This window comes from Chelmon rostratus, chromosome 12, assembly GCF_017976325.1.
Source record: "Chelmon rostratus isolate fCheRos1 chromosome 12, fCheRos1.pri, whole genome shotgun sequence".
Lineage (NCBI taxonomy): Eukaryota > Metazoa > Chordata > Actinopteri > Chaetodontiformes > Chaetodontidae > Chelmon > Chelmon rostratus.
Window position 1 is genome coordinate 24753832 of NC_055669.1, and position 110993 is coordinate 24864824.

The 110993-nt window shown below is 41.0% G+C and overlaps 7 protein-coding genes and 3 non-coding genes across 12 annotated transcripts; 9 read left to right on the plus strand and 1 right to left on the minus strand.

Moving 5' to 3' along the window:
* Positions 1–2577: 2577 nt before the first annotated feature.
* On the plus strand, positions 2578–5018 carry LOC121614605 (tripartite motif-containing protein 16-like). The gene has a single exon (XM_041948576.1). It carries the CDS (start codon positions 2663–2665, stop codon positions 4367–4369), a length of 1707 nt encoding a protein of 568 aa, XP_041804510.1. The 5' UTR covers positions 2578–2662; the 3' UTR covers positions 4370–5018.
* Positions 5019–8889: 3871 nt separating this feature from the next.
* On the plus strand, positions 8890–8961 carry trnae-uuc. Its single transcript has one exon. It is a non-coding gene; the product is annotated as a tRNA-Glu (tRNA).
* A 1495-nt stretch (positions 8962–10456) lies between these two features.
* Positions 10457–13519, plus strand: LOC121614602 (tripartite motif-containing protein 16-like). Its single transcript, XM_041948573.1, has one exon. It carries the CDS (start codon positions 10548–10550, stop codon positions 12258–12260), a length of 1713 nt encoding a protein of 570 aa, XP_041804507.1. The 5' UTR covers positions 10457–10547; the 3' UTR covers positions 12261–13519.
* A 3210-nt stretch (positions 13520–16729) lies between these two features.
* trnae-uuc lies at positions 16730–16801 on the plus strand. Its single transcript has one exon. It is a non-coding gene; the product is annotated as a tRNA-Glu (tRNA).
* A 1654-nt stretch (positions 16802–18455) lies between these two features.
* Positions 18456–20860, plus strand: LOC121614604 (tripartite motif-containing protein 16-like). Its single transcript, XM_041948575.1, has one exon. The coding sequence runs from the start codon at positions 18502–18504 to the stop codon at positions 20209–20211; it is 1710 nt and encodes a 569-aa protein (XP_041804509.1). The 5' UTR covers positions 18456–18501; the 3' UTR covers positions 20212–20860.
* A 3867-nt stretch (positions 20861–24727) lies between these two features.
* On the plus strand, positions 24728–24799 carry trnae-uuc. The gene has a single exon. It is a non-coding gene; the product is annotated as a tRNA-Glu (tRNA).
* A 1495-nt stretch (positions 24800–26294) lies between these two features.
* Positions 26295–29348, plus strand: LOC121614603 (tripartite motif-containing protein 16-like). The gene has a single exon (XM_041948574.1). The coding sequence runs from the start codon at positions 26386–26388 to the stop codon at positions 28096–28098; it is 1713 nt and encodes a 570-aa protein (XP_041804508.1). The 5' UTR covers positions 26295–26385; the 3' UTR covers positions 28099–29348.
* Positions 29349–30035: 687 nt separating this feature from the next.
* larp4b (La ribonucleoprotein 4B) lies at positions 30036–76986 on the minus strand. 2 transcript variants are annotated; one of them, XM_041948568.1, is made up of 17 exons: positions 76462–76986; positions 70901–71034; positions 58001–58154; positions 53085–53258; positions 51461–51539; positions 50107–50243; positions 49539–49642; positions 47684–47794; positions 46934–46987; positions 43978–44184; positions 43477–43583; positions 42667–42930; positions 41786–41810; positions 41339–41509; positions 40270–40466; positions 39559–39670; positions 30036–38360 (listed from the first exon to the last, which is right to left on the minus strand). In XM_041948568.1, exons 2-17 carry the CDS (start codon positions 70979–70981, stop codon positions 38034–38036), a joined length of 2304 nt encoding a protein of 767 aa, XP_041804502.1. In that variant the 5' UTR covers positions 70982–71034; positions 76462–76986; the 3' UTR covers positions 30036–38033. The 2 variants fall into 2 exon arrangements, with proteins under 2 accessions (XP_041804502.1, XP_041804501.1); XM_041948567.1 differs by having other exon boundaries at positions 41786–41831.
* A 3591-nt stretch (positions 76987–80577) lies between these two features.
* Positions 80578–88148, plus strand: gtpbp4 (GTP binding protein 4). Its single transcript, XM_041948852.1, has 17 exons — positions 80578–80725; positions 81657–81827; positions 81948–82051; positions 82325–82461; positions 82665–82765; positions 83031–83123; positions 83616–83807; positions 84276–84341; positions 84549–84638; positions 84740–84850; positions 84937–85014; positions 85134–85185; positions 85270–85370; positions 85944–86141; positions 86790–86855; positions 87082–87225; positions 87682–88148. Exons 1-17 carry the CDS (start codon positions 80678–80680, stop codon positions 87832–87834), a joined length of 1905 nt encoding a protein of 634 aa, XP_041804786.1. The 5' UTR covers positions 80578–80677; the 3' UTR covers positions 87835–88148.
* A 526-nt stretch (positions 88149–88674) lies between these two features.
* On the plus strand, positions 88675–108858 carry LOC121615207 (WD repeat-containing protein 37). Of its 2 annotated transcripts, none has more exons than XM_041949459.1 (14): positions 88675–88809; positions 90349–90516; positions 94562–94658; positions 95367–95462; positions 95603–95667; positions 98383–98518; positions 98956–99027; positions 99422–99466; positions 99780–99856; positions 99946–100183; positions 101297–101438; positions 101994–102128; positions 103629–103743; positions 104171–108858. In XM_041949459.1, exons 2-14 carry the CDS (start codon positions 90379–90381, stop codon positions 104300–104302), a joined length of 1488 nt encoding a protein of 495 aa, XP_041805393.1. In that variant the 5' UTR covers positions 88675–88809; positions 90349–90378; the 3' UTR covers positions 104303–108858. The 2 variants fall into 2 exon arrangements, with proteins under 2 accessions (XP_041805393.1, XP_041805394.1); XM_041949460.1 differs by having other exon boundaries at positions 99949–100183.
* Positions 108859–110993: the final 2135 nt, after the last annotated feature.

Genomic DNA, 110993 nt, shown 5'->3' on the forward strand with positions numbered 1-110993 from the left:
ACATTATTTATATCAAAAAGATTAAAAAAAATACTGACCGCATCAAACTGTCGGGTGACAGTCTCAAGTAATTTAATGGACTGTGTATCTAAGGTACAAAAACACATTTTAAAGGGCCCCTGTGTATTATCAGCCTACAAATCAAACCCTTCAAAACTCATGAGAACAAATTAAGGTCATTAATTAAAGGTGTCATGTGTCACCACCCGAGTCCACAGCTCCACTCAGGTATATCGAGCTATGTCGTATCTTTGAGCTTGTTGTTTTTGTTTGACAGCCAAAAACCCACTTAAAAACATGTGCACAGAGCACACAAATCTGCCAAGACATCCAACAGATGAAAAAATAAACTTAAACCGGCAAGTGAGCACAGCATCGATCATCTATATCAGCTATAAAGTTGAAGCTGCTTATTGACACATCCAGCAGTTCCAGTGTGTTAATTACTGTAACTGCCCTGAGAGTGAGTCACAAGAGTCAGACCACAGATAAACAATGAAATCATAAAAATGCCAAATTATGACGTACATGAAGATTTGTGAAATTATGGTGTATCGTGTTGGATGTCTGCTGCTTTTTTGTGTTTGTTTCTTTAACATCTTGGGACCATGTTGGAAATAAAGGATTTCACTTCAACATGTTGTCCTTTGGAACTTGGTTTATTTTCCGTGTCTGATGATCCATGAATAAGTTAATTTAATCAATCAATCAATATGACCGCTGGGGGGCGTTTAGCAGCTAAAGAGCCAGATATTTCCCTCAGGAGCTGGTGGAGACCAAAAACAGAGCTACAAGAAAGTGAACAATGAACTCACGTTTATCAGGTAGCACAACAATCAATACATAAATAAGATTGCTGACTAAAAAGTGACAATATCTCTCCCTTCCCATATGGTGTAGCGGTTAGGATTCCTGGTTTTCACTCTGGCGGCCCGGGTTTGACTCCCGGTATGGGAATGTACATCTAGGGGTCAGGAATCATCCTCCCCTCCAGCTGCTTTATGAGCAGTCCGTCACCAGACCGGCACAAAAAATTGTGTCTGACCCGACTCACATTTTACACCACGAGTTCCAGCTCCTACCTTCCGGCAGGAGACTCAGGGTCCCCAGAACCAGACTGAACCGCTACAGGAACTCATTCCTGCCGACATCCATCAGACTGCTAAACAACCAACAGTACCTCTTAGTGCAATAAGATACATGGAGCAATAATTTCCTGTCCGTTTTTATACCTCTTTTGTATATAGGTGTGTATATGTATGTATGGATATACATATGTGTGTATATATACGTGTGTGTGTATTTATATATTTTTGATATACTTTCGTTTTTATACATATATTTACTTCTTTGAAGTATGTCGCTGCTGTACTTTCTTGCTTGGATCTCTCTTTTCTGTTTACACCTGTAAACTGCAGCGGGACAATAAAAGTATATCTTATCTTATCTTATCTTATCTTATCTTATCTTATCAATCATCATCACCATCATCATCATCACTCCCATCCCCATCTTCACCATTCCCATCTTCATCCTCATCATCACTCCCTTCCTCATCATCACCATCATCGTCATTCCCATTTTCATCATCATCATCATCACTATCATCATCAAAGTCACGTCATCATCACCATCATCATCAAAATCAACATCATCACTATCTTAATCATATTTATCTTCATCATCACCATCATCTTTATCATCATCATCAAAGTCACGTCATCATCACCATCATCAAAATCAACATCATCACCATCTTAATCATCATTATCTTCATCGTCACCATCCTCAGTGCTGGTGAAGGAGCGTCTGCAGCGTCCTCTGTGAACATGCTGCCATCTTGTGGCTCTTCTCTCTCATCAGGACCAACTGAGGCTGAATTTAGACGTTTGTGAGAGTCAAACATCATTTGAAAGATCGTTCTTTTCCTCCTGCATCATTCAGTTTCCACAGAAAGTAAAACTGATGAGACATTTAGATTATTTGATGTGATTTAGGCAGAAAGATCTGGAGAAAATCATCGGCTGTTGGCAAAAATCAGAATAAAAGCAGTCAGACAAACTTTTGTCTTTCACAGAAACAAACACGTCACCAATTGAACTGCAGACCAAATGATCTGCTGCGTTCATGTCCTGTGGGATTCAGAGTCCAACAAGTAACTGACTTCAAAGATTTGTTGAAATGCATCGAACAGTAAAACACACCTTTCACTCTAAATTACTTTGTAAATTTAACCTGTTTGAATTATTATGTCTTCAACGAAAACAGGGAGCGTCTCCAAACCCTCTGACTGTAATCAGAGTTGACCTCCTAAAAGCTGAAGTGAGCAGTGGTTTTAATGAGAAATGAGCTCTGTTGTAAACAAGTGTTGAACACACAGTATCTCTCTCAAACTGCTCGTCTTCCTGAATGAGTCGGAGCTCGATAACCCCTCCCTCTTCCTCCTGCTCTCAAACACAGCAGCTCCACTCTGTCCACGTATTTCCTGGTTCCCTCCCCTTCAGATCTACACTTTGAGGATGGGTGTAACCAACATGTGGTGCGGTGCAGGAGCTGACAGGCCCCATTCACTGCAGAAACACATGCTGTTTAGATCAGAGCTCAAACTGGTTTCACTTCTGAGAAAGTGAAACTCAGACAGTCGTTGACACTGAGAGGAGAAATGGCGCAGAAAGGAGTTCAGCTGGACCAGGAAACCTTCTCCTGTTCGATCTGTCTGGATCTACTGAAGGATCCGGTGACTATTCCCTGTGGACACAGCTACTGCATGAACTGTATTAAAGGCTTCTGGGATGAAGAGGATGAGGAGAAAATCCCCAGCTGCCCTCAGTGTAGGCAGACCTTCACTCCGAGGCCTGTCCTGGTGAAAAACACCATGTTAGCAGCTTTATTGGAGGAGCTGAAGAAGACTGGACTCCAAGCTGCTCCTGCTGATCACTGCTATGCTGGACCTGAAGATGTGGCCTGTGATGTCTGCACTGGGAGGAAACTGAAAGCCCTCAAGTCCTGTCTGGCCTGTCCGGCCTCTTACTGTGAGAAACACCTCCAGCCTCATTATGACGCAGCTCCATTAAAGAAACACAAGCTGGTGGACCCCTCCAAGAAGCTCCAGGAGAACATCTGCTCTCGTCACGACGAGGTGATGAAGATGTTCTGCCGTACTGATCAGCAGTGTATCTGTTATCTCTGCTCTGTGGATGAACACAAAGGCCACGACACAGTGTCAGCTGCAGCAGAAAGGACTGAGAGGCAGAGAGAGCTGGAGGTGAGTCGACAAAACATCCAGCAGAGAATCCAGGACAGACAGAAAGATGTGAAGGTGCTTCAACAGGAGGTGGAGGCTATCAATGGCTCTGCTGATAAAGCGGTGGAGGACAGCCGGAAGATCTTCACCGAGCTGATCCGTCTCATGGAGGAAAGAAGGTCTGATGTGGAGCGGCAGCTCAGATCCCAGCAGGAAACTGAAGTGAGGCGAGTCAAAGAGCTCGAGGAGAAGCTGGAGCAGGAGATCACTGAGCTGAAGAGGAAAGATGCTGAGCTGAAGCAGCTCTCACACACAGAGGATCACAGCCAGTTTCTACACAACTACCCCTCACTGTCACCACTCAGTGGATCTACAGACTCATCCGCCATCAAGATCCGTCCTCTCAGCTACTTTGAGGATGTGACAGCTGCTGTGTCAGCAGTCAGAGATAAACTACAGGACGTTCTGACAGAGGAATGGACAAACATCTCACTGACAGTGGCTGAAGTGGATGTTTTACTGTCACAACCAGGACCCAAGACCAGAGCTGGATTCTTCAGATATTCACGTGAAATCACACTGGATCCAAACACAGCAAACACAAAGCTGTTATTATCTGAGGGGAACAGAAAAGCAACAGCAACGACTCAACAACAGTCTTATTCTGATCATCCAGACAGATTCACTGGTTGGTTTTGGCAGGTCCTGAGTAGAGAGAGTCTGACTGGACGGTGTTACTGGGAGGTGGAGTGGAGAGGGACAGGAGTTTGTGTAGCAGTCGCATACAAGAATATCAGACGAGCAGGGGGGAATGAATGTGGATTTGGACGAAATGACAAATCTTGGGCGTTATATTGGAACAACAACAGTTATTACTTTTGGTACAACAAAGTGAAAACTCCCGTCTCAGGTCCTCGGTCCTCCAGAGTCGGAGTGTACCTGGATCACAGTGCAGGTATTCTGTCCTTCTACAGCATCTCTGAAACCATGACTCTCCTCCACAGAGTCCAGACCACGTTCACTCAGCCTCTCTATGCTGGACTTTGGTTTTGTTACACTGATGGAGACTCTGCTGAGTTGTGTAAACTCCAACAGTCAGAAGTCATTTCAGGGACAGTGGGTTAAATTGTGTGTTTGAATTGTGAAACTTGTCTTCATGTTTGTTGCTGAGAGCTGATTGTTGTGGCATTTGTTCACTGCGCAGAGATCAGCTGTCAATCAAACACTGTGGGTGGGACTTTGACGTCTTCTCACGTGTTGTTCTGTAAATGTTTGAGTGTGTTTAGGTGGAGCTCCTTCCTGTGTCTGTTCAGCCATGGAGGCTCTCGCTGCTCAGGATGATCGCTGTTTACCTGAACTGACTTTTCTCTGCATGAAAACAGAAACTTCTCTGAGCTCTACATGTCTGTTGAATGTTTCTGTTGGTTTATTTGCATGTTGTTGTTTCTCCTCCACTGCACGAGTGTTTAGAGAGAAAGCAGCAGAACGTCCTTTATCGTACATGTTCTGTTCTCAGAAATCTGTGATGACATTTACATTTATTATTCTGGCAAGCTGACGTAGAAATGAGGCAGAGAGCTTCAATGAAAGTGTGATTATCTTGATCATAATCAATAATGAGATCGTTCATTATTTTCTTTTCCAAAGCTGAGATTCAAACAAACTGATTGTGTGAAAGATTGAATCTGTGCATGAAATCACTGAACTGACTGTACTGATGGCAGGTGTGAACAGACTGAAGGTTTCCATCAGGAATAAACAAAGAGGAACAAAGTGTTTTCTTCTTGTCTTCATTCCTGGATATCACACAAAGCTGACGGAGAACATGTGAAACTAATATGAGAGAATAACTGAGAGCGTTTTCCTGCTGAAACACCTCAAAGTTCAGTGTTCATGTTTGGAGCGTCTGTCAGTCAGTCTCTGAGCAGCTTTGTCAAATATTAAGAATTCATTTGGTGAAGTTTGGGTGTGAAGAAGTTTTGTTGAGGTCTGACACACACGAGACCACAGATGTTGTGTCTCTTTTCTGATGCCGTTTGAAGCTGCCAAAGGCTCGGCGAAGTCTCAACAAGTCCTGAAGTCGACGTCACAGCAGGTTAACGACTGAAATGAGTGAAACTGATGCACGACACAAGAGGGCGCCTCCATCCTGCTGAGCAGGGATGTCGTGGAGGTCAAAGCACCTCAGCTCAGTTGGTCTGCAGGCTTTCCACCGTGTCTATAAACTGATTAGAAACTTTCTGTGTCAGACGTCATCGTCACTGGTGTCAAACTTGTAGAAGTCCCAATGAACGATCCTTTTCAGGAAAACAAAGCAGAAGTTCTTCATTTTCCTGCTTGTAGTTTGGTTGATTCATCAGCCAGTGCTGTTGACTTTATGCTCTCCTCCAGTTGAATAAAACAAGTGTTTAAAATGTCTTTGCTTCTCATTTTAGTTTGTTCTCCCAGCTGCTGGAGGCTGATCACAGAGTGTTTGGTTTGTGTGTCAGAGGTTTGTTCCTGTATGGATACTGTCCATACAGGAACAAATCCTTTTCTGTGTAAATGACATCAGAGTCGTCAAGTCGTGGACTAAAGTTTTCTTTGACTTGTTCTGATTTGAGGCGGCTCTCGTGGGAATTTATTCCCAGTGGAGAACTCATTTTTCAGCTTATTTCGACACGTGAATGCACCGTCCATCAATAACTTTGTCACCATCTCACCTCTCATCTGTGTTGAGCTGCACATGTGCAGACCTGATCGTGGTGGAGGTGCGGATCGGCTTCTGACGTGCGTGTTTAAATGTGCTCGAGCAGTAAGATACTCGATTGATGCATTTCTAATCAAATGTTTTAACATCTGTTTCACAAATCGAAAGCATTTAGCTGTTAGTTTCAGGTCCTGTAATCACTGAAGTCAGTTTGAACCGTGAACTCTTCAGAAATGTGACAAGAAGAAAGAGGAAGTGGAAGTTTCTTTATGTTGCATATTAATTTGGATCATGTATAAATTAAGTTCTACAATCACTTAAAAACATAAATCTGAAAATCTAGATGCACAAAACTGCTCATAAAAAGCCCAAAAAATACAGACAGTGGCTCCTCAACAGTGCCTAAATCTTTATTTTTCAGTAAGCTACATTTTTTTCTCCAAATTAGACAATTTTACATCATGACACAGAGTAACTTAAATTACCTAAAGCCGACATGTACGCTTGATTCCAGTCTCGATGGAAGAATAGACCCAAAACAAAAGACAAAAACAAATGCTAAAAAAGAAGCCCTCTTGAACGCAACCTCCATTCTACATCTGTTAAAGGTGTCGTTATGCTAAATTATCTGTCCATGTTTGCCCTCCGCAAACCAACGGCAAGCTAGCCAAAACATGGCGGCGCTGCTTCCGGTTTTTGTATTGTGAAAATAAGAGCTTATTCATGCGATCACATACCAGTACTACTACTGCAGCGCATGTACTGTATGTATGATATATGTTGTCCTTTTCTCATTTCATTTTCTCCCTTCCGGTCTTTCTTCTTCTTCTTCTTCTTCTTCTTCTCGTCCTTCTCATGTTGTTCCATTAAATATTTAAAATTCACTAAATAAATGAATAAACTGTGAAAAATGCTTCAATAAAAATACTCAAAACATGAAACAGCAAAGATTAAATAATGAGGTGGGAAGTCAATATTGTGCTGTTTTAAGTCAAAACAGGAACATTTATTATGTTTTTAATGAGTATTTAGTCCAACTTGGATTATTTCCAGAAATATGTGGAGCCCCAAATTTTGACTTTTTTACAAACACAAACCAAACATGAAAAAATTCCACATGCTGTTTGATGTTGTTTTGAAGGAATTTCTTTTCAAAGATTTTTATAACCAGCTAGGGGGGAAAAGTTCATTTTCAATACTAGCAAGGCTTGTTTTCACTGCACATAAGCCTGTAATGTATCTAGTTTACATCATATGTGAGCTCTGCTATGTATTTGATGAGTTAATTTCAACTGATTTTGAGTTTATGTATTTCATCACAATGAAGAGACAGTTGACACCAATGACTTTTCTGTTATGTATTTTATTTTTTCCAGTCTATCCATCTTCCATTAGGAGGTACAGCTTGAAACATAAAGAGATGAATGATTGAATGACTACAGCAAATAAATAACAGTAATAAAAAAATAAAGATAAATAAACGGTGAAACATTTAGCAGAATAAAATGCACAAAAGGAACTTTGAAGCATTTTTTGTTTTCGTTGTTTCGCCAACAGAGATACCGCACAAGTAGTCTGCTTTGAGACCATTTGGACACCTCAACACTTCCTCTTTTTAGCCTCGCCGAACAGCTATCGTGCTTTTATTTTGAACGTAAATTCATCCAGCTTCCTGTTTGACGCTTGTGAATTGTGGCTGACTTCATGCACCTGGCAGGTAGAATATACTGTAGGTGACTTTGGACAGAATGAAAAGTGAACACAGACATCAACTATTTTCTCTTCATCGACCTCAGACAATGTTGATGATTGTTGATTTTCCGTTTCGAAGACAAAAATAAAACCTGACATTTATCAAACTGAAGAAAATAACCATCAGAGGGCGCCAGACATCTATCTGTCTATCTATCTATCTATCTATCTATCTATCTATCTATCTATCTATCTATCTATCTATCTATCTATCTATCTATCTATCCAGTGAATGAAACTCTACACATACAGGTGAACCACATATTCCTTAAAATATTTATATCATATGTGATTATTAATCATGCAATTAAGATTGTCAACATTATTTATATCAAAAAGATAAAAAAAAATACTGACCGCATCAAACTGTCGGGTGACAGTCTCAAGTAATTTAATGGACTGTGTATCTAAGGTACAAAAACACATTTTAAAGGGCCCCTGTGTATTATCAGCCTACAAATCAAACCCTTCAAAACTCATGAGAACAAATTAAGGTCATTAATTAAAGGTGTCATGTGTCACCACCCGAGTCCACAGCTCCACTCAGGTATATCGAGCTATGTCGTATCTTTGAGCTTGTTGTTTTTGTTTGACAGCCAAAAACCCACTTAAAAACATGTGCACAGAGCACACAAATCTGCCAAGACATCCAACAGATGAAAAAATAAACTTAAACCGGCAAGTGAGCACAGCATCGATCATCTATATCAGCTATAAAGTTGAAGCTGCTTATTGACACATCCAGCAGTTCCAGTGTGTTAATTACTGTAACTGCCCTGAGAGTGAATCACAAGAGTCAGACCACAGATAAACAATGAAATCATAAAAATGCCAAATTATGACGTACATGAAGATTTGTGAAATTATGGTGTATCGTGTTGGATGTCTGCTGCTTTTTTGTGTTTGTTTCTTTAACATCTTGGGACCATGTTGGAAATAAAGGATTTCACTTCAACATGTTGTCCTTTGGAACTTGGTTTATTTTCCGTGTCTGATGATCCATGAATAAGTTAATTTAATCAATCAATCAATATGACCGCTGGGGGGCGTTTAGCAGCTAAAGAGCCAGATATTTCCCTCAGGAGCTGGTGGAGACCAAAAACAGAGCTACAAGAAAGTGAACAATGAACTCACGTTTATCAGGTAACACAACAATCAATACATAAATAAGATTGCTGACTAAAAAGTGACAATATCTCTCCCTTCCCATATGGTCTAGCGGTTAGGATTCCTGGTTTTCACTCTGGCGGCCCGGGTTTGACTCCCGGTATGGGAATGTACATCTAGGGGTCAGGAATCATCCTCCCCTCCAGCTGCTTTATGAGCAGTCCGTCACCAGACCGGCACAAAAAATTGTGTCTGACCCGACTCACATTTTACACCACGAGTTCCAGCTCCTACCTTCCGGCAGGAGACTCAGGGTCCCCAGAACCAGACTGAACCGCTACAGGAACTCATTCCTGCCGACATCCATCAGCCTGCTAAACAACCAACAGCACCTCTTAGTGCAATAAGATACATGGAGCAATAATTTCCTGTCCGTTTTTATACCTCTTTTGTATATAGGTGTGTATATGTATGTATGGATATACATATGTGTGTGTCCATATATGTATATATACGTGTGTGTGTATTTATATATTTTTGATATACTTTCGTTTTTATACATATATTGACTTCTTTGAAGTATGTCGCTGCTGTACTTTCTTGCTTGGTTCTCTCTTTTCTGTTTACACCTGTAAACTGCAGCGGGACAATAAAAGTATATTTTATCTTTTATCATCACCATCATCATCATCACTCCCATCCCCATCTTCACCATTCCCATCTTCATCCTCATCATCACCATCATCGTCATTCCCATTTTCATCATCATCATCATCACTATCATCATCAAAGTCACGTCATCATCACCATCATCTTTATCATCATCATCAAAATCAACATCATCACCATCTTAATCATCATTATCTTCATCATCACCATCCTCAGTGCTGGTGAAGGAGCGTCTGCAGCGTCCTCTGTGAACATGCTGCCATCTTGTGGCTCTTCTCTCTCATCAGGACCAACTGAGGCTGAATTTAGACGTTTGTGAGAGTCAAACATCATTTGAAAGATCGTTCTTTTCCTCCTGCATCATTCAGTTTCCACACAAAGTAAAACTGATGAGACATTTAGATTATTTGATGTGATTTAGGCAGAAAGATCTGGAGAAAATCATCGGCTGTTGGCAAAAATCAGAATAAAAGCAGTCAGACAAACTTTTGTCTTTCACAGAAACAAACACGTCACCAATTGAACTGCAGACCAAATGATCTGCTGCGTTCATGTCCTGTGGGATTCAGAGTCCAACAAGTAACTGACTTCAAAGATTTGTTGAAATGCATCGAACAGTAAAACACACCTTTCACTCTAAATTACTTTGTAAATTTAACCTGTTTGAATTATTATGTCTTCAACGAAAACAGGGAGCGTCTCCAAACCCTCTGACTGTAATCAGAGTTGACCTCCTAAAAGCTGAAGTGAGCAGTGGTTTTAATGAGAAATGAGCTCTGTTGTAAACAAGTGTTGAACACACAGTATCTCTCTCAAACTGCTCGTCTTCCTGAATGAGTCGGAGCTCGATAACCCCTCCCTCTTCTTCCTGCTCTCAAACACAGCAGCTCCACTCTGTCCACGTATTTCCTGGTTCCCTCCCCTTCAGATCTACAAGTTGAAGATGGGTGTAACCAACATGTGGTGCGGTGCAGGAGCTGACAGGCCCCATTCACTGCAGAAACACATGCTGTTTAGATCAGAGCTCAAACTGGTTTCACTTCTGAGAAAGTGAAACTCAGACAGTCGTTGACACTGAGAGGAGAAATGGCGCAGAAAGGAGTTCAGCTGGACCAGGAAACCTTCTCCTGTTCGATCTGTCTGGATCTACTGAAGGATCCGGTGACTATTCCCTGTGGACACAGCTACTGCATGAACTGTATTAAAGGCTTCTGGGATGAAGAGGATGAGGAGAAAATCCCCAGCTGCCCTCAGTGTAGGCAGACCTTCACTCCGAGGCCTGTCCTGGTGAAAAACACCATGTTAGCAGCTTTAGTGGAGGAGCTGAAGAAGACTGGACTCCAAGCTGCTCCTGCTGATCACTGCTATGCTGGACCTGAAGATGTGGCCTGTGATGTCTGCACTGGGAGGAAACTGAAAGCCCTCAAGTCCTGTCTGGTCTGTCTGGCCTCTTACTGTGAGAAACACCTCCAGCCTCATTATGACTCACCTGCCTTTAAAAAACACAAGCTGGCGGACCCCTCCAAGAAACTCCAGGAGAACATCTGCTCTAGTCACGACGAGGTGATGAAGATGTTCTGCCGTACTGATCAGCAGTGTATCTGTTATCTCTGCTCTGTGGATGAACACAAAGGCCACGACACAGTGTCAGCTGCAGCAGAAAGGACTGAGAGGCAGAGAGAGCTGGAGGTGAGTCGACAAAACATCCAGCAGAGAATCCAGGACAGACAGAAAGATGTGAAGGTGCTTCAACAGGAGGTGGAGGCTATCAATGGCTCTGCTGATAAAGCGGTGGAGGACAGCCAGAAGATCTTCACCGAGCTGATCCGTCTCATGGAGGAAAGAAGGTCTGATGTGGAGCGGCAGCTCAGATCCCAGCAGGAAACTGAAGTGAGGCGAGTCAAAGAGCTCGAGGAGAAGCTGGAGCAGGAGATCACTGAGCTGAAGAGGAAAGATGCTGAGCTGAAGCAGCTCTCACACACAGAGGATCACAGCCAGTTTCTACACAACTACCCCTCACTGTCACCACTCAGTGGATCTACAGACTCATCCGCCATCAAGATCCGTCCTCTCAGCTACTTTGAGGATGTGACAGCTGCTGTGTCAGCAGTCAGAGATAAACTACAGGACGTTCTGACAGAGGAATGGACAAACATCTCACTGACAGTGGCTGAAGTGGATGTTTTACTGTCAGCTTCACCACCAGGACCCAAGACCAGAGCTGGATTCTTCAGATATTCACGTGAAATCACACTGGATCCAAACACAGCAAACACATATCTGTTATTATCTGAGGGGAACAGAAAAGCAACAGCAATGAGTGAACAACAGTCTTATTCTGATCATCCAGACAGATTCACTGGTTGGTTTCAGGTCCTGAGTAGAGAGAGTCTGACTGGACGGTGTTACTGGGAGGTGGAGCTGAGAGGGAGAGGAGTTTGTGTAGCAGTCGCATACAAGAACATCAGCAGAGCAGGGTGGAGGAATGAATGTGGATTTGGACTAAATGACAAATCTTGGGCGTTATATTGGAACAACAACAGTTATAACTTTTGGTACAACAATGTGGAAACTCCCGTCTCAGGTCCTCGGTCCTCCAGAGTCGGAGTGTACCTGGATCACAGTGCAGGTATTCTGTCCTTCTACAGCATCTCTGAAACCATGACTCTCCTCCACAGAGTCCAGACCACGTTCACTCAGCCTCTCTATGCTGGACTTTGGTTTTGTTACACTGATGGAGACTCTGCTGAGTTGTGTAAACTCCAACAGTCAGAAGTCATTTCAGGGACAGTGGGTTAAATTGTGTGTTTGAATCGTGAAACTTGTCTTCATGTTTGTTGCTGAGAGCTGATTGTTGTGGCATTTGTTCACTGCGCAGAGATCAGCTGTCAATCAAACACTGTGGGTGGGACTTTGACGTCTTCTCATGTGTTGTTCTGTAAATGTTTGAGTGTGTTTAGGTGGAGCTCCTTCCTGTGTCTGTTCAGCCATGGAGGCTCTCGCTGCTCAGGATGATCGCTGTTTACCTGAACTGACTTTTCTCTGCATGAAAACAGAAACTTCTCTGAGCTCTACATGTCTGTTGAATGTTTCTGTTGATTTATTTGCATGTTGTTGCTTCTCCTTAGAGAGAAAGCAGCAGAACGTCCTTTATCGTACATGTTCTGTTCTCAGAAATCTGTGATGACATTTACATTTATTATTCTGGCAAGCTGACGTAGAAATGAGGCAGAGAGCTTCAATGAAAGTGTGATTATCTTGATCGTAATCAATAATGAGATGGTTGATTATTTTCTTTTCCAGAGCTGAGATTCCAACAAACTGATTGTGTGAAAGATTGAATCTGTGCATGAAATCACTGAACTGACTGTACTGATGGCAGGTGTGAACAAACTGAAGGTTTCCATCAGGAATAAACAAAGAGGAACAAAGTGTTTTCTTCTTGTCTTCATTCCTGGATATCACACAAAGCTGACGGAGAACATGTGAAACTAATATGAGAGAGTAACTGAGAGCGTTTTCCTGCTGAAACACCTCAAAGTTCAGTGTTCATGTTTGGAGCGTCTGTCAGTCAGTCTCTGAGCAGCTTTGTCAAATATTAAGAATTCATTTGGTGAAGTTTGGGTGTGAAGAAGTTTTGTTGAGGTCTGACACACACGAGACCACAGATGTTGTGTCTCTTTTCTGATGCCGTTTGAAGCTGCCAAAGGCTCGGCGAAGTCTCAACAAGTCCTGAAGTCGACGTCACAGCAGGTTAACGACTGAAATGAGTGAAACTGATGCACGACACAAGAGGGCGCCTCCATCCTGCTGAGCAGGGATGTCGTGGAGGTCAAAGCACCTCAGCTCACTTGGTCTGCAGGCTTTCCACCGTGTCTATAAACTGATTAGAAACTTTCTGTGTCAGACGTCATCGTCACTGGTGTCAAACTTGTAGAAGTCACAATGAACGATCCTTTTCAGGAAAACAAAGCAGAAGTTCTTCATTTTCCTGCTTGTAGTTTGGTTGATTCATCAGCCAGTGCTGTTGACTTTATGCTCTCCTCCAGTTGAATAAAACAAGTGTTTAAAATGTCTTTGCTTCTCATTTTAGTTTGTTCTCCCAGCTGCTGGAGGCTGATCACAGAGTGTTTGGTTTGTGTGTCAGAGGTTTGTTCCTGTATGGATACTGTCCATACAGGAACAAATCCTTTTCTGTGTAAATGACATCAGAGTCGTCAAGTCGTGGACTAAAGTTTTCTTTGACTTGTTCTGATTTGAGGCGGCTCTCGTGGGAATTTATTCCCAGTGGAGAACTCATTTTTCAGCTTATTTCGACACGTGAATGCACCGTCCATCAATAACTTTGTCACCATCTCACCTCTCATCTGTGTTGAGCTGCACATGTGCAGACCTGATCGTGGTGGAGGTGCGGATCGGCTTCTGACGCGCGTGTTTAAATGTGCTCGAGCAGTAAGATACTCGATTGATGCATTTCTAATCAAATGTTTTAACATCTGTTTTACAAATCTAAAGCATTTAGCGTTGTTAGTTTCAGGTCCTGTAATCACTGAAGTCAGTTTGAACCGTGAACTCTTCAGAAATGTGACAAGAAGAAAGAGGAAGTGGAAGTTTCTTTATGTTGCATATTAATTTGGATCATGTATAAATTAAGTTCTACAATCACTTAAAAACATAAATCTGAAAATCTAGATGCACAAAACTGCTCATAAAAAGCCCAAAAAATACAGACAGTGGCTCCTCAACAGTGCCTAAATCTTTATTTTTCAGTAAGCTACATTTTTTTCTCCAAATTAGACAATTTTACATCATGACACAGAGTAACTTAAATTACCTAAAGCCGACATGTACGCTTGATTCCAGTCTCGATGGAAGAATAGACCCAAAACAAAAGACAAAAACAAATGCTAAAAAAGAAGCCCTCTTGAACGCAACCTCCATTCTACATCTGTTAAAGGTGTCGTTATGCAAAATTATCTGTCCATGTTTGCCCTCCGCAAACCAACGGCAAGCTAGCCAAAACATGGCGGCGCTGCTTCCGGTTTTTGTATTGTGAAAATAAGAGCTTATTCATGCGATCACATACCAGTACTACTACTGCAGCGCATGTACTGTATGTATGATATATGTTGTCCTTTTCTCATTTCATTTTCTCCCTTCCGGTCTTTCTTCTTCTTCTTCTTCTTCTTCTTCTCGTCCTTCTCATGTTGTTCCATTAAATATTTAAAATTCACTAAATAAATGAATAAACTGTGAAAAATGCTTCAATAAAAATACTCAAAACATGAAACAGCAAAGATTAAATAATGAGGTGGGAAGTCAATATTGTGCTGTTTTAAGTCAAAACAGGAACATTTATTATGTTTTTAATGAGTATTTAGTCCAACTTGGATTATTTCCAGAAATATGTGGAGCCCCAAATTTTGACTTTTTTACAAACACAAACCAAACATGAAAAAATTCCACATGCTGTTTGATGTTGTTTTGTAGGAATTTCTTTTCAAAGATTTTTATAACCAGCTAGGGGGGAAAAGTTCATTTTCAATACTAGCAAGGCTTGTTTTCACTGCACATAAGCCTGTAATGTATCTAGTTTACATCATATGTGAGCTCTGCTATGTATTTGATGAGTTAATTTCAACTGATTTTGAGTTTATGTATTTCATCACAATGAAGAGACAGTTGATACCAATGACTTTTCTGTTATGTATTTTATTTTTTCCAGTCTATCCATCTTCCATTAGGAGGTACAGCTTGAAACATAAAGAGATGAATGATTGAATGACTACAGCAAATAAATAACAGTAATAAAAAATAAAGATGAATAAACGGTGAAACATTTAGCAGAATAAAATGCACAAAAGGAACTTTGAAGCATTTTTTGTTTTCGTTGTTTCGCCAACAGAGATACCGCACAAGTAGTCTGCTTTGAGACCATTTGGACACCTCAACACTTCCTCTTTTTAGCCTCGCCGAACAGCTATCGTGCTTTTATTTTGAACGTAAATTCATCCAGCTTCCTGTTTGACGCTTGTGAATTGTGGCTGACTTCATGCACCTGGCAGGTAGAATATACTGTAGGTGACTTTGGACAGAATGAAAAGTGAACACAGACATCAACTATTTTCTCTTCATCGACCTCAGACAATGTTGATGATTGTTGATTTTCCGTTTTGAAGACAAAAATAAAACCTGACATTTATCAAACTGAAGAAAATAACCATCAGAGGGCGCCAGACATCTATCTATCTATCTATCTATCTATCTATCTATCTATCTATCTATCTATCCAGTGAATGAAACTCTACACATACAGGTGAACCACATATTCCTTAAAATATTTATATCATATGTGATTATTAATCATGCAATTAAGATTGTCAACATTATTTATATCAAAAAGATAAAAAAAAATACTGACAGCATCAAACTGTCGGGTGACAGTCTCAAGTAATTTAATGGACTGTGTATCTAAGGTACAAAAACACATTTTAAAGGGCCCCTGTGTATTATCAGCCTACAAATCAAACCCTTCAAAACTCATGAGAACAAATTAAGGTCATTAATTAAAGGTGTCATGTGTCACCACCCGAGTCCACAGCTCCACTCAGGTATATCGAGCTATGTCGTATCTTTGAGCTTGTTGTTTTTGTTTGACAGCCAAAAACCCACTTAAAAACATGTGCACAGAGCACACAAATCTGCCAAGACATCCAACAGATGAAAAAATAAACTTAAACCGGCAAGTGAGCACAGCATCGATCATCTATATCAGTTATAAAGTTGAAGCTGCTTATTGACACATCCAGCAGTTCCAGTGTGTTAATTACTGTAACTGCCCTGAGAGTGAATCACAAGAGTCAGACCACAGATAAACAATGAAATCATAAAAATGCCAAATTATGACGTACATGAAGATTTGTGAAATTATGGTGTATCGTGTTGGATGTCTGCTGCTTTTTTGTGTTTGTTTCTTTAACATCTTGGGACCATGTTGGAAATAAAGGATTTCACTTCAACATGTTGTCCTTTGGAACTTGGTTTATTTTCCGTGTCTGATGATCCATGAATAAGTTAATTTAATCAATCAATCAATATGACCGCTGGGGGGCGTTTAGCAGCTAAAGAGCCAGATATTTCCCTCAGGAGCTGGTGGAGACCAAAAACAGAGCTACAAGAAAGTGAACAATGAACTCACGTTTATCAGGTAACACAACAATCAATACATAAATAAGATTGCTGACTAAAAAGTGACAATATCTCTCCCTTCCCATATGGTCTAGCGGTTAGGATTCCTGGTTTTCACTCTGGCGGCCCGGGTTTGACTCCCGGTATGGGAATGTACATCTAGGGGTCAGGAATCATCCTCCCCTCCAGCTGCTTTATGAGCAGTCCGTCACCAGACCGGCACAAAAAATTGTGTCTGACCCGACTCACATTTTACACCACGAGTTCCAGCTCCTACCTTCCGGCAGGAGACTCAGGGTCCCCAGAACCAGACTGAACCGCTACAGGAACTCATTCCTGCCGACATCCATCAGACTGCTAAACAACCAACAGCACCTCTTAGTGCAATAAGATACATGGAGCAATAATTTCCTGTCCGTTTTTATACCTCTTTTGTATATAGGTGTGTATATGTATGTATGGATATACATATGTGTGTATATATACATGTGTGTGTATTTATATATTTTTGATATACTTCCGTTTTTATACATATATTGACTTCTTTGAAGTATGTCGCTGCTGTACTTTCTTGCTTGGTTCTCTCTTTTCTGTTTACACCTGTAAACTGCAGCGGGACAATAAAAGTATATCTTATCTTATCTTATCTTATCTTATCTTATCGATCATCATCACCATCATCATCATCACTCCCATCCCCATCTTCACCATTCCCATCTTCATCATCATCATCACTCCCTTCCTCATCATCACCATCATCGTCATTCCCATTTTCATCATCATCATCATCACTATCATCATCAAAGTCACGTCATCATCACCATCATCATCAAAATCAACATCATCACTATCTTAATCATATTTATCTTCATCATCACCATCATCTTTATCATCATCATCAAAGTCACGTCATCATCACCATCATCAAAATCAACATCATCACCATCTTAATCATCATTATCTTCATCGTCACCATCCTCAGTGCTGGTGAAGGAGCGTCTGCAGCGTCCTCTGTGAACATGCTGCCATCTTGTGGCTCTTCTCTCTCATCAGGACCAACTGAGGCTGAATTTAGACGTTTGTGAGAGTCAAACATCATTTGAAAGATCGTTCTTTTCCTCCTGCATCATTCAGTTTCCACAGAAAGTAAAACTGATGAGACATTTAGATTATTTGATGTGATTTAGGCAGAAAGATCTGGAGAAAATCATCGGCTGTTGGCAAAAATCAGAATAAAAGCAGTCAGACAAACTTTTGTCTTTCACAGAAACAAACACGTCACCAATTGAACTGCAGACCAAATGATCTGCTGCGTTCATGTCCTGTGGGATTCAGAGTCCAACAAGTAACTGACTTCAAAGATTTGTTGAAATGCATCGAACAGTAAAACACACCTTTCACTCTAAATTACTTTGTAAATTTAACCTGTTTGAATTATTATGTCTTCAACGAAAACAGGGAGCGTCTCCAAACCCTCTGACTGTAATCAGAGTTGACCTCCTAAAAGCTGAAGTGAGCAGTGGTTTTAATGAGAAATGAGCTCTGTTGTAAACAAGTGTTGAACACACAGTATCTCTCTCAAACTGCTCGTCTTCCTGAATGAGTCGGAGCTCGATAACCCCTCCCTCTTCTTCCTGCTCTCAAACACAGCAGCCCCACTCTGTCCACGTATTTCCTGGTTCCCTCCCCTTCAGATCTACACTTTGAGGATGGGTGTAACCAACATGTGGTGCGGTGCAGGAGCTGACAGGCCCCATTCACTGCAGAAACACACGCTGTTTAGATCAGAGCTCAAACTGGTTTCACTTCTGAGAAAGTGAAACTCAGACAGTCGTTGACACTGAGAGGAGAAATGGCGCAGAAAGGAGTTCAGCTGGACCAGGAAACAATCTCCTGTTCGATCTGTCTGGATCTACTGAAGGATCCGGTGACTATTCCCTGTGGACACAGCTACTGCATGAACTGTATTAAAGGCTTCTGGGACGAAGAGGATGAGGAGAAAATCCCCAGCTGCCCTCAGTGTAGGCAGACCTTCACTCCGAGGCCTGTCCTGGTGAAAAACACCATGTTAGCAGCTTTAGTGGAGGAGCTGAAGAAGACTGGACTCCAAGCTGCTCCTGCTGATCACTGCTATGCTGGACCTGAAGATGTGGCCTGTGATGTCTGCACTGGGAGGAAACTGAAAGCCCTCAAGTCCTGTCTGGTCTGTCCGGCCTCTTACTGTGAGAAACACCTCCAGCCTCATTATGACGCAGCTCCATTAAAGAAACACAAGCTGGCGGACCCCTCCAAGAAGCTCCAGGAGAACATCTGCTCTCGTCACGACGAGGTGATGAAGATGTTCTGCCGTACTGATCAGCAGTGTATCTGTTATCTCTGCTCTGTGGATGAACACAAAGGCCACGACACAGTGTCAGCTGCAGCAGAAAGGACTGAGAGGCAGAGAGAGCTGGAGGTGAGTCGACAAAACATCCAGCAGAGAATCCAGGACAGACAGAAAGATGTGAAGGTGCTTCAACAGGAGGTGGAGGCTATCAATGGCTCTGCTGATAAAGCGGTGGAGGACAGCCAGAAGATCTTCACCGAGCTGATCCGTCTCATGGAGGAAAGAAGGTCTGATGTGGAGCGGCAGCTCAGATCCCAGCAGGAAACTGAAGTGAGGCGAGTCAAAGAGCTCGAGGAGAAGCTGGAGCAGGAGATCACTGAGCTGAAGAGGAAAGATGCTGAGCTGAAGCAGCTCTCACACACAGAGGATCACAGCCAGTTTCTACACAACTACCCCTCACTGTCACCACTCAGTGGATCTACAGACTCATCCGCCATCAAGATCCGTCCTCTCAGCTACTTTGAGGATGTGACAGCTGCTGTGTCAGCAGTCAGAGATAAACTACAGGACGTTCTGACAGAGGAATGGACAAACATCTCACTGACAGTGGCTGAAGTGGATGTTTTACTGTCAGCTTCACCACCAGGACCCAAGACCAGAGCTGGATTCTTCAGATATTCACGTGAAATCACACTGGATCCAAACACAGCAAACACAGATCTGTTATTATCTGAGGGGAACAGAAAAGCAACAGCAACGACTCAACAACAGTCTTATTCTGATCATCCAGACAGATTCACTGGTTATTGTCAGGTCCTGAGTAGAGAGAGTCTGACTGGACGGTGTTACTGGGAGGTGGAGTGGAGAGGGACAGGAGTTTGTGTAGCAGTCGCATACAAGAATATCAGACGAGCAGGGGGGAATGAATGTGGATTTGGACGAAATGACAAATCTTGGGCGTTATATTGGAACAACAACAGTTATTACTTTTGGTACAACAAAGTGAAAACTCCCGTCTCAGGTCCTCGGTCCTCCAGAGTCGGAGTGTACCTGGATCACAGTGCAGGTATTCTGTCCTTCTACAGCATCTCTGAAACCATGACTCTCCTCCACAGAGTCCAGACCACGTTCACTCAGCCTCTCTATGCTGGACTTCGGTTTCGTTTCACTGATGGAAACTCTGCTGAGTTGTGTAAACTCCAACAGTCAGAAGTCATTTCAGGGACAGTGGGTTAAATTGTGTGTTTGAATTGTGAAACTTGTCTTCATGTTTGTTGCTGAGAGCTGATTGTTGTGGCATTTGTTCACTGCGCAGAGATCAGCTGTCAATCAAACACTGTGGGTGGGACTTTGACGTCTTCTCACGTGTTGTTCTGTAAATGTTTGAGTGTGTTTAGGTGGAGCTCCTTCCTGTGTCTGTTCAGCCATGGAGGCTCTCGCTGCTCAGGATGATCGCTGTTTACCTGAACTGACTTTTCTCTGCATGAAAACAGAAACTTCTCTGAGCTCTACATGTCTGTTGAATGTTTCTGTTGGTTTATTTGCATGTTGTTGTTTCTCCTCCACTGCACGAGTGTTTAGAGAGAAAGCAGCAGAACGTCCTTTATCGTACATGTTCTGTTCTCAGAAATCTGTGATGACATTTACATTTATTATTCTGGCAAGCTGACGTAGAAATGAGGCAGAGAGCTTCAATGAAAGTGTGATTATCTTGATCATAATCAATAATGAGATCGTTCATTATTTTCTTTTCCAAAGCTGAGATTCAAACAAACTGATTGTGTGAAAGATTGAATCTGTGCATGAAATCACTGAACTGACTGTACTGATGGCAGGTGTGAACAGACTGAAGGTTTCCATCAGGAATAAACAAAGAGGAACAAAGTGTTTTCTTCTTGTCTTCATTCCTGGATATCACACAAAGCTGACGGAGAACATGTGAAACTAATATGAGAGAATAACTGAGAGCGTTTTCCTGCTGAAACACCTCAAAGTTCAGTGTTCATGTTTGGAGCGTCTGTCAGTCAGTCTCTGAGCAGCTTTGTCAAATATTAAGAATTCATTTGGTGAAGTTTGGGTGTGAAGAAGTTTTGTTGAGGTCTGACACACACGAGACCACAGATGTTGTGTCTCTTTTCTGATGCCGTTTGAAGCTGCCAAAGGCTCGGCGAAGTCTCAACAAGTCCTGAAGTCGACGTCACAGCAGGTTAACGACTGAAATGAGTGAAACTGATGCACGACACAAGAGGGCGCCTCCATCCTGCTGAGCAGGGATGTCGTGGAGGTCAAAGCACCTCAGCTCACTTGGTCTGCAGGCTTTCCACCGTGTCTATAAACTGATTAGAAACTTTCTGTGTCAGACGTCATCGTCACTGGTGTCAAACTTGTAGAAGTCCCAATGAACGATCCTTTTCAGGAAAACAAAGCAGAAGTTCTTCATTTTCCTGCTTGTAGTTTGGTTGATTCATCAGCCAGTGCTGTTGACTTTATGCTCTCCTCCAGTTGAATAAAACAAGTGTTTAAAATGTCTTTGCTTCTCATTTTAGTTTGTTCTCCCAGCTGCTGGAGGCTGATCACAGAGTGTTTGGTTTGTGTGTCAGAGGTTTGTTCCTGTATGGATACTGTCCATACAGGAACAAATCCTTTTCTGTGTAAATGACATCAGAGTCGTCAAGTCGTGGACTAAAGTTTTCTTTGACTTGTTCTGATTTGAGGCGGCTCTCGTGGGAATTTATTCCCAGTGGAGAACTCATTTTTCAGCTTATTTCGACACGTGAATGCACCGTCCATCAATAACTTTGTCACCATCTCACCTCTCATCTGTGTTGAGCTGCACATGTGCAGACCTGATCGTGGTGGAGGTGCGGATCGGCTTCAGACGCGCGTGTTTAAATGTGCTCGAGCAGTAAGATACTCGATTGATGCATTTCTAATCAAATGTTTTAACGTCTGTTTTACAAATCTAAAGCATTTAGCGTTGTTAGTTTCAGGTCCTGTAATCACTGAAGTCAGTTTGAACCGTGAACTCTTCAGAAATGTGACAAGAAGAAAGAGGAAGTTTCTTTATGTTGCATATTAATTTGGATCATGTATAAATTAAATTCTACAATCACTTAAAAACATAAATCTGAAAATCTAGATGCTCAAAACTGCTCATAAAAAGCCCAAAAAATACAGACAGTGGCTCCTCAACAGTGCCTAAATCTTTATTTTTCAGTAAGCTACATTTTTTTCTCCAAATTAGACAATTTTACATCATGACACAGAGTAACTTAAATTACCTAAAGCCGACATGTACGCTTGATTCCAGTCTCGATGGAAGAATAGACCCAAAACAAAAGACAAAAACAAATGCTAAAAAAGAAGCCCTCTTGAACGCAACCTCCATTCTACATCTGTTAAAGGTGTCGTTATGCAAAATTATCTGTCCATGTTTGCCCTCCGCAAACCAACGGCAAGCTAGCCAAAACATGGCGGCGCTGCTTCCGGTTTTTGTATTGTGAAAATAAGAGCTTATTCATGCGATCACATACCAGTACTACTACTGCAGCGCATGTACTGTATGTATGATATATGTTGTCCTTTTCTCATTTCATTTTCTCCCTTCCGGTCTTTCTTCTTCTTCTTCTTCTTCTCGTCCTTCTCATGTTGTTCCATTAAATATTTAAAATTCACTAAATAAATGAATAAACTGTGAAAAATGCTTCAATAAAAATACTCAAAACATGAAACAGCAAAGATTAAATAATGAGGTGGGAAGTCAATATTGTGCTGTTTTAAGTCAAAACAGGAACATTTATTATGTTTTTAATGAGTATTTAGTCCAACTTGGATTATTTCCAGAAATATGTGGAGCCCCAAATTTTGACTTTTTTACAAACACAAACCAAACATGAAAAAATTCCACATGCTGTTTGATGTTGTTTTGAAGGAATTTCTTTTCAAAGATTTTTATAACCAGCTAGGGGGGAAAAGTTCATTTTCAATACTAGCAAGGCTTGTTTTCACTGCACATAAGCCTGTAATGTATCTAGTTTACATCATATGTGAGCTCTGCTATGTATTTGATGAGTTAATTTCAACTGATTTTGAGTTTATGTATTTCATCACAATGAAGAGACAGTTGACACCAATGACTTTTCTGTTATGTATTTTATTTTTTCCAGTCTATCCATCTTCCATTAGGAGGTACAGCTTGAAACATAAAGAGATGAATGATTGAATGACTACAGCAAATAAATAACAGTAATAAAAAATAAAGATAAATAAACGGTGAAACATTTAGCAGAATAAAATGCACAAAAGGAACTTTGAAGCATTTTTTGTTTTCGTTATTTCGCCAACAGAGATACCGCACAAGTAGTCTGCATTGAGACAATTTGGACACCTCAACACTTCCTCTTTTTAGCCTCGCCGAACAGCTATCATGCTTTTATTTTGAACGTAAATTCATCCAGCTTCCTGTTTGACGCTTGTGAATTGTGGCTGACTTCATGCACCTGGCAGGTAGAATATACTGTAGGTGACTTTGGACAGAATGAAAAGTGAACACAGACATCAACTATTTTCTCTTCATCGACCTCAGACAATGTTGATGATTGTTGATTTTCCGTTTCGAAGACAAAAATAAAACCTGACATTTATCAAACTGAAGAAAATAACCATCAGAGGGCGCCAGACAACAGTCATTCCTCTATCTATCTATCTATCTATCTATCTATCTATCTATCTATCTATCTATCTATCTATCTATCTATCTATCTATCTATCTATCCAGTGAATGAAACTCTACACATACAGGTGAACCACATATTCCTTAAAATATTTATATCATATATGATTATTAATCATGCAATTAAGATTGTCAACATTATTTATATCAAAAAGATAAAAAAAAATACTGACAGCATCAAACTGTCGGGTGACAGTCTCAAGTAATTTAATGGACTGTGTATCTAAGGTACAAAAACACATTTTAAAGGGCCCCTGTGTATTATCAGCCTACAAATCAAACCCTTCAAAACTCATGAGAACAAATTAAGGTCATTAATTAAAGGTGTCATGTGTCACCACCCGAGTCCACAGCTCCACTCAGGTATATCGAGCTATGTCGTATCTTTGAGCTTGTTGTTTTTGTTTGACAGCCAAAAACCCACTTAAAAACATGTGCACAGAGCACACAAATCTGCCAAGACATCCAACAGATGAAAAAATAAACTTAAACCGGCAAGTGAGCACAGCATCGATCATCTATATCAGCTATAAAGTTGAAGCTGCTTATTGACACATCCAGCAGTTCCAGTGTGTTAATTACTGTAACTGCCCTGAGAGTGAATCACAAGAGTCAGACCACAGATAAACAATGAAATCATAAAAATGCCAAATTATGACGTACATGAAGATTTGTGAAATTATGGTGTATCGTGTTGGATGTCTGCTGCTTTTTTGTGTTTGTTTCTTTAACATCTTGGGACCATGTTGGAAATAAAGGATTTCACTTCAACATGTTGTCCTTTGGAACTTGGTTTATTTTCCGTGTCTGATGATCCATGAATAAGTTAATTTAATCAATCAATCAATATGACCGCTGGGGGGCGTTTAGCAGCTAAAGAGCCAGATATTTCCCTCAGGAGCTGGTGGAGACCAAAAACAGAGCTACAAGAAAGTGAACAATGAACTCACGTTTATCAGGTAACACAACAATCAATCAATCAATAAGATTGCTGACTAAAAAGTGACAATATCTCTCCCTTCCCATATGGTCTAGCGGTTAGGATTCCTGGTTTTCACTCTGGCGGCCCGGGTTTGACTCCCGGTATGGGAATGTACATCTAGGGGTCAGGAATCATCCTCCCCTCCAGCTGCTTTATGAGCAGTCCGTCACCAGACCGGCACAAAAAATTGTGTCTGACCCGACTCACATTTTACACCACGAGTTCCAGCTCCTACCTTCCGGCAGGAGACTCAGGGTCCCCAGAACCAGACTGAACCGCTACAGGAACTCATTCCTGCCGACATCCATCAGACTGCTAAACAACCAACAGCACCTCTTAGTGCAATAAGATACATGGAGCAATAATTTCCTGTCCGTTTTTATACCTCTTTTGTATATAGGTGTGTATATGTATGTATGGATATACATATGTGTGTGTCCATATATGTATATATACGTGTGTGTGTATTTATATATTTTTGATATACTTTCGTTTTTATACATATATTGACTTCTTTGAAGTATGTCGCTGCTGTACTTTCTTGCTTGGTTCTCTCTTTTCTGTTTACACCTGTAAACTGCAGCGGGACAATAAAAGTATATTTTATCTTTTATCATCACCATCATCATCATCACTCCCATCCCCATCTTCACCATTCCCATCTTCATCCTCATCATCACCATCATCGTCATTCCCATTTTCATCATCATCATCATCACTATCATCATCAAAGTCACGTCATCATCACCATCATCTTTATCATCATCATCAAAATCAACATCATCACCATCTTAATCATCATTATCTTCATCATCACCATCCTCAGTGCTGGTGAAGGAGCGTCTGCAGCGTCCTCTGTGAACATGCTGCCATCTTGTGGCTCTTCTCTCTCATCAGGACCAACTGAGGCTGAATTTAGACGTTTGTGAGAGTCAAACATCATTTGAAAGATCGTTCTTTTCCTCCTGCATCATTCAGTTTCCACACAAAGTAAAACTGATGAGACATTTAGATTATTTGATGTGATTTAGGCAGAAAGATCTGGAGAAAATCATCGGCTGTTGGCAAAAATCAGAATAAAAGCAGTCAGACAAACTTTTGTCTTTCACAGAAACAAACACGTCACCAATTGAACTGCAGACCAAATGATCTGCTGCGTTCATGTCCTGTGGGATTCAGAGTCCAACAAGTAACTGACTTCAAAGATTTGTTGAAATGCATCGAACAGTAAAACACACCTTTCACTCTAAATTACTTTGTAAATTTAACCTGTTTGAATTATTATGTCTTCAACGAAAACAGGGAGCGTCTCCAAACCCTCTGACTGTAATCAGAGTTGACCTCCTAAAAGCTGAAGTGAGCAGTGGTTTTAATGAGAAATGAGCTCTGTTGTAAACAAGTGTTGAACACACAGTATCTCTCTCAAACTGCTCGTCTTCCTGAATGAGTCGGAGCTCGATAACCCCTCCCTCTTCTTCCTGCTCTCAAACACAGCAGCTCCACTCTGTCCACGTATTTCCTGGTTCCCTCCCCTTCAGATCTACAAGTTGAAGATGGGTGTAACCAACATGTGGTGCGGTGCAGGAGCTGACAGGCCCCATTCACTGCAGAAACACATGCTGTTTAGATCAGAGCTCAAACTGGTTTCACTTCTGAGAAAGTGAAACTCAGACAGTCGTTGACACTGAGAGGAGAAATGGCGCAGAAAGGAGTTCAGCTGGACCAGGAAACCTTCTCCTGTTCGATCTGTCTGGATCTACTGAAGGATCCGGTGACTATTCCCTGTGGACACAGCTACTGCATGAACTGTATTAAAGGCTTCTGGGATGAAGAGGATGAGGAGAAAATCCCCAGCTGCCCTCAGTGTAGGCAGACCTTCACTCCGAGGCCTGTCCTGGTGAAAAACACCATGTTAGCAGCTTTAGTGGAGGAGCTGAAGAAGACTGGACTCCAAGCTGCTCCTGCTGATCACTGCTATGCTGGACCTGAAGATGTGGCCTGTGATGTCTGCACTGGGAGGAAACTGAAAGCCCTCAAGTCCTGTCTGGTCTGTCTGGCCTCTTACTGTGAGAAACACCTCCAGCCTCATTATGACTCACCTGCCTTTAAAAAACACAAGCTGGCGGACCCCTCCAAGAAACTCCAGGAGAACATCTGCTCTAGTCACGACGAGGTGATGAAGATGTTCTGCCGTACTGATCAGCAGTGTATCTGTTATCTCTGCTCTGTGGATGAACACAAAGGCCACGACACAGTGTCAGCTGCAGCAGAAAGGACTGAGAGGCAGAGAGAGCTGGAGGTGAGTCGACAAAACATCCAGCAGAGAATCCAGGACAGACAGAAAGATGTGAAGGTGCTTCAACAGGAGGTGGAGGCTATCAATGGCTCTGCTGATAAAGCGGTGGAGGACAGCCAGAAGATCTTCACCGAGCTGATCCGTCTCATGGAGGAAAGAAGGTCTGATGTGGAGCGGCAGCTCAGATCCCAGCAGGAAACTGAAGTGAGGCGAGTCAAAGAGCTCGAGGAGAAGCTGGAGCAGGAGATCACTGAGCTGAAGAGGAAAGATGCTGAGCTGAAGCAGCTCTCACACACAGAGGATCACAGCCAGTTTCTACACAACTACCCCTCACTGTCACCACTCAGTGGATCTACAGACTCATCCGCCATCAAGATCCGTCCTCTCAGCTACTTTGAGGATGTGACAGCTGCTGTGTCAGCAGTCAGAGATAAACTACAGGACGTTCTGACAGAGGAATGGACAAACATCTCACTGACAGTGGCTGAAGTGGATGTTTTACTGTCAGCTTCACCACCAGGACCCAAGACCAGAGCTGGATTCTTCAGATATTCACGTGAAATCACACTGGATCCAAACACAGCAAACACATATCTGTTATTATCTGAGGGGAACAGAAAAGCAACAGCAATGAGTGAACAACAGTCTTATTCTGATCATCCAGACAGATTCACTGGTTGGTTTCAGGTCCTGAGTAGAGAGAGTCTGACTGGACGGTGTTACTGGGAGGTGGAGCTGAGAGGGACAGGAGTTTGTGTAGCAGTCGCATACAAGAACATCAGCAGAGCAGGGTGGAGGAATGAATGTGGATTTGGACTAAATGACAAATCTTGGGCGTTATATTGGAACAACAACAGTTATAACTTTTGGTACAACAATGTGGAAACTCCCGTCTCAGGTCCTCGGTCCTCCAGAGTCGGAGTGTACCTGGATCACAGTGCAGGTATTCTGTCCTTCTACAGCATCTCTGAAACCATGACTCTCCTCCACAGAGTCCAGACCACGTTCACTCAGCCTCTCTATGCTGGACTTTGGTTTTGTTACACTGATGGAGACTCTGCTGAGTTGTGTAAACTCCAACAGTCAGAAGTCATTTCAGGGACAGTGGGTTAAATTGTGTGTTTGAATCGTGAAACTTGTCTTCATGTTTGTTGCTGAGAGCTGATTGTTGTGGCATTTGTTCACTGCGCAGAGATCAGCTGTCAATCAAACACTGTGGGTGGGACTTTGACGTCTTCTCATGTGTTGTTCTGTAAATGTTTGAGTGTGTTTAGGTGGAGCTCCTTCCTGTGTCTGTTCAGCCATGGAGGCTCTCGCTGCTCAGGATGATCGCTGTTTACCTGAACTGACTTTTCTCTGCATGAAAACAGAAACTTCTCTGAGCTCTACATGTCTGTTGAATGTTTCTGTTGATTTATTTGCATGTTGTTGCTTCTCCTTAGAGAGAAAGCAGCAGAACGTCCTTTATCGTACATGTTCTGTTCTCAGAAATCTGTGATGACATTTACATTTATTATTCTGGCAAGCTGACGTAGAAATGAGGCAGAGAGCTTCAATGAAAGTGTGATTATCTTGATCGTAATCAATAATGAGATGGTTGATTATTTTCTTTTCCAGAGCTGAGATTCCAACAAACTGATTGTGTGAAAGATTGAATCTGTGCATGAAATCACTGAACTGACTGTACTGATGGCAGGTGTGAACAAACTGAAGGTTTCCATCAGGAATAAACAAAGAGGAACAAAGTGTTTTCTTCTTGTCTTCATTCCTGGATATCACACAAAGCTGACGGAGAACATGTGAAACTAATATGAGAGAATAACTGAGAGCGTTTTCCTGCTGAAACACCTCAAAGTTCAGTGTTCATGTTTGGAGCGTCTGTCAGTCAGTCTCTGAGCAGCTTTGTCAAATATTAAGAATTCATTTGGTGAAGTTTGGGTGTGAAGAAGTTTTGTTGAGGTCTGACACACACGAGACCACAGATGTTGTGTCTCTTTTCTGATGCCGTTTGAAGCTGCCAAAGGCTCGGCGAAGTCTCAACAAGTCCTGAAGTCGACGTCACAGCAGGTTAACGACTGAAATGAGTGAAACTGATGCACGACACAAGAGGGCGCCTCCATCCTGCTGAGCAGGGATGTCGTGGAGGTCAAAGCACCTCAGCTCACTTGGTCTGCAGGCTTTCCACCGTGTCTATAAACTGATTAGAAACTTCCTGTGTCAGACGTCATCGTCACTGGTGTCAAACTTGTAGAAGTCACAATGAACGATCCTTTTCAGGAAAACAAAGCAGAAGTTCTTCATTTTCCTGCTTGTAGTTTGGTTGATTCATCAGCCAGTGCTGTTGACTTTATGCTCTCCTCCAGTTGAATAAAACAAGTGTTTAAAATGTCTTTGCTTCTCATTTTAGTTTGTTCTCCCAGCTGCTGGAGGCTGATCACAGAGTGTTTGATTTGTGTGTCAGAGGTTTGTTCCTGTATGGATACTGTCCATACAGGAACAAATCCTTTTCTGTGTAAATGACATCAGAGTCGTCAAGTCGTGGACTAAAGTTTTCTTTGACTTGTTCTGATTTGAGGCGGCTCTCGTGGGAATTTATTCCCAGTGGAGAACTCATTTTTCAGCTTATTTCGACACGTGAATGCACCGTCCATCAATAACTTTGTCACCATCTCACCTCTCATCTGTGTTGAGCTGCACATGTGCAGACCTGATCGTGGTGGAGGTGCGGATCGGCTTCTGACGTGCGTGTTTAAATGTGCTCGAGCAGTAAGATACTCGATTGATGCATTTCTAATCAAATGTTTTAACATCTGTTTTACAAATCTAAAGCATTTAGCTGTTAGTTTCAGGTCCTGTAATCACTGAAGTCAGTTTGAACCGTGAACTCTTCAGAAATGTGACAAGAAGAAAGAGGAAGTGGAAGTTTCTTTATGTTGCATATTAATTTGGATCATGTATAAATTAAGTTCTACAATCACTTAAAAACATAAATCTGAAAATCTAGATGCACAAAACTGCTCATAAAAAGCCCAAAAAATACAGACAGTGGCTCCTCAACAGTGCCTAAATCTTTATTTTTCAGTAAGCTACATTTTTTTCTCCAAATTAGACAATTTTACATCATGACACAGAGTAACTTAAATTACCTAAAGCCGACATGTACGCTTGATTCCAGTCTCGATGGAAGAATAGACCCAAAACAAAAGACAAAAACAAATGCTAAAAAAGAAGCCCTCTTGAACGCAACCTCCATTCTACATCTGTTAAAGGTGTCGTTATGCAAAATTATCTGTCCAGACCCCACCAGGATGGAGTCATCGATTGTCCACAGCTGTTAGCGTAGCATGGTCAGAGTGTTAATGAGTTAAACCACAGTGAGTTGATAAAGAGATCGAGTTTTGTTCCAGTCAGTCGGTGTGCATTCGTTATTATATCTTTGAAAGTAATAACAATAAAAAGAAGAAACAAGTCGAAGGGAGTCCATTTTTCCGACCAGATGCAACCCTTGAGGAAAAAACAAAACAAAACAAAGAAATGGCACTGTGAAAACTGGCGAACAGGAAGGAGGAGACCGCGAGCTGAGGCGACAGACGGGCTGATATGAGGTGTGACGCTCCGTGTCCAAGTCCACGAGAAAAAGGAGCTCCTCAAAAACGCCACAACGCGAGCGTTTGCGTTAGCGCCGATGATTCAGGAGAGACGTGCATAACTTGCGGCCGTCTTGCCGCCAAAATGACAGATCCCTGCGAAAGCGGTACCATCCAGTCTGAGGCATTGCGCTTGAGGAAGAGTCACCTTTGCATTGGTCTGGATTTCTGGGTGGCACACATTTATTTATTTCACACATGCACACATTCACAGTTAAGGGACGCCCAGTTTGTAATCGTCTGTGTTTTACGTCTGAAAGGTCGAGGTCAAACGTGCCTCGACCTCGGCAGGGATCGACCGCAAGTTACGACGCACGAAAACCGCTCCCACGGTCAGCGGTGTGGATTTCTCCAGATGTGACAAGTCCTTCGGGGACTTTCAGCAACAAAGAAAATCACATCTTAAAATAAAACACAAAAAAAAGTAAAAGCCCGAGATGGCATGCGCTCAGCTATGTACAGGTTAAACCGCCCAGTCGAGACAAGACCACAGTCGTTTAATGGCACAGTCACTGGTTGTCTTTGCCACATCAAAATGCAGTCCACATGTGATCACACGGTTCAAACAGACATCTCAACCTGCGCATGTAAATGAACTGTATGTGCCAGAAAACTCGCTCTGAAACACACCTGAAAAGAAATAAACTAACTGAGCTGTGATTCCAGTTGAGCCTCTGCTTCTGTCCCCAACTCCCCAAAAAAAAAAAAAAAAGAAAAAACCCAAAAGAAAATCATTTGTACATTTATTTCTCAGGAGAGGAAGTCATGAAAGCTGAAGGACATGAACAAGAAACCTCAAACAGGGAAATGAGAAGGAGAAAAGGTGAAGACACAACAACACTGAGCAAGTTTCAACGACTTTTAGCTGAGGAGGCGTCTCGCCTGGTACCTGCAGCGACACTCGGGTGGGGAACTTCAGCTCCACCCGCCGCTCCGACGAGTCCGACACTCGGCTTTATTTCTGCCGGCAGCAGGCGACTGCCGATAGTCTCCCACCTCGAGTGCCGTGTGCTGTACAGGCTGAAGGTGCGGATGTTCGGAAATGTGCTTCGAGTGCGCTTCGCCGCGCCGCGTTTCGATATTGTCCACGAGAGTCACACATCAGATCTCCTTGAAGCGCGGCCTGTCCGAAGACAGCGCACAAAACTGGGACGTGTCCATCAGGCATCGCTCTTTTCAGCCAGCTAGAGGAGGCGCAGCTCGTAGCAAAAGCTAAGGTCCTACCAACACCAGTGCGCCGAAACGTCACGGCCATAGAGAGAAGTTCTGCCCAGTGTTCTGCCTCTCTTCTGTTCCTCTAGCTTTGGGTTGTTGCAGTTTATCCACTTTTTCTTTTATCCCTTTGTCTGAAAAACTAACAAGTTTCTGCGTTTTTCTGTCCATAAGAGAGACGAGCAGCAGCTACTGTACAGTGGATCCACACTGGCCTGCTGAAAAACCTTCCTGAACTCACATTCGGGAATTAGTCCCAATCCCAAGAACCACAAGGACAATTCTACCCGATCCAAATTGTGTTTGAGAGAATACCAGCACAGATTAGACACGAACATCATCTGGACTCGGCCCGGGTCTGGTCCCGGGTGCATCTGTGAGGGCCTCTGCTGCACAGGACAGCGCTAACGGCAAAATGTCCACCAACTTTCTGCAACTACAAAGCTCACAAGTAGGGACGGCCGTCCGACCTCGAAAACCTTTTAATGCTATCGTCCATCGTGTCGTTACAGAGACCATCAAAAACTGTGAAGTAGCTAAAGCTGGCGTACAACATCTGGTCTGATTCACAACAAGCTTCTGCTAACTGTTCATTATTTGAGTTCTTGTAAGGCTGCATGTGTTTTAAACTTCAACGTCTTTCGTTAAATTAGAAAAAGGGCTGTGAATAGAATGCGCTGAATCAAACATGGTTTTGGTTTTGGTAAACGGTTCAGGCACCAGTTTCTAAAATTCACAAGACATCCAGCCCTGTTCAGGGGAGCTGGTGCGCGCTAACAGAATTAGCATTTTGGTTAAAGAAACTGTTCAACATTTAGTGAGAACGCTTATCAGATGAGTCACATGAGAAGACCAAAAACTCAACGCTGAGTTGTGTGCATTTAGCAGAGTTGGAGTCGGGATGTGGTTAGCCTAGCTTAGCATAAAGCCGGGAAACAACTGGTAACAGATTGCCATTTTGACATCTACGTTTGTATCCATATTGAGCAAACAGGATTTGAGTTAATGAGCTTTATGACATGTTGGCAGACGCATTTTTAAACTTAAGAATGCCAGACTGGCAGTTCCCCGTTTCCTGTCTTTGTGCTAAGCTAGGCTAAACACATCCTGACTCCAGCTCCGTACAGACATGAGAGCGCCACTGATCTGCTCTAAGAAAGAAACGAGCACAGTTCCTAAAATGTTTAAGTAGTCGATCAGTGACAACATTCTGTAATTTTACCATCCAGCACAGTAAAAGATACTCATTCATCTTTGAATATGGACAGAAAACCACAAATTAAGTTTCAGCTTTGCAGGAAAACCAATAAAAGAAACCCTTGATGAGAAAAATACACCATCGTGCTGAGGTTGGTCTTAGAAAGAGGCAGAACTTCGGCTCTCCCTTGTCTTCTTATTTACATTGTTTGACATTAGATATTGTCTTGTTATGGCGTCCACCACATGTGGACACTATGCAGTTTAACTGTATACTGTTGAGTTGCATATGTATGAACATGTCATCATCATGGTATATATCAATGTTGCGTATTAGTGTGAGGGGCTACTTTCCCCTGAGATTATTACAGTTCTGTTGGACAACATTGATTCTTTTAATCTTTTTTTTTTTTTTACTGTAGCTTGTAAGTTACATCTATTCATTTTCTTGGTATTACAACAGTGGTATTTAAAGATGTCAAAAATACTTTGCATTATTGGCTGCTGCTGTTGCACAGTGACAACTAAGGATCTGACATGTAGTGCTTTTTTTTTTTGCTAAACAGCTTCATCATTCAATCTGGAGGGGAAAAAGAGACGAAGATGTCTGGAAAAAAAATAATTCCCAGCATTTAACAGTAAAAGAAAGAGAAGCCAGAGCTTTCAAGAGGATGTTGGTGGACACGCAGCTTTGTAAGGTTCATTAATAAGATTAACTGGGGGGAGAAATCAACCGACCACACGGGTACGGAAAATGGAATGAAAGACAACAAACAAAAACAGAAAATGTACAATCGAGACGACCTCCGCACGCTGCAGAGTGGAGCGGAAATCAAAATCCACGCACCCAAACTAAACATAAAAAAGTTAAAGAAAAATATTTCCAAAAGCACAACATTAAGTTTTTTTATATCCTACATCCAGCTCGATAGCGACATTAATAGTTGAACAAGATCAATATATTTTTATAATCATTTTAAGGTACCTCTTATATTTTTCTGAGTATTTACAACTGTACAAGCAAAGCACACACTTCAAAGTGCACAAATTTAATACAGTATTGACTAGTTTTGCATTTACAAGGTTTATATTTTTCCCCAAAAAACAACCTGAAACTATTAAACAAGAGACAAAAACAATCCAAATGATTCTTTTTCATACAATTTACAAAAACAAAAAAGGGAAAAGAAAGAAAATGCTGCGAGATTTGTACTCTCTCTCTCTCTCTCAGTAAGACTTCTGGTACGACTGAATATTTTCCACATGTCACGCTTCGTTAGCATTCTGGGGATTTTTTTTTGAAAAGAAATAAACTCTATGCTTGTCTTGTATAAAAGTTAAGGCAAAGTCATTTTTCAAGTTTAAATAAAATTCAAGTTTCTCAAACACTGGATGGATTTTTTTTTTTTTACATTTTGCGTATATATAGAGACCTCGATGCGTCTCTAGTTTTTCTTCTCCCTAAAAAGAAAACTTAACGATATTTCTCATGGAATAAACAGCACTGGTTTATAAATAAGTGGATATGGTGCATTTTCTCTTTTACCATTTCCACCAATGAGGGAAAAATAATAATAATAACAATGGACCCATCCAAGTGCATCTCAGTCCTTCAAAGAAACAAAAAAAAAAAAATCCAAAATATATAATTTCTTAGCAAACTCAAGATTTAGCATCCAAATCAAAAGCAGCTATGAGCACGAGTACAGGCGTTTTAATGAAGCTTTCCCTTCTCCAGATGGGCTCCTGTTTTCTCTTAGTGGGATTACCCAGAATGCTTCTTGTTGCAGGAAGACTTTGGCGAGACATGCGAGGTCCCACGTCGTGTAGGTTTGTGTTTCCCCCAAGCACATATATTTTGTATAGTACAGTGTTTTTTTTAAGGGCGTTTTGCATCTAAGGAGACAACTTTGAAAGATTACCCTTAGCACACGACTGAGGAGCAGAGAGGAAACTCACTTCAAGTCTGTTCGGTCCCAAAAAAAAAACACACTTTTGACATTTCTTAATTAGTTTTATGATTGGCTGCCATTTCCACTCATTTCAATACTTGCATGCCAATAATTCCTTCTATCTATCAGCCGATTACATCTTTAGAATACAGTAAAACATCCAAGACTTGGTTGGTTATCTGCCAAAGTGGCTGCTACAGTAGACAGACCTCCCAACCAAAGCTTAAATTCAACTAAATCTGACCAACAAGTTTCCTCCCTGCATCTTACTACTTCACTCTGAAGGAATCAAAATGTTCCACCAGCGCCCCGACAACCAGCTGTCATCTGAAATGCTGCTCCATTAAGTCCCGTTAAGCCTGAATTTGTGTGGCTGCTAGTGTTAGCGTCTCCTTTCTGAACCACAACTCTGAACTCTGTAGACTCAAGGTGAGTAAAGGACGTATTTTCCTTCGCTCTGTGCTTTAAATGTAACTCCTCCTGTCGGGTGAAATTAGTCCCAAGAGCACAGGAGTGAAGCAGTCAGTGTGCTTTGGTCAATCTTTGTAAAAAGAAAATACTCAGGACAAATCAAAGTGTGCAAACTGGAACTAGAAGAAACCAAATAAGCATGCTGACAGAAAAACAAACGAAGAAAAACTCTTGTGGTGAAGACCGGGCGCCGAACATCTTCACCCCTGAGGATGGATTCTACACGACAGTTTGGGACTTCCCTGATCGCACTCCTGCTGTAAACCCACCTGCTCGTCTGCCTGTTCACGCTGTGTTAAATGTTTACATTTTGAAAGGATGTTTGGTTCAACGCTGTTCACAAGAACCCCGACGGGACTCCCAACAAAGTCTGTTTCCCACTCCAACATGGCAAACTACATTCCAAAAAACTCACTCATCATTTACCTTCATCGCTTCAGTGTGAGTAGAATATCCTAGGTCTATTCAACTGTCTCACTTTCCGTATACATCACTTTTACAAGCGCTCTTTCAATGAGAAATCCTCATTGATACAGAAAAAGAAGCCAAAATCCAAACCACTGCATCCCTATAAGAGCACCAACAGCAAAAAATACAAATTAATATTAGCATCCATAACAAGCCATCAAAAACATGACAAGCTGGACAACTCTGGAAAGTCATGTGATGCCTAAATGTCCATCCTACAGTGTGTTCAACAGGCACCCACAAGGCAGAACAACAAAAACAAAGACTTCAGCGACTGGGTCTGCAGAGATGGTGTTTAAGGGTCATTGGCTGTTTTCTCCTGGAAAACTTTCACTGAATTTGCATCTTTTTTCCTCTTCTCCTCACTTTAAGGATCAATTCCCTTTTTCACTTCAGGTGGGAGAATCAAACTTTTGCCCTCCGAGTCTGAGAAAACAGTAACAGTGCAAATAAAATTCTAGTATTTTTTTTTTTTTTTTACATACAGTAAAAGATGAGCTGTAGTAACAGATTCCAGGATTCAAAGTCTAGCACCATATCTAGAAGAAAGAACTAGAAACATGCCACTGTTTGAACGGTTTGCAAAAGAAATCCCACTGCCACCACTCTGAACAAAAACTCCACACTGAACTCTGAACTCGTGCCCCCAATGGTGCATTTTTGGCGTTTCCGTCCCCTGAAGTCACGTTGTCTCAGCAGATATTCAGAATAAGCACGCCCCCTCCTCCTGACAGTTATCTGTCACAGTGGTAAACTGACGTGGGTTCACCGAGCATCTGAACGACAGCTAGTGTTAATTTCCTCCTTCCTAATCTCAGCTCACCAGTGTTTCCTCACCTCCAGAGTGAACCGAGCCGCTTCAGACGAGAAGCAGCCGTTTCAACAATTATTTGTCACGACTGGATTTGAAATTTGTCAGCCTAAAAACTGCCCCATGTCTTCTTTGACATCATGTGCCTGCTGATAGTTTTAATCCACAGTTTTTCAGAGGAAATGAGAAGAGAGGAGAGCATTGCAGCTGCGAAAGTTTCCCACACTTTCCCAAAAATACAATCCAAGAGAAAACTGAGCTTCCCCTGACTCATTAAATGTTTTCTCACACAAAAAAAACACCTTAACCTACTTCCAGATATTTCCAACAGACAAATTACTTTTGCCAACAACAACAACAAGGTGCCTCGATGCCTCATTTGTCTTTGAGCAAAGATTTGCTTGCAGATATCCACATGCCCTTCCTGTCCGACACTAAAAACACTGCTCTCACATCAGCTGTTAGACGCAATGTAGCTAACTAGTTAGCAGTGTTAGCAAATAGCAAAAATAACATAACAGCAGAGGGAAGTGATGCTCTTAGAAAATGATCAGAGGAAGAAACCAGCAGTAACTGTACCGATGGTCGACAAACAAAGATGAGCTGCTGACAGAAAAAAACACATTATCAACAAAGTCGCATAGTGTAAATAAATCTGCAAAGAGAAAAATTCACTTTGAGGCCATGTAAACCAAAGGATCCGAGTTGTTGTGATGAGATTTAGATGTTAAGTCTTGCATATGGATGTGAGTATGTATTAAAAAACATATCTGCTAATTATAACCCATAATTAAGCTACATAAAGTTGCACAACAGTGCCACTCAACATGCAAACAAACCCCTCACTGTGAGAGCCAAACAAGGTGGAGTCTGTTGTATGCACTCTTTCCCATCATCCACTGGGGTGGCTTCCAACAATGCCCTGCTGCTTCGCACACAAGACTAATTTTATCCCACAAGGCCATTTGGACAGAATGAATAAATTTCAGTGTTGTCTGTGCCAACTTATAGGCTGACACAACTACGTAATGCAAAAAGAGAAAAGGAGAAATAAAACTGAAATTAAAAAAAAGCAAATAAATAGAATAAAAAGAATGAAACGGTGCTCTACATGCACAGTAAAGTGCTTTTTGTCTGCAAGCCCTGATCCAGAAAAGAAGGCGTCCTCTATGCTCGTTTGTGACTGCTGATTCTGGGATAGAAGTATTGAGTAGCCCTGACTTATAATTCCTTTTTTTGAACGCATCTCTGGAGCGTAGTGGGAGGGGTTGGAGGACACAGGGAGTCGCCCTACTGCGGGGACTTGGGTGGGGTGTGGTGGGGATCTTTGCTGGGGGTTTTCCCTGGGTGTGGGGGCGGGGAGGCCCACCGCCCGGCCGGCCTTCGGGCATCCCTCGGGGGTCTGCCTGGGGTGGCCGTGCCAGGTTTAGAGGAGGGGGGGTGTGTCTCTCTGGCCTTGGCCTCCCCTGCCGGGATGGAGGCATCGGGGCACTTCCTCTCCTCGCCTGTGGGGGCAGCGCAGGCTGGCTTGGCTTCCTTGGGGGTCGGTGGTTGCTGTAATGTCGGTGCATCCTTCACCCGCTGGCAGATCTCAGCGTAGGAGGGCTTCCTCTGCTCCTGTCAGGGAAGCCACAACAACACAGTCGTAACATATTCTGCACGTTACAGCGCTCGTCTACACGCCCCGACACTTTTACCATGGAAATATTCCCTTCTGCACACCTGTTAATGCAAGTGTGGGGATTATTTTTAATATGACTTCTGTTTCTGCTATAGGTTGGATGATGTGATGATACAGCAAGACAACAGAGATTAGTCTACCGGTACAGACACTGAAATATGACCACTGTCACCATGTTTCAGCACTTCGTTTTGCATAATTCTGTGAATTAAACACTATTTAGACATGTTCATGATGTAATTTTATCTATAAATACATAGTACAGCTGGATGAACTATATCGAGACAAATGGGATGCATTCACTTTCCCGCTGCTGATGTGTTTGTACTGTTGAAGAATTTAGACAAAAGGCTTATTTTCATCTGCAGTCCCTGAGCAGGTGGATGCCACACATTAAAAGGAAGAAACAAGCAAGACAATAAAACCTTGCATATACTAGAAAACACCATAAATGGCAATAACCTAACAAAAGCCATTATAAAGAAGACACACAAGTGCATGACAATCAACATTTTACAAAAACAGGCAAAATAAAGCATCTTTAAAAAGACAACAAAAATGTAGTGGTGCAGAGAAAAAACAATACGGGCAGAGGACAACCTGTAAGATTAATGAAAAGTGTCTTCAAACCCCTTTAGACAACATAAAAAACCCACCGTCAGCAGACTAAAAACACGGCTGATTCTGGAAAACAGCTCGTTCCTGAAAAGTCAACTTTCTGGAGATTCAGAGGTTCATCAGCTGCAGGTTGTAACACTTGCTAAAAATGCAAAGCTGAGGAGCTTTTCACCAGAACTGAAGCCAAAGCCAACAGCACCATTGTCTTCAGGAACCTTACACTGACCTATCGGAGCTTGATAAGTGCGTCCCTCGCAGTTAATGAAAGTACAACTTTGAGATGTATACCTGCATCTGTTTTAAAAACACACAACCTTTTCCCCCATAAGGCATGAGGAATTTACTTATCTGTACTCAAGTTTAATAAGAGAGTGCATAATTAAGGCCTGATTAATTTACACCTTTTGTTCCTGCTGAGGTCAATCTGTCTGTGATTGAGATGTCTGAGTGGGGGTGAGCATTAAAAAGGTTGCAGGTGAGGGGAGAAAAAAGGGAAAAGAAGAAATCATGACTGACCGTTGCAGCACCGTTGACTTGCACGGATTTGCTTGCAGTGGACAAAGTGCCAGGAACTCGCTCCACTGACAACTGCGCCTCCTTCGGCTTCACCTCCGTCACCTTCACCTCCCTGAAATAAACAGAAACAGGAGGCAACGCCAAATAAAATGTGTGGTGAAGCGGCAGGGAAACACAAGAAGTAAGGTCTAATAAGGGCAACACGTGCTGAAAGTGATGCTCAGTGATGACTGTAATGTACACCAGACGCACTAAACAAATAAACCGAGACAAGGAGCAGCAGGTAGGATGGCCAACCCGTGGAGCAAATGTCAAGAAATGGCGGCTTTTCTGGTGCGCAGGAAAGTGTCATTTCATGATGTGCCTTGACGCACATTAACCTGTGATGATGCACATCTTGAAGCTTTTTCATTCTGAGTTATTGTACACAGGAAAATAGCATGACTGGTTCCAAAGTCTTATAAACCTAAACTGTGCTGCTGGTATCAAATTCAAAATAGGCAGATATTTACAAAAACCAATGAAGCTGATGAGGTCGAACATTAAATATGTTGTCTTTGTGCTGTTTTCAATTGAGTATATGTCAAACAGGAAATTAACATTGTTTGATTGATATTTTACACGGCGCATGCACACCTGCTACCCTATAGCAGTGGATAGAAAATGACCCTGCAATACATCCCCAATTAACTCGGTCGGTGTGCTTCTTACGTTGCTGGGAGGGAGGGAGCGGGACTGTGCGGTGGGCCGGCGGCTGGGGTCAGGGTCGGGGCTGAGGCTGAGGCCGGGGTCGAGGCGGTTGGCGAAGGCTGGAAGCTTGTGGGCATTGGGGAGGCGGAGGACCGAAGCGGCTCTTTGGGGCCCGCCGGAGAGAGACCTCCTCCAGTACTGGAATCAGCACTTACATTCTGCAACAAAACCACACAAAGAGACTCAGAGAGGCATTAAAGCAAGTTGTTTTTTCCTTTTTCTTTTTTAGTATTAGCTGTATTATCATCAATCAGTATACCTTTCAATTCTGCATAAATATTAAAGGAACAGCAGTATTGGATAAATCCACGGTCTTGGTGCTACAGATTTTGAATCCTTACAACTGTTTTTTCATCATATTTGAAACAAGAAGCATGTGAAGGTTGCAGCTGCTCTCGAGTGATGATTTCAGCTAAAAGCAGGGATTTTTTTAATCTAATGATTGAGAGGAGTGTCTGTGAATCATGTTGCTGACATGTAGAGTTGTATACTGATGTGACACTTCACAAGAGTCCAGGAATTCCCTCAGGAAATCATTTAACCCTCTATAATGTGCTGCTCACTCTGAAAAATGTGTCCTCAGCCTGGTGTCTGTTAAACATTACACAGAATGCTAAACAGACCCGGGGTAATACACTGAGACCTGACCCTAGCTGACTGACCATATGTACACGTGGATCCGAACCCGTACAGGTTCTGGGTCCTCAGGTGGACCCGTGAAGACTGTTACCTGAAGGTAGAAGTCAACTTATACTACCAAATTGTCTGTCGGTGAAATTTGGGTTGCTAAGATAGATTAGATAGTGTGATAAGGAAACTTTCTTTTTTAAAGCTACTCACTCTGTAACCTGACCTTTTACCACAAAAGGCTGCCATACAACTGAGCACATTGACTGTGTGTGGGAGATTATTTCTTTGGAATTAATACATGCATCATTTAGCTGATGGCTAAATGATGCATGTATTCATCCATACAGCATGTAATATACGGACAACACACAGACACACAGAATGCGCGTTCGGTCTTTACCCGTTCCTTTGTGGTTCCAACAACGACGCTGCTGGCCAGCCGGTTGTCGAACACATCGTCCGTCTTGAGCTGGCCGGCTGCTCCCGGCAGGGGAGGGAAGCTGGAGAGACCCAGCTCGAAGCTCGGAGATGGGGGTTTGGGAGGAGGCGGCGGCGACTGAGGCGTCACTCTCTACATGATGTCAACAAACACAGAGTCAGCACAAAACTTAGCAGCGGAGGGAAACAACCTTGAAACACAAAGTCAAAGTACAGCAACAGAGAGGGTCAGTCAGATGACGGGGCGTCTACCAACTGATCATTCAGAGATTAACACAATGACACATTTATGCATAATTACATTACAGAATAAATCTAATCTTGCTTTCATTGATTGATCATTTGATCATTTTTATATATAAATACAGCTACATTAGACTGTAAAGGAAGACACCAAAAAAGTACTTACTGTAAACTTTTCGTCCCTCTTTTTCCTAGAAGCAGAAACATTTTTCCTTTAAGAAAGAGAACACTTGAATTTACAAACATCCGCTCTGACTGAAACGATGACAATGCTTTGATTTAACAGCTTATGTCTCAGACTGAATAAGGTCGATCTCAGCTCTGCTGGTAACGCAGATGAACAGCTGACTGCACTCTGAAGAGTTAGAGAGATTTTCTGAGCATTTTTTCTCCATGTATACTATAAAATAAACTGTATAAGGCTCAAACATGTGTTACTACATAGCTTATAGTTGTGAGGTGCAGGTCGGTCAGGTTTGCATGCTTGTGTTTGCTGAAAATAATAATAAAGTCATTTTTTAAATCATCTATCCATAGTTTTAGTGATTTGAAACTGATGAGTGACGCCTGTGGTAGCTTTTAAACAGGGCTCCTATGAGAGGATGTTTAAATATAAATGATTAGAGATCAGAGACAATGACGTTTTCACAGCTCCTCCAGGTACTTTGTCTATTAGCTATCTATACTTGCATTTTCTGCAGTTTGGCTCAAGAAACAAGCGTGAAGATATAACGAACATGCGCCCAATTTAAACATACGTCATTACTTTGGTGAACTTTAGCACAACTGTTTAAAAATGTGTACTGACAATGAACTTTGATAGCAAGTTAAGTGTGGAAAAATCTAGATTTAAGGCACTACTGTTGTCGTTACTGGTGCTCAGTGCGATTTCATACATGGTTACTTACAAAAATGGTTTTGTTTTGTTTTTTTTGCGGAAAATTGTCGAATTACTTGGACATTCATTTTCAAACTTTCCACGGCCGTATTATGACGACAGGATGGTATCGTTATCGATCATTTTTGCGCACTGGAGCGTTGGCGTACCTTCCTCTGCCGACACCCAGAGGGTAATCTGTGGTCGAGGGCTCAGTTACTCGTCCCGTGCCCACCGTGTCCCTGCGTGGGAAGGCGGAGGTGGAGGGTAACCTGGTTCTGGGCTGGCTGGTGGGGAGTCGCGTGGGGGGACTGCTGCGAACCCCGTTGAGTCTCTCGCTGGGGAAGCTGGGAAAGAGGCCCGGGTTGTCCAGAAGCCCAGTGCTGCGGTCCGCTGTGGGGATGGTTGGCCTCAGGTGAGGTTTACTGTGATTCCTGCAGGAAACGGGAACACTTGTGAAATTGCACTCAATTCACCCAGACTGTTGGCTGATATATTAGATTAGATTAGCCGTTATTGTCTCCCCTGTCTTTGCCATTTGAGAGACAGTCGTTGCAGCAGTAAACACGTACAAACAAACTGCCGTCAATGTAGGATCATACCCAGATCTATAAAAACCAGAACATACACAACAAGAATATTGCACAACACAAGATATGACCTAAGAAATAATGAACTTCATTGCAAAATAGATACAACATAATGACAGATTACAATAAAATGTAAAAAATAAAAAGCACATTCTGCTCAAGTGATTAAAGTAGGTAATGTAAACCAACATTTTCATGCTCTTCTTTTCCTCCTCTTCTAAACCCTCAAATCACTGTCAAGAAGCAAAAGCTTCATCACTAACTATAACCTGACAGTGTGTTTCACTCCCTGTGAGAGAACAGAGATCTTACTGCTCAGAGGTCTTCTTCATATGCTTGTTTTCCACCATTGTCCCCTGTATTAATGACGGTGGGGGCACAGATACCAACCTGTTCCTCGGCGAGTAGTGTCTGACAGTGAGGGGGGACGTCGCTGGTTTAAAACTGTGTGATGTGGTAAATCCATTGATGAACTGGTTGTTGTGAAATGGTGCAACCTGGTTAACAGAAAACAGATTCACCAGCTGCGTTAACAGGAAGTGAAATCGACATGTTGGCTTGCAGTGATGCCTGAGTGCAGGAATAAAGTGATTTACAAAAAGATCTTCTTGGACCTAATGTTTTCATTTGATAGTTTCAAGTTGGATTTTATATTGAACCTTAAGCAGCTAAACCAAACTAATCTGGGACGCATTTAAAAGGTAATAATCTGTTTCAATTTAAGACCAAGTCAAAGAAACAATCTTCATAACTAAGACCATGAAAGAGACAAATTGCTTGTGAAAATATTAAAAACAGATAAACAGATTTTAAAACTATTTGTAAGCAGTTCAGAAAAAAGCCACCCTGAATTCAGCTATTTAGATGTGAAAAACCTGATGCCATTCTTACCAGTGTGGGGTCGATGAAGCTGTGCGTGGCGGACCAGGCCTGCGGCGTGATGAGGCTGTATAAGGGGAACTGCTGCTGGGGGCTGTAAACCGGCGGGATGAAGTAGGACGTGTAGCGCTGCTGGGCGTACGGGTTCACCTCCACCGGCCGGTAACCGTTCTTTGGCATGAAAGTGTTGATAGCGATTGCCTTCGCCTTTATCCTCGCCTGGTAGAGCCAGAACAGGACAGGAAATGAGCATATATGTTCTACACATAAAAACGATCTAAAGAGCCAATTCAGGGGTTTAAGAGTTCTAGGCTCTATGGATAATTTCAAGCACAGAGAAAGGAGGACTTCCTAGACAATGTAATCTAACGAGCAAGACGACATATGTGGGAGCATGACAGGTGAACCAATAATACAATATTACATGGGCTTCAACACAGAAAATGTTCTACCATAACCAAAGACAGTTGGACGACATTGTGAGTACTGTGGGATCAGGGGCGCTGTTGTCTTCATCGTTGAGTAACCACCATGGTAGATCTGTATTTTTAAGTTAGGATACCTTCAGTGTTCAGTGGTTAACGCTAACATTAGCTCAGTTTGTTTTTCTGATAACACAAGACCCAGACTTCCAATGACTACAATCCTTCATCCGAATTAAAGATACAGTTAAAAAGGCCACGATCTAAAAAGTGACGGTAACGTGACTTGAAAAAGTAAGAAGTAGTCGGAAATGTTGAAAAATGTTTTAATGTCCGGCGATCCGGTCGACAGCCGGCGCTCATGGAAAACTCAATTTCAATTTTGTGAATTGTGTAAAATCTTTAATATCTTCGGATGCAAATCACATGGAATCAAAAGCAACCTTATATACTTAAATCTAAAATGTATACATAAATATAAAAATAGGAATAAGACTATAGAAAACCAAAACTGGACCAGGAAGGAAGGTGCTAAAATTTGCTTTGCTGAAATATTTGCAGGTATGAGTCGAAGAGAAGGATTTTTTTCTTTTATCTTTTCTTAAGTCCAAATGGTCACTTTGATAAATATCAGCCTTGGTCTACATCTTTGTTTATTTTTTGATCAATCGCTCTTTGTTTTTATCAATCATGTGTTTGGTCATTTCTGTTTGCAGCTAATCTCACATACTCCTACTGGACCCTTCAGCCTGATGCTTTTTGTGCACACTTATGACTGCATGCTCCAGGGCCTCTCTTGGTTGTGGAGATCCACAATATTTGAAAAACCTCAGAATTATGATATTTTGACGAAGCGTTCCTGTTTTAACCAGATTTTCGAGAATCTGGCCCAGGAAACACAAACCAAATGCAGGTATTATCACAAGTCAGTCAGTCAAAGAAAAGGAATTTCACATGGTGCTCTATAAGGAGAAACTATGACAGTGACAACAGAGGTTGAAGCAACAATGGACAGTTCAAAACCAGTGTGTCTCATATGTCCCAATACCATGGCGATAACTAAAAGTGGCAATGTGAAGCGCCACTATGAGACATAAGAGGGACGTATGAGCAAAAGAAAGAGAAAAGGAGGTGTTAAAACTGTTAAGATGTGTTGAGAAATAGAGAATGGTGAAGTGTAGTTAATAAAAATGAAAAAAGGGAACCACAAGACACATTTTTTATTTCATTTTAGTAAAACCTTTTTTACGATGCACATTTTTCAAAAGCTCTGTTGTGTATGTATTTTTAAATGAGACCCTTATTTTACCTGAAATGAGAAAAGCATATTTATTCATTATTAGAGTAATTATTATTTATAATCTCTCCTCTTCAATGTGAAAACTGACTGGAAATAATGTTGAAATATCATTGAACTGTACTTTCTTTATGTGATTTGACCATTAGTTGTTGACTACATACAGAAGGTGAGACAACAGTTTCATATGTACTGTTACTGCAATATATATGACACTGAATATAATTCAGTTACAAATTGCAGACCAAACAAAGTTGCAGACCGCTGTTTGAGGAAATGTTCTCTAACTGGACCTCTCCCCCCTTAATTGATTGTGCTAACGCACACACCTGGTGTAGATCTGCACTGTACTGAGTGCACTATTCCAGTTAAATATGTACTTGAGCTGTTAGTTTGTTGCTAATCACTTCATACCTAACACAGTCTGACAAAACATTCATTAATGTTTTGAGCAGAATTTCAGCAATCATTTTTTAGCAGTAACAGCTCGCCAAAGCGCAGGCAGCCAGCTACATAAACCTGCTATCAATCTTCAGTTAGTACAACATGTGTCAACAATATCAGCCAATGTAGGAGAAGAAGCTGGTCATGTGTTCTTTGACTGAATGTGTTGATTAAGCATAAATGATGTAGTAAATGAAAGAAAGACAGAAAATCCACAGCTGAGTGCAGTCTGACAACACGGTAAATAGACCAGTGGGAGAAAAAGAAGAGGCTCTGTCAAGCCAGGTTTTTCTTCTGTGGTGTTAATGGGGATTTTCATATATTAGTGAAACTACTTAAAAATGTGATGCCACTTAACCTGCGAACAAACCTCCTAAGTGAAGATTTGTGATTTCTCTGCTAAAACCCTTGATGTGTTTCTTTGTGACTCTGATTAACTCTGCATGAGGAAAGATATTTGTATCCTGTCCTTCACTAATGAAAATTCGTCACTTTGGACTGAGTTTGAATTTGGATTGACATGCAGAAAGTGACTGTGCCATAGTCCTATTATCACAAAAAATAAAAGTAATCATCCACAGACAGACGCATGGCGAAGCAGACAAATCAAAAGTGCGTCTTAGATGTTGACTGTCACATGAAACCAGTTCACATCATGAATTAACATTTGATTGTGTTTAATTTAGACTTTTTCTTTCCTGAAATCGGGCAACAACTGACCAAAGTTCATACTGAGAAATATATGATGCTCTGGTCTTTACACATCACTCATCGTTGATACAAACTCAACGGGCAAGTTCCCTACCTTTATAGGCTTCCCTTGGAAGGTCTTCACCTCCTCACGTAGATACTGATATGCCTGTATCAAGAGAAAATGGAAATTTCAGCATTTCAGGGTATTGCCAGGTTCAGTTGATTTTAAATGCAAGATTAAACAGAAATTCGAATGACAACTTGATTTCTCAAAGTACCACATTAAGTAGGAGTGCAGTCACTCAAACAGGGTAAAAGTTAGCTTGTTTTGTCTGATATGTCAAAATAACCAAAGATTTTGAATATTTTCACATCAGAATTTCTGTTTTTTTCTGTTCCGTTAAATCACACAAATATTTCTGATAACTCATCTCAAACATGGGGGTGGTTACATAATTTTATCCAATCAAACATGATTCGGGGTGACCAGCTAACATCACCTATCACATAAAACAGCACTAAATCATTGGCTTGTGGGACGAGAAGCTATTTCATGGGAGGTGTGTGTCTGGATGACGTTATATCTGTAAAAGGGCGTGGCTGAGGTCTAATCCAGTCATTTCACACTCATCCTAATCCTGATTTTACAGTGCGGGTGGCAGCTGTTTGCTAGGCCACGTCTACTTTTCAGTGACACAATCAAGTCAGAGGGGCTCAATGCCAATCCCTCTCGTAATTAGACCCCGCCACCATATTCTGTATCCTCTGTCAGTTTCAGAGGATAAAGACACTTTGCTGTGACCTTTGGGAAAATAAGAAATACCAGCAAAATAATACATGAACTTTTCACACGTGCTGTTACCTGCTGTGCATCTGCTTCTGATTCAAATGTGATGAACCAGTTGTCGTTGTAGGCAAATTCACAGTTGATGAACTTGGGTAAGTTGTCCCCTTTAAAAAGAGCCTCAACCTCCTGCAAAACAAACCAGGAGATGAAATTCAGTCATTTTAAAAAATGACACACTTAAACAACCTTTCCAGAAAATAGCAGCTATGCACCAGTTTAAATTACAACATTAAAAGCTAGTGAAAAATTCAGAAACAGTGCAATCTTAGAATTTTACAGGCCCAACATGTGCAGACCTCATGCTTGTTTTTCTTTAAGGCAGAACACAAAAATGGCTGCTTCTGTTTCTTTTCAAACATACATACCTGCTTGACACACCCCAATTAACACACTGGGCAAAAAATGCTTTAAAAAAACAGAAAAATGACGACCCAAAACACAAAATGTCTGGAAATTAACACCGGAAAGTTACGTGCCCCATGAAGGAATTTATTTTCCAGAGAGCTATGAGGTCAATTATCATGTCTGAGTGCTGTTGTAAATAATGAAGTTAGCGCTGAATACTTCATGTGCCTGATTTTTTAAGATGTGCCAGATACGGTTGTTGGTGTTGAATAAATATACTAAATAGTAGCAAAAACAACAGGTTTCCTCCCTTGATTTTGACCTCATCATTGGCTCTGAAGAAAGCTGAAAACAGCTCCTAGAACTGTCACAACTTCATTCTTATGAACAGAACCGTACAGAGTTAGCTGGTAAATGGACCGTGTTTATGAAGCGTTTTTCTAATTTGCCAACCACTGTAAGCGCTTTATGACACGAGCCAGCATTCAGCCATTAAGTGGACGACCTGAGCCACAGTTGGCCCAAAGATGAACACCATTTGAGCATTTGAATGCTATTTTAGTTGAAAAGTAGGTACGCGAGAGTTGTCAAGCTGGAGGGAATAAAAAGATTTAACTGCACATGCAAAAGGTTCAGATGAGAATCTGCAAAAAAATGTGCTTAAAAAGTTGCATCTGCAGCTGCACTTCCACTGATGTTACAGTGATCCCTCGCTATAACACGGTTTACTTTTCACAGTTTTGCTACTTCACGGATTTGCATCGTGCATTGTGTTCTGCATTCTGATTGGCTAAAAAGTCACTCTGCTTTTTCTCTACCTAACCCTATCACTATGTTCTTCTCCCGAACAAACACCTCTGCACCGCGGGCTTCAAAAGAAGAAAACACTGCAGAGCGGAGTCAGGATGCAGGGGCTCAGTTTGAAGAGCAGTGAAATACACCTGAGTCACTATTTGTCCGACTGTACTTTGCATGTTTTTCATAATCATTTTTAATTTTCTCCCGTTTAATCCAATTACTCGGGTCGCGGTGGGCGGTGCTAATCTCCGCAATTTGAAGCCTTCTGTTCACATCGATGATTAAAATTATTATTTGACAGCACAGTACAGAAGTTATTTGTTAGAAAAAAACATTTCTAAAGTACTTTTATTTGTGAAACAAATGCTTGAGCCTGTAAAATGGTTTGTTCTTTCTTTTCAATGTATAATAGAGTATTTAATTGTATAATAATTGTAAAAAAAAAAAAATAAAGGTTTCTACTTCACGGATTTTGCCTATCACGGATTCTTTTTGGAACGTAACCCCAGCGAAAAACAAGGGTATTCTGTATTCTCAATTAGCTGAAATAAACATTAACAGCACTTCCTGCCATGTTCCTATAACGCTGACGCAACATGACACATGTCTGTGAAAAGTGTCCATCACTGAAATAATCATAAACCTGGTGCTTGTTGACCTGCTGGGAGAATCAAACGACTCATCTCGTTGCCACAGCACAGATCAAACACAATGAACGTCCACTGACCTCTACAGGTGTGCTCTCAGGAACCTCTCTGAGGATCACGATGCAGCGGTTCTGATTGGGTCGCACCTTCTCCCCCTTCTCATCCACTTGGACCAATGGCAGAGCTGCAGATCAGAATCACAGAATGAAGCATTCACAGGTTTTGTTGTGTTTACTGGCTTTTTACCTAAATGCCTTGAATACTACTACATGATGCCTAACAGCAGCATTTTGTTCACACCATCTTATCCAACTTTATAAATAAAATCTTGACACTGCTCACATCACTGAGCCACATAGTCACATAGCCATAGAGCCAAACTGAAGCTTCACACCAGATAGCCTTAATTCAAGTAGTAAATTACGTGTGTGTAAATCAAGCACAAGCAGGTAAGACTGATGAATGCACTTTAACAACCTCTCCCGGGAAATCAAGCCCAACTGCATGCTGATTAACATTCACTGTGTTTTCCTCAGCAGGTAAGCAACCGTCATTAAAGTCTGGCTTTACTCTGAGACTCTCGCAGGTGAGTAAAATCATGACGTCGATCATTAATAATAGAAGACAAACACTCAATAGTTTACTGACATCGTAAAATGTCAACGATCAGCTCCACGTCAGTGCTGAGCTTTTTGACGTGGTCCAGGTTGGCCACCGTCACAATTGGCACATATTGGTCGCTGTCCATCTGGGAGATGAGGTACATGTCACTGGCCAGATTCTCCCTGAGAGACAAAGAAGAGGTCGAGGTGATTAGTGACACTTTTAGGGTGCAGCTCAGTGTGCAGACATGAAATTAAACCTTACATCTAATGAACATCGAGCAGCTTGTTTAGGAAATCCGACGGTAACAAATTTGGGAATGTGAACCGGTGCTTTTCTGACCACATGTGAAACTCTAGAACTTCTTAGCTACTTTAGTCTACAGCTGTTGCACACTTGGTTGCTTTTCTTATGTAACTGTGAGCTAAGCAGCTTTCCCAAAGGAAATGCAACGTAGGTGCTCATGGTTTCATTTTCTCTACATGTGTTCTCATCCAGTATTTAATAACCTGACAATGCCTTTCTGCCTGCTCTGCCCTCTTGGCTTTTATCTCCCCTTCATATCTGGTAAATATCATGTTGGTGCTGCTGTAGTTTGGTGAATCTAGCTAACAGTAAAGTAAACTTGATGACTTGTTCTAAGTTGACAGAGGGGAAAAAAAATGTTAAAATTTGTGACTCCCTCCAAATCAGCAGCTGAACTGCCACCACAAAGACATTCAACAGTCTCAAATAAGGCTTTCATTCAGACCACGCCTGACGCCCACACACAGAGAGAGAGAGGGAGAGAGGCAGAGAGACAACCCCCTGGTACACTGACGGCAGAAACATGTAGAATTAGACCAGAGAAATGTAATTTTATGAATTTGTAGGTGGAGATCCTGTTGCAATACACTGCTGATGAACTCATGAATGAGTAGAAAACATAGCGGGTTGACATGTTGTGCTGTTGATGACAGAAAGGTTCGACAGTGTTTCGAGATGGAGAGAGGGGAGAGGGGAGAGGGATTCCACTGACTCAGTCAGTTTAATGATCATTTAAGAGAAGCAATATTTCTTGCTGTGGCTCAATTTAAGTGCTTTTCCTATTAACAAGTGTGAAGCTGCTGCTGAGCGATGACAAAAGCAGATAAAGTCTGAGATTTTAACATGTTTCGCCTGTTGCTGTAATACGTTTGAATTCTTGAACAATCTGAGGTGTAGTAGCATGTTTTTTTCTTTCCTGTGTTGCATCCAAAGAAAAGTACTAGTAATTATAGAGAATGACTGGTGATAGCATAAGTGAATAGCATAGCATTGGCTCACAAGCACAAACCCAGTTGCCAGTCTTGCCTGGTAAATATTCGTGGTACCTCAATATGATGTACTGTAATGTGTGGAATTATTGAGGTAAACTAACCGGGAGAGACAGAACTCCAAGGTCTTCTTCAGGTGCTCCCTCAAGCCCTCCTGGGGATTCTCTTGCTGGGAATCACTGCCTGTTGACAAATGGGGAAAGGTTTAGGTAAAAAAACAGAGCAGCTTAACTAGTCCCTGAGCCTGCAAGCAAAACATTATAACAAACCACTAAAAGGCTCAATTAAATGAACTGAATATAAAGCATGATGTGGACGGGGAAGAGCTGAGCAAACATTTCAAAGATTACTTATGTGTCAACAAAACAGAAGAAAAGGCTCCCGCACACACTTCTCTTCACCTGCAATCAGAGAAAATCCATAACGAGATCTCTCTGAGCTGATGAAGAATCCCTTTGTTGATTCATCACACCACAGTGCTGTGCAGTCCTGAGTGGTGCCTTGCTCAGGGGCGCTGCAGCACTGTACTCAACAACCAGACTGGCACCTCTCCACCTACCAATCTGCCAATATAGAGGTGGACTAGACCATGCTGGATTCGAACCAGCCACCTGCTGGTCCCCAAACCAAGTACTACCCCCAATCACTATAACTACTACCCCTGACTGAAGTGAAGAAGAGAGTGCTGGAGTCTTTTGTACTGTTTTGTTAACCCGTGCCCTTCTCCTGTGCACCTAGCAATCCACAGGGGGGCTTAAGTTTTGCTCTTATAAGGATTCCTTATATGAAAAAGTACAAGAAAAATGGTTTATATGGACACAAAACATGCAGCATGCTTGTTAGTGGTTTAAAAGAAAGTCGACCATTGTGAATTACCTTTGTTTTTTAAGCACATTTACTCATGAAGGGGGAAGTTGACTGAAAATGAATTCAGCTAAAGGACTTAAAACAGAACTTGTTACGATCTCACCATCCTCGTCATAAATGTATGCTAATTAATAATGCTTTAAATTCAATAAAAACATCAGTATTGGTTCTTTTTTTTATTTGTTTGGTTAATAAATCCATTTATGTCTCTCACATTCTAAAGCACAAGTTTCTCAACTTTGTTAGTGTCTTTATTCATTTGCTTCTCGGGGACAATCTGAGCTCATGTCAATCAGCAGAAAAGTGGCCCCTGGATCTGATCATGTAGTGGGGGGGGGGGGACACTTGAAACAACGGGACATGTAGAGGGTTTCATAATATTTCTCTCAGCACTAGACCTCCCTTCAGCTTTGGTGTTGTTATTGACATTCTTTTCAGGCAGCGGGCATTTAGAGATAAATGTCTTGTCACAGATAGTGTCTGGTGCTGGTCACTGAAACTTTAATGCTGTGATAAATAAAACATGAAACAACAAAGAGCTCTTAAGCGGCCACTGAATGCTTCCAGACAATAAATTCTGCTATTTGAGATTGAACACAGCTCTTAACATGATGCAATTTTATTCCAATCATTATGAGCTAAAAAGAAAAATAAAGAGAGATGCTGGCATCACTCAGTAACTGTAACTGTGATTATTCACTTAACCTGCCGAGGAGAGCAAGTAGATACAGTTTGCGTCGCAAAGACCACTTTGATTATCAAAAATTGCTCAAAGCAAAAAAACTCAAATGGATAACCAGCACTGACTTTTAATCAGCCCACAGCCTGCTCCAACAAACAACCAATCACTAACCAGCCCACCTGTGCGCCCTGGTTGCCCAGGCTCAGGGTATTCTGTGTAGGCTGGCTCAGAGCACTCCAGGGTGACGGGGGCCACCGGGGCCGGCTCGGCCAGCATTACTGGTACTGGTGGAGGCTCATCTGGGTCCGTTAGTAGAGGCTCCTTGCAAGCTTTGTCTTCACTGGCTTCATAGCCTGTGACAATGAACATGGGGAGGTGTGATAATTATTAAAGGTGTATCAGGAAGTTTTAATTGCCATTTACATGAAAAGTGGTGCTTTTTAGGAAAAAAGTGCCTCATTACTGAGCCTCGCCTACACATTTATAATGAGCAAAGATGTACTTATGCAATAGAAAAATTCATTCTCATTAATACCTGAAGCTATCTATGGCAGCTGCTCTGGTTTGAACATTTATCCCATTTTTCTGCTTAAGTAAATGCTAGACATGCACCGATTGAACTATAATTGGCAGCATTCACAAACACTTTCGTAACTTCTCCTTAGAATTAAACACTGACCATCAACTAACTTTTGAATTTTCTTCAAACTGCACCAGGTTACCAGACCTTCTCTGTCACTCAAACAAATATCAAAATAAAGTGCTCCACACGCTACTGAACAAACTTTTTTTTTTGTTTAAATAAAATCCAACTGAATATCAACTGCACTATATCCCACATAATCTAACATGTTTTACTTTCCAACAAGAAAACAGGTGCAATCTGACACTGACTCGACCATCACCAGTCATGGCTGGTCTTACTGAAAACTGGCTGATTCTGGTCACTGGCCTTGCTAACTACTACACATTAGTTATCACCACTCAAATAATGTAAACAACTAAAATGAGAGATGGGGCATGGTCAGCACAAACAAATTAAGTTAGAGTAAGATTACATAGTCAGTTATAAAGTCAGCAAAATACATATTACATTTCTACAGCTCTAACGTGCTGCTCTGAGTTAACACAGAAAAATTAACTAATATTTTCTCATTTTACTCCACTGCTTTTTCAATAGCTATTAAGCACCAGTTACTGAAACTCAAGAGTTTAATTGTGAGACATCCGTGAAGGACATGTTTTGCTGACAGGAGCTTAACAACAATAAAAAGCAAAACAGCAAAGAGCAAAGTGTAAGTGACCGAAATGTCTCTCATGACATGAACAGATTGTTGTAGTAACTGAGTTAGTGCTCAAGAATGAACGTTGTTATTGACTTAAATTATGACAACAGGTAGACTTGAAGGAAGTGTTGAGTTTGCAGCATGCAGCATTGTCGACAAATTTGAATGGGAACAGACAGATAAAGAAACATGATAACATATGCTTATGAAACTATTAGAAATAAAGGCCTGTCCGTGATATGAGGTAGTGTCAGATTAAGGTGAGTTTGCTTCTGAAATTGAGATGGGGAGGATTTATGGTGAGGTATCAGGTGATCTTGCTGAAGCATCATTAATATTAAACCAAATTTTAATATTCAAATGGTACATTGATTGTCGTAACCTGTGACTATGGTGTGTAAAATGCTTTGTGTTATGCTACTCTACACAACACATATAGCCAGTTTACTGAAGATTTTGCATTTCCGACTCAAAGCAACACAACATTTGGTGTCCATTTTCTCTGACACACAGGAAGCCATTAATTTGATCTTTTAGACTGGTTTCAAATAAAAAAGAAGACCTCAGTAGCTTGCGTGAGCTGCAACAGTCATCATGGCAGGCCAACAGAAAACGCACTTCACAAACGCTAAATAAAACCTGACATCACAGTGCCGCTCCCACTGTTTGATTGGCAGGTAATCTATGGAAAGTGCAGCGTGTATCACAGCATCAGACTGGTGTTTGCAGGTAGTAAACCTTCAATTACGTGTTCTGTAACTTTCAGACAACAGTGCTTCCCATGCATTGACTTACTTGCAGTGGCCCCTCCCACCTCTCTGCTCATACTCTGAATCAAAACATGATCATGTATGGGAGGAGGGATTGTTGTTGGCTTTTCCCTGCAGTGTCCAAATTCCTGAATACAATCAATCTGTGTTCACAAACTTTTGTCAAAAATGTCAGTATCATGAACACCTCTACACAAATTTGTCCGAAACTGATGCATTCAAATGAACTCTGATAAATTATATGATATATGTTCTTACACTGCTTCGAATAAGTTATTAGCAAGCACGTCAGGAGCTTTGCTAGTGAGGATAGCTGCAGTCAAGCCAGCTGCCGCTTGGATGTTGATGCGTATCTATTCCTGTTGTTACAGTACCAGGGCTGGGAGCAGCCAAAAAGGACTAAACACCTGCAGTTATTTGACACAAAGTGAAGCAGTGGAGCTGTATATATTGTTCAGTTAATCATTTGCCACAGAGTACTTGGCAATTCAAATATTTGCAGTGGAGCACCTTATAGACAGCATTTAGAAATTTAAGAAAGCATGGGTGTGCCTCCTCCTGCATCAACACACCAAACACTGACTACAAACTGAATACCCAAAGTATTGAAGTTCAATCGAGTCTATACATATAAAACCTGTTTACCAGACATAGATTATGACCAATCCTTAGAGAGGGAGGCATTTAAAGGAGAAACTGGAACACATCCCTGAATGGAAAACATATAAGACATACTTAAAAATGATTAATTTACGACTAGATTTGAGAAGATTCTGGACTCCAAGATGTATACTGAGCGCGCTCCAAATTACATTTGCTCTTGAAAAAAAAGGTGATCAAAACAACAGAAAATGAGTATGAATGTTTCAGGAAACACGTGCGAGACCAGTCATGGTAGTGATCTTAAAATGTGGGTAGCTTCCATTTCAAGTGTCTGAATTAAATCCATAAATCCTTCAAGGCACTGAGCAGTAAACAGTAGCTGCGTTTCCATTGCCCCTAGAAATGCCCAAATCCTAAATATCGCAATAAAGAAACGGTAATGGAAACACCTAAATTTCGAAAATCCTCTCAAATATCGCAAAAACATTTTTACGCTCTCATGAGGTGGTTTTTCAGACGTGTCGATATTAAAGTGTATCGCAAAAGTGTAATGGAAAGACTTTTTTCGCATTTACACGTCTCCGAGGTCAGCAGACTCCCCGTTTCGTGGCCGGCCGCATGCAGTCAGATATAACGTCTTGTACAGCGCTGTGTTTGCGATTGTGATGAGTGTGTGCACCTCAGCTATGTGGGAGACACGTGCACGCCATTAACTTTAATATTTACACATAATTGCTGATAGAAAGTGTTTTCAAAGGACACTTCAGTAATTCACAGTCCTGTATTCAGCGGCGTGAGCTGACGCTGTCAGAGCGAGCCTCGCGTAATAACAAAGTGATAAATAATAGGCCATTAAAATCAGTGATCACTCTAAGTCAACAGATCATTTCTTTATTTCCCCTTCAGCATTTGTGCATTCGAGTATGCGCAATCCTACAAGGCCAGGAGCATGCGTGTGCTTTTTCATTATAAGGCTTTGTGTTACGTTTTACCGACGCACAGCACGCACACACATCTCGCGGGACGTCTGAGAATTTACGAGAATTTGGGCTGGTTCGCAAAACACTGTTCAATGGAAACACCTGCAAGTCGCATTTGAAATTTGCCGAAATTTCAGAAATATCGCTTTTATTTTGCGAACAACTGTAATGGAAACGCAGCTACTGTCACCTTAATCACAGCCTAACCACTCGTCTCTAATAGATCTTTATTTGGCAAAAGATAAAAATAAACTCTATCTGAAGGTCCTGGTAGTTCCTACAGATAAGGAGGATGAACCAGCCACTGTAGGTGTTGAGATGTTTCCTTCCCTTAACGCATATTCACAATTAGTCTGTAGTGGTTTAAAAAAAAAAGCATACGACGTAAATGGCCAGACTATATTAAATCTCCAGTTTTCAGCAAGGAATTTTCCACACATGTCCTCACAGACGTAAGAGATGAAATACGGTGGGATGTCAATCTGAGTCAAACTAATCAATAATTTCTGTTTCGCCACCATGTCCTTGTTGCCTCTGCATTGGCTATACTTGGCTGGGCACATTAAAGTGAGTGATTACGGTCATTTGTGTGGAGGGAACGGTGACAGTGGTTGGAATATTCATAGCTCATGCTAAATTGAGTATGAATGATTTAAGAGGTGTCTCGGCATGACGAGAAAAGTGACAAGATGGACAGACTCGGGCTGCATCGAAAACACGGGTTTGAGGAGAGACCAACTGAAATTTCAACAGGCCAACATTATTGGTCGCTCTATGATTATTACAGATATATTGTATTGTTGGCAAATGAGCAGTAAATGCGTTACATTCTAACACTTCACATCCTTTCAATGCCTCAACCCCACCTGACCCTTCAACTTCAAACGTTTTGTTTTTCGAAACTAACTAAAGAACTACTGGCAGTGATCAAGTCCAAGTGACTCTTCCGTTCTTTTCAGTGGTTCAAATCCAACAGATATCTCGACTCACTGTTTCAACTATCACCATCAAAAAGTTATTACACTTCAGCTGCAACTTCAATTCATGCTTCAACCACGCATTACTCTCATACCACTACAACTCGAAGGAATCAACTTGTATAAGAAACTGTTTCCAGTCTTTGACTGCAATTTATAATCACATGTCATGGCATATACATTAGCAGGTATTAACTGCAATTGTGACACATGGGCTGTGTTTAAGACTTCTGTCAGTGTCTAAACTCCACACGGCACTTCCATACTGTTGAAGTGCTTCAAGTTCAGCATTTAAACTACGTTCAGTGCTTAAAATGCAATCAACATTTCAACTACGACATGAAAAATCAAAATTTAAGAAAAAAAAATCATAAGCAAAACAAGTCATTAGAGCTTAATGGATGTTATATAATTGCTCGGCCAAATAATAGATGCTAAAAAGTGGTTAGCATATTCTGTATCCCAAATCATTGGCTGACCTTCTGGGCCAGGGTCGGCTGAACTATCGCAGCCTTCTTTCCATGGCTGCAGGGCAGCAGTTGTGGTGTCAGCACTCCCGCTGGGGTCCAGGCTAAACATGTGGTTGGCCCATGCTTTCGCATTGGGGTTGAGGTCTGAAACCTTGGCGGATTCCTGTGAAAAGAACACACAGCTTGGTCAGAGGTGTTGTTTTATGCATACGGCATCTGCACAACAACAGTAACTTACAGTGAAAATGAAGCAAATATACAAATATTTACAAAGTCATTGTACTCAATGTTTAATCGTGCCAAATGGGAGAAAAATATAAAACTAAATTCATTAATCATTTGCTGTGTATGAGTAATTATGCAACAATGCAGAAAATATTATTACACTCAACAAAAGCTGACAAATTTGCACATTGTTCATTGTACAACTCGCCACTGCAACACAAGAAAACAAGACAAAAAAAAATACAGGGCAGCTGAAAGATCTGACAGTTATATTGTAGTCTGTGACACTCTTACATGTATACTTAGTTGATTCAGTTTCACTCGTTTCAACATTCAAGCTGAAGAGACTTAAGAATAGCGCTTCACGCATTATATACATGCATAACACTTCGTTTAAAGGTCATACTTGCTTTTGTGACTATATAGCCTGTTAGAACCTTTGCCAGGAACCCAGACAGGGGTTTGAATTGACTAACTGGAAAGGGGAATATGGTTTAGCAACCCTTGTGCACGTCTTGCAGAACTATACTTGAATGATAGTTTTGCATCATCAGGAAAACCATTATTGCAAATTTTTCACAAAATAAATAAGTCACTTTAATGTATATTACTGAACAAACCTGAGCGCTACTCCAAGTGATTTGAGGAGCATGAATTTGTCATCAGAATGCTTGAATGGGAGGACTTATTTCCCGTTATCATTATACTAATAGATAAGGCATACCATTCGTGTACAAAAATGTCCCAATTCTAATGAATTTCCTAACTTGAGCAACAGAAATGCTTGAACAGGAACTCATCAATCATGTCAAAAGAATGCCTCATCTGCAAAAAAAAGACTGCTCAGACTACCAACATCTGACAGGAACCACTTCAAACAGTAAAGACACTGGCACAGGCAGACAGAGACCTGGTCCATAAAGTCCTACTGCCTGCTGGACATACTCACAGAATCAAAGCAGCAGTTCAGCATGCATGTCTCACAGGCTAACAGACTGTAACCCAGAGCCGTGGTCAGAGCCAGCGTTTCATTGAAGTCCTGAGGCATAGCGGGCCAGGCACTTCCTGGCGGTGGTGGTATAAGACTCCACTGCATCCAATCCATCATTAACACACATCAGAGTCTAAACATCTCCACAGACAGACAGAGGAAGACTCTCCGTCACACCATGACCTGGGCTCCTTCAAGTGAAGCTGCCACCACCACAGCTCTGTAAGAAGTCCCCATCAAATCACAGCCACTGCCACGCTCTGTCTGGCCCCTGCGATCCAAGCTGCTGGGTTGATTCAACAAATCTGATGACAGCAGTGAGGCTCCGCTGCCCCGGTGGGCTAGGCTGACGTTGCAGAAGCTGACTGGCTGTCTTGCTCCTGTTAAGCAGCCGTCTCTGCTTTTGTTTTGTCACTGTTGCACTGAGTCATTCTCCGGCAAAATACTGGAGCTGAACGGGGAGTGTTGATTTGCACACCTGAGTTCAAACGACGCCTGCTCCAGTGATCCACGTGCTAAATTAACCCTGAGGCATCGCTTAAATTAAATCAGCCCTCTTGAGCCTTGGTTTTAATAGATTATTCTGCTAACGAGCTGAGTTGTTGAGGCAAAAGAAAGACTGGAAAACCTGCATCTTATTAAAGAAGCAGCAAGTTGAGTTAAATATAGAATTAGTCAGAGAAACAAAGGAAAATGGATTAAAAGAACAAAGAGCTGAGGGGTGAGGAGAGAGAGATAAGCCTGACTTGATGCAACATAAGCAGCAACATAGACTGTTCCTGGGTCGTATTTCACAAATGCTGCACTACGAGATTATTCGGGGATGTGTCTGGCCAGACAGACACAAACCTCGCCACTACTAATAATTCAGCCCTGCACTAATGTAAAACTCCCACTCCTGTCCCAGCTGGCTGCCATAGAAACTGTTGCTGACATCACCGGATGTGTACGTTATGGGCACCACTTGACCTTTCCAAATTTTTAAATGTTCCCTTCCTTCACAGAGGAGGAAAAGGTTAGCTGCTTCCCTGATTGCGGATGTATTTTGGGAGGGGACGAGAGGATGTGATTCATCATGAACCGTGGACAGAGACGAGTTATTGTCAGTGTCATCGGAGGGCAGCTGGCGTAGCACTGGGCTTATTGCTCTGCCTCTCTGATGGAGGCGAGCTTACAGACAGAGACAGCAGACATGTAAGAGTCCTTCAGGGGAGAAAACAAAAACAGCTGAATTTGGACTTATCTGTCTGTCTGTCTGCAAACCCGAGGCTCATCTCCCCTCTCTGACAGCTACAGAGCTGAAGGGGACAGTGGGCCAGATGAGTGCTGAGCACTCAGGAGCCAAATGCATCACAACTACTGTAAAATGCTGTGTCCTGAGCGTCACTGCCCACACCATTAGCCTAATATAGCCCTGGCTGAAGTGGTTCAAGGTGATGGAAGTATTTCAAATTCAGTATGAGTAAATGTAAGATAGCATTCAAACCGACTGCCTCCTTTTGTAGAAGTTTACAGACAAAACAGGATGACAAAAGTCCACTGGCAGACAAAGTCATCAACAACCTACATCGCATGTAGATAAGCAATACATCTATAATTAGATTTCTTGTGACAAATGCTTTATAAAACTAGTGACAAAACAAGGCCATTGAGTTTTGAAAACATGCAGCAGTGGCCTTATTCCAGAGCAAATTATTCATGAATTAAAATAGGTCTGGTGCGTTCACTGACGGCCAGTTCCCCTACATGGAGAAACAATCAACTAATCAGAGCTTTGTAGGCAGGATTAAAAACAGGAACATTGTCTTTTCACAAAGCTAGCAAGCCACCTATCAACACTGTGAACAAATCGATGGGAATATGGTGACAAAATTGGCGTCGGGTGCGTGTGAGATCGGTGCAGCTGTACAGGGTGCTTTTCGTTGAAATTACAGAAATTACAACTCTACTGGGTTCCCACAAACAGAAATCAGCTAACACGAACAGACTAAATGAATGAAATTAAATGAAAATCTGATTATCAGGCTACTGCCAGTAGGGCTGGGCAATCATTTATTGTTCATCAACATTGTTGTTATTGTTTTACAAATCTCTGCCTTTCAAATTAATGTTTCCAGGGAAACTGAAGACAAAAACTCTAAAAATAAGTCATAAGGGTTTTTGTTTTAAATGTGTGATGAGTTGAGAAGACCACTGCTGACTTCCATAGATGTGACTAAGTTAGAAATTCAAACAAACAAACCAGTAAAATTTCCCAACATCAAGATTGCGGAGATTCATTGGACTTTGATTTCTTGGCGTGTCAGCATACTGTAAACTTCAACCACTACACATTCTTAAGATCAAAATTGTCACATATATCTAAAACAACAACTAAAAAAAATGTCATGTCTGACTTTCAACACTGCAAATCTTTCTCATTATCTGTGCTGTAAATGAGTTTAACACTCATGTGTCTTGTCATGTAGTGCTTAGACATGCTAGCACTGTGCAATAATTAGCAATGCAAAGTTGCAAGATATCAGCCTGAGCGAACACTAGCAGCTGCATGGGGGGAAGCTGAGCTGTTCTTTAACTGAATGACTAACATATTTTGAGTTTTATCAGAGCTGCACCACTGCCATAATAATGAAACTCTACATTTTGTTTCTACATGAATATTTCTGATTATTTCAGCATTCATTGACAAATTTAAAGTATTTTTATCCCTGCTTTTTGCTGATCTTTAACTCAATTGTGGCTTCACTTTTACAGTCACATTCCATGATGAGGTGAGGATCAGATCCCAGCTGGAGTCCTCCTTTCTTTCCAGCATTTGTCCATAAACTGGTTGATTTTACATGCAGCGCTATAAATAGCTCATGTTCAATTTCTGGTCGGTTTCTAACACATATGTCCAAGGCATATGGTGTATCACCCTGTCTCTATGTGTGTATGCATGTGTGTGAATAAGGAATGAGGTGGAAAACACAACGGTTTGGTAGCACAACATGGCTTGTACTACCGTGGCACCAGTGATTTGGGGCTAAACTAGAAAACAATTACTTACATAAAAGAAATACAATTACATATAACTGGGTCTTTAAGTAATTTTATAATTTTCCAACAAAACACAAAGGTTACAATTAAACACGCTATATGTCTGTAATTTAGTATTTTGCCATTTCTATTTCAAGAAACACTAGGCGCTCTTCGTTAAATGAAATGTTTTAATATTGCCAAGTTAAATGCTCCATAATGAACACCTGTGCCATTTTTAATCATGTTCTACAATGTGGAGTCTGAGCATCACACTCTGCTATATAAATTCTGAGGAAATTACTGACAATTTGTATGTGGGTTGAAGTTTCGATTTTACTCCCTGTCCTCCCACCACATGCAGTTTCAATGCATTGCACATTTTGGAAGTTTACTCAAGATTTTGGCCTGTATTCAGTGTGAAGTATACACATACACATATACATATACATATATATACAGCCACAAGGCAGCATGCAAAGTGACAAATCTTTGTGCAAATAAAATGTGCTTTTACAAAGATTAACTGGAATTAAATGGAAGTTCTTTGCAGAGTTCTTTTGCATTTTATGACTTTAAAAATTGACAAAGACTTTGCTTAGGAGCCCTGACATCCTGAACTGTGTGTATTCAAGCCTGGAAGCAGTATTTTGGTTCTCTGAGTGCTTTTCCCACCACTAATCCCAGCTTGTAATGAGACCTACAGCCTGAAGCATTAACCCACTGGACTGAGTCAGGGGAGTTTGTCCCTTCCCTTTCACTGCTTATCTTCTTTCCAATCTTGAGCATGTGTAAATGACAGTGGAAAAAAGACACCAGGCCCTTTCCACTTCCTTATTCTGGAGCTCTCAGGAAAAATAACTTTTTTTTTTTTGCCTGAAGCCCATGCACTTATTTCTTACCCATTTCCTTATTTCCACATTCTTTCCTATTTGAGGAGCTTGATTGAAACCTATCAGGGAAACATGAAAACATCCCTGTGCTTGCTTTGTGACAGGCACAGTTTTACTGTCTCATTTCAATTTCTTGCTTTTCCTCTAAACTGAAGCAGCAACTGAGTATCCATCACTTTTATACCATCTACATTACTATATTACTACTATATTGCCATCACTTATTGAAAGAGTGTTAAAGTATGAGCAAGAACACCACACTTTACACCTCCACCTGCACCTTCTGTGTACTTAACTTATGTGTACACACATACACTTAACTAAATTATATACATTTTAGTATATTGGCACATTTCATTTTCATTGGTATATTTTATTGTCCATTGGTATATTTTATTCTGTCGGTACATTTCACTGTGTATATTTTATTCTGCTTATATATTTCATTCTGTTTGTACATTTCACTTCCATATTTTATTGTTTATTGTTTAGTATATTTTATTGCCTTAGTATATTTTCATTCTGGTATATTTGTAATTGCTTTTACGAATATTTTTACTGCATGTTTATTTATTTTTATTGTAGTTATCTTAATTCTATTCTTTTTAATCTTCTTATCTTTCTTACCATCTGTTCCTGACATGGGGGTTGCAATGAAAATTTCATTGACAGTAGTGCTGGTGCCAAATGCTGCAAAAGTAAAACTGATTTTCAATCCAAACCAAGAGCCTTGTGAGGCCACCAGCCAGGAAAACCAGCCACCCAGACAGCACGCTAGAACAGTGGCACTAACACTGTCCAGGGAGACAGCATGACACCGCTGGGGCAAGCAATAAGAAACATACGTTTTTAATCTAGTTTACACAGCCACTACAAGTCACCACTCACACTCAGTCTAACCAGCTGTGCCTTTTATTTCAGGAAAGAACCAGAAATCAAAAAAACATTTGGTTAAGCGGCTGGTAGAGGAGGCTAGTTTACTTGTCACAGCCAGAATTTACCACAATTTGGCTGAAGGCTGGTGTAATATCCCACTGTGGTGACCGCATTTAGCCCTGACAGTCTTTGCAAAAGTGTCACATGTGCTACCATCACTCAAACCTGCAGGGTTGAGTAGCACCCTGGCAGAATCATACGCTATACAGACTGTGCAAATGAACTGAGGAGTCTGTGGGGATAGCACACAGGATTATCTACACAGGGAGGTCTGTGAGAGAAAAAAAACACAGGCATAATCACCTTAGTTTTCTTCCCTTACGGCACGCTTTGAACCCTCAGATGTTTTGGCTTCATTTTTACTTGCATTTACAGGATTTTGGCACAGTCACTGCATTTTATAGTTAAACAACTCATATTTGCTTTCAGGGATAGATTTGGGTACTCAGAAATGAAATAATTTGGTATGTCAGCAGTACACTACATGTTAAAGGACTCTTTATGAAAAGTTTCAATTTTCAACAGCAAGGTGTAAAGGTTGTTTTTGCTGCATTCACTACTAGCAGTTGCTATTCACACTGTTACCATGGATGTACACACTATCACCTGGGATATTTTTGACACTGAAAAAGGGTCATCTTTACCATAAACAGTTGTGTATGTCCCTCTCAAGCTATAATAACCGTATAGATTTTCAAAGCACACTTATGACTGCATCAAATGGGTGCTTAGGCTTTAACTGCAACTGGTAATCAACAGTCCTTTGCATTCTTGTGTCTTTTCTAGTAATGTACTGTTCTTACTCCCATAGATGAGCAGCCAAGCATAGATCATGTAATATGGTGATTTACAAATTTCCAGGGCAGATACAACAGTGCAAAATGACTCAGTCACAACTGTGCCTGAACATTGAGACATTTGAAAGTGTCAGTTAATTGAAGTAAAATCCAAAGGATGTGATGACATGCGTGCTTCCTGAGTGCCTCTCCTCTGCTCCCCTACAGCGCCAGCTGTGTGCAGTGCGAGATAACTGTTTTAGAAATGGAGTCTGCTAACATTAACAAAGACTGGCATCCACCACAACACAGTGTCCAACACGAACTCCGAAGTCAGAGCGAACATTAGTGCAAAGCATGTGAAACACATTGTTGTTTTTAACTTGCTAATGCTAGCTAACATTAGAGTGCTTGCAAACATGGACAAATTGCTGGCATGCTGGCATAGCCAAATACTGTCTTGGATGGATAAAGTCAGCTGACTGCGTTCTATTTGCTCAGACAAGTTGTCATACTTCCCTCAAACCTGCAGTCATTATTTACTAAACATACTTTGCTATTAATTATTAAGTTATTAATTATGAGTCTAATGCCAGACAAGGACAGTAGGGGGGTGCATCAGCCACCATCTATGTCATCCCCACCTCCAAAGGCTCAAAAGTCAACCTGACGACAGAGCACTGAGCAGTTGTGAGCTTGTGGTTGTTACAGGCCTACCTTCTAACGGTAGAAGCTTCAAAGCATTCAAGTCAGTCCCGTGTTTTAGCGGGTAAACACTGGTCTCACCTGGCACTTTTTCAGTTTACCTGTCCAGAAATGTAGTGTCAACATTCTCTGTACCTCATAAAATGTTCTAATACAGCCCACTTATGTTGACCCATTTACATCAACTCAACCTCTGAGGACCAAGTGCAGCCACGACTGATGACTGAAACAAGAATGTTTGATCTGTCTGATGAATGATGATGGCTACAGCACTAAACTCTCAGCTCAGAGGAAACGTAAGTCCTGATGTAACCTTCCAAAAATAATAATCACGACAACTCTGCTGGATGTTGTGCTCTCTATTAATACGATTTAAACTATTGACTTGGGTTTAAATGATGGCAAATGTCTGATTAACACTCATGGTGACCTTTTACAAATTCCAGACACACCCATCACAAATAGAGAAGATGGATTAACATTCAAGATGCTTCACGTGTTGCACAATCATTCTCAGTCAATAATGACGTGAGGCCAAAGAATGAAACTGGACTGTCATTTCACCGTCATTTATCTGAAGATAAGACACGTGTGAAAGACTTGACGAGCTAATATGAGACACTACGTGCAAAATTAGTGGTGCAAATTGGTGATGAACCAAAGATGTTCTTTTTTTTTGCCTGAAAATGAAAAAAATGATCAATATATGCAGTGTCCAGGCCCCTTCCCATGATGTGTGCTATATTTTTAAATATGAGCTTTGTTCAAGTGACACATAAATGCATGTAAGTGATATTCAGACCTACTTTGAAGCAGTGCTAACAATAAGAAAAACAGCATCTATTACAATTAAGGCAAAGCAAATCACTACATAAACCATAATATCTACATAATATCTCAGTGATCATTTTAAAATGTCGATAAAATAACATTCCTGACATCAAAATAGTGAGCGAAGCATAAAAAGAATGAAGGGGACAAACATGAGTCAGTATCAGTCCTTCCTCCTGTCCCTGACCTCCTCCCTCTGCTGCTGATGTGATTCACTGCCTGCAGGTACCGCTGGCAGAGGGAGGAGGGCTGCCGTCTAGGCCAGTTACTAAGTTTACAAGAATTGATCAAACTTTTGGATACGTGTCAAACTAAGCTCCTGCTGGTGGATGGGAGATTGTGTGCCAGGTAGATGAAAATCCTTTCTACACTTCATCTGTTTGATCAAGTATTCTCATTGCCGAGCATAGATGTTGTCATCTCGAGTGTTGTTCCACTTCACCAAGTTGACTGCCTTCACCTCTCTGCTGGTTGTCCACTGCAGTCATGACCCGCCCTACTCTGCCTCTGATTGGCTAGCACTTGCTGCCTTCTTTGGTTAGGTTGGTTAGGTTTGTGCATGAGGTGTGAGATTGGTTCAGGTAAGAATATCCGGGTAATCCAATGAGACGCAGAGTAAGGCGGGTCATGCCTTTGCCTTCCTAGGACAAAACAGGGTGTAGTCGATCCACAGCATGACAGAAAATGTGTTGCGTCTACACACAGATGACTTGGATGAGACGTAGACCATTGATAACATCTGAACCACAGTGACATGGTAATACATTAACAAACCACATAGAGGGGAAAGAAAGCAGAGAGTCCAGACTCCAGTCCAGTCCAGAGGGGGTCCTGACCTCTACTAAGAGTCACCAAAGCTTCACGGGGCATTGTGAACCCTTCTTGATTGTAAAGGGTGGAAAAAATATATACATTAGGCCTATATCTCAGCACTTCATTCATTTCTGTGAACAAAACTACAACCCTGCTTCCAAAAGAGTTGAGACACTGTGTAAAATGCAAATAGAAACATAATGTGATAATTTACAAAATAGTGAAACCTCTTATCTAATGAAAATAGCACAAAGACAATAAATGAAACGTTGAAACTAAGGAATACCATTGTTTTTGAAAATTATGACCTCATTTAGATTCTGGGGACATGCTCATATTTAGCACTCTGCTGCATTTTGCCTTGCAGATTGGAGTGGTCCCTTTAGAATCTGCCCTCTATAATAACCTGCCACTGCTGTTTTGTTGCTTGTCTGTTTGGTGGAATAGGACAACACAAAGTTCTGACAGTTTTGTCTGGTAGCTGGTGTTAAGTTCTTCAACTGGTTAATTCAAATCTTTCATTATCAACCTAAATAAGGCCAAAAATGTATAACATTCTCTGCCTACTACAAACATGGACAGTTTCATAGACAACCTGTGGTTAACTGTGGCAGCTAGACCTGTATTATGAGGGAAACACACTAATAGAGGTGTAGACAAAGTGTTAGGGCTCTGCTCTGTTTGGAGGTAATTCTATGTCTAGGTCTTGACAACAAGCTGAACAGCACTCTGTGTTTTGAACTTTTCTTAATGTGGCACATGTCATGAAGCAGCTTTAACCCTTTATGTTAATGTTTCCATTGGTTTACCATCATCAACACAACAGGGTTCTTTCACACTTTTATTCAGTGTTGCTCTTGAGTCTCTTTTGAGTGCTGAAACTATTAGATCAGTCAGTTTCCAGAAAATTAATGGACAATGTTTTTTTTAACTTATGACTAGGTTTTAGTCAAAAACAATTGATGGATCAAGCTTCACAAATGTCTGTCTGGTTTTAGTAATTGTAAATGGAATATTTTGGGAGTTTTGGACTGTTGGTCGGACAAAACAAGCAATTTCAAGTTGTGTACTTTGTCTCTGGAAATGTGATGCATAGTTTTCACTCTTTTCTGACATTTTATACATTGGACGATTTATCAAGAAAATCGTCAGATTTATGAATGATAAAAATTATCATTAGCTGCAGCCTCAAAATAAACCACTTTGAAGAAGGTAGTTGTGTCAAAACCTGCTTTAAAGAGCCACAATTCAATGTGTTGAATAGCAGAGGATTAAAACAAGTGCTCACATCACAGATTTTGTAAAAGAAGGATAGGAACATAAAAAGACCAACAGCCTGTCAACACCATGACAAGCGAGCCATGATGAAGGAGCTGCTAAAACATATCAAAACAGCGATATCCACACACAGGCTAAGTGTGACGACAGTAACTAAAGATCTTATTTTTCAGTCCCAACACTCTTTCTGACACAGGCACAGTTTAAGCTGCACTCTGTTGAGTAGACAGTGCATTATGATGGTATGACAATCATATTTTGACTGCTGCTCTACCGCACACGAGATGTATCTCTCTATTTTCGGTCCTGGCCTTCACGCTGCAACAAGGAACAAACTGTCATGCTAATGATCAATTGTGCTACTATAGACTTATGAAAAGAGAGAAATAAAAACAGGTCATGGTTATTTTGTTACAAGAGTTGCTTCTTTTTCTGCCTTGTGTTTCTTTATGAAACACTTCTCTATTATGCATAATCAGTGTGGGAAATCAGCACTAGTCAAAAGCAGGCTGTGGCTGGTATGATGCTCTATATCAATCAGCCAGGTTGGAGGAGAACTGACGACAACTTGGAGGACTTTTTCTAAAAATCTAAGTGGTTGGCATAAGAACTATGAGACTCCAGCCACTCTGGCTATGATCAACAAAAATGTTCTTATGCTTTGAATTCAAACATAATCGAGTCACATTAATATCTGCTACATCTACTGCCTAAAAATACACTTCACTATTGCCTGTCAGAATGGCACTGTAGGGAACTGAAACTTTCTCTAATGCTGCACTTGTTAAGCACCACTTTATATAGGTTCACCAGCTAAAGGCTACAGATTTTACATGCAAAACAGAAACAAAATCAAAATTGAATGAGTTTCATTATCAACAACCCTCTTTTAATAGATAGATTGGAGAATTATAAATGTAAATACAAAACTGGAAACACCCAGTCGTGACATAAAATTACAACTGGAAAGAATGAGAGTGGGCCGAGCATGATATCAGCCTAATCAATCAGTCAATATGTGGCGGGCAATGCTGATATTGTGGCGGGATATATAGAAATGTATGTATGAGTATGGGACGCACTGTGTTATAAATCAGTGTCTCTGCGGCGCTCTTCAGTGTATACAGGACATCAGGAGGGGCTGCACACTGAGCTGACGATCTTAAAAGTCACAGTAGAACAAAAAAAATAGCCGGCTGGAAATGTTTTAATGTCCAGCCCCTCAGCCAAAAGCCGGTACTTATGAGAAACTCTGGACAACTCTGGACTCTGCTGAATCTACATTTGCATGTAAACTTCAATGCTTAAAAATACTAACCACTAAACATCTGCTGAAGCCACACAGCAAGCCTGTCTATGTAGTGCCAACAGCCAACCACACACACTCAAACGCTCTCCAGTTCCAAGTTTCTAGTACAAATTCAAAGTCCATTTCCAACTGGTCACTTTGAGCTTGATACAGCAACACCAAAAAATCAGCAGTCATTCTGATAACAATCATCCATCCAGCGATTGGCTGCAATAGAAACACACGGCGGACTGAGTGCAAGACACAACAGTGGGCAGCTCAAGTTCCACTCTGTTTGTCTGGTTACAAAAAGCAAAATGTTGATGACTTGACAAATATGCAATTTCCCCCAGAACCTGTATAAACAAATAATTTTTTGCAAGTAATTTTCTCCAACATATTTTTATCTCAGATTTAACAGAACTGCTGCTGCATCCTAGCATACAGAGGAGGGCATTATGATGTATACTGTGAGATAAGACCATTGTGTGGAATGTTGCAAATCCTTGAGTAGTTTAATGGTTATACTGGATTTTTGTAACATTTTTGAATGAATCTCATTTTTCATTTAATTTTAAAACAATTTGTCAATTTACAGAAAAATAATTTAACTATTTTCATTATTTCTTGATTGTTAAAGTCATTTTTTGAAAAAATTGAAAAATAACGTTATTCGATAATGAACAATAATCGTTAGCTGCAGCTAATATAATTTGCTGGATTAGCCGAAGACGCACATTCCTGTCTGGTCATTTTATCCATGAAAAGTTTCTTGATTGATTTTCCATAAACTCTATTGCATTACAATATACAGTAATATAAAAATGATCTACACCGTGATAAGATTCCATCAATATGGCCCACCCATAATGGGAAATGCTCCTGCCCTACAAATCTTTATGTGTTGATAATATTATTCTGATGCATGACAACTTCATTTGTCACTTGCAGAGGAAAATATAAGGTTAGTATAATTAGATTTTTTCTTCAATAGTTTTTGACAACTAAAACATAATCTTCAGAACATTTTGTGGGTTTTCATGGTCACAAGAAAATGGCACAAAAAAAAAGTCAAGATGCATGAAAATTTTCGGGGGGACAAGGACAAGGACAGACAGGACAACTGAAAACCGTGTCTGTGAATGTAAAACTCACCAAATGAGAGTTCTCTTTTGCCTCTTGTACTTGCTGCACCTGTGGTTCAGCTACAACTTTCGTGTCCTGGTCAGAAGTCATGAGCCGTCTGCTTCTTGGCTCCTCAGGGAGAAGTCTCTGTGTCACCAAGTAAGCTACAGGGGGGCAGAGGGGACAAACAAGTTAGATTGAAGAATGGCTGTTTATCACATAACTGTGTCATAATATCAGTTTTTACACGTGTGAGACGAAAAAGGGCAGGGGGCAGTGTCCGATAGTTACTTTATAAAAGCCTTTCCTTAAAAAGAAACAACACAGAACTACCTCCTGACACAACTTATTACACATAGTGTGTTTTTTCATACAAACGTGACTTGTTTTCAATGCCAGTATGTTTCATACGCAGTTTGTATTGAAAGACAATCATAGAGGAAAACACCCAGTCCCCAGAAATTTCTAATTGCTGAGGATTAAAATGCAATAAAGCTGCATGCTTATTTCCACTGAAGTCCTTGTTAGACAGGCGATGGGTTGGATGTGAAGATCTGCAGGTTTGGCAAAACAGGTTAAAATGGAAAAAACAAACATACTATTTAACTATAATTCTACTACAACTGTGAAGAACATTGTATATTGTAGTGAATAAAATGTAAAAAATCAATTTCTGAGGCTATCATACTTTCCATCATTATTTACTTAATATACTTTGCTGTTTCTATTATGAGTCTAACAGGAGATGAGTACAGGAGGGCAGACATCCACCACTGCCTACTCCATCCCCGCCTCCCAAAAGTAAACTTGATGAGTGATTGTTCAGCACTAACTTACGGACACTGTTCTGTGTGCTGGTATCCCATGCACGTGCCTGGTTTTTATGTGCATGGGTTTTGAGACAATTTAACGCCATAAAGAGGCTCCATTTCTCACTCAATACAATATAGCACACTGTACACATTATCATCATCATCATCATCATTATCGCTGTCGTTGTCCGTCCTTGCCTGATGCAAACACCTTGGATGGGATGGGACAACATCAGAATGGGAACAATAAATCAAACACACCTTTCCAGGCACTCTCTGTATTCGGAAGTAACTAGCAACACCATTATGTGATGCCAGTCACAGCCCATGAAGTTACATAGTTTGTTTAGATTGCTGTCCATGCTGTTTGAGTAACACTGAAAACTATGAAATACCAGAGCATTATTTTGTCTCTACTTGGAAGCTTTGTCTAAGAAACGACTGCCCGGCAAAATCCCACCATGCTCGGCTGCAGTCAAAATTGAAAGGAGCTAGCAAAGTGTCTCTGTCCCAGTAAAGCCTGTGCTGGAAATACACAGATACAGATTCTGATCCCGAACACCTGACTCAAATAGCTGGATCAGGTATCAGTGACAATCTGTTATTGGATAAAATAGTTATAATAATAACGATTCTGTACATATATATCTATGTGTTTGTTTTTTGTTAGCAAAGTTGACAAAGATAGCAAAGCAATGTTTAAGTCATGCCTGATGTTGCATTACACATTAAGTTATGATCCGAGTCTTTTTTACACAGTGCTTTTTTATACAGCTTATTAAACATCACATCTGTAATCTGTATCGTCCGATACACACGGCCCAGGTTTCAGTATCAGGACTGAAGAAGACGGGTCGGTGCATCCCTGGTCAGTGCTAGGTAAAAACACAATGGAATCCATTATAAGCAGCCTGTCTATTGTGTTGGCCTAACATTAGCAATGCCAGAGGTGTTAGCTTTCTGGAATCATATCCTGATCCTAAAAAAACAAAAACAAATAAGTGACAAATAACATGTGTTGGGATTCCACGTCCACAGCATGTTTTTTTTTTAAGTGACCATCTTTTCATAAGAGGACCAGTCAAGGCCAGATGGCCTGGACATCATCAGCTGGCCAGTGAACCAGCATGTCCTGCACAAACTTTTCCTGGCCCCGAGCCATTGGTTAAGTCAGACCCCTCTTCGAACGTCCGGTTCAGCCCTACATAAGAGGTTTGCTTTTTAATTCACCTTACAGCATCGTTACATTTCTAAAAGTTGGCTGCCACATTGACCTCAACTTCAAGTGATTTATCCAAACAGAAACCGTCCTGGGACCCTGACAGCAGTGACAAACACATTTTGGTTCAAGAAGCTAAATTTTAGTTTAATGTCCAATTTAGCAGCGGTTTGGCACCTGTTGCCAAAACACAGAAGTAATGTTCTAAAATAAGACAACGACCAAACCAATATGGCAATGAAATGTGACAAACCAATTAATAACTCCTGCTAACATATTGGTCTGAATCTACTTGCAAGACACAGGGAGAAAGACAGGGGCTACCTTATATATAGATTTTAAAACCCCCAAAGGGAACAACCAATCAAACAGCCTCAACTGTCAGCGTCAAAATGATTTTCATTTGGACTTAATGTCCAAATGCATCAAAAATATGTTGCATTTCCTGTTGCCTGAGGATTCTGTTCACTGGCTTACAGTGAATGAGGTCCTCTTAAAGCCAAGTGAGCTCAGAACATGCTTCGCCCAATACAAAGCGAAATTAAAAATGGGGAGAAATTGCAAATGAGGTTCTGAATATGCCACAGATCCTCAAAGCATATTTTTAATTAAAAAAGGACAAGAAATAATTGAAAGCAGTGTTTGTGTACAAAACTTTTTTAAAGTCAACAATTAAAAAGTTTGTATTTGATTTTTTTGCACATTTCATTGTTCAAGAAAACAAACTCCAGATTTCTTAGATCAGATGCTATGTAGTAAAAACCAAAAGTGATAATTCAACGGGATACTCGTGAATATTCATCTTGAGATGACCATGACATGGCAGAGAAAATAATATTTAACCAATAAAAAGAAAAAATTACACGACCATAAGATGTGAAACAATCTGACCCAACTTATTTTAAAATCTAAATAAAAAATGTATTTCTCATTCTATGAAAACACATAAATGGCAAATGCCGATCAGTGTTTTAAGCAGACTTATAAGACTTTTGGGATTTCCCCCCAGAATCTGGGATTTATGCAATCATCACAAGTTTTGATGATCGATTAATCTTTTTATTTTTTTTAATCTAGTCAATTTTTTTAAGCAAGAATATCACAATTTCACTGGTTTTAGCTTTTTGTATGTGAAAAATTGCTGTTGTTTTCTTAATCTTCTGAGCATCAGTTTCTAAAACCAAAAGTAAAAATCTAAAAATGTCCGCTTGGGATTTTATTATTTTTTTTTTTAGGAATTCTTCTGACAATTTAGATACCAAACGATTAATAAAGTGAATATCAGTGGATTATTATTACTATTATTATTATTATTCAATAGCAAAATAATTGCTACTTGTAGATCCAGTAAGTAGGCTGAAACAAGAGGCCATGAAAATCAAAATAAAGGGGGGGGGGGGTAATTTACTATCACAATTTCATTCACTCTCTGTCAGTCAGTCATGTAACTGCTTCAGCACAACTGACCATCCACTGCCATTAGTGTAGTGTACTCCCTATAGTGAGATGTGTCTGCACTCTCTTATTTTCTGTATCAGTGGGTGACAAATGCTGCAGCCCTGGTGTTTTCAACATCATTATTTCATCTCTAAGGCTGCTTTGGTTTAATTTCAGCACCGGCAGTCTCATTGGTTAATCACTTCCACCACTTCTGACCTCGACATTACACATTCACAGAGAAAAAAGGGAGGAGGACCCCCCTGAGTCCAAACATCACTGGAAACACCTTCTTTTCTGTCCCATTGGAGCCATTTGTAAAGCAGTGATAATCCGCCCCAACAATCGGGCGCCTGTCTCTGACACGGGCCCTCGCTGTGTTTGCATACAAAGCAGAAAAAGAATGGCATGGCTGTAAAGCTGGTGACCTTTGATACACATACTGATTCCCATACACGACGTGTGTATGTGTGTTTGTGTCATGCACCGCAATGAATGGGGCTAAACACAACTCCCCATCAATTATAGTTAGCTATCAAAACAGCTGTTGTGTGATTTACTTCTCTGAACGCTAGACTTAAAACCTGTTTGCCAAATGAAATCTACAGTTAGCTTCTGTGATTTCTGTGTGTTTCTTCAGCCACATCATGGCATGGTTATCAGGCTGAAGCTATATGTTTAATAAAATATATATTTCTGTGGTTTTGCAGCATTCATATGTAGGTTATAGGCTTTGATTTCGATGTGTCATTCAAAAGCCTACTTGGCAAAGAGGCCTCCTTTGCCAAATACCCCTCATACTGACCAGCTGACTCCGCTGCAAATTCTGACAGTTTTTTGTGTTCAGAGAACGACATACTGCTCCTGTCATGGACAAGCTGTGTAAATTCAATGGTTTGTTTCCATTTTTTGTCTTCATGAAGAATTACATCCTCCTAGTTGAGTGACAGATTCTTTTTCCTCACTGTTCATCTTAAAACAAAGTTTCGATGATCCTCACACACTAACAGTTAAAAGATCCATGACTTTAACTGGAAAGCAACGATATATCACGTGTTGTAATTTTAAACTGTTTGAGTCAACACTTCTCACATACACACAATCTACCTCGCAGGAGTTTTGGAAAAATAACTGTGCAGTAAGTGACCAAGTCTTGGTATTTATGTGGTACAGGGCATGAGGGCAATCACAAGACTGGCTACAATGTTTGCAATGCAGTTTGACCCATAAAAAGACTGACCCCGGTCACAGTACATGTCATCCCTTCTACAGATGCAGTGAGTCAATCATAACGTCTAGACAAGGCCTGAACCAAAACACACGCTTTGCTCATTCCTCCTCCTCCTCCTCCCTCTTCCACTGCCTTGCTTCCACCCTGCATAATCACAAGAGGAGATTTATAACCAAAATGGCACTCTGTTGTTCCAAAATAAGGCCGAGGTTCAAACCCACCGGTGAAAAATGCAACAGGGGGCCAATGAGTTTATTTTTAGTCGGTGGGTTACCGCTGGTGGAGGATGGTCACCAGGCATCTTACATGTCCCTGTGGGAATGTTGTACCAGTGTTTATCTCCATCCAAACATACTACCGCACACTTCAGATGCTTTTGTTTGTATCAACTTAACTAGTCAAACACTGCAACTTCTACTACAGACGCAATGCAGGCGTATTCAGTAGCTGACACAGGCGGGAGAGACTGCAGCTAACATGCCTTGCCCATGCCAAGGGCCATGCACAGCGACACTCCGTCACTGAGCAACATACAGGCTTTGAGAGTGAAGTATAAGCTGAACTTGGGTAGTCAATGAACAAAAATGGAGGCGTTTCAGCCGTTAACAGACCATAACGTATTGTTCTAAAGTTGACTCTGGCTACAAAGTAACAGCCCAGTTAGCTGGCTTGCAGCAGCATCCAATGAAAGATGGCGACCTCCGGCGTGATTTCGCGGATTCCCCAACCCCAACCCCCCCTCACCGTTTTGAATCAAGCTAATATTTAGTTAGCGCGCAAGCTAACTTAAAGCGACTTCACAGAGCAGTGATAGCACAGTGTCTAGCAGTGTTTTTGTTGCTTCGATGGCCATCTCGGCAAACAACAAGTTTGAAAACAGTTTCTTACTCACCTGTCAACTCTCACTGCACGGCAATGCAAATACTATGGTGGTAGTGGCAGCTGATGGTGATGTTGGACTGAGGCCTTGAATTGGCTTCCAGGCTAAATACGCAGGGTATTAGCTAGCAGGCTATATCGAGCACGCTAGCTAGGAACAACCGGCTTACCGCTCTAAACCTCTCCGCAAATAGTCTTCCGATTTCAGGGGAAATAGCCGCGACCAGTTGCAGGAGAGTGACAAAACGACTCCCCCAAAACTGTCTGCAAAAATTGGCTCCCCCGACCAGCACTGCAAGCTAGTTAGCAAGTAAGCTAGCTAAGAGTTAGCTAGGTGGCTAGCTAGCTAGCTTGCCTATCAACTTTGTTCAGTCGGGCTCGATAAATCTGGCGCCTGCAAATTCACGCGAAGCAAATTCCTCACGGTCAACAGCAGGCTCTACGGAAGGGGAAGTCAGAAAACAACCAAGAAACCCTAAACCCGAGGAATAAACGTTACTCGTCTCAAAGCTTCCGATCGATCAAACACTCGTTACAGCTAAAGATGACAGAGAAGGGGGGGTTTGGAATGGAGAAGTCGCCGTTTCCTTTCCCTTTCGTGTGCAGCACAAAGATCGTCTATAGAATAATTGACGGTCAAACAGACCAGTCCACCGATCTCCAAAAGTGCCCTTTACGGTGACTTCAAACAGTCATGTTACTGTATGATCTTATTTACAACTTCAGAGATACTGTCGACAAAAAATAACATGTACAATTTCAACAAATGTCATCAGATAGTTGAAATCACGGGTGCATTATCAGAGTGAATTAAAAACACAGTGGCAAAATCAGGACTGGAATTAGGAATGTAATGGGCGTTTTTACTCCATTTATTCACCAAACGTCTCATATGCAAAAAGAGTTGGATGAGTAAAACATTATATATTATACATATTATCTATACATTTGGCGAGACACAAGGAGGGGAAAAGCTGAGCGATCAAGAGGCAGCCTGTACTGATGTTGCTCCCCTAAAACTATGATGCAACTTACTTTTGGTTGATATAGAGTATAAGATTTTTACTATGTTTTAATTTTCCAGGTTTCCTCTCACTTCGGATTCTCGATGCACTACAGGCTTTGTCTCTGTACTAAATCTTTGCTGACCTGGGGCCAACTGGTGGAAGAATTAGTCAGATCCTTTACTTAAAGGGCTACTCCAGCTATTTAGAATTGGATTTTCATTATGTCAGGTGCTCGTGAGAAACACATTATAAAATACAGGTGAAAACCAAAGTAGCAGAGGCCAAGATATCCTGACATTTATAGACTCACACCACAAAAACCCTCGACCCTAAACTTCAAACATACAATCTTGCATTGGACCCTCCCGGCCTAATAAATACCCACATCTTTCAGACTCCACACCTTTAGTTTGTAACAGACTCTCTGTTATATAATTGGTGGCCTCAAATCTCAAAGCTCCTCCAGGCTCACAGTCACAGGCTGGGAAGTCCTTATTGCGACAAGTAATCTGAATTTAAGCAGCCTTTAAGCAGCAACGTCATGTTGTAGAAAGAGAATGCATGTCCCCTGTCAGTGTTACATTATATTATATCATATTTATTACTGATGCATTAACATATAAGCAGTGTTCAAGTGTTTTACCTGGTTGTGGTTTATTCTGATGAGCAGTGTAATCCATTAAAAATATTTTGCAAGATTTTAATCTACAGAGAGGCTAGTAACTAGCTGTCACATTGAGTTTTATAATATTTGTCTCTGAAATGGAATGAAGTAGAAATACAGTATAAAGTGGCATAACGTGTAAATATTCCGGTAAAGTGGCTCATCCTCAAGTATTTCAAGTTATTTTCCACTTTTTTTTACTAGAAAATATGTAGACTGTCATGTAAGTCATTTGAAACACAACTACAGCAACAACAACATCAAATTAACAAAGGGTGTTACACTATATATAGGAGAGAAGCAGCCGATATTTTGAATTTGTTTCACAAATACAATCTGCCTTTTTCTAGATTTTCTTTGAAAAACTCTTGAAAATAAAAAAATATGACATTTTCTTTGCACGTTCTTTCTATATACAATAAATAGATACATACTACTGTTCGGGATATTTTTTAACCTCATTTAAATTAATACGTATTTACTTTGTATTTAGCAGCTACAGCTCTCATCAGTTTCATAGAGAGCAGAAAACGTTGTTTTATCTTGCTTGAAACAGCAACCCGCTCAGTTACTCTCTGTGGTTGAAAGGAATTTAACCCAGGATGTGGAGAGTTAGTTTAACAGGTGGGCGGGACGCAGGAGGAGTAAAGATGAGCTGCTCTCGGGCTTGCAGAGTGAGACCTCTTCGCGTGCTTCCTCTCTCTGGTGCAGCACTGAAGCCGGAGCTGTCACACAGAGCTCGAGCTCCCGCCCCTCCTTCTCCCCCCTCGTTCTCACAGCGGGCCGTCCTGATTGGTCTAGGCTGGCAGTGGGCGCACGCGGACCCACTCGTGATCGGCGAGAGTGGGTGTGACCTATAGACGCAGGCGACCGATGATTGGCTATTTCTTGATCACCGCGGATCACAACAAATATGGAGTTGAGTTAGTTCCGGGTTGGGAGGTGAGTTTCCCAACAGCATAATAACCCCAAATAACTTGTTAAATTGTCATTCCCTTTATGTGTTAAAACGATAAGAGTCTGGTGATTCTTTTCTTTTCTTAGTGTCAACAAATGCCATGAAACGACGAATCAGAATACTTTATTGAACCCTGAGAGGGAATTGGGCATCCTACAGACAAAGTATTATTTGTGTACCGAAAGCCTGATATATCTCATTCCACTGTGATGTAGAGCTTCGCTGTAGTCCAAAAACTATGAGGAACACATTAGTAGACAATTCTTCAAAAAGCTACATGGTTTTAATTCCTTATTGCAGTGTCCTATAGCCTACCAGCCATAATACAGGTCTTACTTTTTTGGTCACTCCTAAATAAGCATAGCCATTATTTTCTCCTAGTTTGTGCTAGGTTTGAAATAACTATTGTCTTAAATGAAATAAAAAACCCTGTAAATAAGCAGAATATTGTGATTTAAATCAGCCTGTGAGTGCCAATGGTCACTTACACGATCATCAAGAATTTATGTCTATGTACAATTAAGTAAGTGTAAAGGAAAAGGAAAACTCACAGCTGAAAAAAGAAAATTAAAGATATCATGTGCAGTTACAAGAAAGCACCTCGAACATTAAATTAATGAGGCAGTAGTAATAAATCTCATTAAAAACATTTGCTTTCTATTTATTTTACAGTAGCATTCTAAAGCGTCGGTTCATACACTCCCTGTATAAGTTACAGTTTTTCATTTCACCAAAAGATGAATTCACATTGTGTCACTAACTTGTTCAAGAGCTTTCAATCTTATCTCAAGGCCTTTCTCATCCTGGAATTGGTCATAGATGTCATACAAGGCAGTTTTTGTAGTATTTACATTCAGTTGGCAGTTTATTAGGTACACCCCGCTAAAACCAATGCAGTCTAATACAAAAGTCTGTCAATAAATCCCGCCTTAATGAAGGTTGTAGTGTTCCGTTTTGCTGAAAGAGCTTCATAGACGTGTTGATTCAACAGTATGATGTTTGGACCAGTATCGGATTCCTTGTATGTGCACACATACTTGGCCAGTAAAACCAATTCTGATTCTGATAATAGTTTTGGAGACTGTACTTTGTGTTGCTTGAGTTCTACTGACAGGTGATTCTATTCTTTTGTCCCACCCTTACTTTATTCAATTGGGTTAGGCTAAATAACAGAAATACTTCTCTGTGTGATGCAAAACAGTTCAACAGCACCTCATGTTGCATTCTCCAAAATGACCTTATAGCTGAATCAGTACCTCTCTCCAACACATTTCTGGCACATCTCTAGAAGTGACCGAAATTTTGAATAGAAACTATATATATATATATATATATATATATATATATATATATATATATATATATATATATATATATATATATATATATATATATATATGATAATCTACTGCGCGGAAAAAACATTTAGAAAGAAATTGTTACAAAAATATTTTATTTTCTTTTGCTATGTCTGTATTTGGACATAGGGGGCGCTGTGCAGAAAACCCTCGCCAATGTTTTCGGTGTCTTTTCCGGTTCTAACGGAACGAGGAGCTTTCTTTCCCCGTGCCGTCAGCGGACCACAACGTGTCGCGACAAAATGGCACTTTATAATTTCAAGAAGATTATGGTGGTTCCCACCGCTAAGGTGAGTTTTGTTTTACGTCGTATATGTTTTAAACGGATGTTGTTTTGTCCGTCTTGTAATTCAGCTTTGAGAGACTCTAGAAGGTGTAGAAAAAATGGTGGGACTCTGTTGGGAAGAAAAACACGTGCTGATCGGGTGTAAAGAGACAGCAGCAGATTTCCATCTATGTGCACGTACTTTACGGAGTTATAGCTGAACGTATTATAAGAAAAGAAGCACAAATAAGAAAGGAAACGGTCGACCATTATGTCTGACAGATATTAGGCAATACATAGATTTTCTCTTCCAGTAAATGACTGCTGACATTTTAAACTAGCCCAGCTATGTCCCACACCAAACTCCGTTCCAAAATCTGGAAATTTAAGACTCCAATCAGAAACGATACGCGATCCAATCAGCCGCTCACGGCGTACATCAAGCAGTACCTATTAAAACAAGCTGAACTCGTGCTTCTCACCTGTTACCCAGTGTTTGTCCATTTAAATACCCTGCTGATCAGGTCACAAAAGTTGACAAAAGACATGCTATGTGTATTACGCGGATGCCGAATCGACAAGAGGACACGGATTATTGTCATAGTTAATAGAAAGCGTTAGTAGATCTCTGCTTTTGTCGACATGCGCTTGTACATTAAATCGAAAGATTTGTTAATGGAAGATTGGCAGGACAGAATTTTCTGGGTGAAGATATGGAAATGACATATTTTTGCAAGTACATGCTACAGTACTGATAAAGATGAAGTACAAATAATGAGTAACGCAAACATCTTTTAGTATTATATACTGTGTACTATGTCATACTGTCCTGAAAATAACATGGAAATGAAAGGCCTGAAAGGCCGGCCCCCTGCTTTTTGATGAAGTGAATAGTGTTGAGGAGAAATGTCCTGCTCACCAACACCCTGACGTGTATACTGTTCCCCTCTCTCCAGGATTTCATCGACATCACTTTATCCAAAACACAAAGAAAGACACCTACGGTGGTACACAAGCATTACCAGATCCACCGCATCCGACATTTTTACATGCGAAAGGTGAAGTTCACCCAGCAGAACTACCATGACCGCCTCACACAGATCCTCACTGACTTCCCCAAGCTTGATGTAAGTCAAGATGAGATTTAAATAACCATTGTTTCCTTTTCTCTAATGGCAAAATGGGGTTGTTGTCTCTGATGTCTACAGTCAGTTTGTGAAATCCATTAATGTGTCGTTTCCCTGTAGGACATCCATCCATTCTATGCTGATCTGATGAACGTGTTGTATGACAAAGACCATTATAAGTTGGCTTTGGGACAGATAAACATCGCCAAAAATTTGATCGATAAGTAAGTTTGTCTAAAGTCTTCTTACTGCTTTGCATATTATATATATATATATTATATATTGTTGCTTATTGCTGTGGTTGACTGACATTTACTGTGTCTTCGCTTTTTCTTTTGATTAAGTTTCTCTTTTCATTTCATGTTTCCTGCTGCATGAGCACACGTTTTCATCAGCAGACCATGACATTTTTTGCTGTTAGCAAAACCACAAGTTTAAATCCAGAAAACAAAGCAGTGAACCAACATCTTTTTCTTTTGTTTTTTTAACCCCCCCAGTGTTGCTAAAGACTATGTGCGTCTGATGAAGTATGGAGATTCTCTGTACCGATGCAAGCAGCTGAAGAGAGCCGCTCTGGGTCGTATGTGCACCATCCTGAAACGACAGAAGTCGAGTCTGGAGTATCTGGAACAAGGTGAGGGAGAGGCTCAGTCTCCAGTGGTTGAAACGCTGTTACAGAAAATATAAACCTCCCCTCTTAGACTAAAAGAATTATTAGTTAGCTTCATATTGGCCACAAGCATCTTACCTGAGAGGTGTTCCTGAGCGTGTTTTCAGACTTAAATCTTTCTTTGATGTGTGAAAATAATGAATCTCCCTGTTGTCCTCCTTCAACAGTGCGCCAGCATCTGTCCCGTTTGCCGACCATTGACCCCAATACGAGGACCCTGCTTCTGTGTGGTTACCCCAACGTCGGCAAGTCCAGTTTCATCAACAAAGTAAACGGCTCTCTTAAAATTCTCGGGTAACAGCTGTGCATGAGTTGGAGATGTTTTTTAATGTTTCATCACATGTATAGATTCCGATGGAAAATTGAAGCGTAAGTGATGATGTATTTAGAAAGGGTTGTATGTAGTTTTATTCTAAACATCTCCTATAGATTTTATAGGAATCATCATTGTTTTCAGGGTGTTTCAGCCCCTCGATTTTCCTTTTTAAGTGTAGTTAACATGGTGTAACTGTGTAAATGGTCTTCCTTGTCAGGTGACCAGAGCAGATGTTGATGTCCAGCCCTACGCTTTCACCACCAAGTCTCTGTTTGTGGGTCACATGGACTACAGGTATCTCCGCTGGCAGGTGAGATGCTGCAGCTCTGACTGTAACACATCACTCAGTGTTCACATGGATTAACGTCCAAAGTCTTCAAAAATAACAACAATAATTTGACAAATATGAGGCCAAAAATGTTACTAAATTGTCTTATATTATAATTTCTGAGTTTTTACTTGTTTTTTTGTATGATTGAACCACAGATGTTGGGCCTGAATGATCCAGCTCCACTCTAATCCTACCCTAAAAACGTGTGTTTCTATTGGAGGAACTTTTTTCAAGTGAAAAGCTACAGCAGTGACAATAACCCATTATTTAGGGCGATGTGTGTTTTTCCTCTTCATGTTTTAATTTGTACTGAAACTGTGCTGCTAAAAGTTTTTAGAAAGTTTTAAAGACTAAAGTACAGCCTTTATGATGCTGTATCAGCAGCAGAGCTCATATCAGCAAGCTCTCCAAGGAACTGAACTGAAACAGAACTGTTTCCCTCATTATGCCACGTTAACTGTGTGTGTGCAGGTGGTGGACACCCCCGGTATCCTGGACCACCCCCTGGAGGAGAGGAACACCATCGAGATGCAGGCCATCACGGCTCTGGCTCACCTGCGAGCGGCGGTGCTTTACGTCATGGACGTATCTGAGCAGTGTGGTCACACCCTGCAGGAACAGCTGGAGCTCTTCAACAACATCCGACCGCTTTTCGCCAACAAGGTCAGACGTCAGCAGTCTTACAGCTGTGAACTGTAAGATGAAGAGAAATTTAAATATTCTCAATGTTTCCATGAACAAATGGAAAGTTTGCTTCAGTAAACACTTGGATTGGACATATGCACAGCAGTTTTTTCTGGGGCACTATGACCATGATGGCACTGCTTCTTTGTCATATAAGACAATATTCTTCCCGGCATGGAGTTATTTTTGCAGAGGTATTTTGCTGTATAAGTAAGTTTAACATAGAGAGAGATTCTTATTAATGTCAAGCCATCTTGAAATTAGAAGTGCCTCTCATTGCACAATTCTAGAACACTAACTTTAATTTGAATCTGTGATGTCTCCGTTATCGGAAATTATATTTTGTATCAGCAGACCTCTGTGGAGATAAATAAAAAGTGAAAAAGCCAGCGTAATACGTTCGAGTGCAAGTAATCGAAAATAACCCTGGTGTCTCGCTTCCTGCAGCCTCTCATCATTGTGGCCAACAAATGTGACGTGAAGAAGATCAATGAACTGTCCGAGGAGAACCAGGTGGGTGATTTATGGTTTAGACTTGATCTGCCTGCAATGTCTTATCGGGTGGAGGAGCGGAGCTAGAAATTGGAGCTGGCTCTGAACACAAGGAACCACTTGTTTGTTTTAGTGACATCTAAATATTCAGTTTCTTACTTTCTTACGATGAGAACAAGTGTTACGGGTTTATCTTGACGTCATGCTCACATCTTTGTTTGCTGTCAGAAAATCTTTGCAGATCTCTCCGCTGAGGGAATCTCTGTGATTGAGACCAGCACCCTGACCGAGGAGGGAGTCATGCAAGTTAAAAATGAGGTGAGATGCCGCAAACGTCAGACTCGCTCTGAGCCCTGGAGGTGCTGAGAAACAGAGTATAGTATGTTGCTTGTTGTGGCTCACGGTCCTGTGTTTGTCAGGCCTGCGACCGGCTCCTCGCCTGTCGTGTCGAGACCAAGATGAAGGGCAAGAAGGTCCACGATGTTCTCAACCGGCTCCACCTGGCCATGCCCACCAAGAGAGATGAGAAGGTAAATATAACTCCGTCAGAGCTCTGCCGCTTCCCATTTCAGCTGTTTTCTATTTATAATTAAATTGTTTGATCTGTCATTTCCAGGAGAGGCCTCCGTTCATCCCAGAAGGAGCCTCGATGCGCAGGAGGGCAATGGAGGTGGACGCTCCCAAACGCAAACTGGTACGTCTGATGTTAACTTCTGACATGAGGTCGAAGAGACGACTGGGATTTGATTAAACCGACACACCTTACAGCTCCCTGTGTGTCAGTGTAATAAAACACTGTTGTTCATCTTGCAGGAGAGAGATCTGGAGATGGAGCTTGGCGATGACTACATTCTGGACCTACAGAGTAAGAAGTGTTTTCATTTCAACAATCAGGCTGCCTGAAATGCTTCTGTCTTGCGCCACTGATATCGTTTATTTGTTTTTTAAGAATACTGGGATCTGATGAATGAGGATGAGAAGCACGATAAGATCCCTGAAGTGTGGGAGGGCCACAACATTGCAGATTACATTGATCCCGACATCATGAAGGTGAGTCTTGGCACTCCTCCTGGTACTTTGTAATTACCATAAAGTGCAGCTGTCTGGCTGGTAAACCCAGCAGTTTCTGTGTTAAGATGAGGAATATATATACTGTAGAATAACCAAGCTGCACCACCTTTGTGGTTCAGCCTGGTTGGTCCTTTTTAACCTTTGCACATTATTTCTGTAGCCGTGCTCGTGTTAAACCGCGTCGTTCGCCTTTGTTTAATGAAATTGGCAAAGAATTTGAATATGTTGGTCATATTTATTATATGATAGCTTTACATTTATTTTATTTATTGATTGGTTTGAGACTGATCTTACATTGGTACAGTCTCTGTTATTTATGGTTTCACAGATTCACTTTAATTCTGATCTTATAACATTTATTTGTGTTGCCTGTTTTGTGTGTCTGTTTTGTTCAGGACGCTCCTTTTTGTTTCTGTTTTTTTTTTTAATCTCAGTGAGGCTCACCTGGTTAAATAATAAGCATTCCTTGATTTCTTCGAAGAGCAAAGTAGAAAAAAGGAATTGTTTTCCATCTACTAAACATCTTGAGATCTTTGATCTCCTCTTTCACAGAAACTGGAGGACCTGGAGAAGGAGGAGGAGCTGAAGGAGCGAGCTGGGGAGTACGACTCAGATGAGGAGAGCGAGGATGAAGAGATGCAGGAAATCCGCGTTCTGGCCAAACAGATCCGGGAGAAGAAGCAGCTGATGGTCATGGAGTCAAAAGAAAAGGACGTGCACGGACCCCGCATGCCCAGGACCACCTCCAAGGTGAGAGCAGCCTGTCCGACCCTGTTGGCCAACTGAAGCTCATCGCTGCCACATCAGTATTAGTCCATGTGTCAGCGGATAAATTACAAAACAACTGAAGTACAGAGACGTTTCAAAAAGTGCTACTGTTACATAGTTTATGTGAAACATGCCTTAAGCAGTGGATTTTTTAAGAACCCTTGTATATCGGGTATGGTCTAATATATTGAGCTGCTTTCACAACATACCTTAAACAAAAGGAGCTCACGATCAGTTTGAGCACAGAGCGTCAGCCATCCCAGACATAGTCAATGCCTCCTCCGGTTTATCTGCATGTAAGTATCAACTCATGATCGTCAGTGAAGGAAGGCAGAGGAATTTAAACACAGTATATGAGGAAAATAAGAGACACTGCCCACGTAAAACTACAGGCGACTCTTCTCCAGATAAAAATGCTTCGTGTGCCCTCGTGTGAGACCTTCAAACTTCAGCAGTTATGTTTGTAATGTTTTTTCTGAAATTCAAAGCAAAGCAGAGCACTGGTTCAATTTAATTGAAAACCCTGACAAGTTCTGGAGCAACCACAGAAATAGAAAGTGGAATTTGAGAAGCCCCTCAAGTTTGCTTAATTTTGTGTATAATGATGTTAAATTGTGTCTGTCCGTATAGGTTGAAAGAAAGAAGCTAGAGAAGGAGATGGCCGACCTCGGTCTGGACATGAATGACAAGGATGATGTAAGTTCTTGTTTAGATCTGAACCTGCAGGATACATGGACTCTATAATATGACATCATTGAATTGATCATGAGGTCACTGAAGTACAATGCAGTTATGACCACAGTATTAATGTGCATCGTGATTCTGCAGCCAGGGCTTTCACCATCTTGGACACAGTATCGAATTTAAGAAAAACAAATACAGACGCACTCATCACACGTTTATTTTCCTCGTGTATTTTCAGAGTCACTACGCTCAACAGGCCCGACGGTCCCGAAGCGTCACTAAGAAACGTAAGCGTGAAGCTTCAGCCCCTCCGACCTCCAAAACCCGCAGCCAGAGTGCCTCCCGTCCACCGCGAGACCAGTCCGGGTTACGGGATACAAAGGTACGTGACAGTGTCTTTACCTTGCATTTATTCACTGAACAACACTGCAGTCTAATTGCATGTTTTTGACTGTGGAGACAGATTTTCTGCAGAAGGCAAATCATTATTTGTAGGAATGTGTAAATATAATATCTGCTGTTTTTATTTTATTCCGTCCTTTGTCCTCAAAGTTAGTCTTTTTGCCATTAATCTAATGGTGATGATGCATGGCAAACTCAATCCTAAATATAAATGCAGAATGTCGATATGGGCTGAGGAGGCAAAACATGACTCCACAACTTGGTTACACATTGAAAAGAACAAACCTTCTGTAAACAATAAAGCATGTTCACGGACACATTCGGATGTGCTCATTCAGGACTCATCAGTGTGCATCATGGTGTGAAGTTTTAAAACTTGTACATTTAATTTTAATTTTAATTTGAAGAGAACTCATGTTCTTTGTTTGTTCCTCAGATGGTAAAGAAGGCAAAGATAATGATGAAGAACTCCCAGAGAGGCATGAACCGCCAAGGCAAGAAGGGAGAGGCAGACAGACACGTGTTTGACCTCAAACCCAAACACCTGCTGGCCGGCAAGAGGAAGTCGGGCACCGCCGACCACAGATAAAACTGCTTTTTCTGGACTGTTGAGATCTGGACACTCTTTTAGAAGGAGAGATAGTTCTTGCCCAATAACCCTAATAGATATACACCTGAACTAAACTGCAGTCTGTCAGGCGTGTTTGGCCTTTTCTTTTTCAGCCTCATAAAGAAAGCCTGATAAATACCCACTTGAAATAAACTGAAGACTGTCAGGTTGTCTTACACCTATGTTTGTCTTGTCCCCCATATGTGGCTCAGGAAATTCTGGGTTTCCAATAGATAAAGTGATGATGATGCTTCCTTTACAAGAGAGATAAATAAATATGCTCCTGAACTAAACTGCAGTCTGTCGTGCATGGATTGCTGTGTGTTTTCACTTCACCTTCTATTATATAATTATTTATGTATTTATTATTGTTGTGCTTCTGTGGCAGCTGCAAAGTTGTGTTTTGCGATATTATCGAAAACCTGGATTTTTAATATGAAGACAAGGCGACAACAGCAACTATTTAATCTGGCATGTGTTTTGTCAAGAAGAGTGAACAAAAACAATTCAGTCACACTTTCTGTAAAATAGACAAATGTTGATTTTATTTCATCATTTGAATCCCTTTGGTAGGTTTTTAATATGCCGAATTTTCACGAAGATATTATTCATTTATAAAAAAAAAAACCTTTTTAAAGTTGGCTATTTTGGGTGCTGACGGGTGGTCATACTCAAGGAAACAGAAAAGTAACTTTTTGTATAAGGAGTATGGTTTGAAGCTACGTCACGGATGAGAAAGGTGGGCTGTTCGCTTTCCACATTTGGCTTTTATTGTGAAAAACCTCACGCCGGAATTGGCTTCGTTATCTTTTTTCACGTAGCGGAGCTCGTCAACTGTCAACACGGCTTCTGGACAGAACCTACGCCGCTTTGTTGTACATTGAAGAAAATGATTCAAAGGACGACATTTCCTACAATATCCTGGAATAAAACTTTGTATTTGTAGTCTTTCTGGTAAGTTGGATTCCACGCTTTGGAAGGTTGTCTTACCGTTAGCCTATTAGCATGCTTGGCACCGCCAGCTAATGGGGATAACGGTAGCTTTGCTTAGCTGCTTAGCTATGTTGAGCATAACGCTGTGACAAGGCTAACATTGTCCATACGTGCTAATGTTAACGCTCTCTTACAGCCAAGGAATTGTATTCAGTCTTAAAATGTCCTTTTACGTATCTCTCCCCCAAATGTACCGCGACACAATGTAGCTTAAATGTCTTTTTCATTGCCCTCACATCCTTGGGTCACAGTGATAGTCAGCAAGAGGAACTAACGTTAACTACCAGCCAAGGTGTCTGACAGCTAAACAAGACGGTTCCTTCATTCAGTAGAAGGAGACTTCAGCAGTTACGGGCTGGCTGGTGAAAGAAAAACACTGATTTATGTGTCCAGAGACGCCCCTGTGTCAACTCAAGGGCAAAGATTTGTGACAGCTGGAGCCACTTGTGTCATTGCTGTGATATGAGCATCCATAACAATGATATGTATCTTCCTGATACAAAGACGAGGGAGTCCCGTGGGTCGTTGTCAGCATGCTTTTGGAAGAAATCAAAATAACGTTTATTATGATGCATAAATCTATAGTAATGGATCAAGATAGAACTGACAACACACAGGATTTTGTGTTGTTGTTGAGGTTATGAAACATGCTTAACAATTTACTTGCCCAAAATAGAACATCAAGCTAGAGTTTTCCCTGAATGATGAATTGGAAAAACAATCCAACAATTTTGTTAACCAATTAAGTCATTAATTAGGCAAAAATCCCATTTACTGGCTCCTTGGCTGCTTTTGTCCTTTTTGTATCATTCATAGGTTTAATTAGATCTTAGACAATTAATCAATCAGTCGATGAACAAAAAATTACTTTGCAGCTGTTTAGATAGTCTTAGTCATTTTTTAATCAGAAGTGCCCAAATTTCGCCATTTCCATCCTCTCAAATGGGAGAAGTCACTGGATTTTATTTTATTTTTTGATAGTAACAATAATTCGTTTCAGCTGTACAAAGTTATTTCTAAATTAAGTCCCGTTTAAAAAGATTCCAGTTCCAGCTTCCATCACCTTACTAGACCCAACTTGGTGAAGTGATGTTGCCTTTTAGACAGAGAGGGTCTTCTGAGTACTGTATTGTTTTGTTTCTCCAGATTGCCCATCCAGAGTTAGAGCTTCTGCTAGTTTGCAGACTTTTTTCTGTTTTTTAGAAATATGAAGAAAAGGATTGTAATTATTGCTTATGTTTCGGGTTCAGTCCCAGTAAACCCTCATGTTTCATCTAAAGTACCCACTGAGGGCTTATTGAGTCTGTAGCCTCCGCAACACTCTGTTTCACACACATTCACTTTGTCATTTCACACATTCACACGTGGAAGCTGCCAAATACAGCTACTGCAACACTGTGGCCTTATGTTTTCCACAGACTGTGGCAGATTATTACCACCAGGAATTATGTTCTTCTTGACCATTTGGTCACCTTCTTTCCTATGATTTTGTACTTTCAGACTGTGGTTAAATCAGGTTTGGAAGGAGGGATGCCGGTGGAGAGCGGGAGCAGCGCTGCCGCCCGCCAGGCCAAGCAGAAGAGGAAGTCTCACAGCCTGTCGATCCGCAGGACCAACAGCACCGAGCAGGATCGCTCCGGCCTGCAGAGAGACATGCTGGAGGGACAGGTGAAGATTTGCTCATTTGCACAGTGAAAATACACAAAACAGAGAGAGTGCGGAGAACGTAATAGTCAGTGCTGCCCTGGAAGTGTTAGCTACACTCCCCTGTCTGTCATCATTAGCTTGCTGTCCTGTTGTTGCTGTCAGCACCCATAAGCACTCTAGTTGTAAGCCTAAGCCAATTAGGTTTTAATGCACCCATTTAGAGGTCACATAATGGTTTGTATTGTTGCTGGCTTAACCATGCCACAATTACTGCATGATTGCTGTAAGGTTATTTTAACCCAGTGGTTGGAACAGAATGGATTCTGCACAGACTTAGGCGTTTCTGTTTCGCTCAGGTGGAACCAACAGAACAGTGGTGCCAGCCCTGCTGGGTTTCAGTCTGACCAGTAAATGAGGAACACAGTTACCTGGTGTTCATTATCTAAAAAGATCATAAACTATGAAGAAAAGGAGTGAGAATTACTGAATCAAGGATTGGCTACATTACACATAGATTCAAACTTGTGGAACAGAGGAAGTATCTATCATAGCTCTACTCTCGAATTTAAACTTGGTGAATTTTTACCTACAAGTGTGTACGACATGTATTTTACAATTGTAATTTAGTTGATAAAGGAGGCTCTCCAGCTGTTATTGTATTGTATTGTAGTTTCATAAAGTTGCAGGAGAGAGAAAACAGTGGTCAAAATCGATGCAAGTTATTTGTCAGGCAAGGAAGGTGTTTTAGCCCATAGTCTGGGTAAAGTTTCAAAATATTAGACTTGACAAATCCTCAGTACAACTCAATGAAGCCGTTAGAGTCCACTTTTCCAGTTTGTAGCACAGACATCCAAAGCCCAGGGCGACGACAACATCACAGTCTTTTTCTCTGGCTTGACCACGCTCCTCCACAGCTGTTACAGCTGTTACACACATGTTTTCACAGGCTCTGTTGAACTCATCGTGCTGAAGTAAACTGAGCTTCATGTGCAGAATCGTCTGTCATGCTAACCGTAGATCAAACAGCAGATGTGGATTAATGTTGTCCTCATGGGAGCCTGAATACATGTTGGCATCGTCTGTTTGCCATATGCACTTTATTTGGTTTCAAACTCATAACTTTATTACAATCGGTGTTTTCGATGAACTTCTGATGTTATCATTTTTTGATGTTGACCAGGACTTTGGTGGTGGGGTCTGTTTCATGGCAGTTGGATTATGTAGCAGTGACTCCGTGGTGCAGGAGAGAGAACAGAAGTGAAAGAGTAACTGTACGATTATGTGTAGACATGTAATAAGTGCTGTCAGCCACGTCCGCCATCACACAAAATTGCCTTATGAAAACAAAGGAGGTAATGGCACACAATCTCGTCACAAGCTAAAAACTCTGTTTTTACGTCATTAATGCAGCTGGAGTTTCTGAATGTCTTCACTCTGAAAGCAGTGACCTAAAACTGCGTTTGCGTTGGGCCAAAAGGCCACAATGCATAGGAAAGGCTACACTTTGGAAAATACCTGTATATGTGTGTTGACAAGGCATAAACCTCAGTTTATGTTCCCTGCGCTCAGGGCCTGTTGATAAATGAGGTGCTATTTTCTCTTTTTTCTCCTTAAAGGCGCAGGTTTAAGTAATAAGAATAATGATCGATAAACTCCACCTATGCTTCTGCTATGAAAAGTCTAAATGTTTGCTCTATTAACTTTCTTAAGAAAGTTTTTTTCTGATTTCCCACAGTACGTTTATGTGAGGTCAAAGCTGCATACATTCTAAAAGAGCAAAACATGAGAAAGCTAATTTTAATCATGAATATTTCTCTTCATGTTTAGAGGAAGTTCTGTAATTGTTCTCCTTTTGTTTCTTGGCAACATATAAATATACTTGACATTCACAATCTCAGTAATTAGTAAAGTTTATTAGTTTTACCTTGTTAGTGTTTAAAACTCTGTGAATGTGGAGGCTGAATTTATGATGTACAGTTGAACTTAAATGGTCCTGCAGTCCCAGTAAGCATGAGCTGTTATCTCATTGTCCAGAGTTGTTGTTTCACACATGTAGTACACAACAGGCGCACGACTGTCCAGGTCAGATGCATTCTTACAGACTGGAAATACTCTGTTTGGTTGAGGCGAAGGGTTCGAGCGTGCAGGAGGAGGAGGACTCTGTCATCTGTGATGACTGTTTCTGTGTTGATACCAATACTATTATGTATTTAGACGTGACCACAATATCAGTCAAAGAGTGGAAAGCAAAATACAGGCAAGCAGAAGAAGTATGAAGCATCTACACTCTGACATGACACTGACATTTACATTCTCACATCACTCCTCCGGCTAATGTCCAGAACAGTTCAGGATTGAGGTGCCCGTGTGAAAGGGACTAATGAGTTTTTCTGGAGTTGTTTTCTTACTGAATGTGGTGCCAGCAGAGTAATCCCTTCCTCATGACTATGTTTTTTTACTCTGGTCCCTTTTGGTCCCAGTCCTCTGATAATCTGGAGTCCCTCATGAGACTGGAGGTAAGTTTCAGGTGTGTCAGACAGTAGTGTAACTCCCCGGATAGTTTTTAGAGCTAGCGTTACCTGTGTAGGTTTGGTGTAGTTTAGGTTTGATTAGAGTTTAGAGGAGGTGTTGTACGGTGGTCCTGAAAGTGGTTTCTCGATTTTGAATCAATATATTTTTCCATCTCAAAATGTGATATTCTAGATATTCCAGCAACACTTAGGTATTCGATCCAGTTACATCCACATGGTTAGATGGTCCAGTTACAAATATTTTGATACGTGTTGCTGCATCAGATTCAGAGAAAGCAGATATTTACCACAATCAATGAAGCTGATGAGGTCAAACATTTAATGTATTGTCTTTTAGCTGTTTTCAATTGAGTACGTGTCAAAGGGATTAGCAAGTTATCACATCCTGTTTTTTGGAGGTGGGTTGTACATCGGTTGTCAGGCCTTATCTTCCCCCCGTGCTGCAGCCTGTCCTCTCAGTCAGTGTTTTCTCTGTGCTGTTATCCTGATGTGTGCACTGTGGCACAAACCTTTCTGCTGCCAGCATCAGCCTATGAATGCTAACAGCACACTTGACTGATTTCTTTAGAAAATATAGCTGCAAGCAGCAATTCAGCCCAAGCAAGAGTGCATTATGCAGAGTATACAGCACTCAGGTACAAAGAAGGCCCTTTCATCATGATTGGTCAAGGCTTTGTAGAGAGATGGCCCACTTCCTGTTTGTGTCTTTGCTGCAGACTCTGTCACAGCAAGACTGTCTGCAATACTGTAATGGTGTTTGTAGTGGAACTGAACACTTCTCTCTATACTGTAATATCCAGCTCAGATGTATTGCATTGTGGCTCATTGGTTTTCTTTTTCAAGAACTGGGGAATTCATCAGTTTTTATTTTTATTGCTTAAATGGATAATATAATAATCAATAATACAAAATTCAATGAAAATTAATTCCAAATACACCAGCTGCAGTACTAATATTTATATCTGTTTTTTTTATGGCACACATTAAGTAATTTATTGTCATTTTTTCCACATTTTACTCTTCACTTTTTGTTGCGTTAAGCACATTATGAGCTGTGGTCATCACAGTGGACTTCCTATAGTAAATGTAAACTAGTAATGAGTGTCAGATAAAATAAAGAACTTCTTCAAGCCAACTGGCTCCACAGTTTAAGCCCTTCAGTGACTAGTTAATTATTTCAGTCATTTTTTTCAGGACAAATGCCACATTCACTGGTTAGAGCTTCTCAAATTTCAGGATAAATAAATTTTAGTAAATGGAACATATTTTGGACAGATTGGACAGAGGTCAGATAAAACAAAGAATTTGAAATCCTGTGAAACTATAATGGGTATCTTTCAGTATTTCAAACAACTAGTAGCGAAAACAATTAATCGATTAATTGATAACTAATTGGCAGACTTATGGATAATGGAAATCAGCCCTGCCTGCGCAGTATATGAAAGAAACACCAGCCTCACACACCGCAAACGTCTCTCCTCTGTGACAAACCCATGTTTCCAGGTTGTTTCATGTTCTCCTTTTATTCCTTGCAGGACTCCAAACTGCCTCTGTCTCTGAGGAGCAATCTGCTGGACCTGTTCAGTCAGATCGAGAGGGAGTTTGAAAACCTCTACATCGAAAACCTGGAATGTAAGTCATGATGGTTTAAACGGTGGCCTATCAAAACAGCAGCAACAGCAAAAGCGGTCGATAGAGCCAGCATACCCAGTAAAGCTGGAGGCCACTGTGCAGATAGACGGGAACAAACTCCTGCTGAGTGCCTTGCTGATTAGAACCTAATTTTTTCACCCACACCTCCTCATCTAGTTTGGGTGTCAAACGCAGCTTCTATTTTTCTGCACAGTATGCTCCAGGCCTGCAAAATCACTTGTTTTTAATAATATATGATGTTACCTCTTCTTATGACAACTAACAGAACAACATTTGTGATTATGTCATTAAAGAGCAACAGTACATTCACAAAACTGCAAATTGTACAACACGTTTGACTTTCTTTGATGCGAGAAGGAGAAGCAGCACTAAGTCATTTTCAAACTGTTCTTCTTTCTTTAAAAAGCAACTGATCTAACTGGCCTACCAGTTGTACATTTGCAGTAATCAGCATTGCTTTTAATAAAATAATTACTTAACTTATATAGTTAAAGTGATTGATTTTTAGTACAAGCATCTTTGGTTCTGTCTTGAACAGGCTGTTGCAGCACAGCGCTTCTAGTCTTTCATGGCAGGTAACCCGGTGTGATCACGGTGGCGCTGATGGCAGGAAAACCTGTGTTATGTTGAATAAATCTGCACATTAACACCTTCAGGACTTTAACACTTTGCCGGTTTGACTGTCAGTACGCAGAGAAATCGAAACGCTCAACGATCGTTTGGCTGCAGAAGGGCAGACTTTCGAAGGGGCAGATTTAGCCAAAGGAGCTCTAAAAACAAAAGGTGAGGCACATTTCTCTCTCCATTCACCTCGGGTTTATGCATATTGGCATTTATATACAGTGGCAGTTTGCCGTGCTCATTTTGGTCTTCTTTTTATTATCTATTTACTGCACATCTCTGTTATTTCTGACAATCCACAGCGAGTCATAGCACCAGCCAGCTGTCACAAAAGCTAAAAACGACCTACAAGGCTTCCACAAGCAAGGTAACTGCTGTTTTATTATATTTTTTTTTTTCAGTTCATGCAAAAAAGGAATAATTATCCAGGAATTCAAGTCACTGTTGTTCATATTTTATGTTGACGTCTGCTTGCATAGGTGTGTCTGTATATTTATTGGTTTAATCAAAACGTTGTTGAAGATGGTTTGAGATTTGGAAACTGTCCACTGACTCGTATCATGGAAGGTAGAATTCAAACTGTAAAACGGTGCAATTGGTGAATTGGCTTCGATGTTTCTAGCTCGCCAGTGTGCCGTCACATGTCTCTTGAATGTTAAAGAGAAGAACTGCTGTCTTTTTTTTTTACCTTTTTTGCTCGTAGCCGCGTTCAAACTCTTGCCATGCCAGAGTAGGTGGATCCCGCAACTTCAGCGTAACCAGTTGGGAGTTGTGGGGTGGAGACTCATGGGTAACTTGTTGATTTCTCCCCTTGTGTGCCAATATGCATGAACAGCCCAGCCAGGGGGTCGACACTCCCTCCCCAAGAGACTTGGTCTTTCAAATGTAGGAGTTTGGCTTTTCTATCAGTTTCTGTGTGAGATAAAAACACACCTTTATCATCTCTCTAACAGGCTTTTTCAGTTGTACCTCCTTGGTTTTGATTTAGCTGCTTGTCGGTATTCACATACTGGTACACTATGGAGACATCTTTAACACGAAGCAGATGTTACCTCAAAATGCTTTCTGTGCCTTGATTAATAAAATACTCAAGGTGGAGGAGCATTTGTTGGCTGCTTTAGATCATTGCTCAGTTAAGGCAGAGTGTGTGGTCTGCTGAAAAGTGCTCGGCCATGTCAGATTTTGCTTTTATTTACAGACTAACACAGATTTTCACAGAGATTTGAATACTTGATACCTTATTAGCTGTATCTGTTAACAGAGATTATTCAGATATAGCTGCTTTAAAACATGTACAAACCATGTAATGGAATGACCTCAGTCATATCTTTGGCATTTCCCTACCTTTTGTTTGTTTTTGATCAACCTCTGTGTGTCAGTGCCAGCATATCTGCGATAAGCTAATATCAGCCAACCTACCAGTTCAGCTGTACTTTTATCATATGAGTTATAAGTGCTAACTTTTTCAATTGTTTCCTTAACTAAGGCTTTTTTTTTTTTTTTTACATGAACTGATTTGAAATTCTATCATGTTAAAGTAAAATTGATTGTAAAACAAGTAAAATCTTGATGTGGCTCTGGCAGACTGCACACTGAAGCTACAAACTGTAGAGCATTAAAGCTTAAAGTAAAGCTTATTTTGCGTTGCTTGGCGTTTCCTTCAGCCTTCCAGTCCCTGTTGCTTCTTTTTGATGAGTAACATGTTGCATCAGTTACAGTTGAACCAGTTCTGGATTCATCATCATTCTGTCCACCCAGAGTCAGCTTTTAACTAATGTTCATGTCACACTGCATCTGCGTTATATGACCAACCTTATCTGAGCAAAATCATGTTAGATTGAACATACAGTTGTACTTTGCATAGCATATTGCTTGATAGGTTTTATTTTTTAAAGACAATCCGCTGTGCTGCTTGCTAACAACCAGCAACCACTGGGTCCCTACATGCTAAGCAATGGTATTGTTCCTCATATCCTCAGTGTCTGTTTGGTGTGTTTTATTTTGACCATCATTTTATTGGTTTTATATATTTGTAACAGATGTGAGGGAAATGCCCTGTTCTATGTGCGAGTTTATTTTTCAGATGAATGATGCCGTTCTTTATGCTCTCCTGCTTCTTTACAGTTGGAACTTATTTAGTGGTCTGTGTCCAAAACGAACCAAGAGTCCAGTTTGTATCATCCCCATCTTTAATGTAAACACCTTGTCCAAAACTTAATACAGCTCATAATAATTACTGATCAATTTCTACTGCCTCAACATAACTCAGTATTTTTTGCCCCCTCTTCCCCATCTGGATTTCTCTTTCTTTATTCTGGTTTTGCATCGATGGTAATCCTGTTATGATGAATGCACTGTGCAGTACTGACACTTAATGTGTCTGCATTTGTGTTGATAGCAGACTTGGGTTGACTGGTCATTGATGGTGTTTGTTTTAAAGCACTTGGAGTTTCAGATTGGTGGGGCATCCGATAACCCCAACCAAGCTTAAAACAAATACCCAAAAAACCTTTCTAGTGAAACCTCTTGAACCCAGGACTGACATGAATAACGCCGTTTTGAACCAAAGCTTCTTAGCCCTGGCATACTACAAGGACCCTGCTCAGCAGCTCCTCAGTTCTGCTAACCCGCTTCCTCCCCCTCTGTCAGACCAGGGTTCCTACACCTCTATGCAGAAGTCTGGACGATTAAAATTTAATCTTACCAGGCCTGTTTGGCAAATGAGCAAAAAGTGTGGGAAAATCAGTATTAATTTCCTTCTAAAACTTAAAGTTTATGGATATATTGATTTGATGCAATTTCATTGACATTTAGCATGTGAAGTCACCAGTTTGACCCCACAGTCCCCCACAGTGTCTACTGCCCTCAATTGAACTGCCTTCTGTCTGTCAATTTGATATGAAGAATTGTTGAAATGCTGAAGCATGTCACTTGAATCGCTGACAAATCAGTCTTAATACCCACCCAGCAAAAAGGTACAGAAGACGTGGTTTCAAGAAATAAAAGGTGTAGGAACCCTGTGAGGTTCAGTATGTGGCCGTGATTTCCCTCTGTGCTAACGTGACTTTGATGTCGGCGTCAGATTGTGTCGAGTTTCAAAGCAACCACGTCCAGAGCGGTGTGCCAGCTGGTCAGAGAGTATGTCGGCCACAGGGACGGCATCTGGGACCTGAGCGTCACCAGGACGCAACCCGTGGTGCTCGGCACTGCATCTGCAGGTATGTCGCCCATTTTCATCTCTCCTACAATGAGTCTGCCGTTTTCCTCCCTTTTCCCCCAGGCTTTCGATTTTCTGTCACTTAATCTTTGTTTTCTGTCGCTAACACATCTCATTAGTCTCCCCTCCGCACCCACTGTTTAAGGATAATTTGCGTTTTTTTTTTCTTAAATTGAATGTCAGTGTTCCTGGTTTTCACACTGTTATTGTTGCAAATGTCAAGGCTTCTTGTCCCTTTTTAGAAATGTATTTGTCAAAATTGTCTAGAACTTTTTTTTTTAACATGTGATTTCATGCTGGATTAAATTTTAGGCATTCAAACAGTCTATATAAAAGATGCATGCACTGTAAAACCTCTATTGCATGTCAATAATAGTAAAAAGTACTTTAAATCTAATGTTTTTTTTCTCATTTGCGTCCATAAATGTGTCTGAACAGATCACACTGCAATGTTGTGGAGCATTGAGACGGGAAAGTGCCTGCTCAAATATACGGGCCATCAAGGATCAGGTAGAGTTAGAAATGTGTAGTCCATTTAACTCTAATTAAAGTCATTAATACTGTGCACATAGACGGAGCCTCCCCAGAACTATTCTGCACTGTTAATGAAGTATTTTTCACAAACATTAAAACATATTGTGTAAAGTATATACTATATTTTGCATAGATATCATATAGTGATATAGTGATATAGTGAGCAACACGATGACCTGCTGAATCCAAGTAAAAGTCTCTAGAACTCAGTATTATAAATATTTGTACAGCACATTATTAGTAAATGTAAGTACTGTCTTCAAACTATGTTAATTTACTTTAATTCAAAAAGGCTAATTGGAAAGGACAGTCAGTTAATTGAAGGTCAGGTTTGCAGTGTCTTAATACATGTCTGTTTCTGTCTCCACAGTCAACTCCATCAAGTTCCACCCCACTGAACAGATGGCTCTAACAGGTAACTGCAGTGCTCTCACAACAGGAAACATAAAATCACAAAGAAGTATTGATGTCCCAAAAAATCTGCGCAGTTGTCCCTGTATCAACTTGTACGTGTCCAGAGGAGTGCTATGCAAAGCTGTAAAAGCTCCTGTAGCCTCATCTGGAATGGGCTCAAGATGAAAATATCTATCAGAGTTAACCTCAACATCACAACTGGGTGATGTGAATGGCATTACACAACATTTTACACACGCTATCCTGAAAATCCGGTAGCTATAGATCCATTTTTTTTTTAGAAAAGCTGTTTTGACTCTAGTCGTCTTTCTCAGCCTCTGGGGACCAGACGGCCCACATCTGGAGGTACATGGTGCAGCTGCCGACCCCCCAGCCTGTTGCTGATATCAGCGTAAGCATCAACAGCACAATGAGCTGCTCGTGTGTGTTACCCTGCCCCTCACCGCATCTGAATCCCTTCGTCCCTCCCTCCCCCGTCAGCAGACACCCTGCGAAGACGACGTGGACTTTTCGGACAAAGATGAGGCCGACGGCGAGGTCGAGGGTCCGAACGACTGTCCTTCTGTCCGTGTCGCGACCACGACTCTACGCAGCCATCAGGGCGTGGTGATCGCTGCTGATTGGCTGGTGGGGGGCAAACAGGTCGTGACGGCCTCGTGGGACCGAGCAGCCAACCTGTACGACGTGGAGACCTCAGAGCTGGTCCACTCACTCACTGGTAGGAAGGGAGAGTTTATCATAAAGCTTTTGGGCTCCAACAGTGTGAATGCATGAAGTTCAAAGAACCTGGCTGTGCCCACATGGAAAAAACCTGCCTTCCACTATCTCTAAAGCTGATTGATTTACATGTTCATTTTTCATTTTACATGAACAGAAACATAAAAAGGATCAATTGGTTGTTTTAAAGGGAAGTACGTATTTGTTGGAGATTCTTGATCCCTGCAGATCTCTACAGATTATCCATCTGCTCAGTGCTTCTGTGAGGAATGTTCAGGTACAGTGCGGTTTTCCAGTTTTCTGCAAGACATGTTTACAGCACGTAGCTCCTAAGTCACCAGTGATCCTTTTTACATTACTGGCCCTGTGTGGGCTTAACGAAGAACAACAACTGAAACTGTGCAGGAAAACATTCAAAATAAGGATTGTCGTCATTATTGGTTTGGTCTTTGACCAAAATAAAATACTACTGGAGACTCTGTGTATATGTGAGTCAGTGGCTTCATACTTGTAGCCACTAAACCTTATTCCTCATTTTATTATTTCCTTTACACAATTATGTATTATTAATTACTTTCAGAGAGGAATTAGAGTGTTTGAATACTGGGCAAAACGTCAAGGACATATTTTTCAGAGGATGCATTTTTTTTGTTTTGGCAATAAGGACACACCCACTCTTAAAAAGGAGGTCAAACTATGACCACCTTGGAGCTGGGAGGGAGTTGGTTTGTTTCCTAACCTTGAACCCCGGGGTCATTCAGATGAAGCAGAGTATCACCACCGTGCTGCCTGATTAGTTGGGCTCTATGGCCCAGGCTCTAAAGAAGTTGGGATGTTGTTCGCAGTCTTTTGTTGCTCGTGTCTCAACTTGTTAGAAACGTGTTGCTACATTTAGATTCGGAATAAGCACAAATTTACAAAAAACAAAGAAGCTGATGAGGTAAAATATTAAATATACTGACTTTTAACTGTTTTGCAGCATCCCAGTTTTATCGGAATCAGGGTTGTAGAAGAAGAGATGATGCACACAATAAGTGTGTGTGTGTGTGTGTGTGTGTGTGTGTGTGTGTGTGTGTGTGTGTGTGTGTGTGTGTGTGTGTGTGTGTGTGTTCAGGTCATGACCAGGAGCTGACCCACTGCTGCACACACCCCACCCAGCGCCTGGTTGTCACCTCATCCAGAGACACCACCTTCAGACTGTGGGACTTCAGAGACCCGTCCATCCACTCTGTCAACGTGTTCCAGGGACACACTGAGTCTGTCTGACACACACACACACACACACACACACACACACACAGCTTCCGCTTTTGTGCAATACATTTTGAAAAAAAAAAAATCTGGACAAAAGTATGATAAATAACAATTCAAGTGAATGTGTAGCTTAGCTTGTTCATAAAGTTGATGTTTTGTGTTATTTTTTTAAACCATTATTTCATATTCTACTTAAGTGATACAAATTTTTATTTACTGCAGCTTAAGTTAATTAATTTTTTTTAAATGTATTAATTAAAATTTAAATTTGTTGTCATTGGTCTCATAAGGAGGCCATAAAACATGAGTTGTTACACTACTACACACGAGAGACATGACGCATGTCTGTATAAAACAATACAAAACAATATACTCAATATTCAGCTTAAAAAGAATAAATAAAAGTTACGACTGAGCTGTTAAAACAAGTGTGGTTAGCACTGACTGACACAAGAAGAAACAAAACATCTTGATAATAAAACCAGATTAGACTGTTGTAGTCCACCCGCCCGTCTCTTCCATCAGCCTAAACAAAGCTGTTGTCTGGTCCCTCGCAGCACGGTGACGTCTGCTGTGTTCACGGTGGGAGACAACGTGGTGTCCGGCAGCGACGATCGAACCGTCAAAGTGTGGGACCTGAAGAACATGAGGTCGCCCATAGCAACCATCCGCACAGACTCCGCTGTCAACAGGTCTGTGAGCTGTAAACTAGCTTGTCCATCAAAACTCAACAATACATGCGTTTCTAGTTGTATCGCCACTGTTTGCATTCATTTGGTGATGAACATACAGAAGAAGCTAAATGGGCCTGTGCAGTTAACTGTTAATATATAATAATATATCTTTTGTGGTTTCTTTTAATTTTAATGATTATAGCAAATGTTGAAGCATTTCTGAACCTGAGGTTGGATATGGTGCTGAAACAACCATTCATCCATCTACAGAATAAAACAGCTGTCAGTCATCGATATGTTAGTCTAATTATCAAGAATAATGCTAAGAATTAGCTGCTTGTAGATCCTCACATATGATGATTTGCTGCTTGTCTTTGTTTAATGTAAATTAAAATCAAGTACCTTTGAGTTTTGTTGGTGAGGAAAAAACAGATGTCACGCTTAATATGATAAATAAAAAAATTAAAAGATTTGTTAGTTGCAGCCCCCATTGTATCATAAGATAAAATTTTCTGCACTATAAGGCGCACCTAAAAGCCTTTAATTTTCTAAAAAACCGACAGTGCGCCTTATAATCCGATGCGCCTTTTATATGGATCAATATTAGTTAATTATGGTTATCGTAGTCAGGGGGCGTGGCTGAAGTAACAGCGGTATTCCACTCTCTGCGTGCCGTCAGTCTTTTACTGGCACGTGCAGTCAGCTGTCAACCTGAATAATAAAATGACTGTTTCACTGAACAATGAAAAAATATGAATATATGCTAAATAATAGGCGATTAAAATATTAACCAAACGTGGTTAATGTGATTTCTGCTCCTGAACCTCAGCGCACAGCGTCATCTGTGAGCGAGTGGTGTTTGTTTCAAAACAAACAAACTAAAATAAAATACATTTTAAATAAATGCTCATTAATTATTTTCAAGAGCCGCATCAGAGGGATGAAAGAGCCGCATGCGGCTCCGGAGCCGTGGGTTGCCGACCCCTGGTCTAGTGGATGCATAACGCGCCCACAGACACCGCAGTACGGTAGTTTCTTTCTATGCGCCTTATAGTGCAGAAAATACGGTGACTTTATTGATCCCACACCAGGGAAATTATGTTGTTACAGACAGTAGTAATAGCAAGAATAAATAATATAAATAAAAATCAATGGGAAATAAAGAATCAAGTGTGCATTTAGGTACATTATGTACAAAAGTGTGTAAAAATGAAGTTGCCTTTCGAAGGATGGCTCAGTTTCTCAATGGGAAATTTTGAATTGCACATGGCAGGATGTGGATAATAAAAATCCTGTGTTTTGCACTGTTGCACAGTAGAGAATATATAACAATAGAAATAATAATATGTAATATTGCACAGGATATTTGCACAGATGTAGTGGATGCTAGCAAAATGTCAAACGTAAATATAAAACATTATTTTATCGAGTGTACCAAATGCAAATGACTATGGTCATAATTCCACTGAAAGTCTGACCCGTTTCATCCTGCCGTCGTCCTGTCGTTGTTCTGTTCAGGATCAGCGTGTCGGTCAACCAGAAAATCATCGCTCTCCCTCATGACAATCGGCAGGTGCGGCTGTTCGACATGTCCGGGGTGCGGCTGGCTCGACTCCCACGGAGCAACAGACAGGTGAGCCAGTGGAGGAGGAAGTGCCTCCTACTGCCCCCTCACAGCCTCCGTACACCAAGTTGTTGCTCTAAAATAGAGACTTCGTCTATAAGGTGACATGTTTGCTGCTGTTTTGAGGAACTGCACATCTTCCTCTTGGTCTGAGTGCTGAATGCTCTGCTTCTCATACCAGTAGACTAAATTTGAAATTTCATGACTTAAATTGGTCAGAAATAAAAAACACAAATGGTGGTGATGCAATTGTTGCCTATTATATATAGAAACATCAAAAAATGTAAAAGAAAAAAATAAAATGCACACAAGCACAAAAGATTTTGTTTTTGCAAAAGCTTATAATTGTAATTATAGCTGTCATTGAGTCACATGACACGTCGCACGTCCTCGACCGCAGAGTTGAACAGTTGCCGTGCTGTCTGTCGTGGTTCAGGGTCACCGGCGTATGGTGTGCTGCTCCGCCTGGTGTGAAGACAACACCTCCTGCAACCTGTTCACCTGCGGCTTCGACCGGCAGGCCATCGGCTGGAACATCAACATCCCCGCCCTGCTGCAGGAGAAATGACCTCCACCTCCTCCTCCTCGTCACCTCACAGCGAAACTCCACCCAAAGTCTGTGTTTGGAGCACCGAGCGCTCACATCCCGCAGGCTTAAAAGGTGGCTTCAAAAAGTTTAGATTTCATGCTTCTTTTTGTCTGTGATCATTCGTCACATGTAGTCGATGTAAGTGGAGCAGACTTTTAACAGGAGGTCAGTGTTTGTCACTTAAAGCTCCCCCGAGGTCTGTCCTCCCTCACACTGGGGGACAGGAAAAGACCTTCATTCACTGTGTAGTGGCTCCGTCACGATCTGTCTAACTCACAACGCCAGTATACACACAACACATTCGTGTGGTTTTTGCGTGGAGGCCATTCCTCGCCATCCAAAATTTAAAAAAAAACAAAAAACGCCTGTGGACCGCTGATGACAAAAAGCTCAGAGACGTAACACAGGATGCTCTTCGTCTTCTTAGTTGAAAACTAAAAAGCAGGACGTATTTTGCTGACATTGAAGAGTTCGATAAGTGACTTGCCGCTCATACCTGCTTGATGCTGATTGAAGCTACAATGCAGCAAATCTAACAGCAGATTTATGTTTGGACAGGCCGATACTTTAAAGGGAAAATCCACTAGTTTTATATAAAATGTTGGTGTTTAAGGCATCTCATCTGTGATAACTTGTCATTTATCTTCTGCTTTACTTAAATTTTTCTGATTTCTATGATCGGAGTGCAAAATGGCAGCTCAAGAAAGGACGAAGCGCTCACTCTTTTTCTGAGGAATTGATACTAAAACCTTTTAAACCATCAATATTTCGAGCCTCTCAAACATTTTCTGCTTCTGGAAATAACCTGACGAGACATGCAGTGTCTTGTTTTGTTCGGCCTGATCTTAAAAGTGGATTTTTTTTCTCTCTTTCCAGAATGCTTCATTTGGCACTTGAGATGCGTAGCTTAACATCTGTAATACACATAATGCTATCAAACATGTACTCAGAGCTCGTAACACAGGTGACACCTTCACTTTATCATCAGCGTAGGTGTTTTGTTAATCACATTCAGAGGTCTCTGTGTGAGAAATGATAGCAGGTGTGTTAAACCTACAAAAGTATGATTTACTCCAACAGGGGGGCGACTTCCACTGAGGAAGCTATATGTGACATTTTAGAGGACTAGCTCAGTGTGTGGCCTGATGTCTGAAGCTCGTATTTCCTGGTCACAGCGATGGTGGTTTCACTCCGCTGTGGATGTTCAGGTGGAGCTTCGAGCTGCTGAGTTTGAAGCCACACCAGTGCTGCTTCTCTCCGCTGCAGATGCTTTCTAACTCTGGTGTGGTCTGTCTTCAGTTTGGATTTGTTGGCGTTGTGAACTGAAGCTTCCTCTCCTGTGTGGAGGTCTTGTGTTTTGCGGGTGTTCTTCATAGACTGAAACTTCTCCGGTGTTGGTCCCAGTAGTAGGTTGTTCCCCTGTATGACTTCCCACACGATCTTTTAGGTCATTGTCACTCTGCTCACAGTGTTGGGGACAGACAGTGTTGTCAGAGGTGGATAAAGTGTAGACGTGCAGCTCTGCTTTGTACCATCTGTCACCAACCACATGGACACTTACAGCTCTTTTCAACTGTGGACCCCAGGAACTTCACCTGTGACCAGGGGGGACCAGGGTCTAACTTAATTTCCTGGGTCGAGGTTCCTGCCCTTCAAGAAGCCCACAGTAGTACTTTGGGACGGCTCAGGAACTGTCAGGGCGAACATACAGCAGCCAGCACCAGTTGTGAGCAGTATTCGGACAGGTAGACATTTGTTGCAGTATTTTCTGATGCTAAAGTTATTTAGTATACTTTGAAATAAGTTTGAAAAATCAAGATAAAGACAGAGAGAATGCGAAAGTGATTAAAAGAAACAAAACTTTATTCACTAATTGACTCAAGGAGGTTAAACACTAAAACAGAAGCATGAAACACTCAGCTGCTTGTTGCAGACAGGACCTCTAAACGAAGCCGGCTTTTCAGTTCCTGAGTTGAGTCTCTGGTGGTTCCTGGGTCTGCTTGGTCAAAAAAAGGCTTTAGGCAGCTTGGTCATCTGGTCACTTTTATGTGTAGTGTATGTTGAGGGCAGTGGCCCCACAGTCATCTGTGCTTCAGATATTAAGCCATGAACATACATCAGCGTAATCTTAACGGGCAGCAAGAACAACCCTACAAGGAAAAAAAGAGAACTTGTAGCTGCTAGTTGTGAAGTTTAATAACTTGACTAAATAAAAATAATGACAGAAGGATGATAAGTGAAAATATCCCTTTTTTTGTAACATCCTGAGTTCAGACTCAGAGCTGCTAAGATACTGCTAAGATTGTCTCATTTGTCCACAAACTTATGGCACAAGATTCATTTGAAAAACAAATCAGAGAAAGTCTGAGTGGCTTTAACAAACTGTGCTTATTAACATGTACATTGATAAATCTACACTGTGATAACTCTTTGTACTACAGTGACCATTGGACCAAAGTCCCGCCTGCAGTGTTCAGTAGAGAGAGGTACATTATTATTACATAAAAAACAAAACAAAAAAAACAACTCAAACTTATTTCATTCAACAGAAAAGGGACTGATTTAAAACTGTTTGACGTTTTCAGTGAGCGATGTCGAGTCAGAGCACTCCCTCGGATGCCCGGCCCTGCTGTTGTACCAATACTTGACATGATTGTAGAAAAAAAACAACTTTTTTAGTGTATCGCAGTGCCCTTTAGTCGTTAGTGTCGAAACACTGTTGTGGGGATTCTGTCAGTGTCATATTCGTTGTGGTACTTTAAAACTAGTGAAATATCCGAAGAGTGTCGTGATGCGTTCGCTGTCACCTGCTTCGCTTTCCCACTGCCACTAAGATACTCTGCCAAAGCTGCATTCAAGTGAATGGGAGAGACTGTAATGATGTGTGTGTGTGTGTGTGTGTTTGAGATGATTTCACTACTTTATGAGGACAACGTCTGTGTGTCTGTCTGTGTGGTGATACGAATTAACGTTTTAAAACAGGGTTAATGTTGTAATAACGGACAGTTCATGTTTCGAATGCAGTGCAACCATTGTACTGCTGTCGTACTCCGTCGTACTCCGTCGTACTCTGTCGTACTCTGTCGTACTCTCATGAGTTACAGCAGTAACACGATGAACAAACACAGTTCAAACTGATTGTTTCTGCGTCTAGCTTTAGATTTGTGGAGCGTTTCGCTGTTTTGTTCATTCAAACAAGTACGCTGACATGGTGGACAATTCCCCCTGCAGAGAGTAAAAAGCACATTTTTTATGAATAGCCACAGTTTTTATGTGTGTGTATTGGGTAACACTTTGCAGCTGCCTTTTTGCAGTGTGTTAGTCCTGTGAAATCTATTTCTAACGGTAGAAAATAATTCCAGATACTTCGTTTGGTGAAATGAATTTGAATTTTGACGGTGTGAAAACAGCATCATTACATTTAAAAGAAATGTAGATTTTCAGTAAACTCAAGTGATCACTTGTGAAAAGGCAAATGTAAAGTGTTATCCTCCTCTTACTTTAAAACCATAACATTTGTATGATATAAATTGTAATATATGAAGAAATTAGCTGGTTTGGCTGTATAGTGTATTTCAGCTGCAGCGGTTTTATTAGCCTTTATAACTTGATGATATGATCCTGCATTACGTTTGTTTTTATTTGGTGTAAATTCATTTTATCATTTCATGGTGGATGAGTTTGGTTCATCTGTCAAAGGCTTTACATTCACATAATACTGAGTTCATTTTGTCACTTCTACCAGGGATGGTGAATGAATTTCTCTGTGGAAGGTTTGCATATGGCTAATCATAAACTATCCTCAAGCTTATTATTGATTTGGTGGAAAAATGTCAGCTGCAGACTCAGCTTTCACTGTATAAAATTGTCTTTTTTTATGAGTAGTTATTCATATTAGTTTTCCGGTGTGAATTTTCATACTCAGTTTTTCACTGCAGGGAAACCTTTTGGTCGGGCTCCCTCTCAGAAGTCCTTCAGTCATCTGTGGCTTTATGTTCTCTTCATTCACTCCAGCTCCAAATGAGCAATTTCTAAAACAATTTTACCAGAAATGACCAGAATCCCCAAATCTGTTCTCCAGAAGTTGTCGTCCCTGGTTTAACTGACAAAACGTTTTGTTTGTGTGAAGAAAATTTGCGTGTGTGTATTTGACCTAGTATTGTTTTCTTCCTTGCAACAAGTTTCGCTGCACACACAGCATTTTCTACCGACACTGAGCCACTCCGCTGCTTCATAGTTCACCTGTTTTAACCAGCCACGCAGTTCACGTCCTCAGTCACAGTCAAAGCACATCACATCAGCACAGAGCATCGGCCAAATCCACCGTCTTGAAGCCTTGTTGAACTGTGGCTCCTTGGTGTTTACAGTGTTTCGTGTGATCGAAGTGGTCGATGTAGAGCAACAAACACCACAGCTGAGTCCTCAGAAAAAACAATGAAAACCTGTTGGATCGAGCAGTTTTGTGGGTTGTAGCTGTGTAATACGGATCAAGCATCTGCTTGTGGAATCAAAATAAACCGTTTGTGCTGTTTTAACATCTTCTCGTTGAGTGGTTTTTGGGTTGTATATATTTGTTTTAGCAAAGATTCAGTCAGCTGAACGCCACCTGCTCAGCACCAAACAGCAGACAGCTGGTGAAGGAACGTCCAGCAGCTGAAGAGCCAGATGTTCTCCTGGAGTTGGTGGAGATCTGTGTGTTACTGTGTGTAGAAGCAGTTAAACTACATCAGCTGGAAAATAACTCGTAAGCGACACAGTTGCTATTTCAGCTCGTGATGTAAAGGTGACGTTTGCGTCAAAGTTCATTCAATGTGGGGACATTCTGGTTGGGCAAAGAAAGTTTTGATTCTTTCAACAGTGACGAGTTTAACTGAACACACAATGTGTCTGCACATGCTCAGCATCGATATATTAATTTTAGTGTCTTGAAGTGAAAGGGTTATACTGCACTGTGGACATAAGCAACATCACCCAACGTCCGCTGATTCGAGTTGTTATCAAGTCTCAATAAGCTGCTCAGTTCATAAACAAGCTTGTGTGGACAGTTTTGTTAGCTCTCAAAGTGACGTTGAGTATTTTACACACGTAACCAACAGAGTTTAAGCTTTGACTCTGATGTGATTCAGGAGCACGGACAAAAGTAACACAAATAAGATCATTTATTCCCAGTGATAAAAATAGTCATGACCAATATAGAATACATCCATTCTGCGTACCTATTAATAAAAGCATATTAACATAGCATTCAAATCAGTGGCTTTCACTCGAGGTACCCCTTTGCATTCCTTACCTCAGAAGGCTTTTCTATAAATAAACACCAAGAGACACGGACTACACAAGAATAACATTTTTCTGGAAAATGGAAAAGCTTTGGGATATTTGTAATTAAATTTATACTTTTAAGAGATAAAAGGTGAAATCTAGAGGTCAAAAAATAAAGGAAACACTCAAAACCTCTCTTCATTAAAACCTGGACTCCACATCTTGTAATGCACACAGTGTCCCAGTAGGTGGCAGCATTGCACTGTCCAACTTATGTGAGCGTGGAAAACATATTTTCATACATCAAACTACTGAACCAACAGAACACAAATGTAACAAACAGTTAACAAAACAAACGCATAATATACTAAGTAAGAATAAAATGGATTTTTACTTTCGGTTCTTCTGTGAAGGAAACCAGAAGCTGTTGATACTCTGCTTCACACCTCTGGCCTAGCCTCACTCCTACAAAGGGCTGAGGGTTAAGACTTCACTCCGTCAGTCTGAGAGTGTCGTCCAGTGTCTGTTTGTCAGTTTGAAAAGAGGTGGAAAAAAATCTCCATTTATTCTCAGCAATTATTCCAAGATTCTCAGAGCCTTCTCATCACAGCAGATTGATTAGCTTATTCACTGTGTTACATATTTGCATCTGTTAGTCAACAAAGAAAACCTGAATGTAATACATTTTAATTCTAAAAAACTCATTTTAATTAGCTGAATAAATTCTGCTTTGAGTCTAATTTGGATATTTGTAGATAATGAAGAAATCCTAGCTTTCATTTCTGTTCCTGATGCCACGCAAACATCACACGGCCGACAGACTGCAGTTGTAATTGCGATACGACAGAAACTGACTGCGTTATTAGTGCACAACCCACATTCGCACATCCAGCTCCAACTGTGCAGTTGTTCCTTCGCTACGTTAGCAAAATAAGTTAAACTGAACTCAGTGTATATCGCTTAATTAAGCTTAAAATATCTTCAAGCTTCTAGCTTTGTGGTTTCAAAATTTAATCAAGCCAACATTAGCTTCCAAAGCTCATTTAGCAGCTTTTATGCTACTTAAACTAAATTTAGCTTGAATGTGTTTTAGTTCTCTACGTGTATTGTGCTCTTCACCATCGGTGTTAATGTTGACATGATTTTTAAATTCAGTTTTAGTCTGTAGTGGCTTATTTAAAAATGTAAATGGTCTGAAGTCACATTTTAGTCCTCTTGCTTTGTTTTGCTTTGGTTTTGTTTAAATCATGATTTAGTAAGTGGAAATTTAATTCATGTTTCACTATAGTTTTCCCCAGTGGTGGAATGTAACTAAGTACATTTACAAGTACTGTATTTTAGTACAATTCTGAGGTACTACTGCTTCATGTGAGTATTTGCATTTTCTGCTACTAAACTTCTACTCCAC

Bases quoted from the DNA above. Each gene is read 5' to 3' on its own strand.
- larp4b (XM_041948567.1), bottom strand. From the start codon at position 70,981: ATGACTTCTGACCAGGACACGAAAGTTGTAGCTGAACCACAGGTGCAG. The intron at 46,988-47,683 runs GTAACAGCACGT...CTCTTGATACAG, and splicing joins CAGAAGCAGATGCACAGCAG to GCATATCAGTATCTACGTGA. The intron at 42,931-43,476 runs GTTGGTATCTGT...CGTTTCCTGCAG, and splicing joins CACTACTCGCCGAGGAACAG to GAATCACAGTAAACCTCACC.
- LOC121614605 (XM_041948576.1), top strand. From the start codon at position 2,663: ATGGCGCAGAAAGGAGTTCAGCTGGACCAGGAAACCTTCTCCTGTTCG.
- LOC121614603 (XM_041948574.1), top strand. From the start codon at position 26,386: ATGGCGCAGAAAGGAGTTCAGCTGGACCAGGAAACCTTCTCCTGTTCG.
- LOC121614604 (XM_041948575.1), top strand. From the start codon at position 18,502: ATGGCGCAGAAAGGAGTTCAGCTGGACCAGGAAACAATCTCCTGTTCG.
- LOC121615207 (XM_041949459.1), top strand. From the start codon at position 90,379: ATGCCGGTGGAGAGCGGGAGCAGCGCTGCCGCCCGCCAGGCCAAGCAG. The intron at 95,463-95,602 runs GTGAGGCACATT...GACAATCCACAG, and splicing joins AGGAGCTCTAAAAACAAAAG to CGAGTCATAGCACCAGCCAG. The intron at 102,129-103,628 runs GTCTGTGAGCTG...TGTTCTGTTCAG, and splicing joins ACAGACTCCGCTGTCAACAG to GATCAGCGTGTCGGTCAACC.
- gtpbp4 (XM_041948852.1), top strand. From the start codon at position 80,678: ATGGCACTTTATAATTTCAAGAAGATTATGGTGGTTCCCACCGCTAAG. The intron at 83,124-83,615 runs GTGAGATGCTGC...GTGTGTGTGCAG, and splicing joins ACAGGTATCTCCGCTGGCAG to GTGGTGGACACCCCCGGTAT. The intron at 87,226-87,681 runs GTACGTGACAGT...TTTGTTCCTCAG, and splicing joins CCGGGTTACGGGATACAAAG to ATGGTAAAGAAGGCAAAGAT.
- LOC121614602 (XM_041948573.1), top strand. From the start codon at position 10,548: ATGGCGCAGAAAGGAGTTCAGCTGGACCAGGAAACCTTCTCCTGTTCG.